Source organism: Brassica napus, chromosome C4 (assembly GCF_020379485.1).
Source record: "Brassica napus cultivar Da-Ae chromosome C4, Da-Ae, whole genome shotgun sequence".
In the NCBI taxonomy this organism is placed as follows: domain Eukaryota; kingdom Viridiplantae; phylum Streptophyta; class Magnoliopsida; order Brassicales; family Brassicaceae; genus Brassica; species Brassica napus.
In genome coordinates, this window is record NC_063447.1 from 1,290,639 (window position 1) to 1,434,817 (window position 144,179).

The 144,179-nt window shown below is 32.7% G+C and overlaps 15 protein-coding genes and 2 pseudogenes across 18 annotated transcripts; 13 read left to right on the forward strand and 4 right to left on the reverse strand.

The window, feature by feature from the left end:
- The first annotated feature begins 23,243 nt into the window (after positions 1-23,243).
- Positions 23,244-33,456, forward strand: LOC106414364. Its single transcript, XM_048754391.1, has 16 exons — positions 23,244-23,740; positions 24,143-26,728; positions 26,895-27,345; positions 27,659-27,887; positions 28,066-28,230; positions 28,330-28,602; positions 28,687-28,932; positions 29,139-29,489; positions 29,610-30,965; positions 31,051-31,107; positions 31,418-31,828; positions 31,948-32,171; positions 32,292-32,425; positions 32,514-32,735; positions 32,812-32,990; positions 33,142-33,456. The coding sequence occupies exons 1-16, from the start codon at positions 23,359-23,361 to the stop codon at positions 33,232-33,234; spliced, it is 7,359 nt and encodes a 2,452-aa protein (XP_048610348.1). The 5' UTR covers positions 23,244-23,358; the 3' UTR covers positions 33,235-33,456.
- A 1,337-nt stretch (positions 33,457-34,793) lies between these two features.
- Positions 34,794-36,863, forward strand: LOC106414366. 4 transcript variants are annotated; one of them, XM_013855036.3, is made up of 3 exons: positions 34,852-35,045; positions 35,212-35,274; positions 35,414-36,863. In XM_013855036.3, exon 3 carries the CDS (start codon positions 35,427-35,429, stop codon positions 36,597-36,599), a length of 1,173 nt encoding a protein of 390 aa, XP_013710490.2. In that variant the 5' UTR covers positions 34,852-35,045; positions 35,212-35,274; positions 35,414-35,426; the 3' UTR covers positions 36,600-36,863. The 4 variants fall into 4 exon arrangements, with proteins under 4 accessions (XP_013710487.2, XP_013710488.2, XP_013710490.2 ...); XM_013855035.3 differs by having other exon boundaries at positions 34,878-35,132; XM_013855033.3 differs by lacking the exon at positions 35,212-35,274 and having other exon boundaries at positions 34,794-35,045.
- A 358-nt stretch (positions 36,864-37,221) lies between these two features.
- On the forward strand, positions 37,222-38,471 carry LOC106414370. The gene is made up of 3 exons (XM_013855041.3): positions 37,222-37,453; positions 37,725-37,807; positions 38,210-38,471. The coding sequence occupies exons 1-3, from the start codon at positions 37,375-37,377 to the stop codon at positions 38,243-38,245; spliced, it is 198 nt and encodes a 65-aa protein (XP_013710495.1). The 5' UTR covers positions 37,222-37,374; the 3' UTR covers positions 38,246-38,471.
- Positions 38,472-38,478: 7 nt separating this feature from the next.
- LOC106414369 lies at positions 38,479-39,388 on the reverse strand. The gene is made up of 2 exons (XM_013855039.3): positions 38,808-39,388; positions 38,479-38,724 (listed from the first exon to the last, which is right to left on the reverse strand). Exons 1-2 carry the CDS (start codon positions 39,243-39,245, stop codon positions 38,653-38,655), a joined length of 510 nt encoding a protein of 169 aa, XP_013710493.2. The 5' UTR covers positions 39,246-39,388; the 3' UTR covers positions 38,479-38,652.
- Positions 39,389-40,601: 1,213 nt separating this feature from the next.
- On the reverse strand, positions 40,602-43,955 carry LOC106414365 (auxin response factor 11). Its single transcript, XM_013855032.3, has 12 exons — positions 43,668-43,955; positions 43,426-43,581; positions 43,194-43,346; positions 42,783-42,867; positions 42,622-42,712; positions 42,379-42,546; positions 42,200-42,313; positions 41,937-42,009; positions 41,702-41,852; positions 41,319-41,635; positions 41,051-41,238; positions 40,602-40,963 (listed from the first exon to the last, which is right to left on the reverse strand). The coding sequence occupies exons 1-12, from the start codon at positions 43,788-43,790 to the stop codon at positions 40,828-40,830; spliced, it is 1,755 nt and encodes a 584-aa protein (XP_013710486.2). The 5' UTR covers positions 43,791-43,955; the 3' UTR covers positions 40,602-40,827.
- Positions 43,956-49,082: 5,127 nt separating this feature from the next.
- LOC106413982 (putative cyclin-A3-1) lies at positions 49,083-50,454 on the forward strand. The gene is made up of 5 exons (XM_013854701.3): positions 49,083-49,233; positions 49,324-49,556; positions 49,683-49,817; positions 49,994-50,088; positions 50,172-50,454. The coding sequence occupies exons 1-5, from the start codon at positions 49,183-49,185 to the stop codon at positions 50,207-50,209; spliced, it is 552 nt and encodes a 183-aa protein (XP_013710155.2). The 5' UTR covers positions 49,083-49,182; the 3' UTR covers positions 50,210-50,454.
- Positions 50,455-51,961: 1,507 nt separating this feature from the next.
- LOC106415379 (exportin-2) lies at positions 51,962-55,537 on the reverse strand. Its single transcript, XM_013856065.3, has 2 exons — positions 52,340-55,537; positions 51,962-52,234 (listed from the first exon to the last, which is right to left on the reverse strand). The coding sequence occupies exon 1, from the start codon at positions 55,255-55,257 to the stop codon at positions 52,342-52,344; it is 2,916 nt and encodes a 971-aa protein (XP_013711519.2). The 5' UTR covers positions 55,258-55,537; the 3' UTR covers positions 51,962-52,234; positions 52,340-52,341.
- Positions 55,538-60,222: 4,685 nt separating this feature from the next.
- LOC125585401 (transcription factor ABA-INDUCIBLE bHLH-TYPE-like) lies at positions 60,223-62,056 on the forward strand. Its single transcript, XM_048754395.1, has one exon. It carries the CDS (start codon positions 60,333-60,335, stop codon positions 61,845-61,847), a length of 1,515 nt encoding a protein of 504 aa, XP_048610352.1. The 5' UTR covers positions 60,223-60,332; the 3' UTR covers positions 61,848-62,056.
- Positions 61,692-63,236, forward strand: LOC106415722 (succinate dehydrogenase subunit 4, mitochondrial). Its single transcript, XM_022702146.2, has 2 exons — positions 61,692-61,829; positions 62,612-63,236. Exon 2 carries the CDS (start codon positions 62,644-62,646, stop codon positions 63,055-63,057), a length of 414 nt encoding a protein of 137 aa, XP_022557867.2. The 5' UTR covers positions 61,692-61,829; positions 62,612-62,643; the 3' UTR covers positions 63,058-63,236.
- A 210-nt stretch (positions 63,237-63,446) lies between these two features.
- On the forward strand, positions 63,447-66,193 carry LOC106411893 (putative RING-H2 finger protein ATL21B). Its single transcript, XM_013852748.3, has 2 exons — positions 63,447-64,671; positions 65,317-66,193. The coding sequence occupies exons 1-2, from the start codon at positions 64,014-64,016 to the stop codon at positions 65,739-65,741; spliced, it is 1,083 nt and encodes a 360-aa protein (XP_013708202.1). The 5' UTR covers positions 63,447-64,013; the 3' UTR covers positions 65,742-66,193.
- A 29-nt stretch (positions 66,194-66,222) lies between these two features.
- Positions 66,223-67,142, reverse strand: LOC106450505. The gene has a single exon (XM_013892177.3). The coding sequence runs from the start codon at positions 66,983-66,985 to the stop codon at positions 66,596-66,598; it is 390 nt and encodes a 129-aa protein (XP_013747631.1). The 5' UTR covers positions 66,986-67,142; the 3' UTR covers positions 66,223-66,595.
- Positions 67,143-67,445: 303 nt separating this feature from the next.
- Positions 67,446-70,405, forward strand: LOC106414686 (putative galacturonosyltransferase 2). Its single transcript, XM_013855295.3, has 8 exons — positions 67,446-67,743; positions 67,844-67,872; positions 67,957-68,016; positions 68,093-68,215; positions 68,302-68,394; positions 68,468-68,796; positions 69,065-70,010; positions 70,089-70,405. Exons 1-8 carry the CDS (start codon positions 67,599-67,601, stop codon positions 70,362-70,364), a joined length of 2,001 nt encoding a protein of 666 aa, XP_013710749.3. The 5' UTR covers positions 67,446-67,598; the 3' UTR covers positions 70,365-70,405.
- A 2,943-nt stretch (positions 70,406-73,348) lies between these two features.
- Positions 73,349-74,546, forward strand: LOC106412504 (mitochondrial inner membrane protein OXA1-like). The gene is made up of 2 exons (XM_022700719.2): positions 73,349-73,493; positions 74,012-74,546. Exon 2 carries the CDS (start codon positions 74,015-74,017, stop codon positions 74,513-74,515), a length of 501 nt encoding a protein of 166 aa, XP_022556440.2. The 5' UTR covers positions 73,349-73,493; positions 74,012-74,014; the 3' UTR covers positions 74,516-74,546.
- Positions 74,547-79,675: 5,129 nt separating this feature from the next.
- LOC111205569 lies at positions 79,676-80,969 on the forward strand. The gene is made up of 4 exons (XM_048754396.1): positions 79,676-80,116; positions 80,193-80,297; positions 80,386-80,440; positions 80,531-80,969. The coding sequence occupies exons 1-4, from the start codon at positions 80,003-80,005 to the stop codon at positions 80,674-80,676; spliced, it is 420 nt and encodes a 139-aa protein (XP_048610353.1). The 5' UTR covers positions 79,676-80,002; the 3' UTR covers positions 80,677-80,969.
- A 242-nt stretch (positions 80,970-81,211) lies between these two features.
- Positions 81,212-83,271, forward strand: LOC111205141. The gene has a single exon (XM_022700567.2). It carries the CDS (start codon positions 82,720-82,722, stop codon positions 83,212-83,214), a length of 495 nt encoding a protein of 164 aa, XP_022556288.1. The 5' UTR covers positions 81,212-82,719; the 3' UTR covers positions 83,215-83,271.
- A 27,553-nt stretch (positions 83,272-110,824) lies between these two features.
- Positions 110,825-114,629, forward strand: LOC125585403 (annotated as a pseudogene).
- Positions 114,630-128,998: 14,369 nt separating this feature from the next.
- On the forward strand, positions 128,999-132,469 carry LOC125585280 (annotated as a pseudogene).
- The last annotated feature ends 11,710 nt before the right edge of the window (positions 132,470-144,179 follow it).

Sequence of the window (144,179 nt, forward strand, 5' to 3'; positions counted from 1 at the left end):
CTATAAATGTTCTATATACTGAATTTTATGATCTTTAGCGTTGTTTTAAAATTTCTAAACACATTCTCCATTTCTATTAATGCATATTAAACTCTCTTTCATGATACGTGGGTATCGTTTTAATTTTTGTCAATTAATTTACTAAGACTTCGGTGGATTTAACCACTATAAAATCGCTATTTTTAGGAAAACGGAGACAACAAAAGTTCCAAACCTCTTTTACCATCACCATATGTTAGTGAATGATGCAACTATGCATTCAAACAGTATTTTCATATTTTTGAATTTTTCTCAAAATCTATGTATTAACCCTTACGAAAATATTGAATTTTTCAGTAAATTCTATATATACTGAAGCCTATGATCTTTAGAGTTGTTTTAAAATTTTAAACACATTCTACATTTGTATTAGTGTATATTAAACTCTCTTTCATGGTACATGGACATAGTTTTAATTTTATGTCAATTAATTTAGTAAAACTTCATAATACTCCCTAAATTGGGGGATTTAACCACTATAAAATCACTATTTTCTAGAGAAACGGAGACAAAAAAGGTTCCAAACCTCTTTGACCTTCATCATATGTTAGTGGAGGATGCAACTATGCATAAAAACAGTATTTTCATATTTTTGATTTTTTTCTCAAAATCTATGTGTTAACCCCTACGAAAATATTGAGTTTTTCGGTAAACGCTCTACTGAAGCCTATAATATTTAGTGTTGTTTTAAAATTTACAAACACATTCTAAATTTGTATTAATGTATATTAAACTCTTTCTCATGGTACATGGGCATCATTTTAATTTTCAATTAGTTTAGTAAAACTTCATAATACCCCTAAATTGGTGGATTTAACCACTATAAAATCGTTATTTCTAGATAAAAAAAGTTCCAAACCTCTTTGACCTTCATCATATGTTAGTGGAGGATGCAACTATGTATTGAAACAGTATTTTCATATTTTTAATTTTTCTCGAAATCCTTGTACCCCACGAAAATATTGAATTTTTCGGTAAATGCTTTATATACTGAAGTTCCAAACCTCTTTGACCTTCATCATATGTTAGTGGACGATGCAACTATGCATTGAAACATTATTTTCATTTTTTTAAAATTTTCTCAAAATCTATGTGTTTACGAAAATATTGAATTTTCGGTAAATGCTCTATATACTGAAGCCTATGATCTTTAGTGTTGTTTTAAAATTTCTAAACACATTCTACATTTGTATTAATATATATTAAACTCTTTTCATGGTACGTGGTCATCGTTTTAATTTTTTGTCAATTAATTTAGTAAAACTTCATAATACTCCCTAAATTGGTGGACTAACACAATAAAATCGCTATTTTCTAGAGAAACGGAGACAAAAAATTCCAAACCTCTTTGACCTTCATCATATGTTAGTGAAGGATGCAACTATGTATTAAAACAGAATTTTGAATTTTTCTCAAAATCTATGTGTAAACCGCTACAAAAATATTGAGTTTTCTATAAATGTTCTATATACTGAATTTTATGATCTTTAGCGTTGTTTTAAAATTCTAAACACATTCTCCATTTCTATTAATGCATATTAAACTCTCTTTCATGATACGTGGGTATCGTTTTAATTTTTGTCAATTAATTTACTAAGACTTCGGTGGATTTAACCACTATAAAATCGCTATTTTTTAGGAAAACGGAGACAACAAAAGTTCCAAACCTCTTTTACCATCACCATATGTTAGTGAATGATGCAACTATGCATTCAAACAGTATTTTCATATTTTTGAATTTTTCTCAAAATCTATGTATTAACCCTTACGAAAATATTGAATTTTCAGTAAATTCTATATATACTGAAGCCTATGATCTTTAGAGTGTTTTAAAATTTTTAAACACATTCTACATTTTTATTAGTGTATATTAAACTCTCTTTCATGGTACATGGACATAGTTTTAATTTTATGTCAATTAATTTAGTAAAACTTCATAATACTCCCTAAATTGGGGGATTTAACCACTATAAAATCACTATTTTCTAGAGAAACGGAGACAAAAAGGTTCCAAACCTCTTTGACCTTCATCATATGTTAGTGGAGGATGCAACTATGCATTAAAACAGTATTTTCATATTTTTGATTTTTTTCTCAAAATCTATGTGTTAACCCCTACGAAAATATTGAGTTTTTCGGTAAACGCTCTACTGAAGCCTATAATATTTAGTGTTGTTTTAAAATTTACAAACACATTCTAAATTTGTATTAATGTATATTAAACTCTTTCTCATGGTACATGGGCATCATTTTAATTTTCAATTAGTTTAGTAAAACTTCATAATACCCCTAAATTGGTGGATTTAACCACTATAAAATCGTTATTTTCTAGATAAAAAAGTTCCAAACCTCTTTGACCTTCATCATATGTTAGTGGAGGATGCAACTATGTATTGAAACAGTATTTTCATTTTTTTAATTTTTCTCGAAATCCTTGTGTACCCCACGAAAATATTGAATTTTTCGGTAAATGCTTTATATACTGAAGTTCCAAACTCTTTGACCTTCATCATATGTTAGTGGACGATGCAACTATGCATTGAAACATTATTTTCATTTTTTTAAAATTTTTTCAAAATCTATGTGTTTACGAAAATATTGAATTTTCGGTAAATGCTCTATATACTGAAGCCTATGATCTTTAGTGTTGTTTTAAAATTTCTAAACACATTCTACATTTGTATTAATATATATTAAACTCTTTTTCATGGTACGTGGTCATCGTTTTAATTTTTTGTCAATTAATTTAGTAAAACTTCATAATACTCCCTAAATTGGTGGACTAACACATATAAAATCGCTAATTTTCTAGAGAAACGGAGACAAAAAAATTTCCAAACCTCTTTGACCTTCATCATATGTTAGTGAAGGATGCAACTATGTTTAAAACAGAATTTTGAATTTTTCTCAAAATCTATGTGTAAACCGCTACAAAAATATTGAGTTTTTCTATAAATGTTCTATATACTGAATTTTATGATCTTTAGCGTTGTTTTAAAATTTCTAAACACATTCTCCATTTCTATTAATGCATATTAAACTCTCTTTCATGATACGTGGGTATCGTTTTAATTTTTGTCAATTAATTTACTAAGACTTCGGTGGATTTAACCACTATAAAATCGCTATTTTTTAGGAAAACGGAGACAACAAAAGTTCCAAACCTCTTTTACCATCACCATATGTTAGTGAATGATGCAACTATGCATTCAAACAGTATTTTCATATTTTTGAATTTTTCTCAAAATCTATGTATTAACCCTTACGAAAATATTGAATTTTTCAGTAAATTCTATATATACTGAAGCCTATGATCTTTAGAGTTGTTTTAAAATTTTTAAACACATTCTACATTTGTATTAGTGTATATTAAACTCTCTTTCATGGTACATGGACATAGTTTTAATTTTATGTCAATTAATTTAGTAAAACTTCATAATACTCCCTAAATTGGGGGATTTAACCACTATAAAATCACTATTTTCTAGAGAAACGGAGACAAAAAAGGTTCCAAACCTCTTTGACCTTCATCATATGTTAGTGGAGGATGCAACTATGCATTAAAACAGTATTTTCATATTTTTGATTTTTTTCTCAAAATCTATGTGTTAACCCCTACGAAAATATTGAGTTTTTCGGTAAACGCTCTACTGAAGCCTATAATATTTAGTGTTGTTTTAAAATTTACAAACACATTCTAAATTTGTATTAATGTATATTAAACTCTTTCTCATGGTACATGGGCATCATTTTAATTTTCAATTAGTTTAGTAAAACTTCATAATACCCCTAAATTGGTGGATTTAACCACTATAAAATCGTTATTTTCTAGATAAAAAAAGTTCCAAACCTCTTTGACCTTCATCATATGTTAGTGGAGGATGCAACTATGTATTGAAACAGTATTTTCATATTTTTTAATTTTTCTCGAAATCCTTGTGTACCCCACGAAAATATTGAATTTTTCGGTAAATGCTTTATATACTGAAGTTCCAAACCTCTTTGACCTTCATCATATGTTAGTGGACGATGCAACTATGCATTGAAACATTATTTTCATTTTTTAAAATTTTCTCAAAATCTATGTGTTTACGAAAATATTGAATTTTCGGTAAATGCTCTATATACTGAAGCCTATGATCTTTAGTGTTGTTTTAAAATTTCTAAACACATTCTACATTTGTATTAATATATATTAAACTCTTTTTCATGGTACGTGGTCATCGTTTTAATTTTTTGTCAATTAATTTAGTAAAACTTCATAATACTCCCTAAATTGGTGGACTAACACATATAAAATCGCTATTTTCTAGAGAAACGGAGACAAAAAAATTTCCAAACCTCTTTGACCTTCATCATATGTTAGTGAAGGATGCATCTATGTGTAAACCGCTACAAAAATATTGAGTTTTTCTATAAATGTTCTATATACTGAATTTTATGATCTTTAGCGTTGTTTTAAAATTTCTAAACACATTCTCCATTTCTATTAATGCATATTAAACTCTCTTTCATGATACGTGGGTATCGTTTTAATTTTTGTCAATTAATTTACTAAGACTTCGGTGGATTTAACCACTATAAAATCGCTATTTTTTAGGAAAACGGAGACAACAAAAGTTCCAAACCTCTTTTACCATCACCATATGTTAGTGAATGATGCAACTATGCATTCAAACAGTATTTTCATATTTTTGAATTTTTCTCAAAATCTATGTATTAACCCTTACGAAAATATTGAATTTTTCAGTAAATTCTATATATACTGAAGCCTATGATCTTTAGAGTTGTTTTAAAATTTTTAAACACATTCTACATTTGTATTAGTGTATATTAAACTCTCTTTCATGGTACATGGACATAGTTTTAATTTTATGTCAATTAATTTAGTAAAACTTCATAATACTCCCTAAATTGGGGGATTTAACCACTATAAAATCACTATTTTCTAGAGAAACGGAGACAAAAAAGGTTCCAAACCTCTTTGACCTTCATCATATGTTAGTGGAGGATGCAACTATGCATTAAAACAGTATTTTCATATTTTGATTTTTTTCTCAAAATCTATGTGTTAACCCCTACGAAAATATTGAGTTTTTCGGTAAACGCTCTACTGAAGCCTATAATATTTAGTGTTGTTTTAAAATTTACAAACACATTCTAAATTTGTATTAATGTATATTAAACTCTTTCTCATGGTACATGGGCATCATTTTAATTTTCAATTAGTTTAGTAAAACTTCATAATACCCCTAAATTGGTGGATTTAACCACTATAAAATCGTTATTTTCTAGATAAAAAAGTTCCAAACCTCTTTGACCTTCATCATATGTTAGTGGAGGATGCAACTATGTATTGAAACAGTATTTTCATATTTTTTAATTTTTCTCGAAATCCTTGTGTACCCCACGAAAATATTGAATTTTTCGGTAAATGCTTTATATACTGAAGTTCCAAACCTCTTTGACCTTCATCATATGTTAGTGGACGATGCAACTATGCATTGAAACATTATTTTCATTTTTTAAAATTTTCTCAAAATCTATGTGTTTACGAAAATATTGAATTTTCGGTAAATGCTCTATATACTGAAGCCTATGATCTTTAGTGTTGTTTTAAAATTTCTAAACACATTCTACATTTGTATTAATATATATTAAACTCTTTTTCATGGTACGTGGTCATCGTTTTAATTTTTTGTCAATTAATTTAGTAAAACTTCATAATACTCCCTAAATTGGTGGACTAACACATATAAAATCGCTATTTTCTAGAGAAACGGAGACAAAAAAATTTCCAAACCTCTTTGACCTTCATCATATGTTAGTGAAGGATGCAACTATGTATTAAAACAGAATTTTGAATTTTTCTCAAAATCTATGTGTAAACCGCTACAAAAATATTGAGTTTTTCTATAAATGTTCTATATACTGAATTTTATGATCTTTAGCGTTGTTTTAAAATTTCTAAACACATTCTCCATTTCTATTAATGCATATTAAACTCTCTTTCATGATACGTGGGTATCGTTTTAATTTTTGTCAATTAATTTACTAAGACTTCGGTGGATTTAACCACTATAAAATCGCTATTTTTTAGGAAAACGGAGACAACAAAAGTTCCAAACCTCTTTTACCATCACCATATGTTAGTGAATGATGCAACTATGCATTCAAACAGTATTTTCATATTTTTGAATTTTTCTCAAAATCTATGTATTAACCCTTACGAAAATATTGAATTTTTCAGTAAATTCTATATATACTGAAGCCTATGATCTTTAGAGTTGTTTTAAAATTTTTAAACACATTCTACATTTGTATTAGTGTATATTAAACTCTCTTTCATGGTACATGGACATAGTTTTAATTTTATGTCAATTAATTTAGTAAAACTTCATAATACTCCCTAAATTGGGGGATTTAACCACTATAAAATCACTATTTTCTAGAGAAACGGAGACAAAAAAGGTTCCAAACCTCTTTGACCTTCATCATATGTTAGTGGAGGATGCAACTATGCATTAAAACAGTATTTTCATATTTTTGATTTTTTTCTCAAAATCTATGTGTTAACCCCTACGAAAATATTGAGTTTTTCGGTAAACGCTCTACTGAAGCCTATAATATTTAGTGTTGTTTTAAAATTTACAAACACATTCTAAATTTGTATTAATGTATATTAAACTCTTTCTCATGGTACATGGGCATCATTTTAATTTTCAATTAGTTTAGTAAAACTTCATAATACCCCTAAATTGGTGGATTTAACCACTATAAAATCGTTATTTTCTAGATAAAAAAGTTCCAAACCTCTTTGACCTTCATCATATGTTAGTGGAGGATGCAACTATGTATTGAAACAGTATTTTCATATTTTTTAATTTTTCTCGAAATCCTTGTGTACCCCACGAAAATATTGAATTTTTCGGTAAATGCTTTATATACTGAAGTTCCAAACCTCTTTGACCTTCATCATATGTTAGTGGACGATGCAACTATGCATTGAAACATTATTTTCATTTTTTAAAATTTTCTCAAAATCTATGTGTTTACGAAAATATTGAATTTTCGGTAAATGCTCTATATACTGAAGCCTATGATCTTTAGTGTTGTTTTAAAATTTCTAAACACATTCTACATTTGTATTAATATATATTAAACTCTTTTTCATGGTACGTGGTCATCGTTTTAATTTTTTGTCAATTAATTTAGTAAAACTTCATAATACTCCCTAAATTGGTGGACTAACACATATAAAATCGCTATTTTCTAGAGAAACGGAGACAAAAAAATTTCCAAACCTCTTTGACCTTCATCATATGTTAGTGAAGGATGCAACTATGTATTAAAACAGAATTTTGAATTTTTCTCAAAATCTATGTGTAAACCGCTACAAAATATTGAGTTTTTCTATAAATGTTCTATATACTGAATTTTATGATCTTTAGCGTTGTTTTAAAATTTCTAAACACATTCTCCATTTCTATTAATGCATATTAAACTCTCTTTCATGATACGTGGGTATCGTTTTAATTTTTGTCAATTAATTTACTAAGACTTCGGTGGATTTAACCACTATAAAATCGCTATTTTTTAGGAAAACGGAGACAACAAAAGTTCCAAACCTCTTTTACCATCACCATATGTTAGTGAATGATGCAACTATGCATTCAAACAGTATTTTCATATTTTTGAATTTTTCTCAAAATCTATGTATTAACCCTTACGAAAATATTGAATTTTTCAGTAAATTCTATATATACTGAAGCCTATGATCTTTAGAGTTGTTTTAAAATTTTTAAACACATTCTACATTTTATTAGTGTATATTAAACTCTCTTTCATGGTACATGGACATAGTTTTAATTTTATGTCAATTAATTTAGTAAAACTTCATAATACTCCCTAAATTGGGGGATTTAACCACTATAAAATCACTATTTTCTAGAGAAACGGAGACAAAAAAGGTTCCAAACCTCTTTGACCTTCATCATATGTTAGTGGAGGATGCAACTATGCATTAAAACAGTATTTTCATATTTTTGATTTTTTCTCAAAATCTATGTGTTAACCCCTACGAAAATATTGAGTTTTTCGGTAAACGCTCTACTGAAGCCTATAATATTTAGTGTTGTTTTAAAATTTACAAACACATTCTAAATTTGTATTAATGTATATTAAACTCTTTCTCATGGTACATGGGCATCATTTTAATTTTCAATTAGTTTAGTAAAACTTCATAATACCCCTAAATTGGTGGATTTAACCACTATAAAATCGTTATTTTCTAGATAAAAAAAGTTCCAAACCTCTTTGACCTTCATCATATGTTAGTGGAGGATGCAACTATGTATTGAAACAGTATTTTCATATTTTTTAATTTTTCTCGAAATCCTTGTGTACCCACGAAAATATTGAATTTTTCGGTAAATGCTTTATATACTGAAGTTCCAAACCTCTTTGACCTTCATCATATGTTAGTGGACGATGCAACTATGCATTGAAACATTATTTTCATTTTTTTAAAATTTTCTCAAAATCTATGTGTTTACGAAAATATTGAATTTTCGGTAAATGCTCTATATACTGAAGCCTATGATCTTTAGTGTTGTTTTAAAATTTCTAAACACATTCTACATTTGTATTAATATATATTAAACTCTTTTTCATGGTACGTGGTCATCGTTTTAATTTTTTGTCAATTAATTTAGTAAAACTTCATAATACTCCCTAAATTGGTGGACTAACACATATAAAATCGCTATTTTCTAGAGAAACGGAGACAAAAAAATTTCCAAACCTCTTTGACCTTCATCATATGTTAGTGAAGGATGCAACTATGTATTAAAACAGAATTTTGAATTTTTCTCAAAATCTATGTGTAAACCGCTACAAAAATATTGAGTTTTTCTATAAATGTTCTATATACTGAATTTTATGATCTTTAGCGTTGTTTTAAAATTTCTAAACACATTCTCCATTTCTATTAATGCATATTAAACTCTCTTTCATGATACGTGGGTATCGTTTTAATTTTTGTCAATTAATTTACTAAGACTTCGGTGGATTTAACCACTATAAAATCGCTATTTTTTAGGAAAACGGAGACAACAAAAGTTCCAAACCTCTTTTACCATCACCATATGTTAGTGAATGATGCAACTATGCATTCAAACAGTATTTTCATATTTTTGAATTTTTCTCAAAATCTATGTATTAACCCTTACGAAAATATTGAATTTTTCAGTAAATTCTATATATACTGAAGCCTATGATCTTTAGAGTTGTTTTAAAATTTTTAAACACATTCTACATTTGTATTAGTGTATATTAAACTCTCTTTCATGGTACATGGACATAGTTTTAATTTTATGTCAATTAATTTAGTAAAACTTCATAATACTCCCTAAATTGGGGGATTTAACCACTATAAAATCACTATTTTCTAGAGAAACGGAGACAAAAAAGGTTCCAAACCTCTTTGACCTTCATCATATGTTAGTGGAGGATGCAACTATGCATTAAAACAGTATTTTCATATTTTTGATTTTTTTCTCAAAATCTATGTGTTAACCCCTACGAAAATATTGAGTTTTTCGGTAAACGCTCTACTGAAGCCTATAATATTTAGTGTTGTTTTAAAATTTACAAACACATTCTAAATTTGTATTAATGTATATTAAACTCTTTCTCATGGTACATGGGCATCATTTTAATTTTCAATTAGTTTAGTAAAACTTCATAATACCCCTAAATTGGTGGATTTAACCACTATAAAATCGTTATTTTCTAGATAAAAAAAGTTCCAAACCTCTTTGACCTTCATCATATGTTAGTGGAGGATGCAACTATGTATTGAAACAGTATTTTCATATTTTTTAATTTTTCTCGAAATCCTTGTGTACCCCACGAAAATATTGAATTTTTCGGTAAATGCTTTATATACTGAAGTTCCAAACCTCTTTGACCTTCATCATATGTTAGTGGACGATGCAACTATGCATTGAAACATTATTTTCATTTTTTTAAAATTTTCTCAAAATCTATGTGTTTACGAAAATATTGAATTTTCGGTAAATGCTCTATATACTGAAGCCTATGATCTTTAGTGTTGTTTTAAAATTTCTAAACACATTCTACATTTGTATTAATATATATTAAACTCTTTTTCATGGTACGTGGTCATCGTTTTAATTTTTTGTCAATTAATTTAGTAAAACTTCATAATACTCCCTAAATTGGTGGACTAACACATATAAAATCGCTATTTTCTAGAGAAACGGAGACAAAAAAATTTCCAAACCTCTTTGACCTTCATCATATGTTAGTGAAGGATGCAACTATGTATTAAAACAGAATTTTGAATTTTTCTCAAAATCTATGTGTAAACCGCTACAAAAATATTGAGTTTTTCTATAAATGTTCTATATACTGAATTTTATGATCTTTAGCGTTGTTTTAAAATTTCTAAACACATTCTCCATTTCTATTAATGCATATTAAACTCTCTTTCATGATACGTGGGTATCGTTTTAATTTTTGTCAATTAATTTACTAAGACTTCGGTGGATTTAACCACTATAAAATCGCTATTTTTTAGGAAAACGGAGACAACAAAAGTTCCAAACCTCTTTTACCATCACCATATGTTAGTGAATGATGCAACTATGCATTCAAACAGTATTTTCATATTTTTGAATTTTTCTCAAAATCTATGTATTAACCCTTACGAAAATATTGAATTTTTCAGTAAATTCTATATATACTGAAGCCTATGATCTTTAGAGTTGTTTTAAAATTTTTAAACACATTCTACATTTGTATTAGTGTATATTAAACTCTCTTTCATGGTACATGGACATAGTTTTAATTTTATGTCAATTAATTTAGTAAAACTTCATAATACTCCCTAAATTGGGGGATTTAACCACTATAAAATCACTATTTTCTAGAGAAACGGAGACAAAAAAGGTTCCAAACCTCTTTGACCTTCATCATATGTTAGTGGAGGATGCAACTATGCATTAAAACAGTATTTTCATATTTTTGATTTTTTTCTCAAAATCTATGTGTTAACCCCTACGAAAATATTGAGTTTTTCGGTAAACGCTCTACTGAAGCCTATAATATTTAGTGTTGTTTTAAAATTTACAAACACATTCTAAATTTGTATTAATGTATATTAAACTCTTTCTCATGGTACATGGGCATCATTTTAATTTTCAATTAGTTTAGTAAAACTTCATAATACCCCTAAATTGGTGGATTTAACCACTATAAAATCGTTATTTTCTAGATAAAAAAAGTTCCAAACCTCTTTGACCTTCATCATATGTTAGTGGAGGATGCAACTATGTATTGAAACAGTATTTTCATATTTTTTAATTTTTCTCGAAATCCTTGTGTACCCCACGAAAATATTGAATTTTTCGGTAAATGCTTTATATACTGAAGTTCCAAACCTCTTTGACCTTCATCATATGTTAGTGGACGATGCAACTATGCATTGAAACATTATTTTCATTTTTTTAAAATTTTCTCAAAATCTATGTGTTTACGAAAATATTGAATTTTCGGTAAATGCTCTATATACTGAAGCCTATGATCTTTAGTGTTGTTTTAAAATTTCTAAACACATTCTACATTTGTATTAATATATATTAAACTCTTTTTCATGGTACGTGGTCATCGTTTTAATTTTTTGTCAATTAATTTAGTAAAACTTCATAATACTCCCTAAATTGGTGGACTAACACATATAAAATCGCTATTTTCTAGAGAAACGGAGACAAAAAAATTTCCAAACCTCTTTGACCTTCATCATATGTTAGTGAAGGATGCAACTATGTATTAAAACAGAATTTTGAATTTTTCTCAAAATCTATGTGTAAACCGCTACAAAAATATTGAGTTTTTCTATAAATGTTCTATATACTGAATTTTATGATCTTTAGCGTTGTTTTAAAATTTCTAAACACATTCTCCATTTCTATTAATGCATATTAAACTCTCTTTCATGATACGTGGGTATCGTTTTAATTTTTGTCAATTAATTTACTAAGACTTCGGTGGATTTAACCACTATAAAATCGCTATTTTTTAGGAAAACGGAGACAACAAAAGTTCCAAACCTCTTTTACCATCACCATATGTTAGTGAATGATGCAACTATGCATTCAAACAGTATTTTCATATTTTTGAATTTTTCTCAAAATCTATGTATTAACCCTTACGAAAATATTGAATTTTTCAGTAAATTCTATATATACTGAAGCCTATGATCTTTAGAGTTGTTTTAAAATTTTTAAACACATTCTACATTTTTATTAGTGTATATTAAACTCTCTTTCATGGTACATGGACATAGTTTTAATTTTATGTCAATTAATTTAGTAAAACTTCATAATACTCCCTAAATTGGGGGATTTAACCACTATAAAATCACTATTTTCTAGAGAAACGGAGACAAAAAAGGTTCCAAACCTCTTTGACCTTCATCATATGTTAGTGGAGGATGCAACTATGCATTAAAACAGTATTTTCATATTTTTGATTTTTTTCTCAAAATCTATGTGTTAACCCCTACGAAAATATTGAGTTTTTCGGTAAACGCTCTACTGAAGCCTATAATATTTAGTGTTGTTTTAAAATTTACAAACACATTCTAAATTTGTATTAATGTATATTAAACTCTTTCTCATGGTACATGGGCATCATTTTAATTTTCAATTAGTTTAGTAAAACTTCATAATACCCCTAAATTGGTGGATTTAACCACTATAAAATCGTTATTTTCTAGATAAAAAAAGTTCCAAACCTCTTTGACCTTCATCATATGTTAGTGGAGGATGCAACTATGTATTGAAACAGTATTTTCATATTTTTTAATTTTTCTCGAAATCCTTGTGTACCCCACGAAAATATTGAATTTTCGGTAAATGCTTTATATACTGAAGTTCCAAACCTCTTTGACCTTCATCATATGTTAGTGGACGATGCAACTATGCATTGAAACATTATTTTCATTTTTTTAAAATTTTCTCAAAATCTATGTGTTTACGAAAATATTGAATTTTCGGTAAATGCTCTATATACTGAAGCCTATGATCTTTAGTGTTGTTTTAAAATTTCTAAACACATTCTACATTTGTATTAATATATATTAAACTCTTTTTCATGGTACGTGGTCATCGTTTTAATTTTTTGTCAATTAATTTAGTAAAACTTCATAATACTCCCTAAATTGGTGGACTAACACATATAAAATCGCTATTTTCTAGAGAAACGGAGACAAAAAAATTTCCAAACCTCTTTGACCTTCATCATATGTTAGTGAAAGATGCAACTATGCATTAAAACAGAATTTTGAATTTTTGAATTTTTCTCAAAATCTATGTGTAAACCGCTACAAAAATATTGAGTTTTTCTATAAATGTTCTATATACTGAATTTTATGATCTTTAGCGTTGTTTTAAAATTTCTAAACACATTCTCCATTTCTATTAATGCATATTAAACTCTCTTTCATGATACGTGGGTATCGTTTTAATTTTTGTCAATTAATTTACTAAGACTTCGGTGGATTTAACCACTATAAAATCGCTATTTTTTAGGGAAACGGAGACAACAAAAGTTCCAAACCTCTTTTACCTTCACCATATGTTAGTGAAGGATGCAACTATGCATTCAAACAGTATTTTTATATTTTTGAATTTTTCTCAAAATCTATGTATTAACCCTTACGAAAATATTGAATTTTTCAGTAAATTCTATATATACTGAAGCCTATGATCTTTAGAGTTGTTTTAAAAATTTTAAACACATTCTACATTTGTATTAGTGTATATTAAACTCTCTTTCATGGTACATGGGCATAGTTTTAATTTTATGCCAATTAATTTAGTAAAACTTCATAATACCCCCTAAATCGGTGGATTTAACCACTATAAAATCGCTATTCTCTAGAAAAACGGAGATAACAAAGGTTCAAAACCTCTTTGATATTCATCATATGTTAGTTAATGATGCAACTATGCATTAAAAGAGTATTTTTTTCATTTTTTTATTTAAAAAAAAAAAACTCTATGTGTAAACACATAGATATTGAGAAAAATTCAAAAATACTAAAATACTGTTTTAATGCATAGTTCCATCCTCCACTAATATATGATGAAGATACAATAGGTTTGAAACTTTTGTTGTCTCCGTTTCTCTAGAAAATAGCGATTTTATAGTGGTTAAATCCACCAATTTAGGGAGTATCATGAAGTTTTACTAAATTAATTAACAAAAAATTAAAACGATGCCCATGTACCATGAAAGAGAGTTTACAATATATTAATAGAAATGGAGAATGTGTTTAGAAATTTTAAAACAACACTAAAGATCATAGACTTCAGTATATAGAACATTTACCGAAAAACTCAATATTTTCGGTAAATGTTCTATATACAGCCTATGATCTTTATTGTTGTTTTAAAAATTATAAACACATTCTACATTTGTATTAATGTATATTAAACTCTCTTTCATGGTACATGGGCATCGTTTTCATTTTGTCAATTAATTTAGTAAAACTTCGTAGTATTTCCTAAATTGGTGGACTAACCACTATAAAATTTATATTTTCTAGAGAAACCGAGACAACAAGATTTTCAAACCTCTTTGACCTTCATCATATGATAATGAAAGATGCAACTATATATTAAAACAATATTTTCATATTTTTGAATTTTTCTCAAAATCTATGTGTTAACCCCCCTACGAAAATATTGATTTTTTTGGTAACTGCTCTACATACTGAAGCCTAAGATCTTTAGTGTTGTTTAAAAATTTCTAAACACATTATCCATTTGTATTAATATATAGTAAACTCGCTTTCATGGCACATGGACATCGTTTTAATTTTTTGTCAATTAATTTAATAACACTTCATAATACTCCATAAATTGGTGGATTTAACCACTATAAAATTGCTATTTTCTAGAAAAACGGAGACAACAAAAGTTACAAACCTATTTGACCTTCATCGTATGTTAGTGGAGGATGCAACTATGCATTAAAACAGTATTTTCATATTTTTGATTTTTTTCTCAAAATCTATGTGTTAACCCCCTACGAAAATATTGAGTTTTTCGGTAAATGTTCTATATACTGAAGCCTATGATCTTTATTGTTGTTTTAAAAATTATAAACACATTCTATATTTGTATTAATGTATATTAAACTCTCTTTCATGGGCATAGTTTTAATTTTATGTCAATTAATTTAGTAAAACTTCATAATACTCCCTAAATTGGGGGATTTAACCACTATAAAATCACTATTTTCTAGAGAAACGAAGATAATAAAAGTTCCAAACCTCTTTGACCTTCATCATATGTTAGTGGAGGATGCAACTATGCATTAAAACAGTATTTTCATATTTTTGAATTTTTCGGTAAATGCTCTACATACTGAAGCCTATGATATTTAGTGTTATTTTAAAATTTCTAAACACATTATACATTTGTATTAATGTATATTAAACTTTCCTTCATGGTACATGAATATCTTTTTAATATTTTGTCAATTAATTTAGTAAAACTTCATAGTACTCCCTAAATTGGTGGACTACCACTATAAAAAAGCTATTCTCTAGAAAAACGGAGACAACAAAGGTTCCAAACCTCTTTGACCTTCATCATATGTTAGTGAAGGATGCAAAGATGCATCAAAACAGAATTTTTATATTTTTAAATTTTTCTCAAAACCCATGTGTTAACAACCCCTACGAAAATATTGAGTTTTTCGGTAAATGTTCTATATACTGAAGCCTATGATCTTTAGTGTTGTTTTAAAATTTCTAAATACATTCTACATTTGTATTAATCTATATTAAACTCTCTTTCATGGTACATGGGCATCGTTTTAATTTTTTGTCAATTAATTTATTAAAACTTTATAATACTCTTTAAATTGGAGGACTAACCACTATAAATCGGTATTTTCTAGAGAAACGGAGACCACAAAAGTTCCAAACCTCTTTGATCTTCATCATATGTTAGTGAATGATGCAACTATGCATTAAAACATAATTTTCATATTTTTGAAATTTTCTCAAAATCTATGTGTCTCCTACGAAAATATTAAGTTTTTCGGTAAATGTTCTATATACTGAAGCCTACGATCTTTAGTGTTGTTTTATAATTTCTAAATACATTCTACATTTGTATTAATGTATATTAAGCTCTCTTTCATGGTACATGGGCATCGTTTTAATTTTTTTTCAAATAATTTAGTAAAACTTCATCATACTCCCTAAATTGGTGGATTTAACAACTATAAAATCACTATTTTCTAGAGAAACGAAGACAACAAAAGTTTCAAACCTCTTTGACCTTCATCATATGTTAGTGAAGGATGAAACTATGTATTAAAATAGTATTTTCATATTTTTGAATTTTTCTCAAAATCTACGTATTAACCCTTACGAAAATATTGAATTTTTTGGTAAATTCTATTTATACCGAAACCTATGATCTTTAGTGTTGTTTTAAAATTTCTAAACATTTTCTACATTTGAATTAATTTATATTAAACTCTCTTTCATGGTACATGGGCATCGTTTTAATTTTTTGTCAATTAATTTAGTAAAATTTCATAATACTTCTTAAATTTGTGGATTTAACCACTATAAAATTTCTATTTTCTAGAGAAACGGAGACAAAAAAAGTTCCAAACCTCTTTAACCTTCATCATATGTTAGTGAATGATGCAACTATGCATTAAAACAGCTTTTTCATATTTTTGAATTTTTCTCAAAATCTATGTGTTTAACCCTACAAAAATATAGAATTTTTCGGTAAATTCAATATATACTGAAGCCTATGATCTTTAGTGTTGTTTTAAAATTTCTAAACACATTCTACATTTGTATTAATGTATATTAAACTCTCTTTCATGGTACATGGACATCGTTTTAATTTTTTGTCAATTAATTTAGTAAAACTTCATAATACTTCTTAAATTGGTGGATTTAACCACTATAAAATCTCTGTTTTCTAGAGAAACGGAGACAATAAAAGTTTCAAACCTCTTTAAGCTTCATCATATGTTAGTGAATGATGCAACTATGCATTAAAACATCATTTTCATATTTTTGAATTTTTCTCAAAATCTATCTGTTAACCCTACAAAAATATAGAATTTTTCGGTAAAGTCAATATATACTGAAGCCTATGATCTTTAGTGTTGTTTTAAAATCTCTAAACACATTATACATTTGTATTAATGTATATTAAACTCTCTTTCATGGTACATGAACATCGTTTTAATTTTTTTGTCAATTAATTCATAAAACTTCATAATACTCCCTAAATTGGTGGATTTAACCACTATAAAGTCTCTATTTTCTAGAGAAACGGAGACAAAAAAGTTCCAAACCTCTTTAACCTTCATCATACGTTAGTGAATGATCAACTATGCATTAAAATAGCATTTTCATATTTTTGAATTTTTCTCAAAATCTATGTGTTAACCCTACAAAAATATAGAATTTTTCAGTAAATACAATATATACTGAAGCCTATGATCTTTAGTGTTGTTTTAAAATTTCTAAACACATTCTACATTTGTATTAATGTATATTAAACTCTCTTTCATGGTACATGAGTATCTTTTTAATTTTTTGTCAATTAATTTAGTAAAACTTCATAATACTCCCTAAATTGATGGATTTAACCACTATAAAATCGCTATTTTCTAGAGAAACAAAAGTTCCAAACCTATTTTACCTTCATCATATGTTAGTGGAGGATGCAACTATGCATTAAAACAATATTTTCATATTTTTGAATTTTCTCAAAATCTATGTGTTAACCCCAACAAAAATATTGAATTTTTCGGTAAATGTTCTATATACTGAAGCCTATGATCTTTATTGTTGTTTTAAAAATTATAAACATATTCTACATTTGTATTAATGTATATTAAACTCTTTTTCATGGTACATGGGCATGGTTTTTTTTTTTTAATTAATTTATTAAAATTTCATAATACTCTCCAAAATTAGTGGACTAACCACTATAAAATCACCATTCTCTAGAGAAACGGAGACAACAAAATTTACAAACCTCTTTGATCTTCATCGTATCTTAGTGGATGATGCAACTATGCATTAAAACATAAATTTCGTATTTTTGAATTTTTTTTCAAAATCTATGTGTTAACCCCTACAAAAATATTGTGTTTTTGAGTAAATACTCTATATACTGAAGCCTATGATCTTTAGGGTTTTTTTTAAATTTCTAAACACATTCTACTTTTGTATTAATTTATATTAAACTCTCTTTCAAGGTACAAGTGCTTCGTTTTAATTTTTTGTCAATTAATTTAATAAAACTTCATAATACTCTCTAAATTGGTGGATTTAACCACTATAAAATCGCTATTTTTTTAGAAACTGAGATAACAAAAGTTCCAAATCTCTTTGACATTCATCATATGTTAGTGGATGATGCAACTACGCATTAAAACAGTATTTTTTATATTTTTGATCAAAATCTATGTGTTAACCCCCCTACGAAAATATTGAATTTTTCGGTAATTTCTATATGTATTGAAGCCTATGATCTTTTGTGTTGTTTTAAAATTTCAAAACACATTCAACATTTGTATTAATATATATTAAGCTCTCTTTCATGGCACATGGGCATCGTTTTAATTTTTTATCATTATAATTTAGTAAAATTTCATAATACTCTCTAAATTAGTAGATTTAACCACTATAAAATCGTTATTTTCTAGAGAAACGGAGGCAACAAAAGTTCCAAACCTCTTTTACCTTCATCATATGTTAGTGGAAGATGAAATTATGCATTAAAACAGTATTTTCATATTTTTTTATTTTTTCTCAAAATCTATGTGTTAACACCCCTACGAAAATAATGATTTTTTCGGTAAATGTTCTATATATTGAAGTCTATTATCTTTAGTGTTGTTTTAAAATTTCTAAACACATTTTACATTTGTATTAATGTATATTAAACTCTCTTTCATGGTACATGAGTATCGTTTCAATTTTATGTCAATTAATTTAATAAAACTTCATAATACTCCCTAAATTGGTGGGTTTATCCACTATAAAATCGCTATTTTCTAGAGAAATGGAGAAAACAAAAGTTCCAAACCTCTTTTACCTTCATAATATGTTAGTGGATGATGCAACTATGCATTAAAATAGTATTTTCATATTTTTTAATTTTTCTCAAAATCTATGTGTCCCTACGAAAATATTGAATTTTTCGGTAAATGCTCTATATAATGAAGCCTATGATCTTTAGTGTTGTTTTAAAATTTCTAAATACATTCTACATTTGTATTAATGTATATTAAACTCTCTTTCATGTTAATTGGGCATCGTTTTAATTTTTTGTCAGTTAAATTAGTAAAACTTCATAATACTCCCTATATTGGTGGATTTAACCACTATAAAATCGCTATTTTATAGAGAAACAGAGATAAAAAAAGTTTCAACCCTCTTTGACATTCATCATATGTTAGTGGAGGATGCAACTATGCATTAAAACATTATTTTTATGTTTTTGAATTTTTCTCAAAATCTATGTGTTAACCTCTACGAAAATATTGAATTTTTCGGTAAATGCTCTATATACTGAAGCCATTGATCTTTAGTGTTGTTTTAAAATTTCTAAACACATTCTACATTTGTATTAATGTATATTAAACTCTCTTTCATGGTACATGGACATCGTTTTAGTTTTTTTGTCAATTAATTTAGTACAACTTCATAATACTCCCTAAATTGGTGGATTTAGCCACTATAAAATCGCTATTTTCTAGAGAAACTGAGACAAAAAAAATTCCAAACCTCTTTGATCTTCATCATATGTTAGTGGAGGATGCAACTATGCATTAAAACAGAATTTTCATATTTTTGATTTTTTTTCAAAATCTATGTGTTGTTACAACCCCTACGAAAATATTGAATTTTCGGTAAATTCTATATATACTGAAGTCTATGATCTTTAGTGTTGTTTTAAAATTTCTTAGCACATTCTATATTTGTATTAATTTATATTAAACTCTCTTTCATGGTTCATGAGAATCGTTTTAATTTTTTGTCAATTAATTTAGTAAAACTTCATAATACTCCCTAAATTGGTGGACTAACCACTATAAAATCGCTATTCTCTGGAAAAACGGATACAACAAAGGTTTCAAACCTCTTTGACCTTCGTAATATGTTAGTGAGGGATGCAACTATGCATTAAAATAGTATTTTCATATTTTTGAATTTTTCTCTAAATCTATGTGTTAACCAACCCTCTACGAAAATATTGAGTTTTCGGTAAATGTTCTTTATACTGAAGCTTATGATCTTTAGTGTTGTTTTAAAAATTATAAACACATTCTATATTAGTATTAATGTATATTAAACTCTCTTTCATGGTACATGAGCATCGTTTTAATGTTTTGTCAATTAATTTAGTAAAACTTCAAAATACTCCCTAAATTAGTGGACTCCCTAAATTAGTGGACTAACCATTATAAAATTGCTATTTTCTAGAGAAACGCAGACAACAAAATTTCCAAACCTCTTTGACCTTTATCATATGTTAGTGAATGATGCAACTATGCATTAAAACAGTCTTTTCATATTTTTGAATTTTTCTCTAAATCTATGTGTTAACCCCTACGAAAATATTGAATTTTTCGGTAAATGCTCTATATACTGAAGCCTATGATCTTTAGTGTTGTTTTAAAATTTCTAAACACATTTTATATTTGTATTAATGTATATTAAACTCTCTTTCATGGTTCATGGGCATCGTTTTAATTTTTTGTCAATTAATTTAGTACAACTTCATAATACTCTCTAAAATTGGCGGACTAACCACTATAAAATCGCTATTCTCTAGAAAAACGGAGACAACAAAGGTTTCAAACCTCTTTGACCTTCATCGTATGTTAGTGAAGGATGCAACTATGCATTAAAACAATATTTTCATTTTTTTAATTTTTCTCTAAATCTATGTGTTAACCCCTACGAAAATATTGAGTTTTCGGCCTATGATCTTTAGTGTTGTTTTAAAAATTATAAACACATTCTACATTTGTATTAATGTATATTAAACTCTCTTTCATGGTACATGGGCATCATTTTATTTTTTTGTCAATTAATTTAGTAAAACTTCATAATATTTTCTAAATTGGTGGACTAACCATTATAAAATTGACAAACCCCTAAATTGGTGGACTAACATATGATGAAACTATGTGGGGAGAGCGGGCGGGCAGGGAGAGCAGAGAGAGAGAGATCGGGGAGAGAGAGAGAGATAGGGGAGAGAGAGAGAGAGAGCTGACGGGGAGAGAGAGCGGAGAAAGAATAGAGAGGGAGAGGAGAGAGAGAGAGAGAGCTATGCGGAAAAGGAGTATGGTAGAGAGAAAAAGAGAGTTACTATGCCGTGTGCGGACAGCCGGTCCACCTAATGTTATATAATGTGAGAAACTCAGAATATTTTTGGAGAAAGTTTTGTATTATATCATTGATTATGGAAATTAAGTGTAGTTGTTAATGTGAAAATTCATCAAACATTATCCTGTCAATTTTCACTGATCATTATAGGTAGTATGTCATTATAGGTAATATGTTTGTTTTGTTTTCACATTTATCTCCACTTAATTTTCTATTTATTCTCTTTAAATTTCAATTTTTTTGGAGACAATTTTATATTGTATAGATGGTAGAGAGAGAAAAAGAGAGTTATAGTATACTTATACACTCATGATATTTACTATGCCGTGTGCGGACCCGGTCCACCTAATATTATATAATGTGAAAAACTCGGAATATTTTTAGAAAAAGTTTTGTATTATATCATTGATTATGGAAATTAAGTGTAGTTGTGTAATGTGAAAATTCATCGAACATTATCCTATCAATTTTCACTGATCATTATAGGTAATAAATATGTTTGTTTTGTTTTCACATTTATCTCCACTTAATTTTCTATTTATTCTCTTTAAATTTCAATCTTTTTTGGAGACAGTTTTGTATTGTATAGATGGTAGAGAGAGAAAAAAGAGTTATAGTATACATATACACTCATGATAGTTACTATGCCGTGTGCAGACCCGGTCCACCTAATATTATATAATGTGAAAAACTCATAGAATATTTTTGGAGAAAGTTTTGTATTGTATGATTGATTATGGAAATTAAGTGTAGTTGTATAGTGTGAAAATTCATCGAACATTATCCTGTCAATTTTCATTGATCGTTATAGGTAATATGTTTGTTTTGTTTTCACATTTATCTCCACTTAATTTTCTATTGATCGTTATTGTATATGATTGATATATAGGAAAAACCAAAAACTGAATCTGAATCTTTCTCGTATGTACCATAGTCTCCTTCTCTTTGAATGAATGACATTTAATTGCTTTAAGTTAGATGATTTTCGATAGAAAAAAGGTTAGATGATTAAGAGCATTGCCACTTTCAGTTAAAGCTTTATACATTACCATGCAGGATTCACTACCTTAGTTGTTACCATGTTCTTCTTCTTCAACCCGGTTCTACCGACCTGATGATCATCAATCTGGTGTAAGCTTGTAATGATCTCGTTTGAGTTACTGTATGAGTATACACACGAGTTTTATGATTAGGTGAGGTGCATGATTTAGCATGATTAGAGAGTATATTAGTAGGGTCGTATTGGGTTTATGGACATTACTCAGTGATGTTGTTTGGGGTGTTTGATTACTTTAGAGTGTGTTAAAAAAAGGAAAGATCGTCTCCTGGTCGGTGTTTTGGATGGACTTAACTTCTTTATTGGTATGAGTCATCATCAAATGTACGTGCACGCCTTAACTTGTCAAAAGAAACTCATCTTACTTGTAAAATCGAATTTTTTGGGATTCCTATTTTTCCGATTGAAAGACATGATGATTGCTTTAAATTCTGACATATATTTGCTGAGTTTAACATATTCTGCCGATGCCATCCGCTCGTTCGTGTTGTAATTTTACCAAGCAAAACGTGATAACATACATTTTTTTTTGTAGTATAATCAAGATTCATATACCAGTCTATCTTGACAATACGCATGTGTTTAAAAAAAAAAGGGTATTACGTACACTTAAAAAACCATTAATAAGCAGGCCCAAATGGAGTTAAAATACAGCACCATCGTAACCTTCTGGCTATGGAAGAGGGTTTAATGTTCCCGGTTAGTGATAATCACGTCTAACTCAAACGGAAAACACATTTTCGTCACAGAGTTGTTTGTTTTCCGTTAAACGGCGTGAAAGATGCCGGAGACGAGTCAGGACCCGATCTCACTCACAGATCCGATCGATCAGTTACCTCTCCGGCTACTACGATCGGAGATCGTCCCGCCGGCTCCGTCTCGATCCAACTCTTCAATCGACTGGCTCCCCGACTTCGCCGGCTACTCATGGCTCGCTTACGGAGCTTCCTCTCTCCTCGTCGTCTCCCACCTCCCTTCCCCTCTCCGCGGCGAAGACTCCGCGAACGGACCGCTTTTCCGTCAGATTCTCGAGGTTTCCGGCGACGTTTCGTCTCCCGTTACCGCCGTTTCGTGGTCTCCTGTAACGCCGTCTGTAGGCGAGCTCGCGGTTGGGTCTGGGAGCTATGTTTGCCTCTTCGCGCGTGATCTTAGCGATCTGAACGGTAAGCCTCGATTTGAAGAAGCCTTCGTAGATTCTTTGAGCTTTAGTGGTTAAATCGTTCGTAGAGCTATTGAACATTTCAAGTGTGTGGTTGAATAGTCAGTGATGGATGTTGAACTGTGATGCCGTTGGACTACTAGAGAATGGTTATAGTATAGAACTGATACTATTTATCAAAGGAAATGATTAGAATGTGAGGTAAGTGGTTAAACCGTAGCCTATTTTCGTAGAGCTATTGAACATTTCAAGTGTGTAGTTAAATAGTCAGTGCAGGATGTTGAACTCTGATGCCGTTTTATATAACTGATACTATTTGATCAAAAGAAATGATTAGAATGTGTGTCTTCTTGCTCCCAATTTAGTTTGGATATTTTAAATTTGTATGTCTTTTATTCATATTCAGGTTCTTTTTGTTGGAGTCAGAGTGATGTATTACTGCAAGAAACAAAAGTTGAAGCGATTGAGTGGACAGGATCCGGGGACGGGATAATAGTTGGTGGAACTGATATTGTTTTGTGGAAGAGAAGGAACCAATCCTGGGAAATAGCTTGGAAGTTCCCAGGGGATTACCTTCAAGATCTGGTTTCCTCCACCTGGTCATTCGAGGGTCCTTTTGCCTCGGCAGCTTCTTGGAGCAAGTTTCCATCGGAGTGTGATGAGGCAGGTAAAGGTGTCTTGGCCTTTTACGCTGACGGGGAGATATATCGTAAAGTTGAATTGCCTCATCCTCAGAGGATATCCATGATTCAGTGGAGACCGGTGGCTGCAGAGCAGTCTGTAGAACGCGCGGGGAAATCAGTGAGGAATGTTCTGATGACGTGTTGTTTGGATGGGGCTGTAAGGTTATGGTGTGAGGTAGATGGTGGAAAGACTAAAAAGGGAATGAAAGATGTGCATGGGCATAAAAAGTCGTTTTGCGTGGCAGCTGTGGTAGAGATAAATCAGGTCTTGGATGGTTGTTTGGGAAGAGATTTATTTGTTTATTGGGGAACTCGCTCAGGGGGTATATTGAAAACCATCGAAGGTACTAATCAGTTGTTTTCCACTGAGAAGTATGATCATGAGAATGTTGGCAACTGTGAGTGGTTGGTAGGGCAAGGCCCTGGGAAGTCTGCTTCTTTGTGGGCTGTCCATTGTCTTGATGACATCTCTCCTATGAGGTTTCCGAGGATTACATTGTGGGCGAGACAAGAAACAAATGAAACTGGTCTGGAACCACTCTCTATAACTGATGCTACAGGTTTTTCTGATCGATTACCCCTTAAGAAAGTTTCTGTATTGAGAAACAACCTTTATGGCACGCTAGATATCTGCTCTTCCATTTATTTATCTTCGCGCAATACGATATATTGGTCTTCCTTGCACACGGTAAAATCACATGCCTCAGAAGATTCACCTCCAGAGAAATCCAGTGTATTGCAGTGCATCACGGAAAAAGTATTAGATCTTGATGGTCATGGTGGGAAAATTCTTCAGGTTGCCTTTACTCCTATCATAAGCGAGGCGGGATACACTGCGTCTCTGGATTATAATGGTTTGATAATAATCTGGTCCTCTTGTGATTATTTGAACCGTGCTATTGACCATCCTATATCAGTTTCTTCCTGGAAACATTGTGGACGGCTTCAAAATCAAGAGTTAAGATTGAAGTACACGAGTATATGCTGGGCACCTTCATCATTGAATGGTGAGAGCTTTCTACTTGCGGGACATGTACAAGGCATTGATTGCTATAGTGTGAGGAAAGGCGGGAGCGGTTATGGTGGTTTTCTTACCCATTACATAAGTACCATACCATTTGCAGTTAGCCAGCCTTTGGAGAATGGTCCGTCCAGCATATTTGCAAGACCCCTGTTAGATTCTTGTAGGAAGACATTCAAAAGTAACAGATTTTTGCTTCTAAGTGTATGGATGAAAGATAAACGGTTTGATGCGCTGTCATGGAGAGTAACCCTGCATCATTTTGATGCAGCAGGAAGCACCTGCGACTGTCATTTTCATGAATTTGATAGCATGGAATCGGGCAAGTGGTTGTTCGAAGATACTTTTGCTGGTAAGAAAAATTGCATTGCTGTGAGATCATGCTCTTCAGAATTACCTGAATCTCATCGTTATGATGAAGTAACTAGTTTTGCTGTGGTCAATCCGAGCGGCAGGGCCCTAGAGAAGGACATGAACATTGAAAGTCAAGCTTATACTATGGCAACTGGTCATGCTAATGGCTCTTTAAAACTGTGGAGAAGTAGTCTTCAGGAAAGTTCAACACCTTCCATTATGTGGGAGCTTGTTGGCATGCTTACCATTGGCAAAAGTCCTGTCAGTGCTATATCTCTAACTGAGTCGGGACACAAGATCGCAGCCCTCTGTACAGAGAATCATTCAAAAGCTGTTCGAACAATTAGCGTATGGGAGATTGTACACCTTCTCGATTCAGGGGTTCTCATACTAGAGGATAAGTTACATGTTGATGCAGAGGTTGTTGCTGTAAGATGGTCAACTGTGGGAAATGATCAGCTAATTCTTGGAGTTTGCACACAGAATGAGATGCGGGTATATGGTATTGCTCGGCAACCCTGCAGAAGTACCAGTTTCGCTGTCTCTGATTATTCTTCAGAGGCACAAATTTGGCAATGCTTCGCTGTTACTCGTACATTTTCTGCTATTCATGATTTATGGTGGGGATCCAAAGCCATGACTGCACTGGCTCATAATGATTATGTTAGCCTACATGGTCAATGGCTGGCCGTTACTGACAAGAAGCAAAAGACTGATAACAATCCAGAAATTTTTGCAGCCAATCTTCCGAAACTAGTGAATACTACAGAAGGCAGAGACTCTGAATTGTTATCTAATAGTATGCCTTTAACTGCGACCGCATATGATTCAGATACTCTTAAGGACACGACAAGCATGTTGCATATTGTGGAAAAGTTAGGAGGCGCCTTGCCACTCTATCATCCTCATGCCCTCCTTGTAGCTATACGTTCAGGTGATATGCTGCAAGTGTTTTTTTCCATACTTCAGTCAGTTCTGAAACTAAGCTGTTTAGCTTTTATTTAGCTTTCCCTTCTTATCTTTCCTTCGTGCAGGAGCATTACATGTGTCATGCGGTTAATTTCACCTAAGCTAAAGATTGTTACCTCTAATGTGTTCAGGCAACTGGAAACGAGCAAGCGCAGCATTAAGGCATCTTGCTGAGAATATTACTTCAGGTGATACCTCCGTGAAGGATCACGGTGTAAAGTCAGATCTTTGTCAGGATATCCTTTTGTCAAAATATTATGAAGGGTCCGTCTCCAATGGCCCAAATCTTAAGGATTTCCATTGGGGTGGGACATCTGGTTCAATGCTACAGAATTCTCAGTTTCAGGCAGGGTTGCAGTCAAATTTCAGTATGGATTCTTATAGTCCCAATGGTAGTCAAAGTTCTCCTGCAACAGACTTGGAATTTACTGGCTTCTGCGAGCAGCTGGAGAAGTTATCAGATGAAGGAAATATTTCCAGGACAGAAAAGATACAATACTTTGCAATTGTTGATCTTCTTCGTGAAATTGGTAATCCACATTCGACTTCTGTCTATGCAAGTCTTGATGAAGCTGGGAGAAGGTACGCTAATTCTGTAATTTTCTGAATTCTAGTTGACTACGGACCACTTAAGTAACATGGGGTTGCGAAAGAAATATGTTCCATCATGTATGTTAGTTAACATCACATTTATGTAACTCGCACCGCCAGATTTATACCTTATTCAGAAAAAAAAACTCTAGCTGGTTTGTGGGCCTTATAAGTTACATCAGTTGCCACAAATTGATCAGATGTTCTTTTAATACTGGGGGCAGTTTTTTTTTTGCTTTGCTTCATTAATAACACTTTATGCTGATTTGTATTCATGGATTTTTGTGTTCTGTCTGCTGTGTAGATTTTGGATCACACTTAGGTTTATGCAGCTGTACTTAGCTCGAAGTTCTGGCAAACCAGCATCTGTAGAAGAGTTGGATATTGACTCTAGTATGATAGGATGGGCTTTTCACTCAGAGTCTCAAGAAAATCTGTCTGGTTCTCTTTTACCCATTGAATCATCATGGCAACAAATGCGATCACTGGGTTTTGGATTTTGGTGTTCAGATGTAGCACAGTTGCGCCCACGAGTAAGTTTTAAAATTCGATGCTTGGGTCCAAACTAGCTATGCAAGAACCCATGTATCAAAACTCCTATTTATGCTTGCTTTCTTTCTTTAATAATTTATTTTTTTACCAACAAAGAGAGACTTAGGGTAAAAGAAATAGATGTGCATCTCTTATTTTGATGCTATTTCTTTTCTGTAGATGGAGAAGCTGGCCCGACAGCAATACCTGAAGAACAAGAAACCTAAAGATTGTGCGCTTCTCTATATAGCTTTAAATAGAATTCAAGTTTTGGCTGGTCTTTTTAAAATAAGCAAGGATGAGAAAGATAAACCCTTGGTGGGTTTTCTTTCACGCAATTTTCAGGTATTTGCTGCAAGCCATATTCTTTTTTCTGAACGACTTCTGGCATCTAATATATCACATCAAGTGACATATCTCCTAATTTGATGCATCGTTTTACAGGAAGAGAAAAATAAGGCAGCAGCCTTGAAAAATGCGTATGTGCTAATGGGTAAACACCAACTGGAGCTGGCTATAGGTTTCTTTCTCCTTGGAGGTGAAGCTTCATCAGCGATAAATGTCTGTGTGAAAAATCTTCAAGATGAGCAGCTTGCGCTCGTAATTTGCCGGCTTGTTGATGGGCAGGGTGGGGCACTGGAAAGTAATCTTATAAATAAATACATACTCCCATCTGCTGTTCGGAGAGGAGACTTTTGGCTGGCAAGCATACTTAAGGTAATTATAATTGTTTGCAAATATTGTTATCTTGTGAATTCACCTTTCAAATTATGACTATGAAGCTGTCCCTGTTTTATACAGTGGGAATTAGGAGAGTATCATCAGTCAATTCTTGCTATGGCTGGAAGTCTAGAGAAGCCTGCTAATGGGAGCTCTACTGTTACTTCAAATCACATCTCTTTTGTGGATCCTAGTATTGGATTATACTGTCTCATGTTGACTACAAAAAATAGTCTGAAGAATGCAGTAGGGGAAAGAAATGCTTCAAACCTTAGTAGATGGGCAACCTTGATGACTGCTACCGCCTTCAGCAGATGTGGGCTTCCGGTAAGTTGCAACAGAAACTAGAATTTGCTTGCTTACAAATGACAAAGGACTTGGGTATTTCTTCCAAAATTTGCATTTTTCTACCAAAATACCAAACGAACAAATCGTGATTAGGCTCTATTTCATCTTCTTTTATAGTTTCTGAGATTGTGTTTGGTCGTCCGTCCTGTCAAATCTAATTGTGTCTTCTTTTTGAGAGTTGCTAGCTCGAGGCGTTAGAATGTCTTTCAGCATCTGCCAGCGGTCATGGTGGTACGCATCAGGCTAGCGGTCAAATTAATGGACATTTGGGTACTCCACGTGGTCTTCTTGAGCTTTCTGATTCTAATTCGTCTAATTGGGTATCAAGCGGTGTTTCATCTACTGTGGACACTCGTTTTAAACTGAGTCTAGCCGCACATTCCCTCTCAAAGCTATTAAGGGAAGCAACTGCACTATTAAGGAATTCTGAAATTGTTTTGTGTGAGAAACTCTCTGGATTTCAACATAATCTACAAACATCTTTGGAGCTATTTTACCAGAGGTTTTTTTTATCTTCATCTTTCCTACGTAATACGGTACGCAGTTTCCACTAATAATACTTGCACATCATATTCCTTTTCTCACTTAATCTAATTTGACAACTCATGTATTTTTGACTGCCATGCGTAATCTGCTACTTTGTTTTCTATCGGCAGATGATTATGTCAGCATACAACAGTGGGTTACTACTATCCATGGGATACAATGTATTTCAGGAAAATAGTTCCTCAGGACGCTCACTAGATAAGTCCCAGACAAATGAAGATCTCCTCCAATATTCAGCTTTGTGTAACTTGATTCTAAAAGCGACCGAAGAGAACTCGTTTATATTGTCACGTATCATTGCTGCATGCAGTGTCACTTGCTTTCACTCAGTGCCATGCTTAGAGGAAAACAAGGTGTCATCTGGACCTGAGCCAAAGTTGTCTAATGCTTTACGATTTTACTTTCAGGGCATTCTGCAATCCTTCTCTAGTTTTGAAACCACTATAAGGCTGTGCTTGAACTCCTCTTTGGAAGACCTGAAAACAAGACTCGCCGTTGTTCTTGATTTAGTCGAATATTGCTCAAGACTCGCAATGGCTTGGATCCTGGGGGATGTAGATTGTCTCTTTCGAATGGTGCAGCCTTTGACGATATCATATTTTCATGGACATATGCCTCACGAGGTCGACCTGGAAAGCCTGAAGAGAGTGTACCACCAAGAAGTTTCTGTTAGTGTTCCAGATGCGTCAGATGCAGGACTTAATTCTATTGTTGAGAACAACGAAGTTGGATACCCAGTGAACTCAATTCCAGAAGATGAAAGGCGTCTTGTAACACAAGCATGTTTCTGGAGGCATGTTTCAGACTTTGTGAAACATAAGATGGTATCGACTTCGATTGATCTAGATGATGGTATCTCGAATAGTGAATCCTCAGAGAAATTTGATGCTCAGACATCGTTCGATTCTAGTGGTGACATTGTATGTATAACTGAGAAGATCATGTCCGTTCTGGGAAAAACACTGGTTAGCACCATAGCTCAACTGTCTTCCTACCATGTAAAACAACTTGTATTGTCCTTGAAACAGAAATTAGAGAAGAGAATTCAGGTTCCTACCTTGTTATGGTTGCACGGATGTCGGGAATCTCAGGCAAATTTTATTAATCGAGCTATCCCAGATTCAAGTACAGAGAATGAAGACAACAGCGACCTTGCAGTTTCTGTGAGGTTTTGGAAGCTTTGCGTTGATCCTCATTTAGTACTCGAAGCTTTCTTGCTAGAAAATTTTGACATATCTGAATGGTCAAAACTTAAACCATTGGAAGATTGGAGCAATATGTACAGAGAAGTAAAGGGGAAGAATGAGCTCAATGCGCCATGCAATCAAGATGGTCTGAGTAGTAATGAAGTGGCTTCACTTGCAAACCACGCTTCTAATTCTTCGCAGAAAGCTGCAACTGCCAGTGAAAATTCTGCTTTCCAGGACCCCAAAGAAATCCATAAGAGGACCGGGGAGCTTATACAGGTAATTGTTATTCTTACATAAACGAACTTGTTACTGATTAACATTTGTTATCTTGTGTGATCGAGTATTCTTATCTTTCTAACAGGCCATTTGTATCAATGCCATCAACCATCGGCAAGCTGCACTGGCTAGCAACCGCAAGGTCAGTTATTGTTGCAGTCTGACTTAGCACTTGTTCTGTCTTTACTTTCTTGTGAATTTTGTAAGTTGTGGTAACTTTCTATAGACTATGCGTAAAAACATTAGCCATGCATAAATTGAGTCTAAATCCTGGAAAACCTCTAATCATCTTTATCCTGCATGTGTATGTCGAGATAAAGGTTTCTGATGATATTGCATGTTGCCGTAGCAACACCGAGTTTATGTTTGTTGTTGCAGTGTTTTTTTACGGGTTGCATAAATATGGCATCAGACACAAACACATCCCTAACTGTGGATTCTGTTACATGCAGGGTATAATTTTCTTTAACCAAGAAGATGGTGGTCCCTGCTATGATCAGTCAAACTATATTTGGTCAGATGCTGATTGGCCACGTAATGGTTGGGCTAACTCGGAGTCAACTCCTGTTCCAACATGTGTCTCACTCGGTGTTGGTCTTGGGGACAAAAAAGGAGCACACCTTGGGTTAGGTGGGGCTACTGTTGGTGACTTTTCACTTTCCAAGCCGGGGAAATCTCACAGGGTTCCGGCTTACACTGGGTTAGGAGTCTCTGGTCTAGGTTGGCAAACTCAAGAAGATTTTGAGCAGTTTATTGATCCTCCCCCAACAGTTGAAACTGTTATTGCAAGCGCATTCTCTAGTCACCCAACAATGCCTCTCTTCTTGGTTGGCTCAAGCAACACTCACATTTACTTGTGGGAGGTATGAACCCAAACATTTGCTTCATATGTTTAATTTCGTTTTTTAATCAGATCTACTGAATGTTAACGATGATAAAATGGATCTTGTGGATCTTATAATGCAAACATTAAATCTTGCAGTTTGGAAAAGACAGAGCTACTGCAACTTACGGTGTCCTGCCTGCTGCAAATGTTCCTCCTCCATATGCTTTGGCGTCAATATCAGCAGTGCAGTTCGGTCCATGCGGACACAGATTTGCTAGCGCTGCACTGGATGGGACGGTATGCACTTGGCAATCAGAAGTTGGTGGAAGAAGCAATGTCTATCCTGTTGAGTCATCTATTTGCTTCAATGGCTTTGCATCGTACGTTTCATGATCCTTGAGTCTTGAACTTCTCGTTCCCTAGTATGTCAATAACACTCCGAATTGGAGTTATTGCAATCAATCATGAAAGTCACCATTTTTCTATTGTTATGGTTGCAGAGATGTAAAATATATTAGTTCGAGTGGATCTATAGTTGCAGCTTCAGGATATAGCTCAAGTGGTGCCAACGTAGTTGTATGGGATACTCTAGCTCCCCCTTCAACATCCCAGGCGTCTATCAGTTGTCATGAAGGTCTCTTCCATTTGAAAACTGCAGACTAATCACCACTACTATCTTTTTCACATAGCGCTAACTCTTATTAACTTTTACTTTCTCGAAGGTGGTGCACGCTCAATCTCGGTGTTTGATAATGACATTGGTAGTGGCTCGATATCTCCAATGATTGTAACTGGTGGCAAAAACGGAGATGTTGGATTGCACGATTTCCGGTATATCGCAACGGGTAAGATGAAGAAGCAGAGGAACGCTGACGGAAGATCTTCGACTGATGGAGATCAGAACAAGAATGGGATGCTTTGGTATATACCAAAGGCTCACTTAGGTGAAAAAAATCTATACCCTTCCTTTTCTATTTCTCAGAAATTCGACTGACATTGATTGATACATGCAAAATCCAGGGAGTGTGACCAAGATATCGATGATACCACGGACAAGTCTGTTCTTGACAGGAAGCAAAGACGGAGATGTGAAACTTTGGGATGCAAAAGCAGCAAAGTTGATTCATCACTGGCCTAAACTACACGAGAGACACACTTTTCTTCAACCAAACTCTAGAGGCTACGGTGGTATCATCCGAGTAAGTAAAACTGAAACCTTTTGGTTTGGCTTTTCGTTTATTGCTTATCAAATAAGATTGTTCAGAGCAGTTCTTGTAGTCCCTATTGAATTCAATATTTGTATCACATGGTTCAAGTTTGAGTTTCTTGTGTTAAAAAAATGTGGTGCAGGCTGGGGTGACAGACATACAAGTTTGTCCGAATGGATTCATCAGTTGTGGTGGTGATGGCACTGTGAAGTTCGTCAGCCTCAGAGATTCCTAACTACTACTGCCGAGAAAACGAGCTTAGCCTTGAATGTTTCTATTGAATACGTGATTTCTTCTCAAAAGGTATATTTCAGATTCGTTAATTTGTTTTTGGTAATGTATTATTTTTCCCATCTATGGTATATTTTGTGTGTTCGCATACACGCACATATAAGAATATTACGAAGAATTGCCAAGAAATGTTGAATTGACCTTAATCCAGATTTTTAAATTTTTATTTGACTTGACTTCAAAATCCATATCATCATCATCTATTTATCTTTGACCTGGTTTGCATTGACTTGGTTGCATCGGATTTTTGACCGGATTAATCGGACTGGTTCCAATCAGATTGGAGATTTTAAAGTTGAATAAAAGATTTAGGCTGTCAATTTTTAGGATCCGTTTAACTGTTATTTTACAGCTGAGTATTCTTTTCTTTTTTTTTTTTTTGTGTGGTTAATATTGCAAAGTGTACAATTCGAGTTTGAAGCTTTGTTTTTGTTCAGCAAGCATATAAAAATCCAGGTTCAACCAATAATACTTTTTGATTGATGTTGAGTGCGGATTCAGTATTGTAGAGATGTATTTTTAAAAACATTTTGATACAGTATAATAAAACCAAATAAGCCTGAATAAAAATATTTATCAGCTCATATTTTGTAAATAACTAAATAAGTACTTGGCCAACAGAGTTTAATAAGATTATGAAACCCCTGGCGGTCATTGTATTACGTAGTGGATTATGTTATCTTGTGGTTATATATTAAGCAGATGAAATGATTTGAATCATCAATGTTTGATTATATTAGCACGTATTATTTCATAATGATGTTAAGATAACACAAGGGTCCATTTCATTAAATAAATATTCAAAAGAAGTTGGTTGTATTTCTTATATGGTGCTAATTATGACCGAATATATTAATGCTGACATTAAGCATCTTATTAGAAAAATCTTATTTGTTTAACTTCTATTGGATCACATAATAAATTAAAAAATGTATAGTGTAACTATCAAATGGAGCATACTGGACATAGACAATTAACTATAATGACTTGAAGGAACTTTGCTTCACCTAACGTTCTATTTACTAGAACGACGCCCACAATATTTACATTCTGTGTACCTAATTTTCAAATCCATTGTAAACCAAATTATCATGTTAAACGAAATCAATGCTTTAGACAGGTTTTACTAAAAGTAAAAAGTTATTCAATGCTTTAGAAAATGTTAGATGTTTTATAATTAATGTTTTGGGATACACTTAGCGTCATGTTAGAAAAAAATACGTTAATTTATACCGCGCTAGGTGTTAAATTCATTCGAGATAGTTTAACTCATCTACAAGTTATTTTGTTTTTTTACTATTATTAATCAGGACACAATTATCCAGAGTTCCCTCCAAATGATAATGTAGGATAAAAGGTCTTATCCGTAAAAAAAAAGAAGATTTATTAGAGAAAACGAAGCCCCACTCTATCTTCCTGTATTACGACACGTGTAATAAATATCTAATCGAACGGCTCTCGTGTAAAATCTATGGGGCAAAATCCGTGGTTCCGACACAGAAACATAACTATGGGTTCTTACTAAAAACGTAACGGTGTCGTTTTAGTGGAAGTTTGCGTGCTGAATAACCCAGGAAGAAAACGATAACTGCAAGAGATTCAAAAGCTTAATCAGAAGCAAACAAAAAAATATCTGACAATTCTATCTTCTTCTTCGTTTTTTTTTTCTTTGTTTCCTCTCTTTCACGAGAGTGACTTCTCAGTTTCGATTGATTCTTTTCCTTTTCCGCTCCCGATTGCTTACTCTTTCCTCTGGTTAGTTTTTTTAAATATGCAAATTATTATTGTTTCTCTGAGATATTTATCAGTTTCTAGGTGATGATTATGATGCCGACAATATAGGTAATGATCGGGTTTTGATGTTTTGTTAGAATCCGCCGCTAATTTCGTGTCTTAAGTTTAATAATTAAGTTTGCTTCAGACAAAATTAGGAACTCAATCTTCAGTTTCCGTTAAAGCAAAACATCAGATTCTCTGTTATTGGGTGATGAGATCTGTCTTTATTTGTCCATTTTCAGACAAAAAAGATTCCAACTTTTTTTTAAAAAAAAGATTCATTTTCTTCTATAAGTGGAATCAAGATATGATCTTTCAATTGATTGGTTCTGCTTTTGTATCTTCAGAGAGTATGGTGAAATGATGGCAGCAGGAGAAGCAAGAGCTGTGTGGCAAAGAACAGTTAACCGTTACTTTGTCCAAGAAGACGCTAAAAGAGCTCCCAAGTTAACAACCTCTTGCCAATCTTCTTCATCAACTGTTTCATCTAAACAGGTTGAAGATTCTGGATCTTCTCGTCCCGTTGTTGATCCACACAACCAATCATCATCTTGTGCAGGTTTCATGCCTCGTCATCCAAACCCGAACTTCCCTCATCTGTTACCACACAACACCAGTTTGTGGGGACATCCTCATCACATTCAGCAAGACCACAAGGAACAAGTGAACACTCCATCGGAAGCTGAGGTTGATATCTCTGAGAAGAAACCTGAATTGGGAGCCAAGTCTTTTAAGTCTGAAAGCTTTCAAGAGTTTATAGAGTTGATGGAGACAAGGGAAAGTTATGTTTCTTTTGGGAAAGATGAATCCTCCTCTGAGAACAAGTTAACGAACGAGCTACCTTTCGATCCGAGCTCTCCCTGGAATCCTCTCTCTAGCGAGAAAGCTGCACCTTGGTGGAGAACTACAGACAAAGATGAACTAGCTTCCTTGGTTGCACAAAGGTCTCTAGACTTTGTCGAGAACTGCGACCTCCCAACACCGCAGAAGATGAACCGCTCTTACTACGGTAGTCCACGTTCTTTCGACTCTGATGCATTCCGGGACCACTCTATCCCCAACCAAACCACCCACGCGCCAAGGAGAGGAAACAGCTTCAAGAACAGAACAGAGGAGGCTTCCTCCGAGTCTGACTTAAGCAAATCAAAGCTGCTAGAAGCGCTGAGACGCTCTCAGACGCGAGCTAGGGAAGCTGAAAACATGGCTAAAGAAGCGTGTGCAGAGAGAGAGCATTTGGTGAAGCTCTTGTTGAAGCAAGCCTCAGAGCTTTTCGGGTATAAGCAGCTGCTGCAACTGCTTCAGCTTGAATCTTTGTACCACCAAATCAAGAGCAAGAAGATTGAGGACAGCAAGGAGCCGCCACCTGTTTCCATCCCTTGGAGCAATACCAAAGGGAGAAAAGCGGGGAGAAAGAGAAGAAGCAAAAGGAGTAAACCGAATGGGTTTGTTGGTTTAGCGTTGGGGATGAGTCTTGTTGGTGCTGGTTTGCTTCTGGGGTGGACTGTTGGATGGATGCAGATGCTTTCTTTCTAATCCAAAGAGAAGAGAAGAAAAAGAAAGTTTCCACTCTTTTTCTTAGTGAGCAGCCTTGATAATGAGTATGTAAACTGTTGTAAGAATTTTGTTAATATTGTGTTTCTAGTTTGATCTTAAATGGAAATGATCTTTCATGTAAGTGTCTCTGCATATTTATGTTGTTAGCTATGTATCTTTTCTTTCATGTACACAAAAATAGTTTCATGTATCTTTCTTCATGTCGTTTGCTTATGTTTTGTGAATCTATTGAAATTTGAAAGACTTTTTTTGTAGGTAGTTTACACAAATGTAAAAATGTTTGTGTGAATATACATAAATTTTCTTCAAATTTTCGTTTCAATATATAATGATGTTTTAAGTGATTTTTGTTGATGTTTCAGGGGATTTTTGTTGTTTTACAAGATAAATGTTTTCACATATCAAAAAAAAAAGTTATCATTTAATTAAATTATTAAGAGCACTTAGAGTTAGAATAAAACAATAGCTAGCTGGACTATATAAATCACTATTTACCTGGAAGGTTACATTAGTGGAAAGTTTTTTAACTGGGTTAAAAAAAAAGGAAAGGTAGAGATGTTTCACTGCCACTACTACGTGGCAAAAGTCATAATTGCGAACACTCGAGCCCGATGACCCGGCCCGAATTGAGAGGATCCTTTAAATGGATAGTCCGGAATCAAATGAGACTATACTATCACCCGAATCGAAGAAGAATCATAGACACAATCGACGACGACGAGACTGAGAGATCAGATAGTACGTGCGAGAAAAGATGCCGGTGATGGAGAAACTCAGGATGTTCGTCGCGCAGGAGCCTGTCGTCGCCGCCTCCTGCTTAATCGGCGGCGTTGGTAAATGCAACCCTAATCCAATCTCTCTATTCGATTCGTTGCTCCCCAGATCTAAGAATCGTGGGATTGTCTGGCTTCGCGTTGAATCGAATTGTCCAATAACGTGTTCAATTTTGGTCTGAGGATATAGAAAATGCATGCCTCTGAGGGATCTGAGATTTAAAGTTTGGGTCTTTACATGTGTTGGATGATGCGGGCTTCTTCCTTTTTGTATTAGTTTGTAGAAAGACCATGTCTTTGTTTGATTACTGAGTGTGAATGCTTCTTGTAGGACTCTTCTTGCCCGCTGTGGTGAGGCCTATTCTAGACTCGCTCGAGGCGTCTAAGCAAGTTAAAGCGCCTCCTCTTACCGATGTAAGTATTTAGAACACATTCACCTATGTGCCAAGTCTGTGTTATATGGTTTATATTATTTTGATGATCCGGAATCTGATGATTTCACCATTGCATAGCTGAGAATGTTTGGATGATTGCGAGTTTTGTATTCTTGTTGTTGTGCGTTGTAATATAACATCATCTCAATGTTTTGCTTCTCTTCACTTTGCTGTGTATTGTTTGCACTCTCTTATTAGTTCATGTATGTGTCTCTGTTACATTCTATGCTTTTCGTCATGTCATGATCACGTTTTGTTGATTTCACAAACAAGGATAGAGACTTTTTAGTTAACACCTTGTTTAATAACTCTGTACTTGAAATATGCATAGGCAAACACAATGCTTTAAGTGTTTACTCAGATCCAGTTTTGCTTTTTGCAGGTTATTGCTGGAGTTACAGGGAAGAAACAGACCTAATCCAAGCAATGATTTCATCTGTTTTCTTACATTCAGATCATCATTATTCCTTTTTGTCTTTAACTCTTTCTATTTGCAAATGAAATAAGCCAAGACTCCATGTTTTTTTTTTTTGTTCTGGAACTTTATATAAAGGCATGTGTATTTGTACACTGTTTTCATCTTTTTATCAGATGTATTCGTTTCCTAATGACAAATTGAAAAGCTTGAAACTTTTTGTTTGCCATGGCTCATGATTCTTAAATTTATATATATATATATATATAGTATACATTTATACATACACACACCACAAAGATATTAGTTTTACAATATGATGAAATTGCTAGTCTTACATTCACTCTTAGCTCTTCTGATCCTCAATAGGTAGATAAGTGCTCGTCTTGTAATGCGTTTGAAAATATTGCTCAAAGACTTTCTCTTCTCAGCTTCTTGTTCTTCCATGGCATTGCTTGCTTCAATCCCTTACATAAACCTCCCTGCAATTACCCAACCAGACCCTACAAGTAAGAGACATGACTTTTGGGAAGACAAAGTCACAAAGAAAGAACTGTTACTTTACCCAAAAGTGAGATCCTTTTAGAGAGCCACCACCACCATGGAAACTCCCTGAGCTGTTAAACTTCATGATTTTCATGTTGTTGTTATTATTGATCTCACCTGCTCTCTCCTTCTCCGACGGAAAGACATAACTACCCCTGACGACAACGTCCCCTCTCCCTTTCTTCCTAATGAACCCAAAGAGCCCATGCTTCCTCTCAGGCAATGGCAATTCACCCGGAAGGAGCAAGCGTGGAGGCAGATCAAGACATTTTGGGTAAGGAAGAGGAAGAAGAGGGTTCTTGGGCTTGCCTGGTTGCTCTTCCCAGCAAAAAGGAACAGAAGCTAGAGTGTGAATAGGAGAAGCAAACACACTTGGAGTTGGAGGTGACGAAGTGTACAGCAATGATCTTGACTTTGCAGCCAACACAAGAGCCAGCTTGTCCTTCTCTTCTCTCATTCTTTTTGTTTACTCTGTTTCTTTCTTGCTTCCTTCGTCTTCAGCTTAAGGTCTTGGTCTCTTTTAGTTTTAGGTAGTGGAGAGTGAAGATATAGTAAGATAAATGCAATAAATGTGTCTCAAAATCATTTCTGATTATTAACTGATCGGACGGTGGAATTTTTGACTATTGACTTAAATAGACAACCATTCATAAAAGTCTATACTCTCTTGTAAATGGAAACACGTCACCAATATTTATTATTCGCTTTTTTACTATTTTAAAAATATATAATGTTATGTTGCATCTGTCTGCATCACTAAATAGTATGCTTTGAAAAAATATACATAAAATTAAAATGAATAGTAATAATAACTATAACCCAATTGATAAAATTTGCGCATGGGACTGATGTTCCAGCCATTTTTTTTTTTTTTGAATTATACAGAGCTATCCTAGCTATCTTTTTGCCGTCTTGACCAATATATTTTCGTTTAATCAACGATGATGTGTGATTAACATTTAATCATCTCCTGTTCATGCAACTTATCACATAGTGCTTGTGATACTGTATTAAAGAATTTTTTTGAGTTTGAAACTAATTGTATACAAATAATATAGTGAATGAGTTATGACTATGGAGCTGACGTCAAAATTATCTGCCGACAAATGACTTTATTGTGAATCTGTGATTAACGATGAAAAGATAGCCGGAGCTGGACCCAAATGTTGTTTCATGCATCAGTGAACGTTCCCACCGACAGCAAGCTTATTATGATCTCTCTCAAGCTTAGTGTGCTTTTGCCAAGTCTAAAGACCAGAACGATGATTAACTTTTATAACAAAATCACTAAAGTACGACGAATGTGGTCTTAGGTGACGGTTTTATAATATTAAAGTCGATAATATAATGAAAAACAAATAAAAAGAGAGGTGGGTCTTTTGTTACACGGAACACAAGATTAAGGGAGCAGGTTATTTACATTTGTCTTCTTAAATACAATTATTATTATTTAATGAAAAATGATTTATCATACCAAAATTTATCAAATTTGCATGTTTTTGGAATGACCACGTTTTTATAAATAGGCTAGCTAGTCAAACTGAGTAGAACAGTGTTATGGGCTCCTTATATAGGCCTACATTACTACCATGATAATCATTTTAATTAGGCCTAAGAACGATCATAACATCCACAAATAAGAACTAGAAGGGTTTAAAAGACAAGAGAAACTGGTTGATAAAAAAAAAAGACAAGACAAACTATAAAACATAGCAAGCAAATACTAATCATACAATCCAACATGAATAGAACAATTAAATACGGATTAAACAACATTTTAAATACAAAATATCATCTTTTTATGAGATTCAGATCAATTTCAAAGCATTTTATTTTTTCTTGAAAAGAGAAAATATGATGTTAAATAACACATCATATTTTATTCTTCTAACACATCATTAGTCATTACAAGTTTACGACAAATGTATTATAGTCTTTTATGTTAAATATAACAAACCACCTAATGGCTTCAACTTATAAAACAAACCACCTAACTTTGCGACTCAATGAGACAATCCAACCCAAGAGCTTCGTGGTAATTAAAGTTTAACTGTCCTCTGGTCCGGTTCAAGCTGTACCATCGTACATTCATCATCCAACAATGACTTCGAGCTCATTTTCTTGACCTCATCACTCGAATATATGAACAACTTCTTCGCCATCTTACAGAACTCACTGCACATTCAAGAGTGTATGTTACAAAAAGAACAATCATAGAAACTAGAGGCCTAGGAGAATGAGAGAGACAAGAGAGCTACGTACTCCCATGGATCGTCTCCAACAAGCATCATATCACCTTCATCATCAGTAAACACAATAGCCCATCTGTCTTTAGACCTAAGCTCTCCTTGAATCTCAAACATTTTCTCTAACTCACTGATTAGTTCATCGTATGATCTCAACAACGTTAAATCAACCGCACGTCCCACCGCTGTTCCTTGCATTTGCACCTTTTCAAAGAACAAACATACTCAAACGTTTGTCTCTTTCTTGATTACCAAGTAAAGAGTTAACGGTTTAAGTTATTTACCTTGGTTCGGCTTCTTGTTGATGATGTTTGCTGCTTCTGATCCTTCGATGAGTTAGGATCTTGACATTTGGTAGAACCAGTGTTATTTGAATCAACGCTTATTAGTTGCTGCTTGTCAGGAGGGTTTGGAGCTGAAGCAGGCTTGCTCTTGAGATCGAATCCGAATAACCTACAGCAACTTGTGGCTGGAGCCTCGGTTTTGTTCGAGTTTCTTTCACTTGATGGATCTTGAAACAACAGTTTGAGTGATGGACTTGGCTCGTGGCTCTTAGGGAACCTGCTCAAGAAGTTAGAAGCCACAGGACTCCCAGTGATTTCTGCAATGCAGGAGACGAAAGTTTAACCTAAGATCTGGTCAAGATTCATAAACCGAGACGTAATACCTGAAACTGATGAATCAATGGGTCTTGACCGCTTGGACTTTGAGTGTGGTTGAGTAGGTGATGTAGTTAGCGTGGACGGCAAGAAAGGCTCAATCTCCCACGGTGAGACCTTGTTTGGTCTCTGAACTGTAGATGGCTCGTCCCATTGGATCTAAAGGTAAACAAGAAAAATATTAAAACTCTCAAGAATCATTAATATATGTTATCTCTAGAGAATGAATCATATGCACTGAACCTGCAAGGACCTCCACTTTGAAGATGGCCATTGTGGAGATAGATCTCCAGTCCCAACAATAGTACCCGTAAATCTGAAGAAGAAACTCAGCAAAACGTTTAAATAACAACAACAATCAAGACAAGCAGAGCCGATCCTGAGATTTCGGGGGATATAGACAATTTAGTAAAAGTTATAGGCCAATGGTTCACTAGTCTATGCTCAGGACCGACCCTGAAGACAAGACTAAGAAACAAAAAAAAAAGAGGGAATGAGAAAGTTACATTCTCTCAGAAGACTCTTCTCCTTCAAACCTCATCCTAAACCTCATACCAATACCAAATCCTTTCTTCATTGCAGCCATGTACTTGTTCACACTTATTATGAACTGACTTATCCTGAACATATCAAAGCTTTATTACCATCCCTTTACTAGCTGGAATCCAAAGCTTGAAACATTTACCTCGGCTTGTACAAGACAACAAACATAGTTGTTGTGTTAAAAGCATGAGAAGCTGTAGCAAGAACTCCCAAATGCATACTCTGACTCGAGATAACCGATGCAGGCATTGTGCTTTGTTGCTTAGCTAAACGTCTCACTCCAACTCGTAGATCACCAGTTTGATGACCCCTTGAAACAAGATAATAATATATAAAGATTTACTATGAAGCTCACAAAGTATTACTCTGAGGTTTTTAAAACTACCTTAAGAACACAAATGCATCTCCAGCTACAAGTCTTTTAGAAGTTACAAATGTACTCCAACCAGTTGTAAGTAAATGTCTCCTCGGTTGTCCTATGTAATGACAAACACATTAGACTCGTTAAGCTAAAGAAACTCTGAGAGAAAGAGAGAGTTTGATTACCTCTGAATATATGCTTAAACCTCCACTCATATCCGTGGAGATCTCTAGCTACCAGTTCTTGAGTTGGTGTAGCTTGTGTCATATCCTAAGAAAATCAAAAGATTTAAGCAAAAGAGAAGCCAAGAGTCTAGAGACGGAGATCATGGCCGGTCCTGAGTAATAAAATTTTAGAAAAATTTACATATGTAAGTTCTCAAATTTTTATATTAAAAAATTTTAAAAAATTATATAAGGTAGTACAAAATTAAAATGTGACTTCTAAAATTTTAGAAAAATTTACATATGTAAGTTCTCAAATTTTTATATTAAAAAATTATATAAACTTCTCAATTTATATAGAATTTTTTTTTACGAAATTGTCTATAGCACCTAAAATCTCAGGACCCGAGATGAAGGATAAAAAGCATTTACAAGTGAAGGAAGACACTCAGTGGCGTGTTTACGAAGAACAGAGAAGCCACCATGAGTACTTGTATCAGAAGCTGTTAGAATCTTAACAAAGGAGTCAACAGTTTGTTTGGCAGGTTCAGTTACAGGTGGATCAAGGCTTGTGGGTTCACTTTGCTGCAAAAAAAAAAAAACAAATTTGAAATCAAGATTGTGTGTGTTTGATTAATCTCACACATTAGTGAAAGAAACTTACATCTTCCTCAGGTTGTAATGTGATCTGAGCGTAAACCTCATCTGTTTCATGTTCAGCTTTTAACATGACATTAAGAACTCGACACAGTATCTTTGGAGGAAGATTAAAAACTGGTATGTCTTTATCAACGACTCTTTGATTAGTCGAAGCTACCAACTGCAAAACAAGAAGTCTTGAGATTGTGAGATTGGAGAAATAAGAGAAAGAAGGAAGAGACTTTGGAGTTTGAGCATAAGCTTTACTTGTTCCATGTGACCTTGAGGGAAGTAGAAAACTCTTTCATCATAACGAGGAACTTCCACAAGTGGCCCTGCACAAGCTTTCCATAGCTCCATGTACAGCTGATCATCTACAACACTCTCCATCGAAGGAAGTAAATAAAACCAAAAACTAAATTAAAACACACTCTCTAAGCAACTAACTCATCAGAGAAACACACAAGAAGAAGAAGACAAGAGTCATCAAAGAAGGGTAAGAAGAAAGTAAAAAGAAAATAAAAACTCTATTTTCTTTAACGAGACACGACGGTTATTATTATGTCTGTATTCATTACAGAACATTATAAATTCATTACAGGAACACTGTTGGTGTTTGGTTATTTAGAAAACATTTAATTAAGTTAAATTTTTCTTTTCCGGGTTTTCCTCTTTGGCTTTTCAGTTTCAGTTACGAAACGGCTCCTTCTGCCTTCCAAACTACATGTCGTTTTTTATATTCCGTCGCAAACGTCCTGCTGTTTTGCCTTTGTTGGAAGAAACGTATGATCAATTATTATTAACTTTTTTTTTCTTTTTCATTTGATCATACGTTTTTGTTGTGTGATCAATTATTGTTGTATATGATCTCAATAACAATAATTGATCACACAACAAAAACGTATGATCAATTATTGTTAAGAGCGAGTCTGGAACGTTTGATTAAAGACCAAGGTTCTTGTCCAAGTTGTAGGTTAGTAGTAATAAATAAATGTAGTAGTTTAGATCTAGTTATCTCCTCTCTTTACTACTCACTCAATACTCAATACTACTAGCAGCTTCTTGAGTTACCACCATAATAATAAGGCGCGTGAAGCCAAAGGCTGGTTTTTAATGTATGATCCCGTTACGGCTCCCGTTAAGATATGACGGAGACGTTACTTTCTCATAGCTTGTGTCTGGGACGTGGCAGGCAAACGTGTTGGCTCGTGAACGTAGCGGCAGAGAGATTTTGCCATTCCATGAACGTTATGGTCAAAGGGCAGGCGTTGGTAAGCGTGCTCAGTTTTTTTTTGTATTTATTTTCACGTGTTATTTGATCAGTTTCTGGTCAAAGTTCTCAATGAATTTCTATCACTCGCTCTTTTTTTTTTTTGTTTCTTCGTGCTTTCACGCTGCAACGAGCCAAAACTGATAATGATTTTTAGTATGAGTTCTTGTTTTGCGTAGATTAACGAAAATGCCTGTTTAGTTCGATTACAAAAGACATCTCTGTTCTATGATACTAACACCAAATAGAATAGTAAATACAATCGATTCTGAAAAGATAACTCGAGGTCGCTCACGTAGACACTATTTTCTTCTTCAAATTATTCTTATCTGCATGGAACATTATGCATTACGTATCACATCGATTCCAATGATAACGTTTAATATTACGAAATAAAGATAAGTGTTTCGAGGGGATGTAAATATTTTTTATATATTCGGTTTCAATTATTGTATAGACTATTTCTTTTTCTTTCTTCTAAGAACTAATTTGACAAAAAAATGGTATTCGCTGTTATGTTTGTTTGTTTTTACAATATATTTCCTTCAAAATCATAAGAGAGTACTTCATTTCATCTAAAGTGTTATTGTAAACTTTAAAATATGTTTCATTATAAATGTCGTTTTATATTTTAATGCATATGTTTTATATAGTTTTTCCATTGTTTCCTATTTTAACTTATTAATTAATAAATTCAAATAAAACAATTTGTTAATTGAGGGTATAATAAAAAAAAAATTAATATATATGTGAAAAACCTTAAGCGATGAGATGAAACGGAGGGTAATTGTTGATGACATAGAAAATTTAACGGATTTTCTCAACAAATTTCTTCAGGAATAGCTTAAACATATTTTGACAGGATGATTCATTGTTAATGACATAGTTGCACCAAGTCAAGTGCGGTTATGGCGGTTTTCTATGTACACTTTACAAGCCTAGCAACTACTACGTCAACCATATATATGTCTATCGGTATATATAAGATATTCGATGTTAGTACTGATTTTAACAAATATACATATATTAGTGTTGCATTATTATCCCGATAAGTATTTACTCAAGTTGTAAATACTTCAACGAACGCAGAAAGCTACTTTTTTACGGATAATAAATAATACCGAAATCCCCTATATATTATTTGAGAAGCATTACAACTTCTTTTTATAGCCACATGTCATCGATAAAATGATTCTTAGAATCATTAGAAAAATATGTTGGTCCATCTAATTATATAATAAGCTTTTTATTAAACTAACAATAAATTCATCATTAATGTGTTTTATTATTTCTTTAAATATAATTTACGGAATTGCCTAATGTGGCTAAAGTAGATATGACAATTAATGATTTTGAATAATAAAGATTTGATAAAAAATAGTGTATCTTCTATCATATTTGTTTAATTTTAAACTATTAAATAAATTAAACAACCACAATAACCATATAGTAAAAATTTAGATTTTTATGTATATGTTATATTTTGAATTTTTACAAACGGCTATAAATTACTAAAACTGTTATATATATAAATTATTTTATGTATTAAATATTTTTACATATTATGAAATAATAAATATATATTAAATAATTAAAAGTCAGTAACTATTAAATATATAACTAAATTGGTGCGAACATATAAATTAATTTTATTAGCCCAAAAAATATTTAAAAATATTTAATACATAAAATAATTTAATACATAAAATAATTTAACCTAGTATAAAGAGAAAACGAACAATAAAAGTTGAGGACCGTTTGCCTTAAATTGTTGGTTAGGAATATGATTATTCAAAGTGGTTGGCAACGCACGGATGGGAATATTATGATTATAATATATGTTTTCTATATATAATTGCTTACTTGGTGGTGCAATGGGAATAATTTCACAATATTTAACTATTATTTGTGTTATGATATTATTTTTAATAGTCTGTTTAATTTGTTGAGAATTATAGTTAATCATTCGTTTAGTCATAATCGCCACATCAATAACTAAGAATAACGAATATTCGGGTTGTAGATATGTATATCTCAAGTGTCAACTAATAGATCGTCATCGAGTTGTTTTTTTTTAATAAAGCGAAGTTATGGGGAAATGACGTCATGACCTCATTTTGTAATTGAATTTCCATGAATGAAAATGAATTTATACGATAACTAAACAGAAATTAATTGGCTTTTTAGTATTTGTTGTTTAAAATAAATATAACAAACAGTAAAAGAGAAGAGAATCAAGTGTGGTTGGCTTAGGGTAACAACACATCAAGAAAAGGAGATTTGATTCCAACGCCGTATCTATTATAGTATCTTGAATACTGTTGCACAAATTAACCTAATCATCTTTTTGCTTAAGAATACCGACTTTGATATATTTTTATAAGTTCTTAAAAGGTTAATTGGACATTACATGTTCTGGTCTTGAATATCTTTCACTATTCGACTCATATTTGAATAAACTTTACATAAGATGTCTACCACGCATTCTTTTACACATATATTGTGCATGACATATATATACGTTGTATACTGTAAACATATACTAGTATTTCAGATCAGAGTAAGCACATAACTATATTTATTAGCTAATTGACTTTATTTCAATCATTTAGTATGCGAGAAATGACCCTTCCCTTCACTAAAAGTGTAAGGTCATAACTCGTAAGGAATCTCCAAAACACTAAAGCTCATGGACCTCGCTAATAAAGGTATCAAAAACAAGATTAAAATTCGGTTTAATTATAATATGGTTATCTTTGTTACCATCTGTACAACGGATCTGATCCAATTATTCGGCTATAAGTTAGAGATTAGATTCGTGTAATTGTAAAATATGCAACTTGTGAATTTACAAATCAGACGAATGCGCTTGGATTCAAGCTTTCTTGCTATGGTTTCAGTTTTCACAACTATTCATAATAAAATCAAATAAAGATGCATATCTCTACAAGGTCGATATATTAGTGCCTCGTCGATCTTTTCATAAAAACATTTTCAGATCATTTTTATTGGCATTATGATCAAAATATTATTTCTTTCATCAATATATATGTAGTAGAGTATAAACATATTGTAATGATCAAGTATATTAGTGCATGTGTGTGGACCGATAAAACTTAGGATATCTTATGGAATCTTTCTATAGTTTAGTCAAATAATTAAATTAGAAACACTTACCTCCAACCCCCCCATGCCGCATATATTACCAAGTTTTTTTTGAACTTTTAGTATTACCAAGTTTTTTCTTGTTTCAATATCGTTATTAATTAATCGAGATGAATATCTAAATAACACATATAATGTGGTAGTGATATATATTTCGTTATAAGAAATCGTATGTTAATATATAAGTGAATGAAAATAAAGGATTGTGTTAGATGTTTTCTTTTTTGAGAAAGGGTGATTGTGTTAGATGTTAATCAGTGTTACAATCACAGGCACACATATATATAGATAATGACATATTGTCAAACAGAAATCTCACATGGAGAGCACTACATCTATTGGCATGTTCCGACCAGCTTGTTAAATTTCCTGATACATAAATATATAATGAAAATAATAGAGATTTTTATTTAAAAGAATAATTTGTACGAGGAGACATATGCACATTTCAAAAGATCGCTCTTTAGCTCTTCTTCTTATAATGTTCCTTGTCGAGTGATGTAATGCAATTTATTTTGAATGCACGCACATGTTCTGAAACCTCAACCCAAAGTGTGATCTCACACACATGCGGCAAATATGGTTTTCATTTTTTGTTTAGTTTCATACAAATGCAATGAATCATGTATGATATTGATTCACTTATTGAACACATATTAGGGATTGCATTATATTTTCCATATAGGGAAATTAACATTAAACACACAATATATGCAAACAAATATAGAAGTTGTAAAACAAAAAAAAAACATTTTCCCGTCTTAAATTTCCAGAGTTTTTTATAAAAATATGTTTTGATATTTCATTTGTGAGGATTTTCCCTCAACATATCTTCTTCCGGCGACTCCATGATTACACACTTTAATAAAATCGAATATCTGCAGCGGATGTGTACACAGGTTTACCTTTGTTACATAAGTGAAGGGATTCCAAAGTATACTTGTTTGTGTTTATTATTACATTTATTCTAATAAAGGCACCTCTCACATGTGTCAAAAAGGATTGGTCACATCTTCTTAGAAAAGTTAGGGGGAAAACATTTAATATCGGTCAACGAAGTTAGAGGTGCACACAAAAAAATTCAAAGAAGTAAGCTCTTCGTTTGTAATTAGAGCATGTTTATTGCCGAATCTTAACTAGGTTTTTTAGACTAATTACAATTTAAAAAAAAACACAAAAGGCGTCTTTTAATTAAGAGAGCCAAGAGACGGTTCTTACGGTGCACGTGTCACAGCAAGAAGAAGAAGAGAGTCGTCCTCGGTGAGCTTCCCAACTTGTGCAAGAATAAATCAAAATGTCCCAAAGGAATCAAAGTCCGACATCGACACTAGATCTGACGATCCCCAGATGTGTGCTCCCTATGTCACCGGAATCTTCGTCTATCTCCGTCAATTAGAGGTTGGCTTCCTCAATTCACAATCTCGATTTCGAAATTCGATCTGGGTCTTATGTAAAATAATTGATTTTGGTTTGAAAATTTTGAATCAGGTGAAGGAAAAGTCAAGGCCTTTGATTGATTGTATAGACAAGGTGCAAAAAGATGTAACGCCTGATATGAGAGAAGTTTTGGTTGATTGGTTAGTTGAAGTTACTGAAGAGTACAAACTTCTCTCCGACACTCTTTACCTAGATGTCTCCTACATCGACAGATTCTTGTCTCTTCAGACTGTTAATAGGCAAAAGCTTCAGCTTTTGGGAGTTTCTTCTATGCTTATTGCTTCGTAAGCAACATCTTTTTAAGTTGTGATGGTTGTTGTAACATGTTCCATGTTCTATCTTTGATCCTAATCCATTGGTTTGGAGCCTGTCACAGTGGAAATTGTTGAGAAATATAATCTTTCTTTCAGAAATGAATGCACTTTCTTTGGATCCTGGTGCTCTGTGTTCTATGCTGGTGGTGGAGATTGCAAAGTTTCTATCGGTGCCTTCAATTCCTCAAGTGACTATGCGACACAAACTCTTGGTTCAGTATCAGACCCAAGGTACTTCTTGTTCTTTGTATTAGATACTATCTTCTTCTTCTCTTTTGTTAGCATCTTGTATAACTTAATATTCAAACTTGAACATAATGCTTTGTTATTGACTCAAATCATATTTGTTTGAACACAACAAATATGTTAGATATCCGTCCTCTTATACTCTTATATGGTTTCTTTAGGTACTTAAAACTGGGGAAGGAAGAACCAAGGTTAGAGACTAAATGGTTTAACGAGAACAGCTATTCCAAAATGCCAATGCTTCAGTTACATAAAGGTAATGTCGGAACCTTTCAATGTTGAGGTTTTTGTTGATTTTGGTCTTGAAAGGTTCTCTCTTTTGGATCTTGATGTTGTCAGAGATAGTAGATTTCTGTGAGTTTTTGTTACCAACTTGAGGGGAGAAAGCACAGCGTGATAATAGTTAACAAGAATGAGGAACTTTGATGTAAGAATGAGTCTTATCCACGCTTCCTAAGTAGTATTGTCTGTATATTCCAGACACTGTTGTTTTGATATGTTGAAGTTAGTTGCCTGTAAACTTTTTTTTTAAGAACTTTTAACTTAAGAAACTACCATTGGAAGATGAAAACTGTGTATTTTAACATAAACTCTTAACTTAATTTTAATACTAAAAATTTGACTAAGAACCCAGTTAAGGGTTATTGCAATAAACATGCTCTTAGGAAATCTGGTATTTTTATACTGTAACGTCTCTTAATAATCAATAAATTTGTATACCAAAAAAATCAAGAGAAACATTACATACTTTAACATTCATAAGAAATGTTACCATTTATAAAAAAAAAAAAAATTTATTCTTTCTCATTTGATCGTAGAAAAAATATAACAAATTTGTTCTTCATTAAATTTTGATAAAAAATAATCATTTTTTCATAGTTCCAACAATTTCTATCTTTCTTTTTCTATATGTTCCTATTGCTGCTATGATAGTTATTAGTTAGACTCTTGGTACACATTTTGGACAATAAGATGGACAATATCCGTTTCAAAACGATAAATCACTGAACTATATTATATCCTTAACTAACTTGGAGTACATATGAAAACCTACGGTTTATCACCGGAAATAAAAGTTCAAAAGGAAAGTAAAACAACAGACAATATTAGCTAGTTCTCTAGCTAATTATTGAACACAACGTGTGAGTGGATTCATTGGATCTTACTTTAGCCAATCATCCACACAAAGCCACATATAAATTAAAAAAAAATTGAAAAAGAAGTCTAAAGAAGGAATTTATTATTATTATTTTTTTGAGCAGCAGAAGGAATTTATTATTAAGTACTGTGTAATTGCGTATTAACAATGAGTGGTCCATATTGTAATTTTTCTTACATTATCGAAAAGTATGTCATTTCCTAGTATTATAAAAGGAAGATGAAAATAACAAAACGAGGGGACCAGATGATAAATCACATGATCATATCATCTGAGACCATCTCCGTTCTCACTGCCAGGATGGGTCTCACTCTAAAACATAAATAAATAATATAAATGCTTGCCGGAAATAATAATAAAATAAATGTCAATGATTGATATCGCCGACGGTGTTAACAGGGGGAACTATACATCCAGCCTATATTTTATGGATATCACAAATTAAAGTATAAAACGATAAAGTTTTTGGAAATAAAAATGGAGATATTTTCAAGACTTTTGTCCACATCAAATGATTTTATACAATAATGTTTGCAAACTAAGTAAACTAAGATTAATAATAATAATATTATTAGTTTCTATATACCAAAAATTGCATTCATGTGTTGTCAATTGAGATTATCGTTAAATAAAATTAGACATAGTCTAGTGGTCATAGGTGCATATGATTAGCACCAACACTGACCTAACAGCCTCTTGTTCCCCCATTTTCTCTCCTTTTCCTAATTTTATACAGTATACCCCACTAATCATCTTGAAAAAGCATACTTATTCTGCTATGCGCAAACTAAACAAAAATTATTTTCTTCTACATAATGAATATCCTCAATTAAATTACGGGCCATCCATCACCCAGTCGAACCTGTCAGGCTCTTATAACAAGCCCATTTGATAAGCCCACAAATAAACTATTCTTCCATATTGCAGAAACATGATTTTAGATGTAAAATTTTAAGATGGGACAACGACATCGACAGAACAGAATGCACATAAACACATATAGTAACATCACCATTCAATAGATAAACAACAACACCCCCCCATGAAAATTGCCAAAACCAAACAAAGAAACTCATGTTTTGTATGATAATGCTCTTGTCCCTTTGTCCAAATGATATGAAACTCCCGATTTAAGGCCCAAAAAGAAAACAATGATAATGCTTATACCGCCACTTTTCTTCGAAGACGCAAATGCAATGTTGCTGTGTGTTTTCCTCCTCCTTTCTCCTCACACTCATCTCTCCTGTTACAGTCACACCAACATCAAGATTTAATCCTAAATCAATAGCCAAGAAGACAGTAGTTACACAGACTTGAAAACAATCTCAAAGTACAACAGACCACTTACTTTCAAACGATTATGGAGTTGTAAGCGCTGCAGAGCTGAAGCAAAGCTGCCTGGTTAGCTTTTTCGAGATTCTCACCAATTATCTGCGGGTATCTACCAGGAGAAGCAGCAGAAAGCCTGGCCAAAGAAGCAACCACGAACTGCTTCGGATCTCTAATGTCTGGAAGAGGATCCGCTTCTCTTCTCCCAGCATTGTGAAGACTCACAAAGGCAGCTGTGTATCCAACATTCTCCAAGACGTCTGGCATTTCAGGTTCTTCAACGGCTCTTTCCTGCTCAGGCCTTGAAACAAGCGTCACTATGCTGTCCAGCATAGCTCCCCAGATCTTAGAAGCTGCTGGATGAAGAAGGTCTGGAGTCTCACATATGAGTCTCGTTGCGGCAACTGCAGTTAGCTTTACCTCGACACTTCCCATGATCAGCTTAACGTTTGGAATCCAGAATTGCTGCACGATGGTGGTGAAAATGTTGGGCTGAACAGTATTCATAGTGTCGACTAGATGAGCATGTCCGTGCTTCACCAAGAAGAGGGACATGAATACCACTAGCGATTTCTGGAACTTAATAGTCTTCTTGTTCTGAAGACGTGTGAACAGAGCACTCCATACGCCCGTCATGTACGGAGCAATGGCACCGTAGTCGAGATACTCGATCACAGTATTGAGCACATAAAATCCTTGCTCATCCGTGCTAGGAGCTGCAACCAGTTTCTCAAATATTCCCAGCACTTGACTCAACCGATTCTCTTGAGTGACCTCATGAGGTGCTTTCTGCAGGAAAGCCTGGAGCAAACGCACTAGAGCTGGAACATTGCCGCTTCTCTTCCAAGACTCAGGCGACAGGAGCAGCAAGAAGATCTGCATGTAGTTCGGGGAGAGAGGCGGTCTGTTCAGCTCAACAAGCTGAGCTAGCAGCTGAAACGCGTAAGGCAAGAACTCTGCTATGTCATTGACCAAAATCATCTGCAGGCTTGGGAAGAGACTCGTTTCAAATGCAGATATAAGAGAGATATCACGTTCACATGCCCTACGAACAAGTACAGCCACAGACTCAAAGATGTAGTGATTAAACGTAGGATTCTTCGGGTTTTTGCAAACTTCACTAAGAACAGAGGTCAAGCCACCGATGCAAGGTCCAGCAACCTCACCACTGATTTCAGCAACACCGAGGACCCGCATTATACACTTCATAATATATTGATTCTCCTCAGATTCAGGAAACTTCAGTGCATCAAACAGATTCGTCATCAACTGCAGCAAAAACGGGCTTATATCACCAGCGACATACCTGCTCCTTCCACCTTCCTCCTTTACTAGCAAGAGCTTCTCTATGCAGCTAGCAGCATATGAGTGCACCACGTTCGACTCTGCTTTAAGGAACCGGACCAGCTCCGGGAACAACTGCATTGCAAAGGGCTTTGGTAGATGACTGCGAAACATCGTTAAGAACTTCAAAGACCCTGCCTTCAGCATTGGAAAGCTGTTGACGTCGTGGCTTTGCAACTCGGGGAGAATAATGCTTGCAAAGAAGCTTTGAACATCAATAAGATCTGTGGATACAGACGTACCCCCTGCCTTCTTCGTAGCCAGCGAGACGACCAAGTAAATTGCACAGTCCTTGTCTTTCCATTGCACAGCCGGATTAGATGAAAAGGAGCTCAAAAGCTTCTGTATCTCATGAGAAACCACTTCTGTCACCTGTCCTTTGTAGTTTGTGGCAAGTCCTTTAAGCAACTCACACGCGATCCTCCTCCTAGTGTCCACATCGCTTCCCTCCATGTCCCTCCGGATAAACTCAATATAGTTCATCTCAAAAAGCTCTTCATCTTCATCCCTCAAAGAAACATTAGGAATCACAATGCTCTGGCAGATTTCCTTAATCACATTCTCGCCAGCAAACAACGCATGGTGCGCACTCGTGCTCACAGTGGTCAAAAACTTGATTGCAGTAGTAGCTAGCTGATCCCTACTAGGAGACTTCGACACATCCCTGAGTAACGTCCACACGGCTGATGCAAAACCCTCCAAAAACTTTTGGAACTCCTCTTCGTACTTCTCCATGTACAAGTTAATGTTCTCACAAACAGCTGCACGAAGATCATCCACAAGCGTCAAACCATCTTCTGTGCTCTCCAAGGCGGGATAGTTCGAGGACAAACACTTCTTAAACACTCCCATCCACTTCTCCATATTATCCTCGAAGAACTCAGGCAAGTCCTGGAAGTTCAACGAGAAAAATATCCTGCAGCAAAGCTTCTGAGACTCAAATAAAGGCTTAAGGTTCGCAGCCGATCCACCAGAGCTCACAGCGGAATCAATCAACGAATCCGTTTTAACGAATATCTCTTGCAACGGAGGAGCGAAAATCTCAAGGCAATACTTAATATCAAGAAACAGCTCATCGGTTCTATACTGATGCCTAAAGTTCTTGAAAATCGAATTCGCAGTCCCGAGAATACCGTTAACGGCCGCGTAATCCCCGGCGAGAGCAGCCTTCTGGAGGCTGGAGACGAGCTCGGGGAGCAACGCAGGCCAGTTTCTCGGGAAATCGTGCTTACCGATGACGGCTAGGGCTTCGCTGAGCTGGCTCTGGATTCTCGGGGAAGAGGAGAGCATGAGGGAGACGATCAGCGTCTTGATCTGCTCCTTCTCCGAAGGTGTGATCGGAGAGACGCCGGAGTCGGCGGAAGGGAGCCACCGCGAGCGGAGATGGTTCTTGAAGTTGACGGCGGCGGCGTGGCGAGTCTGCTCCTCGACGGAAGGCTCCGCGATGAGACGGAGCACGACTAAGCCGTAGTTTGGCAGATCGGCGGCTTCGGAGAGAAATCTCTCGGCGGCGCGGCGAGGCTCGGGGATCGGGGAGAGCGTGTGGAGGAAGCACTGCGAGAGGTTCTGGAGAGTCTCCGGATTCCACTCCATTGTTCGATCGAATTCGATAAAGAGACGGCGAAGAGAGAGTAGCTAGGGTTTCTGATTTCAGAGGGAAACAGAATGATTTTTATTTTTAAAGAGATGACATGAAGGTGGAGAAAAGGTTCGATGAGCTCGTCGGGTTATCGGGCTTGGTTGTACCCGAGAGACAGATACGACTGGGCCTTTGTTCAATTTTTAAGCCCATGACCTAAATGGGCCTAACTTGGATTCACGAGCATTAACTATGGTTTCTGAGCAAGAATCTCTGTCGGTGAGACTTTCTCGTTTCCCGAGTATTGACTTTTCTTTAATTGAATAAATCAGCAACTAGAAAAACGTGTTGTATAGCGTATTACGTGACGTATGTGAAAATTTGTGCATGGAAACTAACTGATTAATGTAAATAAGATAATAAAGGGACGTATACTTCGTCGAACATGGCGTAAAGCCGTCAACGTCCGAGCCGCTGGTCCAAAACATAACACGTTCTTTGGTCTTCTATATTTAAAGTAGTATTGCTAAACAAAAAGAGAGTTTCTTGGTCAAATAAATAATACTAATCCTAGTATTTTACCAATAAAATAAGGGTAATTTTATCAAATAGCTATCAAAAAACTTTTTTTTTATTTTGAAAATTTAATATTTATTTTTATTTAAAAAAATTGAAACCATATCTTCAAAATCATATCCTTTAACTCTAAACCCTAAGTTTAGTTTATTTAATCATATGATATAAATGTAATTTTATTTTTTAATAAAAAAAATTGGTCTTTTTTTTCATTAGAAAATATTTATGCGACAAAAACTTAAAAAGTGATATGTTAGAGAATTTTCCGTAAAATAAATAATACTTCTAGTAATTAACTTTGATGGCGTTTTTGTTTGTTTGTTTGTGCTGCTTGATTCCAGTGGTTTTAGTGGTGTTTGAATTGAATCCAAAAGGTAATAAATAACAAACTCCACACGAGCACGAATAGAATTTTGTAGCAGAATAATTAACAAAAGAGAAGATAGTATAGTAATGATAAGAAGAAGCATGGCATCTGATGCTCAGTTTGGTTTCTCATACTTTTTTTAGTTAACTACAGTACTTAAGCTTGCATTTCTTACACGTGGGACGTGCTATATCACGAATGATGCACACTAAAGTGACACGTGACGCATGATGTATTTGTCGTAATTTGAAAATAAAGTTAAAATGTCGATTTCATGGCTCCACCATTGAATCATGAAAAACGCGTGATGGATAGAAAAAAATGGAGTTGCGTAAGCCAATTGATTCTTTTTTATTGATTAGTAGTAGTACCTTTGCTCCAATCGCCTATCGAACTTTTATCCGTAACTTCTTCCTAACTCTCTTTTAAAATTTTCTTAAACGCTTATCATTTTTATCTACCATATCCATACATAACAGTTTAAAAGATTGTTTTGTTGAAAACAAAAAAAGAATGTGAGACATCAGAAGTAATTGTCTGTAATAAAGACCACCGTAGTCACGAGTGTCTCCACATAACCCCACATTTCTCCTCTTCGTTCTCTACCATACGTTAGCAGGCTCTATCCTCTTACTGCTTATCCATCATGCTTACTTTGTTTTATTCCATCGAAAATAAAACCTTATCATCTATACTGAGTTCACATTTGTTTTGGTAACTAGTTTTAATGTGACAATCCGTCCCGCTCACTTGGAATCCAGCTCACGTTTCTACAGGGCACCGACTCCAACTCTTCCACTATGAGTCATCTCTGCCTCCATAATTAAGTTGTTAGTGCGCTTGGTGTTACTCGAACCCAAGGCCTCACTCTATAACAACACTCCCACACGACGAGTTGTCACCAATTAACATGCGGATCAATTGGTGACAACTCGTCATGTAGGAATGTTGTTAAAGAGTGAGGTCTTGGGTTCGAGTAACACCAAACGCACCACCAACCTAATTATGGGGTTAAAGATGACTCATAATGAAGGGCTTGGGGTCGGTGCCCTGCAGGGTTTTGAGCCGGGTTCCGAGTGAGCGGGACGGATTGTCAGAAACTGTCGACTTTTTATGTGACAACCCGTCCCACTGACTGGGACTCCAGGCTCACATTTCTGGAGGACACCGACCCTAACTCCTCCATTATGAGTTTTTTCTGACTCCATAATTATGTTGTTGGTGCGTTTGGCATTATTCAAACCTAAAACTTCACCCTTTACCAATACTCCCACATGACGAGTTGTTATAAGTAAGTGGGACGGGTTGTCACACTTAAGAAGCAAGAACATGTTATCAGGCCAAAAATATTCTCTTAGACATGTAGAAAATAGGATTAGACGAATCTACGTATGCACGTATTTAGGGTAATACTCGATTAAATATGAGGGTTTTTTTTTTTGCTCTATCAAAAGATAAAAGAATTTAAAGATGGTGCGACTTCCACATTACTCAAAGAGCACCAACCATGGCGTTATCATAATAAATTAATAACCTACAAAAAGGGTCAACTTTAACATGTCACAATACATCATGTACATTTTTTTTTGTCACTAACATCATGTACATATTTATATTTTAGCTTTCTGTATTATGTAATTCGATCGCTGAAAGCATTTTACAAAGACACGATATAAAAAATATATAGCTTTTTAATTGTTATCATTTTCTTACTGCAACCTTAGTGATTCTACTAACGAAACAAATACAAAGACAGAATAGTCGATTTATAAGAAAATGATACGATGAAAACCAATAAGTATCATCATATGTTTTTATACTGTTATTTTTGTATAAAACAAAATGGTGTTGCATGTATTTTATACTATTATATTTTATACTACTATATTTCCTACCATTGGTTTTTACTCTTTTCAATAATTCTATCATATATATAATAAAGAAAAATTATCTTAAATAATCATTTTTAGTTTATTTTCACAAAAATAGATTTTCAAAAAGGAAAATAACCAAAAATTTTTTATTAAAGGGTAAATATGTATTTATACCCTTAGGTTAACTAATCTAATATTTAGGATTTAGATTTAAGAGATTGAGTTTTGAAGATGAGTTCAAATTTTTAAAAATTAAAAATAAAATTAAAATTTTCAAAATAAAAAAAAAAAATTTGGTCATTTTATTCTTTGAGATTTATTTTTGTGACAAACACTTAAAAAATAGCTATTTGAGAGAATTTAATCCATAAACCCAAAAATTATCATTTTATGTCACTAATCGAATCCATCAAGTAATCTTGCCCAATCATATATGATTAAATTTTCAGAATTACTATCATGAACGATATATTGTATCATGGATTTTCTAGCTAGTCTTGACAAGACTCCCGTGTAACTAAATTTATTGAAGACTAGCTAGAAACTCCGTGTAGACTAATAATAATGGTCTAGCAAAAGATCATGACCACTTTGTATATGATATAAAGATGTTAAATTCATCCCGGGTGAGTATTCCTTCCCTACATTGCACGGAAGCTTCATCGGACGTCCGCTTCCCGCTTCCCGCTTCGGACGTCCGCTTCCCGCTTCGGAACCTTGTGGAAGCTTACGGAATCTCGCTTCCAAAACGCTTCCAAAATATTCTTTTTAAAAACACGTTGGAAGCTTATGATTTTGTTTTGGAATCACGCTTCCGTTCTTTAAAAAAAAAATACAAGGTTGAATATCAATAAAAATATAATCATAGTTATTAATTTCTGTAAAATCAAAATTTTAATAGTAATGAATAGAGAAGATATAAATATATAAATATTAAAATTAATACTATAAATTATCTTTATGTATTGAAGTTTTTATTAAACATATATCATATATTCAAATATATTGTGTCAATTATTTATGAAGCATTAACAATAATTAATATAATAATTTCTTTTAAACTTAATTTATGTCTATTTTCACAGTTTTAATATGAAATCATTACAAAATTATTGCAAATGAATAAATAATTTATTTAAATTTATAACATATAATTTTTAGTCCTATTTTTTTAAAAAAAAATCTTATATACACATATGGATATACGCTTCCAATACGTACCCGCTTCCTAATTTTTCAAAAAATCTCGCTTCTGCGCTTCTATACGCTTCTGCTTCCGCGTACCCGTTTCCGTTTCCATGTAACATAGTTCCTTCCACACGGGAATAAAGTTGATGTATAAAAATATTGCAACATTTTAACGATTTTAGTAAATGCTACTACCATAAATATGTTTTTGGTTATAATTCGATATAAACTCAAGCAATTACTACTTTAAATCCATGTTACAGATAATCATGTGATATGTTACATATATTTAAAATGATTTGAATCTAAGGGGAGCAAAGCGATAAGAAAACTACAACAACATGCGGATAAGAAAAAGTTAGGTTAAAGTCATCACATGTGGTCTCACGGAGCGAGACTCCTTTTGTTGAACGTTACAGTTAGGCATGAGATTCACGCAAATCTTATGCGACAAATAATTTCTCTTCAAATTTTCTAAAATTAAAAGGAAAACGTAATTTCATTACATCGTGTATTAAATTAAAGGACTATTAATGAGAATAATAATAACAGATAGTCCAATTAAATGGACCCACGTTAATAACGATGTCTGAAATAAATAACCACCCCACCAGATAATTCAAACGATATTTTTTCTTTTCGTTTTTTATGCATGTGATTGCTTTTTATTGGTTGAGACAAAATAATATAAACAATTATATTCAGTACTATTTGGTACATAAATCTATTTAAAAATCTTTCGACCATGTGATGATGATCTATACTTTTTTTTATTTTCCTAATTATTATTATTATTTTATTTTTTTGGATGTGATCTATACAAATATTTGAATCTCACGTAGGTACATATACACGTGTTTAAATTCACACATTAATCAGGTTTCTAGTTCTAAACATTAGGAAACTCAACCATGGTTAACCTCATAACCCAACTCTAAAACGTTGCATAAGTAAACCACGGTTGGTTTTTTTAAAAAGAGTCTTCTTCTTCGTACAAAACTTACCCAAGTCCCCTCTCTCTCTTTCTTCTTCTCCAAACTCTTGTTTTCATATACCGTTTGGTTCTGCTGAAGTTTTGTTTAAGATGAATACGAGTGATGTAGTAGGATGGGAAGATGAAGATACTAGATCCATGGCCAGCGCCGTGTTAGGAAACTCAGCTTCCGATTTTCTTACAGCGAACTCAAACTCAAATCAGAATCTGTTTCTCGTCATGGGAACCGACGATGGTCTCAACGAGAAGCTCTCTCGCCTCGTGGATTCTCCAAACCCCGAGAGTTTCAGCTGGAACTACGCCGTGTTCTGGCAGCAGACCGTGTCTAGATCCGGACAGCAAGTCCTCGCTTGGGGAGACGGGTGTTGCCGCGAGCCCAAGGAAGAGGAATCTATGGCTTATAACTTAGAGGAAGAGATGAGGTGGCAGTACATGAGGAAGAGAGTGCTTCAGAAGCTACACAGGATGTTCGGTGGATCCGATGAAGACGACTACGCTTTGAACTTAGAGAACGTTACGGCTACTGAGATGTTCTTCTTGGCTTCGATGTATTTCTTTTTTAACCACGGAGAAGGTGGTCCGGGGAGGTGCTTTGCTTCGGGGAGACACGTGTGGTTGTCGGATGCGGTTGGCTCTGATTATTGTTTTAGGTCTTTTATGGTTAAATCAGCTGGGATAAGGACTGTTGTTATGGTTCCTACTGATGCTGGTGTTCTTGAGCTTGGTTCTGTTTGGTCTTTGCCTGAGAATGTAGAGTTGGTTAGGTCTGTTCAAGGTTTGTTCGCCAGGAGAGTTAAGCCACCAAACATGAGCGGAGGAAAGATTCACAAGCTTTTCGGACAAGAACTGAATAGCTCACATCACAACAATAACGGCTCAACAATTGGTTACACATCTCAAGAAATAGATGTGAAAGTGCAAGAGAATGTGAATGTGGTTGTTGTAGACGATAAGAATCACAAGGTGATGAAGACTTCTTGTAATGAGAAAAGACCAGCGAGTTTATTACCAGAAGGAGTGTCTGTTGTGGAGGAGAAGAGACCGAGGAAGCGAGGGAGGAAGCCTGCTAACGGGAGAGAGGAGGCGTTGAACCATGTGGAAGCTGAGAGGCAGAGACGGGAGAAGCTTAACCAGAGATTCTACGCGTTGCGAGCTGTAGTTCCAAACATATCTAAAATGGACAAAGCTTCTTTACTTGGAGACGCGATCTCTTACATCAAAGAGCTTCAAGAGAGAGTAAAGATCATTGAAGCTGAAGCAGTAACCGAGTCAAAGACAATGGCCACTAAGGGAGAAGAGAGTCAAGAAGTTGTTGACGTTCAAGCTGGGGAAGAAGAGGTTGTTGTGAGAGTGGTCTCACCGTTGGAGTCACATCCAGCTTCGAGAATCATACAAGCAATGAGAAACTCAGAGGTTGTTAGTGTTATGGAGTCTAAGCTTTCATTAGCTGAAGAGACACTGTTTCACACTTTTGTAGTAAAGAATAATAACGGATCGGATCCATTGACGAAAGAGAAGGTTATAGCAGCGGCTTACCCGCAAACCGGCTTGACGCAGCAGCTATTACTACCATCTTCTAGTTCACAGGTATCTGGTGATATCTAGCTTTCAAGCTTCTTATCTTGTTCAGTATAGGAAGACTTGAGGTTCAACTAGAAATAGATATATCCTTTTTTCTTTCTTAGAGTGAAAGTAATCCAGTTTTCGTATAGTATTTGCTAACATTATCATGAATAAGTTGAATTCATTAACTGGTATATTTGTATTTTGGGAATATTTTTCATACTTAAGATAATCAAAAGATATTTTTGACTTTTTTCCTTCTTTGAATTATATATGAGGAAGTAATATGTGTAATGTTTCTGTCTATCTAATGGCATATATGTTTATCCAAATATCTCATTTATGTTATCCATTATATGTTCATATCCAAGTTCTTTGCCAATTAGTTAACGTAAGAGATATTACTATCTTTTGATAAGTTAATAAGTTAACATTAATATTATTTTTAAAATACTATATATTAATTAGACCCGAAGAATCGGAAATTCAGTTTCGGTTACAAACGCGATTTGAACAAAAAAAAATCCCTCTCTCACTAACAATTTCTTTGCCAATTTCACAATACCTCTCTGGCTCTCTCACTCACTATGTAAATGTGTGTGAATTAGTTTAGATTGCAGATATCATAGTAAACCTGACTTGTGCAAATGACTATGTTGCTTCATAGTATATTATATAGTTCAGACATGATTAATCAGATGTTATATAATTATTATCTCACTCATTAATTAATAAACCAATCCTATGAAATTAGACCTATATATGCTTCATCTTTCTCAGTCACTTGCTCTTTTTTCTCCGATCAGATCCAAAAATCAAATCCGCTTCCGACGCCGCGATGTCTCTCCGTCGTTCTCTCCTCGGCCTCCACCGTCAAACCCACAACCTCTCTCTCTCAAAGTCTTCACCTTTCTCGATTACCAACATCTCCTCCCCTTCCGTCGCCGTGATCGGAAGAGAAATCTCCTCGATCCCATTTTCACTGACACAGAGACTCAAACCGGACTGTAGTAATCTCGTCGGCGATCGTTCTCTCGGGCAATCTCAGCTGGCTCGTCTCCCGTCTTCTCGAGGCTACAGCAACGCGTCTCTCGTACGGAAGATCCCTGTTCTGTTCCACATCAACGCGGGGATGGAGGAGGTTTTGGCGGATTACGTTCACCAAGAGCTGACCAGGAATCTCATGGTGATCTCTCTGGGGTTGTTCCAGATCATCGTTATCAAAGACGTCGTCGTTTTTCTTTTCTTCTGAGCAAAAGGAATCATCTTTTGGGGTGATAACAGTGAGCTAAAAGTCATTCCTTTTTTATCTTTCTTCTTGTATGAATAAGAACATTGATGAAATTGTCATCTTAATCTTTCTAAGCTTCTTTGTCTGGTCTATTTGATTTAGTTTATGTTGGAATAAAAGAGAAGTTTTCCCAGGCTCTATTCTAGGTCTTGGCGTTCGGTTTTCGGTTGGGTTCTTTCGGTTTTCGGTTTTTCGTTAATCTATGAAATTCGGTTCGGATCCGGTTCGGTTCTTTTTGGTTTCGGTTCGGCTCAGATATCAATTATAAGAACCGACTAATATCCTATAAATTTGTGGTTTCAATTCAGTTATGGTTCGGTTCCGATTTTTTCGGTTAATTTTGGATGATCCGGGGTAAAAACAATTTATTGGGAATTTTTTGGATATAAATAGGGTAATTTGGATAAATTTTAATATTTTGGATAAAAACTATTCGAGTAATTCGGTTCTTTAGGATAATTTGGATAATTTAAAATATTCTAGATAAAAAAAATATTCGAGTATTTCGATTTTTTTTTGATAGTTCGGTATATAAGTAGTGAGTTTTGAATATTTAGTATTTTTAATACTAAATATAATTAATATTTTTAGGTATATAAATTTTATTTCGGATATTCGGGTATCCATTCGGTTCCGGTTCGATTTCGGTTTTTCGGTTATAGAAATATAGGAACCGTTCGGTTATCTTTCAACTTTGGTTCGGTTTCGGATTCGGTTTTCGGTTTTGTTTTTATGGCCATGCCTACTCTATTCTCTGTAATTAGCACATCTCTTTTGCATTTGTTTTGTTAAATAGATTTCTCTGACTATTGATATATTCTTCAAAGAAAAACAGAGACTTTGCTAAGCGTAACTACGTATGAATTGATACAATTGTCTATTAGAATGGCTAAATCCGTTAGTAGCCAAACAACATTATGACATTCTCAAAGCAACTGCTCACTTTATTTTTCCTCCTCTTCTTCCTCTTACCTCTCCGTCACGCCTCAAAACCTAAAAAATGTCCTCCTTCCCGCTGGGGATGGCTTAGTTGCGGGCCGCCCTCGGAAGTACCCATTCGTTTTCCTTTCTGTGACCACAAGGGATTCAATCTCCGTAGCAACAATCTCAATAAAACAGTCCTACACCTTCCCATGTCCGGAGCCTTTCTTGTCGAGAGCATCGACTACCTAAACCAACGTATATCTATCAGCGACCCTGACAACTGTTTGGCTAAGCGGCTTTTGACATTCAACCTTTCAGGATCTCCCTTCTCTTCTCCTTTCTATACCGAACACACGTTCTTTACCTGTCCTGGTGACGTCGTCTTACCCTCCTCGTATCGGTCCATCCCTTGCCTAAGCAATTCTACTTCCTCTTTCTACGCCACAACTAGTTATGAGCAGGCAAGCAGCTCTGCGTTTCGTTCTTGCCAGATTGTGAAGAGATTAGATGTTCCGGCTAGTTACATCAACAGCGAAAGCCTCTTGCTGGAGTGGCACTCGCCCAATTGCACGAGCTATGAGATGGATTACTTGAGATGTGGATTCAAGAACAAGGCCTCCCTCGAAGTCAAATGCTTCGGTAATGAACCTGGTATGGATTCGGTAATTTTCTTATGTTATTCTCTGTTCCTGATGATCCAAGTAAACCCCATTGGTCGTATGTATGAAGAATTGGTGAAAGCTTCAAACCCACGCAATCTTTATGAAAATAATATAAAATCATAGTAGGAATTAAATTTGACAACCAGGTTTTGACTTTAATATTTTGGTGTTTTATAGAAAATATCAAATCCAACTAATAGTCTAAAGAAAGACTGAAGACACTAACTGCAGAAGGATTCTCAAATTCTAAATTTTTTTTAATAACATTTCTCTATTTCTTTACATCCTATAAATAGAAAATCTGGCATCCAATGTATTCAACCTTAATAAACTTAGTGATTAATACCCTGCCAGTGTGCATTAGTGGGACTGGCAAATGTTTGTAATTTCTATTCAAAATTTTATATTAAAATAAAAAGAACCGTATAATTTGATTTTTTTTATAGAAAAAAAATCAGAGGGATGTTATTTAGAAGTTTTAAAAAAAACCCATATTCAATTCAGTTTAAATTCAATTACTGTACTTTTATGCTAAGAACCTAAATAAATACAAAGTGATAAAATCGAAATATGAATTAATTCGGTGTTCCTTTAACGGTCTAGACTCTAAAGTGTTATCTTCACACAGTTGCAGCTTCTAAAAGAAACAGAGGAAAAGAATCAATAATAGTATGCGTGTCCATATTCGGAGGAGTCATCTTATTCTTTCTCTGTTTAACATGTATCGCTTGCCTCGTAGACAAGTGTAGCAATGTCGAGGGTTCCGATTCCCCGAGACAAGAGATTGTGGAATCAAGAGAGATGATCGGAAGGGCCACGAATAGGGGCCTTGACCAGTGTACAATAGAAACATACAAGAAAATGGAGTTGGGAGAAAGTATAAAGCTTCCGGGGACAAATGGAACTGCGTGTCTTATTTGTTTATCAGAGTATGCGAGCAAAGAAACCGTACGGTTCATACCAGAATGTGACCACTGCTTCCACGTGGAATGTATTGATGTGTGGCTCAAGATTCATGGTTCATGCCCTATTTGTCGGGACTCGCGCGCATTAAGATAGAAGCATGGGTTGATTGGCGACTAGTGTTTGGTTCATTCAGGCTTTAGTTGCTGGATTCTATTTTAACGTTACAATGAATGCTACGGGTTAATTTGTGTGTATACATGTGCGAGTGTTTACTATATAAATTGATGGTCTATGCTTTCTGCATAATTAGCCTACTCTTCCATACCTATATCTATTAGGATTATTTCTTTTGAAGCCTCATTCTTTCTTTAATCTGATGTTAACTATCAGGAAACACTAAAGCTTATTGTTTTTCTTCAATTGTCGAATTCATGTTCATTCCACCACACCTTGTAAAAAGTCTCTTAACATCAAACGCTGGATCTAAAAGGATTGGTCAAAAAGAGAAGGGCCTGGACTATTGTTCTTTTTGACATTATGATCTTTGTTTCCACATATTTTTGGATCCACTCTGTTACAAGCCAAAACACATGTGAACACTTTCAAATCCACTGTGTCAACACATGGTGTGCCCTTACGTTAAAAATTTATACGTTTGATTTCCTTTTCATACATTGCTTAAGAGATCCACACTACGCCATTAACAATAACATTTGACTCCCCAAATACATGGCACCCTTTAGAAACCACAGATATTCGAAATCCCCTGTTGTCTAATGACAATGACTCCACAAATTGAACAAAAAAAAGTTACACAAATTAATGATGATATTTAACTCCAATATCGCAAAAATAAATAAACATACTCCACAAATCTCTTCAAAGTTTTGATTTTGTTTTTTTTGGAACAAGCAAAAAATTAGAAAACATAATTATGACGAGACTTGAATTAAACCTGGGAGATTAGCAGTTAACAACAAACAACCTTAAACGTGGAAAATGATCTATCAATCATCACCTTCGTCGATCGTCCACCCCAGCTGACGAGGTCTCCTCTGATCCACCACCGCAGCCGTCTCCGCCGGCAAATCGGCCAGCGTCGCGAGAGAAGAAGACGAAGAAAGCGACTGTAGATTCGATGAAGACGACGAAGAAGCCGCCGGGAAGTTCATAGCCATGATGTTTCCCTCGCTCCACGACTTCCGGATCGGGAACGAGATGCTCTCCGAGCTCCCGTGGCGTCGGCACGGCTTCCGCCGCTGGTTTTGACTCTTCTTGGCGCCGTCGTGAAGCGCGCAGTCGCAGTTTTTGTGGTAGGGACGCCGCTCGATAGCGGAGTCGAGGCCGGAGATGCAGCCTTCGAAGATGCAGCGGAATATTCCGTCGGCGGCGGACATCGTTTGGTCTTCGAGATCCGGCGGAGATAAACGAAGAAAGGATCTGAGTCTTTCGCGGAACTCAGATTTAATTTAACTTATATAAATAAAGACAGGTTTGTTTGTTTGTTTGTGTGTAATAAGTTAGTTATCACGTGTACGTGTTTATTAAATGGGCCCAATAAAAGCAGCGCTAACAACGTGTCTGGGCATTATATAAATATCGCGTCTTTATTGGGCCCATCTCAACCTACGCGTGATTCATTTACTTTTACTTAATTAATTTAATAGACGGCGCAAGGGTTGCCAGCCTGGCATAGATTAAACGATGTCGTTTCTAGCCAATCGATTGAAAACGACGCTGTTAAGGTGTTGGGCTGAAACGACGACGTTTAATTAACAAGAATCGGGGCTCATATGTAAATAAAGAAAACAGTAAGGCTCAACCGCCAAAGAAATAATCTGATAAATCAAAACGATGACGTTTCAGCTCCCCGCGCATATAAATAACCGATTTTGAAATAGCTCGTTGAGAGAACAAAGAGAAAGCTTCTTGGAGAGAGAGATAAAGAACGATTCAGTTTGTTGATCGATCGTCTCTAAGAATCATCGTTCAGGGTTTGAAGGTTTAGGGATGGCGAGGAGAGTCGAGGGAAGGAACAGGTTCAGAGACTTCTTTCTATGTTCGCTCCCAGTTGCATTCATCATGGCGTTTGTCTACGTTCTCGTTTCCTCTTCCATCTTCGGCTTCTACGCTCCTCACATCCAATCACCCTTTGGTTCGTTCTCTCTTGATCGTTTCTTGTATATTTCTTTATATTATCTGACGTTAATGGCACGAGTGTTTGCTTTCCTCATATACTTTATTAAACGTTTCAGATAATAAAGAGAGTAACTTCATCGACAAGGTACAGTTATATCATCACATTTGTACTTAATTGGTTATGAAAGATTTGGAATGAGATCATCATGTGTTGGATGCTTGGTTTCAGGATCTTGGCTGGAGAGAAAAGGCGGCTCTTGAATCGTTTCCCTCTCTTTTCTCAAAAGAGGCAAGTGTCTCTTTGTCTTTTGTAAGTCCGTTTTTTTGTGTTGCTAAAAGATACTTAATACAAGTGTATGACACAGATGCTTGATGCTCTCAATGGTACTGCTACAACATCCGATTCGAATCCTTTGAGCATAGATGCAATCAGGAAGAAAGATCCTTCTTTGTCATGGAGAGTAGAGGACGAAGTTGAGAGTTCTGAGGTGGATATATATGAACGTATATCATAACTTTTCTATGTTTTTAACCAGTACGAAGTTACTGACGATGCTTGTGGTATCTTCACCAGGATCAAATGGATAATAACTTCGGTCACGGGACCTGGACAAGAGAAGGAGGAGGCCAAGTGTTGAACGATACACCAGAGAAGTTGTATCAAAGGGTAACTTTCTTTTTACACCCTTCAAGCTTGCGTGACACGGTTGCTTTAATCTGATCCCTTGTGTTGTTGGAAGAGGATGAGACAGGAGAGAAGAGAGAAACGTGCAAGAGATCTAATGAACAAAGATAATCTCCAAGCCCTTGAGAAGGCAGCCATCCAACGTTCCAAGTCCATCGACTCCGTAGCACCAGGAAACTACAGCATCTGGAGAAACGAGTATCACAAGAGCAAGAGCTTTGAAGATCTGTTGCATCTCATGCAAGACCAAATCATCATGGTGCGAGTTTACAGTAGCCTTGCTAAAATGACCAACAACCTCGCCTTGCACAAAGAGCTAGAAGCAAAGCTAGCATTGATGGAGGAAGAACAAGAAGAATCAACTAATATTGATCAACAACAAAGGTAATATAATGTCAAACTCTTATTGCTTTAGAAAATTCACTAAAAATTATCCGTATATAGATAATTATAAGTGTTAAACACATATGATGTTAGATAACTCCTAATCATCATGGACTTTTCTGTTTCTTTCCTATTCCATAACTAGGTAGGAAAGTGATAACTTGCTACTCAAGTTACTTCAAGTTTAATCCAGTATTGACTCATGAGAGCTATAATACTAATACTGTGTTCTTAAGATAGTAATCTTTTTTTTTGTTTATTGCATCAGAGTTCTTGATACAATCAGAGACATGGGACAGCTGTTATCTAGAGCAAAGGAGAAGCTATATGATTGCAACTTGGTGACAAACAAGCTGAGAGCAATGCTACAAACAGCTGAAGAAGAACTCGTCTCCACACAAACTCATACTACTTTCTTGAACCAGCTAGCTTCCAAATCAATCCCACACGCTATCCACTGCCTCACCATGACCTTGAACCTAGAGTACTCTCTCCTCCCTGCACCAATGAGACACTTCCCAAGAATGGAGAACTTGGAGAATCCAGATCTCTATCACTACGCTCTCTTCTCTGATAATGTTTTGGCTGCATCGGTTGTTGTCAACTCCACAGTCACCAACGCAGACGATCCTTCCCTCCACGTGTTCCACATCGTGACTGATAAACTCAACTTCGGAGCCATGAGCATGTGGTTCCTCCTAAACCCTCCTAAAGAAGCAACGGTCCAAGTCCAACGGTTCGAAGATTTCTCTTGGCTCAACTCGTCTTACTCACCAGTACTTAAACAGCTCGAGTCAGAGGCCATGAAGGAGTTTTACTTCAAGACGGAGAGGTCAGAGTCTGCTGAGTCAGGAGCCGAGAGTCTCAAGTACCGTTACCCTAAGTACCTCTCCATGCTAAACCACTTGAGGTTCTACATCCCCAAGATCTTCCCTAAGCTGGAGAAAGTACTCTTTCTTGACGACGACGTGGTTGTTCAGAAGGATCTAACTCCCCTTTGGTCGGTTGATCTCAAAGGGAAAGTCAACGGGGCGGTGGAGACGTGCGGCGCAAGTTTCCATCGCTTGAAGAGTTACTTAAACTTCAGTGATCGCCACGTGTCGGAGAGGTTTGATCCGGAGTATTGCGGGTGGGCTTATGGGATGAACGTGTTTGATCTTGGGGAGTGGAGGAAGCATAACATCACAGAAACTTACCACTTTTGGCAGAACCTGGTTAGTTCTTTCTTCTTATCATTCATCTCCAAGTGTATATGTATATTAAGTTTAAAATGTTATGTTTGGTTTTTGTAGAATGAGAACAGGACGCTGTGGAAGCTTGGGACGTTGCCGCCGGGGCTGATGACGTTTTATAATCTGACGGTACCGCTTCAGAAGAAATGGCACTTGCTTGGATTGGGGTATAACAGAGAGATCGATGTGAAGAAGATTGAGAGGTCAGCGGTTATACATTTTAATGGACACTCGAAGCCGTGGACGGAGCTGGGGATAAGCAAGTATCAGGCGTATTGGACGAAGTACGCTAGTTTGGAGCATCCTTACATCTCTAGCTGCAGGCTGTTGGAGTGATGAAGAAGAGGAGAGGATCTCGTTAGGTGTACGTAAATAAAGAAGATGATCTCTGAGAGTATAAAAAATGTATATAGGATGAATACTTCAGAGAGATCCATACTTCATCATCAAGATTATAGTTCACGGAGTGATATATGAAAGGAGAAGGCATTTGTATTCGTGGCCTTGAACAGTGACAAATTTACAAAGGGTCACATGCACACACAAATAACAAGAAAAGGAGCAGGGAAAAACTTGTACCTTAGCGTGATAACTGTTATAAAGGAGTATATTGACGTGTTGAAGAAGGACGACAAGAAGTGAATTTTATTTTGCTCTCACACAGCCTCTCTGCCTTAATCTTCAAAATAAAAGCTACTTGAATACTATGTATTCATGTACAACTTGTTCTCATATTCTGAACCTATATCTTAGTGCTGATTTGACTTCAACATAAAAGAAAAAGAATCGGTCACTTCTTCTTTCGGTCCTTGAGTTGTCTCTCTAGAGTTCTGATTCTCTGATTCAGAACTGAACTCCGTGAGATTGTTCTATCTGGAACACTAGAAGATGACTCTGAGGAGTACATACGAGGTTCTTCATGACCAACACTTTGGTCTTTTGACTGCGGAAAGGAAAATGGCATAGGCGAAGGTGGTGATGGCTGCCCTGTAGAGGAAGAGATGACTAACATCAAGGAGATTCAAGAGCTTACTCACATCAGGACGTCTTATTGCTGCAATATATTTATTTACACAAGTCACATCAAAACTCTTTATCTCACTTTTCAAGACTATGAAAAGAGATAGAGTGTTTATACGCAAGACTTGTGTTCAATAAATTAGGTCTGAAGATAACGACTACTAGCATGTATACAAAGCTTGTTAAAAGTAAAAAAACTTTACGAATCATTGCATCAGAACTTGGTGAAGCCGATTGAGTTTCATCAAGCAAGTCATAAACACGACGATCCTGCTTTTGGAAAAAAAAAAATACTTGTCACTTAACAAGAACAAGATCAAAAACCAATTTTAATCTCATTACAAAGGAATCCAAATTCATGCTTTAGTTTCTACATGTAAGCAAGCGTTAACACTTCCATTTTAGAGTTCTCGCAGCATTTATTTTCTCGAGAAACAACAACATAAGAAAATGAAAACTCTTACAAAATCTGAGAGACACAACACACAGAGGTTTTTGAAATCACCACACTTGAGCTGACAGTAGGAGCTATCCAAAACGCAGCGTTTCAGCGATAAGCAACATAGGCTTGAGACTTATTATCCGAGATCCGGATTCGATCCGAGATCCGCTCCGGATCCGCTCCGAAAATAGGATATCCGGGGTGCCCGGATCCGAATCCGGATAGTAAAATCTTGGATCCGTGCAAACCGAATCCGGATCCGGATATCTTAATTTTTAGGTCCGGATATCCGGATCCGGATCCGTATTTTTAAAATACATTAAATTTTTAAATTTTATTAATATTTATATTTGATATTAATATTTATACATGAATTAATCTTATAATATTATATTTTAGTTTTTACAATATTATACATATATAAATATATTTATAAATATTTAATTTATGTATTATATTAAAAAAATTAGTATTTTTTGTTAAAAAAATTATTTTTAATTATTTTGACGGATCCGGATCCGGATCCGGATATCCGCGGATAATAGAATATCGAGACGGATATCCGAAACCCGGATATCCAGAAACCACGAATCCGGATATTAAATCCACGGATCCGACGGATGCGGATCCGGATCCGGATACCCTAAATTTCCCGGATATCCGGATCCGTCCCAGGGCTAAAGCAACAGAGCTTCGATTATAGTGGGCCTTCAAAACCTAGTAAAGTATTGGGCTTTAAAGACCCAAGTTAGGGTCATGCATAAAAAATAGTGTAACTACTTTACAAACACGGCGGGAAAGCAGAGTTTTCGTAAGTGTTACAAACTTGTTGAAAGATCATTTCATTTGCGTGCTTGTCCTTCTAGTTAGTTGAAAAAAATCTTACTTTTCTCCTTTGTCTCGTAGGCGTGTTACTTTTTTACTTTTGCTTAGTAGCTGAGGGACATTTTGCTTTTGCTGTTCCAAGAATCACCACCGCGCCGCCGCCGGCCGTTCCAAATATTGCTCTGTTCTGTCTAGCATTTGCTCAAAAGAAATGGCTTCTGCTGCACTTCGTAGCTTCTCAAGGAGAAGAAATATTTGTCACAGCCCAACCCCAGCAAATTTTAAAACCTTAAACGTAAAGCCCACGTTTTAAGCCAAAACCCTAAAAAAGGTATTTTAGTAATTTTGAATGATCTGAACCCTAAACTCTTATACATATATATTGAGGGCAGAGGGAAAGACAATTTTTACGGCGAAGCTCTGCCAAAATAACCGACAACGCAGCATGCAGTTACTCTGAGATATCAGTGCCAAGTTGGGATTCTGGAGAGACGTTTGCGACCAGATACGAAAGTGTTAGGCAAAGAACTAAAGTTGGATTAATAGATCTCGTTGCAAGGAAGACACAACAACTTTCGAATCTCAATTATGAGGTAAATATCAGTTAGTTACTCAATCTACAAGTTGGGAAAAAACCATTACGTTTCTGAAATCGGTTCAGATCTGGTTTTTCTGTTTCACAGAGCCATATTGGAAAGATATTTCTGGTTGATACAAAAGGAGTTAGGTGACTTTCGTGATATTTTTAAAAAGCTGACGTTACCAGATTTCTATATCCACTAAGAACGCTTCATTAAGAGGTAAACTATGGAAGTTATTCGATCTTCAATTTGGAGAAAAATCACTGTTTTCTGAATCCAGAAATTCCAAGTCCGAAACCTGTTTTTCCAATTTCACATAGGGGTTTTGTGAGAAGGTTTCCCGGTGAACCAGAGAGAGTTAGAACATGAGTAAGGTGTCTCTGAAAAGATCTAGCTGCAAGGAATCTATATCTGTTGACGTTATCTTGTTTAGAGGTAAGAAAAAATACTTATTTTCGTTTCTTCCTGGACAAGAATCATCTTGTTCTGTCAAAACCAGAAACCTTAATTCGCTTCGAACGCAAATGCAGTTTCAGATCACTAGAACAGAGTGTCAACCCGCTAGTTTCAGAACCCACTTTCAACCTTAAAGCAAAGGTGAGGGTGCGATCTGTGGACTTTTATTATTATTAGTCAAGTTGTATTCTTAAATGCTAGGTCTAGGAATTTGGTATGTTTGATTGTTTGATGATTATTTGTGATGATAATGTTGATGACGATCTGTTAGTTGATAAATGTTAAAGTGATAAGTGATGAAGTTGTTAAGTAAATATTAAATGTGTAAAGTCGGACTGAGGACGAAGACATGGCGATCTCGTCAAAGCCCGTAAACCGGCTGACGAGCCCTAGGTGGCGTACGACCTTTCGAGGTGACGGCCAGCCTAAGTTGTCATGTTATTATTAATATTGGAAATGGTTATGAGATTAATGAATGTGTATTGAAATAAATGATGTGTTATGTTTGTTAATTGCTTAATATGTTGGGTGATGAATGTTCTAGGATTAGTATTTTCGCATGCAAGTTGGTTAATAATGTTAGGAGTCATGTGGGCAGAAATGACTATCCTCACTGAATGACTGTGTGTTATTCACCATTTTCCCTCTTTCTTTTTCAGTGTATGCAGGTGTTTCTTGTTGTTAAAGTTATGTCACAAGAATATGATTTGGGGGACGGGCATTACAAAAGAAACCTTTCTCCAAAATGGTTCTGCAAGACCTCCTCCTCAACCCCCCCTCTTGTTCTTCATGATCATGTCAAAGATTATAATACTAAGTCCACTTTCTCGGATTCAAGTCTTCTTGCTCGTAGTTTTCACAGGCAAGTGTTTATTGAAGACAGAAAGAAAATGTCTTTTGCTCAACCATTAGGTGCTTCTTCTGGAGTTTTGCTATGTAGACACATCTCCTCTTCTTCTGGAAAACCAGAAGAATCGAGCATAAAGATTGATGCTCTAGGAGATGTTGTCCCTGATGGATCTGTGGAAGCTGTGCAAGCAATGGTCAATAATCTAATTGGTTGGAGTCTAGAAATGAAATACTTATATCCCCCTGTGTACTGCGTGCAGTGTGTGATTATGGCAATCCATGACTTTACCGGCTTCAACTGGTATCTAGTTTGATTATTATATTTTGGTTGGTCTCTTTATGTTTTTGATGATTTTGTTACAGTGGTTTGGTTTGGTCACTACTCTTTGTATGTATATAGGTCGACGTCTGTTGTTCTTACGGCTTTACTGGCGAGTGGACTCATGTGGCCAGTCAAAATGCGGATTCAGAGACAAGTTTGGGAGTTAAAAGTTAGTTTCTGTAAACTCAGAGAGAATGTGTTATGGAAGCTGTGTATTGTATTCACATACGTCAAGTACTTATACATCTTTACGGTATCTTCTTGAGAAGATTTGGCCACATCTACAACTACCAAAGACTTATCTATAATACATTGTCCTTATCTCAACAAACTCAATCTCTATTGATATGACAGAACCAATACGGTCCGACCAACCCAAACTACTCTTAACACTCCCCCTCAAGTTGGCGCGTGTAAGTTTCGAACGCCCAACTTGTTTAGTAGATAGTGAAACGATGAGCTCCCCAAAGCCTTTGTCATTATATCGGCCAGTTGCTCTGTGGTCCGTACATGACGAAACGTGATCAGCCGGTCCTGAACTGCATCACGCACACTGTGGCAATCTGACTCGATGTGTTTCGTCCTTTCGTGAAACACAGGGTTCGTAGCTATGTAAATGGCCGATTTACTATCGCAGAACATCTGCATAGGGTCACTGTGTTTCACTCCAAAGTCTCCAAGTAAACGCTTCAACCATTTCAGCTCTCGTAGTGTCGCCGCCATCGCCCTATACTCTGCTTCCGCGGAAGAATGAGACACGGTGTCCTGCTTCTTGGTCTTCCAGGAAATGGGTGAGTCTCCCAACAGCACCACAAACGCAGACAGCGATCTTCTCGACAATGGACATGAAGCCCAATCCGAATCGCAGAAGGCTCTTATACGGAGATCACTGACGGCTTTTAACATAATCCCTTGTCCTGGACACCCCTTCAGGTACTTGAGTACACGCACCACCGCATCCCAATGAGCCTCCCTTGGCTTATGCATTACTTGTGACAAGATATGAATCGTATAGCTCAGCTCTGGTCTTGTAATCGCAAGATACACCAGCCGACCAACAACTCGTCTAAACCTCACTGGATCTCGGTAGAATGGCCCCTTGTCCGCCAACAGTTTGTGATTCTGCTCCATAGGCGTCGCTACTGGCTTACAACCCAACAAACCCGCTTCTGCCACTATGTCCAGAGCATACTTCCTCTGCGAAAGAAACATTCCCATCGGTCCTCTTGCTATCTCGATACCAAGAAAATACTTTGCTTTGCCCAAATCCTTCATCTTGAACCACCCGTTCAAGTAAGCTTTGAATCTTGTCATCATGTTCAAGTCATCACCAGCGATTATCAGATCATCTACGTAGATGAGAACGCGCAGACTTCGGCTATCTTTGATGTACGTGAACAGGGAGTAATCAGAGTATGATTGTTTGAACCCGAACTTCTTAAGCGCAGTTGTAAGTTTAGCGAACCAACAGCGCGGAGCCTGCTTCAAGCCATACAAAGATTTTCTCAGCTTACACACTTTCGTAGGACTGTCGCCATAGAAGCCTGGGGGCATCTTCATATACACTTCTTCCTCCAAGTCTCCATGTAGGAAGGCGTTGTGCACGTCCATCTGATGCACTTCCCAGTTTTTCGCAACTGCTACTTCCAACAACGTGCGAACAGTCGTCATCTTCGCCACAGGCGCAAACGTTTCCCCATAATCTCGGCCTTCCACTTGCCTGTTACCGCACACAACGAGTCGCGCTTTGGGTCTCTCCACTGTCCCGTCCGCGTTGTACTTATACTTGTAAACCCACTGGCATATCAGTGCTTTCTTTCCTTTAGGCAACTCTGTAACATCCCAAGTTCTCTGTTCCTCCAAGGCAACTACCTCCGTCGACATAGCTCCGTTCCATACAGGATCGAGCATTGCTTCTCTCCAGTTTCGCGGCTCCACCCCTGCGGTAATCGCTGCGAGAAAAGCTTGGTGTCTCTCTGAGAACACCGCATCAGTGATATAAGCTGTAATGGGATATGAGGAAGCGGAAGCGGTTTTACCTGGACTCATTTCTGAGTGCCGAGACGGAGCGAGAAGAACTGGGGGTGTGTTATGTTTATCAGGACTACATTGCGAGTTGTATGTTACGTAATCGCGAAGCTTGACTGAAGGCACTGGAACACGATGACCTCTGCCAAGGTTCTGTTCTGTTTCTGCCACTGCAGGTTGCTCTGTTTCTGTAACCAGAACCTCTGAAGTAGGCTCTGTTTCCGGTGCTTCGAGATCTGTCACTGGGCCAGCAGACTCCACCGTCTCTGTTACAGCTTCTGTATCTTCCTGCGTCTTTTCCTCCGTCGTTTCTGGGTTACTCCCCCTGGACTCAGGAACTGGCTGGATAGGATCGTGAACCTCAACGATCTTATGCAGAGATGAGAGCCCCGCAGGAGAACTGGTTTGATCATCGCGAAATGGGAACGACGTCTCAGTGAACTCCACGTCTCGGGACACAAAGAATTCTTCATTCTCCAGATCATACAACCTCCATCCTTTCTTGCCGAATGGATATCCGACGAAAATACATTTTCTGCTCCTTGCTTTGAACTTGTCTTTGTCGCGAGATGATTTGTGTGCGTAACACAGACATCCGAACGTTTTGATTCTGTCGTATGATGGAGACTTTCCATACAGACACTCGTACGGAGATTTCCCATGCAAGAGGCTGGAGGGAGTTTGATTGATGAGATGTGCTGCGGTTAGCACACTCTCGCCCCAGAACTTTATAGGGAGATTCGCCTGAAACATGATTGATCTTGATACGTTGAGGATATGCCGGTGCTTCCTTTCCACTCTACCATTTTGTTGTGGAGTTGCTACGCATGAAGTGTGATGTACAATGCCGCTCTCTGCGAAGTACTTTGACAGACACAAAAACTCTGTCCCATTGTCACTGCGGACTGTTTGAACTTGACGTCCGAACTGTCGCTGGGCAAAGGAACAAAAGTTGGGTAACACCGTTTTCACCTCGGATTTCTCTAACAATAGATGTATCCAGACAGCTCGTGAGCAATCATCGACGATCGTTAGAAAGTAGATAGCCCCGCATGATGCTGGTTCTCTGTACGGTCCCCATAAGTCAACATGTATTAATTCAAAAGGAACTGAAGCTTTGTTATAACTTTCTGAAAAAACACAACGAGTTTGCTTTGATTTAAAACAAATATCACATCCTCCAAACTTGTCGGAGTGATTCGAAACACCAGAAACAAAAGGTAAATGACTCAAAACACCAAAAGACGGATGCCCCAGCCTGCGATGCCACAAAGCCTTGTCCTCTGCTCCCTTAACTCTGAGACCTCGCCTGACTGTAACATCCCGATAAACATACACACCGCCCCGTTCTTCACCTGCTCCAATCAGGGTCCTCGTAAAACGGTCCTGCAAAACACACAGTGTATCAGAAAACATAGCAAGACAACCTGTCTGTTTCAGCAACTTCGCCACAGACAGTAATGTGCAGTTCAGGTCAGGGACTAATAAGACATGAGGCAGTGTTATCTTCTCTGAAAGTCGTAGTACACCACTTCGTGTGGCTTGCACTTGACTTCCATCAGCGAACCGCACTGGGCATCCCACCACAGCATGCATGTCACTGAGTAGTCTTGCATCACCAGTCATGTGGTGTGATGCTCCAGTGTCCAGTATAACCTCTCCGGTTTGTTTCTTACCGTTGAGCTTCTCTGGAATCGGAGTTGGCTTTTGTTGTTCTAGTAGCGCCGTGAGTGATGCCCACTGTTCTGCTGTCAAAGCTGGAACGTTTGTCCCTCCTGAGACTTGTGCCTGCATCGCGTTTGATTGCGCTTGACCACGTCCACGACCTCTGCTTCCTCCTCTTCCACGTCCAGTCCGATCTCCTCCTTGGTTCCTTTCTGTCCACCAGTCAGGAAAGCCAATGATTTGCCAACATTCTTTCTTTTCGTGTCCTGTTCTTCCACAATGAGAACAGATCACTCCTCCACGACTTCTTGTAACGACAGCTGCTGGCCCGGTATCTCCATGGGTCACCTCTGATCTGGTCAAGAAGCCAACAGCGTCCTGTTTGGTCTCCACACGGGACGTCAGAAGCCTTCGTTCTTCTCGTACAACTCTCTGGTAGACCGAGTTTAGGTCTGGTAATGGGTCCATCCCAATGATATTGGTGCAGACGTTACCGAACCTCGCATCATCGAGTCCCATGAGAAACATATGGACTTTCTCCTCTTCATAGTCCTTGTTAATCTTCTCAGACGCTCCACAGGTACAAGTCGGAAGGGGCTTATAGCTCAACAGCTCCTCCCATTTTGATGAAAGCCGGCCAAAGTAATCCAAGACAGTCAACCCGTCTTGTTTGCAAGCCGCCAACTCTGCTTTAAGCTGATGAACACGCACAGCGTTTCCAATCGAGAACCTTCTCTTCAGGTCGCTCCACATCTTGAACGCATCCGGTGTGAACGTCACAGTCGAACGCACAGTGGCTGAGATTGAGGTTCTTATCCACCCCACAATCATGGAGTTAACCGTCTTCCACAACTCGGCCTCTGCTGGTTTCTCATTCTCATCAGGCATCAACAAGGTGCCATTAATGAAACCTATCTTGCGCTTCGCACGAAGCGCGTTCTCCAACTCCGATGCCCACTCGGCATAGTTTTCTCCAGTCAACGTAACCGGAGTGATTGACGCTCCCGGATTGTCGGAGTGCGACAGAAAGTAAGGTGATCCCATACTGATTTCGTTGTTGCTGCTACCTGCAGTCGTGATCTCTCCCTTCGTCATCCCTCACAGTCTCTCTTTTACAATTTTATTTGATCTTTCACACAAGCTCTGATACCATGTAAACTCAGAGAGAATGTGTTATGGAAGCTGTGTATTGTATTCACATACGTCAAGTACTTATACATCTTTACGGTATCTTCTTGAGAAGATTTGGCCACATCTACAACTACCAAAGACTTATCTATAATACATTGTCCTTATCTCAACAAACTCAATCTCTATTGATATGACAGAACCAATACGGTCCGACCAACCCAAACTACTCTTAACAGTTTCTTTTTCTTTTCTTGTTTGCTTACTCGACTTTGCTTTTGAAACCTTTACACAATTCTTTTGTAAATTAGATTTTGCGTATGAGCATTCAAAACGTGAGGAGAGTGATGCAGACATGTGATCCAAAAGATCTGGCTGAAAACAAAAAATTGGAAGCAGAGCTGACAGTAAAGTGAGTTTCCTTACACTATGTCTTATGTCCCAAACAATGAAACAATGAATGTCTATCTTTGACTTTCAATTATGTACATCAGATTTGAAAAATGTGGCTTGTCTTATATGCCACTATGCTTTCTTGATCTATTAATCCCCATGGCCTGTATCCAAGCGGTAAAAAAACGAAAGTGAATTTTTTTTTTGTATATGTTCTCACTCTTGTCTACTAACTCAGTACTTATTTTTAAAACAGATTAATATCATGTGTGTATTAGATAAAGTGTTTGAAAACGGTGGAATATGGGTTGGTGATCTTTCGACTCAAGACAACATGTTACCTCTACTGACAGCCTTAACTTTCTGGTTCACATCCAAGGTCTCTGAGAGGTTTAATGTGAAAATCAGACCATATGATTTCACAAACTAACTTTGACATGTCCGTTTTTCGATAGGTCCTCACCACAAGCCTGACAAAGATTTTATCCAGAATCAAGGAACTCCCTTTGTATTGCATTTTCTTTCTTGTGTTCCAAGCTGCATTTAAATTATATTTCCCGGTAAATAATGCTATGCTCTCAGAGCTTTGATCTTTACCATTTTCTTGAATCATGGCGCGTCTCAGTTTAATGTTCTTTTTTTGTGCAGGCAGTGTACTTTTACTTGATCACATATAAGCTATCTCCATACACATTACACCTGAGTAAGTCCCTCTTTTCTTCTCTTTCTCAGACTGTTTTTCTTGATCAATCTAAAACACTAAACTCTTTTTTTTTTCTTTTTATTCAAATAGTGTGTAGATCCAAACAAATAGCAAAGTTGAGCAAGACACTCGGGGTGCCATATGTTCCAGTAACGGCCTCTGATCAGGAAAAGATCATGGCGAGCGTGATAACTGTTATGAAGGAGTTTATTGATGTGAGGAAAGACAAGAAATGAATCTTATTTTGCTCGCCCACACGGCCTCTCTGCCGTTTTAGTCTTCAAATAAAAGCTACTTGAATACTCTTGTATTCATGTACAACTTATGGCACCTGTTTTTAGTTTATGAACTTATCTCTTTGTGAAGACTATAACTTTAAAACATCAATCTATCTAGTTTTCCATACATGGTTCTTGTCTATGCCAACACTCTTGCTTTTCAATATTTGTTTACTAAAAAGATGGAGCACTAAAAGCTAGAAAAAATACATCCGTTTTATTATAATATATGATGTTTTTACAATGTTTTTTGTTATTTAATAATAGGTGATGTTTTGACATTTCAATGTCAATTTTTACTTTATTAAAAATTGTTTAACCAATTAAATTATACATCTTTATTTATAATTGTTTGCATTTTTTTAATCTATATTTCTTAAAGTGCTTTAAGGAAAAAAAAATGAATTCTCTTAGTGCTTGTGCTTTCTTAGAAAACATAATGTATAACGAAAGAGAGTTAGTATCGTTAACTAGGGCTGAGCATTATATCCGCTAAATTCAATTCGATTTGTTATTCGTTTCGATTCGATTCGAAAATTTCGGATATCCATAAACCTTCGAAACAAAACAAATACTAAAAATCAATATCCATTAATATCGAAGCAAATCACAAATATTAAAATTTTGGGAAGCTGATATCCGATCCGATCCGACAATATATAAATACATGTATATTTTGATTATATTTAAAGTTTTAAATGTATAAAATTATATAATTATTATTCTAACATATGATTGACATATTCTATTCACACTATTACTTATATAAGAGTATTACGTAAAAGGAAGAGAAATTTTTTATAACAGTTATAACCATTTTCTTAAGTTTTTTTGTTATTATAATTGTTACCTAAGTTTAAAAATTTACAAAATATGTAGACTCACAACTTCTTTTAATTTTTATCTTATATATCATGCAAAAACATATTTTACAAAACAAATTTGTTTCAAATTTTTAAGATTATTTGTATTAATCAAAGCAGATAAGATATCCATAAGTATCCGTAAATATCTGCAAATATCTATTTATTTTCCGGATATCCGTTTTCCGAATATCCGTGTTTATCCGAATATCCTTATTTTTCCGAAGCAAAGCAAATCTAAAAATTAGATATCTGTAACATACGAAACAAATCATAAATACTTTCAAAAACTCGGATATCTGATCCCGTGCCCATGCCTATTGTTAACAAATTAAGTGGACCGCGTGCAAATGGTTACACAATTATTTGAAATCACTGTGGATGCATGCAGTACTTGGCTCCAAGACCAACATTATTTCAAAGATCAGAGAGAGAATTCGCCTTTCTCTCTACCTGACCGGAGCTATTCAAAACGCACCGTATCAGCTATAAGCATACAAGCTTCGTTTAGTGGGCTCTAAAAGCAGCATTAACCCTGTTTCTTAAGTTGGTTCTTGAGAGGTGGGTTCCACAGTTTTAATAAAAATCGTCTCTTAATGCTTTTCTGTAAGGGGCGCTTCTAACTCGGTTTTAGCACTGTTTGCGGGCCCCACTGACACGTGACGGCCCGCAATTGGTTAATTTTTTTTTTTTATGAAAAAAAATTAAAAAAAAAAATTTTCACCTAAAAACCCGTGTAAGAGGCTCTAACTAAATTGCTCATGCATAATAAAAAAAAGGTCATAACTACCTAAAAACGGCAACTACTTTACAAACTTGGCGGAAAGCAGAGTTCGTAGAGTTACAAGTTTGTGAAACATCATTTCATTTGCGTGTTTGCCCTTTCTAGTTAGTTGAAAAATATCTGGTAAAGCTCATTACTTTAACCAAAGGAAAGCTATAATGATGTGTCTCTTTGTCTCGTTTTTGAGGAAACTAAGGGTTTTAATATTAAGATCCTTACCTTAATCAATATACATCTCTCTCTCTCTTTCTGTCCTGTCTAGATCTTGCGTAGATGAGAAAATTTTTGCTTCTACTGTTCGTGTAAAAATCACCATCCCAAGTTTTTGCTTTTTGACTTCTTTTAGCTCTAGAAATGGCTTCTGCTCTTCGAATCTTCTCAAGGAGAAAGATTTCACCAAAATGGTTCTGCAAGACCTCCTCCACAAGCCCTCTTGTTCTTCATCATGTCAAAGATTATACTGGACCATGCTTAACAGATTCAAGCCTTCTTCTTGCTCGTAGTTTTCACAGGCAAGTGTTCTTTGAAGATGGAAAGAAAATGTCTTTTGGTCAACCATTAGGTGCTTCTTCTGGAGTGTTTCTATGTAGACACATCTCCTCTTCTTCTTCTTCTTGCAAACCAGAAGAATGGAGCATAAAGATTGATGCCTTCGGAGATATTGTTGAGGGACTTGTCCCTGAGAAATCTGTGGAAGCAATGTCCACTACTATAGATGGATGTAGTAGTGCTGCAGCAGTTGAAAACTTTTCTTCCCCTGTGAACTGCGTGCATTATGTGATTAATGGAATCCATGACCTTACTGGCTCCAACTTTAAAATTTATAAACACATTCTATATTTGTACTGATTTATATTAAACTCTCTTTCATGGTACATGGACATCGTTTTAATTTTTTGTCAATTAATTTAGTAAAACTTCATAATACTCCCTAAATTGGTGAACTCCACTATAAAATCGCTATTATCTAAAAAAACAGAGACAACAAAAGTTCCAAACATCTTTGACTTTCATCTATGTTAGTGAAGGATGCAAATATGCATTAAAACAGAATTTTCATACTTTTGATTTTTTCTCAAAATCTACGTATTAACCCCTAGGAAAATATTTAATTTTTCGGTAAATGCTCTAGATACTGAAGCCTATGATCTTTATTGTTGTTTTAAAATTTCTAAACACATTTTACATTTGTATTAATGTATATTAAACTCACTTTCATGGTACATGGACATCGTTTTCATTTTCGGTCAATTAATTTAGTAAAACTTCATAATACTCCCTAAATTGAGGACTAACACTTATAAAATCGCTATTCTCTAGACAACCAAAGTTCCAAACCTCTTTGGCCTTCATCATATGTTAGCGAATGGTGCAACTATGCATTAAAACAATATTTTCATATTTTTGAATTTTGCTCAAAATCTATGTGTTAACCCCTACAAAATATTGATTTTTTTGGTAAATGCTCTATATACTGAAGCCTATGATCTTTAGTGTTTTTTTTTTTTAAATTTCTAAACACATTCTACTTTTGTATTAATGTATATTAAACTCTCTTTCATGGTACATAGACATCGTTTTAATTTTTTGCCAATTAATTTAGTAAAACTTCATAATACTCCCTAAATTGGTGGAATAACCACTATAAAATTGTTATTTTCTAGAGAAACGGAGACAAAAAAAGTTCTAAACCTCTTTGACCTTAATCATATGTTAGTGAAGAATGAAACTATGCCTTAAAACAGTATTTTCATATTTTTGAATTTTTCTCAAAATCTATGTGTTCCCTACGAAAATATATAATTTTTCGGTAAATGCTCTATATACTGAAGCCTATGATCTTTAGTATTGTTTTAAAATTTCTAAATGCATTTTAAATTTGAATTAATGTATATTAAACTCTCTTTCATGGTACATAGGCATCGTTTTAATTTTTTGTTAATTAATTCAGTAAAACTTCATAATACTTCCTAAATTGGTGGACAAACCACTATAAAATCTCTATTTTCTTGAGAAACGGAGACAACAAAAGTTCCAAACCTCTTTGACCTTCATCATATGTTAGTGAAGGATGCAACTATGCATTAAAACAGTATTTTCATATTTTTGATTTTTTTTCAAAATCTATGTGTTAACCCCTACGAATATATAGATTTTTTTCGGTAAATGCTCTATATACTGAAGCCTATGATCTTTTGTGTTGTTTTAAAATTTCTAAACACATTCTACATTTGTATTAATGTATATTAAATTCACTTTTATGGTACAAGAGCAATGTTTTAATTCTTTGTCCATTAATTTAGTAAAACTTCATAATACTCCCTAAATTGGTGGATTAACCACTATAAAATCGATATTTTCTAAGGAAACGGAGATAACAAAAGTTCCAAACCTCTTTGATCTTCATCATATGTTAGCGAAGGATGCAACTATGCATTAAAACAGTATTTTCATATTTTTGAATTTTTTTCAAAATCTATGTGTTAACCCCTACGAATATATTGAAATTTTCAATAAATGCTCTATACACTGAAGCCTATGATCTTTAGTGTTGTTTTAAAACTTCTAAACACATTCTACATTTGTATTAATGTATATTAAACTCACTTTTATGGTATATGGACATCGTTTTAATTTTCTGTCAATTAATTTAGTAAAACTTCATAATACTCCCTAAATTGGTGGAATAACCACTATAAAATTGTTATTTTCTAGAGAAACGGAGACAACAAAAGTTCTAAACCTCTTTGACCTTAATCATATGTTAGTGAAGAATGAAACTATGCATTAAAACAGTATTTTCATATTTTTGAATTTTTCTCAAAATCTATGTGTTCCCTACGAAAATATAGAATTTTTCGGTAAATGTTCTATATACTGAAGCCTATGATCTTTAGTATTGTTTTAAAATTTCAAAACGCATTTTAAATTTGTATTAATGTATATTAAACTCTCTTTCATGGTACATAGGCATCGTTTTAATTTTTTGTCAATTAATTTAGTAAAACTTCATAATACATCCTAAATTGGTGGACAAACCACTATAAAATATCTATTTTCTTGAGAAACGGAGACAACAAAAGTTCCAAACCTCTTTGACCTTCATCATATGTTAGTGAAGGATGCAACTATGCATTAAAACAGTATTTTCATATTTTTGTTTTTTTTTTCAAAATCTATGTGTTAACCCCTACGAATATATTGAATTTTCAGTATATGCTCTATATCCTGAAGCCTATGATCTTTTGTGTTGTTTTAAAATTTCTAAACACATTATACATTTGTATTAATGTATATTAAACTACTTTTATGGTACATGAGCAACGTTTTAATTCTTTGTCATATAATTTAGTAAAACTTCATAATACTCCCTAAATTGGTGGACTAACACTTACAAAATCGCTATTCTCTAGAGAAACGGAGACAAAAAAAGTTCCAAACCTCTTTGATCTTCATCATATGTTAGCGAAGGATGCAACTATGCATTAAAACAGTATTTTCATATTTTTGAATTTTTTTCAAAATCTATGTGTTAACCCCTACGAATATATTGAAATTTTCAATTAATGCTCTATACACTGAAGCCTATGATCTTTAGTGTTGTTTTAAAATTTCTAAACATATTCTACATTTGTATTAATGTATATTAAACTCACTTTTATGGTACATGGACATCGTTTTAATTTTCTGTCAATTAATTTAGTAAAAGTTCATAATACTCCCTGAATTGGTGGACTAACACTTATAAAATTGCTATTCTCTAAAGAAACGGAAACAACAAAAGTTTCATACCTCTTTGCCTTCATCATATGTTTGCGAAGGATCCAACTATGCATTAAAACAATTTTTTCATATTTTTGAATTTTTCTCAAAATCTATGTGTTAACCCATACGAAAATATTGAATTTTCGGTAAATGCTCTATATTCTGAAGCCTATGATCTTTAGTGTTGTTTTAAAATTTCTAAATACATTATACATTTGTATTAATGTATATTAAACTCTCTTTCATGGTACATGGGCATCGTTTCAATTTTTTGTCAATTAATTTTGTAAAACTTCATAATACTCCCTAAATTGGTGGACACCACTATAAAATCGATATTTTTTAGGGAAACGGAGACAACAAAAGTTCCAAACCTTTTTGACCTTCATCATATATTAGTGAAAGATGCAACTATGCATTAAAACAGTATTTTCATATTTTTGAAAATTTCTCAAAATCTATGTGTTAACAACCCCTATGAAAATATTTAATTTTTCGGTAAATACTCTATATACTGAGGCTTATGATCTTTAGTGTTTTTTTTTAATTTCTAAACACATTCTACATTTGTATTAATGTATATTAAACTCCCTTTCATGGTACATGTGCATCGTTTTAATTCTTTGTCAATTAATTTAGTAAAACTTCATAATACTCCCTAAATTGGTGGATTAACCAACTATAAAATCGTTATTTTATAGAGAAACGGAGATAACAAAAGTTTCAAACCTCTTTGACCTTCATCATATGTTAGTGAATGGTGCAACTATGCATTAAAACAATATTATCATATTTCTGAAATTTTCTCAAGATCTATGTTTTATAATCCCTACGAAAATATTGAATTTTTCGATAAATGTTCTATATAGTGAAGCCTATGATTTTTAGTGTTGTTTAAAATTTCTAAACACATTCTACATTTGTATTAATGTATATTAAACTCTCTTTCATGGTATATGGACATCGTTTTATTTTTTTGTCAATTAATTTAGTAAAACTTCATAATACTCCCTAAATTGTTGGACAAACAACTATAAAATCGCTATTTTCTAGAGAAACGGAGACAACAAAATTTTCAAACCTCTTTGACGTTCATCATATGTTAGTGAAGGATGCAACTATGAATTAAAACAGTATTTTCATATTTTTGAATTTTTCTCAAAATCTGCGTGTTAACCTCTACGAAAATATTGATTTTTTTTGTTCAATGCTCTATATACTGAAGCCTATTATCTTTTGTGTTGTTTTAAAATTTATAAACACATTCTACAATTGTACTAATTTATATTAAACTCTCTTTCATGGTACATGGGCATCGTTTTAATTTTTTGTCAATTAATTTAGTAAAACTTCATAATACTCCTTAAATTGGTGGACTCCACTATAAAATCGCTATTATCTAAAAAAACAGAGACAACAAAGGTTCCAAATCTCTTTGAATTTCATCTATGTTAGTGAAGGATGCAAATATGCATTAAAATAGAATTTTCATACTTTTGAATTTTTCTCAAAATCTACGTATTAACTAACTCCGACGAAAATATTTAATTTTTCGGTAAATGCTCTAGATACTGAAGCCTATGATCTTTATTGTTGTTTTAAAATTTCTAAACACATTTTAAATTTGTATTAATGTATATTAAACTCACTTTCATGGCACATGGACATCGTTTTAATTTTCGGTCAATTAATTTAGTAAAACTTCATAATACTCTCTAAATTGAGGACTAACACTTATAAAATCGCTATTCTCTAGACAACCAAAGTTCCAAACCTTTTTGGCCTTCATCATATGTTAGCGAATGATGCAACTATGCATTAAAACAGTATTTTCATATTTTTGAATTTTGCTCAAAATCTATGTGTTAACCCCTACAAAATATTGATTTTTTTGGTAAATGCTCTATATACTGAAGCCTATGATCTTTAGTGTTTTTTTTTTTAAATTTCTAAACACATTCTACTTTTGTATTAATGTATATTAAACTCTCTTTCATGGTACATAGACATCGTTTTAATTTTTTGCCAATTAATTTAGTAAAACTTCATAATACTCCCTAAATTGGTGGAATAACCACTATAAAATTGTTATTTTCTAGAGAAACGGAGACAAAAAAAGTTCTAAACCTCTTTGACCTTAATCATATGTTAGTGAAGAATGAAACTATGCCTTAAAACAGTATTTTCATATTTTTGAATTTTTCTCAAAATCTATGTGTTCCCTACGAAAATATATAATTTTTCGGTAAATGCTCTATATACTGAAGCCTATGATCTTTAGTATTGTTTTAAAATTTCTAAATGCATTTTAAATTTGAATTAATGTATATTAAACTCTCTTTCATGGTACATAGGCATCGTTTTAATTTTTTGTTAATTAATTCAGTAAAACTTCATAATACTTCCTAAATTGGTGGACAAACCACTATAAAATCTCTATTTTCTTGAGAAACGGAGACAACAAAAGTTCCAAACCTCTTTGACCTTCATCATATGTTAGTGAAGGATGCAACTATGCATTAAAACAGTATTTTCATATTTTTGATTTTTTTTCAAAATCTATGTGTTAACCCCTACGAATATATAGATTTTTTTCGGTAAATGCTCTATATACTGAAGCCTATGATCTTTTGTGTTGTTTTAAAATTTCTAAACACATTCTACATTTGTATTAATGTATATTAAATTCACTTTTATGGTACAAGAGCAATGTTTTAATTCTTTGTCCATTAATTTAGTAAAACTTCATAATACTCCCTAAATTGGTGGATTAACCACTATAAAATCGATATTTTCTAAGGAAACGGAGATAACAAAAGTTCCAAACCTCTTTGATCTTCATCATATGTTAGCGAAGGATGCAACTATGCATTAAAACAGTATTTTCATATTTTTGAATTTTTTTCAAAATCTATGTGTTAACCCCTACGAATATATTGAAATTTTCAATAAATGCTCTATACACTGAAGCCTATGATCTTTAGTGTTGTTTTAAAACTTCTAAACACATTCTACATTTGTATTAATGTATATTAAACTCACTTTTATGGTATATGGACATCGTTTTAATTTTCTGTCAATTAATTTAGTAAAACTTCATAATACTCCCTAAATTGGTGGAATAACCACTATAAAATTGTTATTTTCTAGAGAAACGGAGACAACAAAAGTTCTAAACCTCTTTGACCTTAATCATATGTTAGTGAAGAATGAAACTATGCATTAAAACAGTATTTTCATATTTTTGAATTTTTCTCAAAATCTATGTGTTCCCTACGAAAATATAGAATTTTTCGGTAAATGTTCTATATACTGAAGCCTATGATCTTTAGTATTGTTTTAAAATTTCAAAACGCATTTTAAATTTGTATTAATGTATATTAAACTCTCTTTCATGGTACATAGGCATCGTTTTAATTTTTTGTCAATTAATTTAGTAAAACTTCATAATACATCCTAAATTGGTGGACAAACCACTATAAAATATCTATTTTCTTGAGAAACGGAGACAACAAAAGTTCCAAACCTCTTTGACCTTCATCATATGTTAGTGAAGGATGCAACTATGCATTAAAACAGTATTTTCATATTTTTGTTTTTTTTTCAAAATCTATGTGTTAACCCCTACGAATATATTGAATTTTCAGTATATGCTCTATATCCTGAAGCCTATGATCTTTTGTGTTGTTTTAAAATTTCTAAACACATTATACATTTGTATTAATGTATATTAAACTACTTTTATGGTACATGAGCAACGTTTTAATTCTTTGTCATATAATTTAGTAAAACTTCATAATACTCCCTAAATTGGTGGACTAACACTTACAAAATCGCTATTCTCTAGAGAAACGGAGACAAAAAAAGTTCCAAACCTCTTTGATCTTCATCATATGTTAGCGAAGGATGCAACTATGCATTAAAACAGTATTTTCATATTTTTGAATTTTTTTCAAAATCTATGTGTTAACCCCTACGAATATATTGAAATTTTCAATTAATGCTCTATACACTGAAGCCTATGATCTTTAGTGTTGTTTTAAAATTTCTAAACATATTCTACATTTGTATTAATGTATATTAAACTCACTTTTATGGTACATGGACATCGTTTTAATTTTCTGTCAATTAATTTAGTAAAAGTTCATAATACTCCCTGAATTGGTGGACTAACACTTATAAAATTGCTATTCTCTAAAGAAACGGAAACAACAAAAGTTTCATACCTCTTTGCCTTCATCATATGTTTGCGAAGGATCCAACTATGCATTAAAACAATTTTTTCATATTTTTGAATTTTTCTCAAAATCTATGTGTTAACCCATACGAAAATATTGAATTTTCGGTAAATGCTCTATATTCTGAAGCCTATGATCTTTAGTGTTGTTTTAAAATTTCTAAATACATTATACATTTGTATTAATGTATATTAAACTCTCTTTCATGGTACATGGGCATCGTTTCAATTTTTTGTCAATTAATTTTGTAAAACTTCATAATACTCCCTAAATTGGTGGACACCACTATAAAATCGATATTTTTTAGGGAAACGGAGACAACAAAAGTTCCAAACCTTTTTGACCTTCATCATATATTAGTGAAAGATGCAACTATGCATTAAAACAGTATTTTCATATTTTTGAAAATTTCTCAAAATCTATGTGTTAACAACCCCTATGAAAATATTTAATTTTTCGGTAAATACTCTATATACTGAGGCTTATGATCTTTAGTGTTTTTTTTTAATTTCTAAACACATTCTACATTTGTATTAATGTATATTAAACTCCCTTTCATGGTACATGTGCATCGTTTTAATTCTTTGTCAATTAATTTAGTAAAACTTCATAATACTCCCTAAATTGGTGGATTAACCAACTATAAAATCGTTATTTTATAGAGAAACGGAGATAACAAAAGTTTCAAACCTCTTTGACCTTCATCATATGTTAGTGAATGGTGCAACTATGCATTAAAACAATATTATCATATTTCTGAAATTTTCTCAAGATCTATGTTTTATAATCCCTACGAAAATATTGAATTTTTCGATAAATGTTCTATATAGTGAAGCCTATGATTTTTAGTGTTGTTTAAAATTTCTAAACACATTCTACATTTGTATTAATGTATATTAAACTCTCTTTCATGGTATATGGACATCGTTTTATTTTTTTGTCAATTAATTTAGTAAAACTTCATAATACTCCCTAAATTGTTGGACAAACAACTATAAAATCGCTATTTTCTAGAGAAACGGAGACAACAAAATTTTCAAACCTCTTTGACGTTCATCATATGTTAGTGAAGGATGCAACTATGAATTAAAACAGTATTTTCATATTTTTGAATTTTTCTCAAAATCTGCGTGTTAACCTCTACGAAAATATTGATTTTTTTTGTTAAATGCTCTATATACTGAAGCCTATTATCTTTTGTGTTGTTTTAAAATTTATAAACACATTCTACAATTGTACTAATTTATATTAAACTCTCTTTCATGGTACATGGGCATCGTTTTAATTTTTTGTCAATTAATTTAGTAAAACTTCATAATACTCCTTAAATTGGTGGACTCCACTATAAAATCGCTATTATCTAAAAAAACAGAGACAACAAAGGTTCCAAATCTCTTTGAATTTCATCTATGTTAGTGAAGGATGCAAATATGCATTAAAATAGAATTTTCATACTTTTGAATTTTTCTCAAAATCTACGTATTAACCCCTAGGAAAATATTTAATTTTTCGGTAAATGCTCTAGATACTGAAGCCTATGATCTTTATTGTTGTTTTAAAATTTCTAAACACATTTTACATTTGTATTAATGTATATTAAACTCACTTTCATGGTACATGGACATCGTTTTCATTTTCGGTCAATTAATTTAGTAAAACTTCATAATACTCCCTAAATTGAGGACTAACACTTATAAAATCGCTATTCTCTAGACAACCAAAGTTCCAAACCTCTTTGGCCTTCATCATATGTTAGCGAATGGTGCAACTATGCATTAAAACAATATTTTCATATTTTTGAATTTTGCTCAAAATCTATGTGTTAACCCCTACAAAATATTGATTTTTTTGGTAAATGCTCTATATACTGAAGCCTATGATCTTTAGTGTTTTTTTTTTTAAATTTCTAAACACATTCTACTTTTGTATTAATGTATATTAAACTCTCTTTCATGGTACATAGACATCGTTTTAATTTTTTGCCAATTAATTTAGTAAAACTTCATAATACTCCCTAAATTGGTGGAATAACCACTATAAAATTGTTATTTTCTAGAGAAACGGAGACAAAAAAAGTTCTAAACCTCTTTGACCTTAATCATATGTTAGTGAAGAATGAAACTATGCCTTAAAACAGTATTTTCATATTTTTGAATTTTTCTCAAAATCTATGTGTTCCCTACGAAAATATATAATTTTTCGGTAAATGCTCTATATACTGAAGCCTATGATCTTTAGTATTGTTTTAAAATTTCTAAATGCATTTTAAATTTGAATTAATGTATATTAAACTCTCTTTCATGGTACATAGGCATCGTTTTAATTTTTTGTTAATTAATTCAGTAAAACTTCATAATACTTCCTAAATTGGTGGACAAACCACTATAAAATCTCTATTTTCTTGAGAAACGGAGACAACAAAAGTTCCAAACCTCTTTGACCTTCATCATATGTTAGTGAAGGATGCAACTATGCATTAAAACAGTATTTTCATATTTTTGATTTTTTTTCAAAATCTATGTGTTAACCCCTACGAATATATAGATTTTTTTCGGTAAATGCTCTATATACTGAAGCCTATGATCTTTTGTGTTGTTTTAAAATTTCTAAACACATTCTACATTTGTATTAATGTATATTAAATTCACTTTTATGGTACAAGAGCAATGTTTTAATTCTTTGTCCATTAATTTAGTAAAACTTCATAATACTCCCTAAATTGGTGGATTAACCACTATAAAATCGATATTTTCTAAGGAAACGGAGATAACAAAAGTTCCAAACCTCTTTGATCTTCATCATATGTTAGCGAAGGATGCAACTATGCATTAAAACAGTATTTTCATATTTTTGAATTTTTTTCAAAATCTATGTGTTAACCCCTACGAATATATTGAAATTTTCAATAAATGCTCTATACACTGAAGCCTATGATCTTTAGTGTTGTTTTAAAACTTCTAAACACATTCTACATTTGTATTAATGTATATTAAACTCACTTTTATGGTATATGGACATCGTTTTAATTTTCTGTCAATTAATTTAGTAAAACTTCATAATACTCCCTAAATTGGTGGAATAACCACTATAAAATTGTTATTTTCTAGAGAAACGGAGACAACAAAAGTTCTAAACCTCTTTGACCTTAATCATATGTTAGTGAAGAATGAAACTATGCATTAAAACAGTATTTTCATATTTTTGAATTTTTCTCAAAATCTATGTGTTCCCTACGAAAATATAGAATTTTTCGGTAAATGTTCTATATACTGAAGCCTATGATCTTTAGTATTGTTTTAAAATTTCAAAACGCATTTTAAATTTGTATTAATGTATATTAAACTCTCTTTCATGGTACATAGGCATCGTTTTAATTTTTTGTCAATTAATTTAGTAAAACTTCATAATACATCCTAAATTGGTGGACAAACCACTATAAAATATCTATTTTCTTGAGAAACGGAGACAACAAAAGTTCCAAACCTCTTTGACCTTCATCATATGTTAGTGAAGGATGCAACTATGCATTAAAACAGTATTTTCATATTTTTGTTTTTTTTTCAAAATCTATGTGTTAACCCCTACGAATATATTGAATTTTCAGTATATGCTCTATATCCTGAAGCCTATGATCTTTTGTGTTGTTTTAAAATTTCTAAACACATTATACATTTGTATTAATGTATATTAAACTACTTTTATGGTACATGAGCAACGTTTTAATTCTTTGTCATATAATTTAGTAAAACTTCATAATACTCCCTAAATTGGTGGACTAACACTTACAAAATCGCTATTCTCTAGAGAAACGGAGACAAAAAAAGTTCCAAACCTCTTTGATCTTCATCATATGTTAGCGAAGGATGCAACTATGCATTAAAACAGTATTTTCATATTTTTGAATTTTTTTCAAAATCTATGTGTTAACCCCTACGAATATATTGAAATTTTCAATTAATGCTCTATACACTGAAGCCTATGATCTTTAGTGTTGTTTTAAAATTTCTAAACATATTCTACATTTGTATTAATGTATATTAAACTCACTTTTATGGTACATGGACATCGTTTTAATTTTCTGTCAATTAATTTAGTAAAAGTTCATAATACTCCCTAAATTGGTGGACTAACACTATAAAATTGCTATTCTCTAAAGAAACGGAAACAACAAAAGTTTCATACCTCTTTGCCTTCATCATATGTTTGCGAAGGATCCAACTATGCATTAAAACAATTTTTTCATATTTTTGAATTTTTCTCAAAATCTATGTGTTAACCCATACGAAAATATTGAATTTTCGGTAAATGCTCTATATTCTGAAGCCTATGATCTTTAGTGTTGTTTTAAAATTTCTAAATACATTATACATTTGTATTAATGTATATTAAACTCTCTTTCATGGTACATGGGCATCGTTTCAATTTTTTGTCAATTAATTTTGTAAAACTTCATAATACTCCCTAAATTGGTGGACACCACTATAAAATCGATATTTTTTAGGGAAACGGAGACAACAAAAGTTCCAAACCTTTTTGACCTTCATCATATATTAGTGAAAGATGCAACTATGCATTAAAACAGTATTTTCATATTTTTGAAAATTTCTCAAAATCTATGTGTTAACAACCCCTATGAAAATATTTAATTTTTCGGTAAATACTCTATATACTGAGGCTTATGATCTTTAGTGTTTTTTTTTTAATTTCTAAACACATTCTACATTTGTATTAATGTATATTAAACTCCCTTTCATGGTACATGTGCATCGTTTTAATTCTTTGTCAATTAATTTAGTAAAACTTCATAATACTCCCTAAATTGGTGGATTAACCAACTATAAAATCGTTATTTTATAGAGAAACGGAGATAACAAAAGTTTCAAACCTCTTTGACCTTCATCATATGTTAGTGAATGGTGCAACTATGCATTAAAACAATATTATCATATTTCTGAAATTTTCTCAAGATCTATGTTTTATAATCCCTACGAAATATTGAATTTTTCGATAAATGTTCTATATAGTGAAGCCTATGATTTTTAGTGTTGTTTAAAATTTCTAAACACATTCTACATTTGTATTAATGTATATTAAACTCTCTTTCATGGTATATGGACATCGTTTTATTTTTTTGTCAATTAATTTAGTAAAACTTCATAATACTCCCTAAATTGTTGGACAAACAACTATAAAATCGCTATTTTCTAGAGAAACGGAGACAACAAAATTTTCAAACCTCTTTGACGTTCATCATATGTTAGTGAAGGATGCAACTATGAATTAAAACAGTATTTTCATATTTTTGAATTTTTCTCAAAATCTGCGTGTTAACCTCTACGAAAATATTGATTTTTTTTGTTAAATGCTCTATATACTGAAGCCTATTATCTTTTGTGTTGTTTTAAAATTTATAAACACATTCTACAATTGTACTAATTTATATTAAACTCTCTTTCATGGTACATGGGCATCGTTTTAATTTTTTGTCAATTAATTTAGTAAAACTTCATAATACTCCTTAAATTGGTGGACTCCACTATAAAATCGCTATTATCTAAAAAAACAGAGACAACAAAGGTTCCAAATCTCTTTGAATTTCATCTATGTTAGTGAAGGATGCAAATATGCATTAAAATAGAATTTTCATACTTTTGAATTTTTCTCAAAATCTACGTATTAACTAACTCCGACGAAAATATTTAATTTTTCGGTAAATGCTCTAGATACTGAAGCCTATGATCTTTATTGTTGTTTTAAAATTTCTAAACACATTTTAAATTTGTATTAATGTATATTAAACTCACTTTCATGGCACATGGACATCGTTTTAATTTTCGGTCAATTAATTTAGTAAAACTTCATAATACTCTCTAAATTGAGGACTAACACTTATAAAATCGCTATTCTCTAGACAACCAAAGTTCCAAACCTTTTGGCCTTCATCATATGTTAGCGAATGATGCAACTATGCATTAAAACAGTATTTTCATATTTTTGAATTTTGCTCAAAATCTATGTGTTAACCCCTACAAAATATTGATTTTTTTGGTAAATGCTCTATATACTGAAGCCTATGATCTTTAGTGTTTTTTTTTTTAAATTTCTAAACACATTCTACTTTTGTATTAATGTATATTAAACTCTCTTTCATGGTACATAGACATCGTTTTAATTTTTTGCCAATTAATTTAGTAAAACTTCATAATACTCCCTAAATTGGTGGAATAACCACTATAAAATTGTTATTTTCTAGAGAAACGGAGACAACAAAAGTTCTAAACCTCTTTGACCTTAATCATATGTTAGTGAAGAATGAAACTATGCCTTAAAACAGTATTTTCATATTTTTGAATTTTTCTCAAAATCTATGTGTTCCCTACGAAAATATATAATTTTTCGGTAAATGCTCTATATACTGAAGCCTATGATCTTTAGTATTGTTTTAAAATTTCTAAATGCATTTTAAATTTGAATTAATGTATATTAAACTCTCTTTCATGGTACATAGGCATCGTTTTAATTTTTTGTTAATTAATTCAGTAAAACTTCATAATACTTCCTAAATTGGTGGACAAACCACTATAAAATCTCTATTTTCTTGAGAAACGGAGACAACAAAAGTTCCAAACCTCTTTGACCTTCATCATATGTTAGTGAAGGATGCAACTATGCATTAAAACAGTATTTTCATATTTTTGATTTTTTTTCAAAATCTATGTGTTAACCCCTACGAATATATAGATTTTTTTCGGTAAATGCTCTATATACTGAAGCCTATGATCTTTTGTGTTGTTTTAAAATTTCTAAACACATTCTACATTTGTATTAATGTATATTAAATTCACTTTTATGGTACAAGAGCAATGTTTTAATTCTTTGTCCATTAATTTAGTAAAACTTCATAATACTCCCTAAATTGGTGGATTAACCACTATAAAATCGATATTTTCTAAGGAAACGGAGATAACAAAAGTTCCAAACCTCTTTGATCTTCATCATATGTTAGCGAAGGATGCAACTATGCATTAAAACAGTATTTTCATATTTTTGAATTTTTTCAAAATCTATGTGTTAACCCCTACGAATATATTGAAATTTTCAATAAATGCTCTATACACTGAAGCCTATGATCTTTAGTGTTGTTTTAAAACTTCTAAACACATTCTACATTTGTATTAATGTATATTAAACTCACTTTTATGGTATATGGACATCGTTTTAATTTTCTGTCAATTAATTTAGTAAAACTTCATAATACTCCCTAAATTGGTGGAATAACCACTATAAAATTGTTATTTTCTAGAGAAACGGAGACAACAAAAGTTCTAAACCTCTTTGACCTTAATCATATGTTAGTGAAGAATGAAACTATGCATTAAAACAGTATTTTCATATTTTTGAATTTTTCTCAAAATCTATGTGTTCCCTACGAAAATATAGAATTTTTCGGTAAATGTTCTATATACTGAAGCCTATGATCTTTAGTATTGTTTTAAAATTTCAAAACGCATTTTAAATTTGTATTAATGTATATTAAACTCTCTTTCATGGTACATAGGCATCGTTTTAATTTTTTGTCAATTAATTTAGTAAAACTTCATAATACATCCTAAATTGGTGGACAAACCACTATAAAATATCTATTTTCTTGAGAAACGGAGACAACAAAAGTTCCAAACCTCTTTGACCTTCATCATATGTTAGTGAAGGATGCAACTATGCATTAAAACAGTATTTTCATATTTTTGTTTTTTTTTTCAAAATCTATGTGTTAACCCCTACGAATATATTGAATTTTCAGTATATGCTCTATATCCTGAAGCCTATGATCTTTTGTGTTGTTTTAAAATTTCTAAACACATTATACATTTGTATTAATGTATATTAAACTACTTTTATGGTACATGAGCAACGTTTTAATTCTTTGTCATATAATTTAGTAAAACTTCATAATACTCCCTAAATTGGTGGACTAACACTTACAAAATCGCTATTCTCTAGAGAAACGGAGACAAAAAAAGTTCCAAACCTCTTTGATCTTCATCATATGTTAGCGAAGGATGCAACTATGCATTAAAACAGTATTTTCATATTTTTGAATTTTTTTCAAAATCTATGTGTTAACCCCTACGAATATATTGAAATTTTCAATTAATGCTCTATACACTGAAGCCTATGATCTTTAGTGTTGTTTTAAAATTTCTAAACATATTCTACATTTGTATTAATGTATATTAAACTCACTTTTATGGTACATGGACATCGTTTTAATTTTCTGTCAATTAATTTAGTAAAAGTTCATAATACTCCCTGAATTGGTGGACTAACACTTATAAAATTGCTATTCTCTAAAGAAACGGAAACAACAAAAGTTTCATACCTCTTTGCCTTCATCATATGTTTGCGAAGGATCCAACTATGCATTAAAACAATTTTTTCATATTTTGAATTTTTCTCAAAATCTATGTGTTAACCCATACGAAAATATTGAATTTTCGGTAAATGCTCTATATTCTGAAGCCTATGATCTTTAGTGTTGTTTTAAAATTTCTAAATACATTATACATTTGTATTAATGTATATTAAACTCTCTTTCATGGTACATGGGCATCGTTTCAATTTTTGTCAATTAATTTTGTAAAACTTCATAATACTCCCTAAATTGGTGGACACCACTATAAAATCGATATTTTTAGGGAAACGGAGACAACAAAAGTTCCAAACCTTTTTGACCTTCATCATATATTAGTGAAAGATGCAACTATGCATTAAAACAGTATTTTCATATTTTTGAAAATTTCTCAAAATCTATGTGTTAACAACCCCTATGAAAATATTTAATTTTTCGGTAAATACTCTATATACTGAGGCTTATGATCTTTAGTGTTTTTTTTTAATTTCTAAACACATTCTACATTTGTATTAATGTATATTAAACTCCCTTTCATGGTACATGTGCATCGTTTTAATTCTTTGTCAATTAATTTAGTAAAACTTCATAATACTCCCTAAATTGGTGGATTAACCAACTATAAAATCGTTATTTTATAGAGAAACGGAGATAACAAAAGTTTCAAACCTCTTTGACCTTCATCATATGTTAGTGAATGGTGCAACTATGCATTAAAACAATATTATCATATTTCTGAAATTTCTCAAGATCTATGTTTTATAATCCCTACGAAAATATTGAATTTTTCGATAAATGTTCTATATAGTGAAGCCTATGATTTTTAGTGTTGTTTAAAATTTCTAAACACATTCTACATTTGTATTAATGTATATTAAACTCTCTTTCATGGTATATGGACATCGTTTTATTTTTTTGTCAATTAATTTAGTAAAACTTCATAATACTCCCTAAATTGTTGGACAAACAACTATAAAATCGCTATTTTCTAGAGAAACGGAGACAACAAAATTTTCAAACCTCTTTGACGTTCATCATATGTTAGTGAAGGATGCAACTATGAATTAAAACAGTATTTTCATATTTTTGAATTTTTCTCAAAATCTGCGTGTTAACCTCTACGAAAATATTGATTTTTTTTGTTAAATGCTCTATATACTGAAGCCTATTATCTTTTGTGTTGTTTTAAAATTTATAAACACATTCTACAATTGTACTAATTTATATTAAACTCTCTTTCATGGTACATGGGCATCGTTTTAATTTTTTGTCAATTAATTTAGTAAAACTTCATAATACTCCTTAAATTGGTGGACTCCACTATAAAATCGCTATTATCTAAAAAAACAGAGACAACAAAGGTTCCAAATCTCTTTGAATTTCATCTATGTTAGTGAAGGATGCAAATATGCATTAAAATAGAATTTTCATACTTTTGAATTTTTCTCAAAATCTACGTATTAACTAACTCCGACGAAAATATTTAATTTTTCGGTAAATGCTCTAGATACTGAAGCCTATGATCTTTATTGTTGTTTTAAAATTTCTAAACACATTTTAAATTTGTATTAATGTATATTAAACTCACTTTCATGGCACATGGACATCGTTTTAATTTTCGGTCAATTAATTTAGTAAAACTTCATAATACTCTCTAAATTGAGGACTAACACTTATAAAATCGCTATTCTCTAGACAACCAAAGTTCCAAACCTTTTTGGCCTTCATCATATGTTAGCGAATTATGCAACTATGCATTAAAACAGTATTTTCATATTTTTGAATTTTGCTCAAAATCTATGTGTTAACCCCTACAAAATATTGATTTTTTTGGTAAATGCTCTATATACTGAAGCCTATGATCTTTAGTGTTTTTTTTTTAAATTTCTAAACACATTCTACTTTTGTATTAATGTATATTAAACTCTCTTTCATGGTACATAGACATCGTTTTAATTTTTTGCCAATTAATTTAGTAAAACTTCATAATACTCCCTAAATTGGTGGAATAACCACTATAAAATTGTTATTTTCTAGAGAAACGGAGACAACAAAAGTTCTAAACCTCTTTGACCTTAATCATATGTTAGTGAAGAATGAAACTATGCCTTAAAACAGTATTTCATATTTTTGAATTTTTCTCAAAATCTATGTGTTCCCTACGAAAATATATAATTTTTCGGTAAATGCTCTATATACTGAAGCCTATGATCTTTAGTATTGTTTTAAAATTTCTAAATGCATTTTAAATTTGAATTAATGTATATTAAACTCTCTTTCATGGTACATAGGCATCGTTTTAATTTTTTGTTAATTAATTCAGTAAAACTTCATAATACTTCCTAAATTGGTGGACAAACCACTATAAAATCTCTATTTTCTTGAGAAACGGAGACAACAAAAGTTCCAAACCTCTTTGACCTTCATCATATGTTAGTGAAGGATGCAACTATGCATTAAAACAGTATTTTCATATTTTTGATTTTTTTTCAAAATCTATGTGTTAACCCCTACGAATATATAGATTTTTTTCGGTAAATGCTCTATATACTGAAGCCTATGATCTTTTGTGTTGTTTTAAAATTTCTAAACACATTCTACATTTGTATTAATGTATATTAAATTCACTTTTATGGTACAAGAGCAATGTTTTAATTCTTTGTCCATTAATTTAGTAAAACTTCATAATACTCCCTAAATTGGTGGATTAACCACTATAAAATCGATATTTTCTAAGGAAACGGAGATAACAAAAGTTCCAAACCTCTTTGATCTTCATCATATGTTAGCGAAGGATGCAACTATGCATTAAAACAGTATTTTCATATTTTTGAATTTTTTTCAAAATCTATGTGTTAACCCCTACGAATATATTGAAATTTTCAATAAATGCTCTATACACTGAAGCCTATGATCTTTAGTGTTGTTTTAAAATTTCTAAACACATTCTACATTTGTATTAATGTATATTAAACTCACTTTTATGGTATATGGACATCGTTTTAATTTTCTGTCAATTAATTTAGTAAAAGTTCATAATACTCCCTAAATTGGTGGAATAACCACTATAAAATTGTTATTTTCTAGAGAAACGGAGACAACAAAAGTTCTAAACCTCTTTGACCTTAATCATATGTTAGTGAAGAATGAAACTATGCATTAAAACAGTATTTTCATATTTTTGAATTTTTCTCAAAATCTATGTGTTCCCTACGAAAATATAGAATTTTTCGGTAAATGTTCTATATACTGAAGCCTATGTTCTTTAGTATTGTTTTAAAATTTCAAAACGCATTTTAAATTTGTATTAATGTATATTAAACTCTCTTTCATGGTACATTGGCATCGTTTTAATTTTTTGTCAATTAATTTAGTAAAACTTCATAATACATCCTAAATTGGTGGACAAACCACTATAAAATATCTATTTTCTTGAGAAACGGAGACAACAAAAGTTCCAAGCCTCTTTGACCTTCATCATATGTTAGTGAAGGATGCAACTATGCATTAAAACAGTATTTTCATATTTTTGATTTTTTTTTCAAAATCTATGTGTTAACCCCTACGAATATATTGAATTTTCAGTATATGCTCTATATCCTGAAGCCTATGATCTTTTGTGTTGTTTTAAAATTTCTAAACACATTATACATTTGTATTAATGTATATAAACTACTTTTATGGTACATGAGCAACGTTTTAATTCTTTGTCATATAATTTAGTAAAACTTCATAATACTCCCTAAATTGGTGGACTAACACTTACAAAATCGCTATTCTCTAGAGAAACGGAGACAAAAAAAGTTCCAAACCTCTTTGATCTTCATCATATGTTAGCGAAGGATGCAACTATGCATTAAAACAGTATTTTCATATTTTTGAATTTTTTTCAAAATCTATGTGTTAACCCCTACGAATATATTGAAATTTTCAATTAATGCTCTATACACTGAAGCCTATGATCTTTAGTGTTGTTTTAAAATTTCTAAACATATTCTACATTTGTATTAATGTATATTAAACTCACTTTTATGGTACATGGACATCGTTTTAATTTTCTGTCAATTAATTTAGTAAAAGTTCATAATACTCCCTGAATTGGTGGACTAACACTTATAAAATTGCTATTCTCTAAGAAACGGAAACAACAAAAGTTTCATACCTCTTTGTCTTCATCATATGTTTGCGAAGGATCCAACTATGCATTAAAACAATTTTTTCATATTTTTGAATTTTTCTCAAAATCTATGTGTTAACCCATACGAAAATATTGAATTTTCGGTAAATGCTCTATATTCTGAAGCCTATGATCTTTAGTGTTGTTTTAAAATTTCTAAATACATTATACATTTGTATTAATGTATATTAAACTCTCTTTCATGGTACATGGGCATCGTTTCAATTTTTTGTCAATTAATTTTGTAAAACTTCATAATACTACTCCCTAAATTGGTGGACACCACTATAAAATCGATATTTTTTAGGGAAACGGAGATAACAAAAGTTCCAAACCTTTTTGACCTTCATCATATATTAGTGAAAGATGCAACTATGCATTAAAACAGTATTTTCATATTTTTGAAAATTTCTCAAAATCTATGTGTTAACAACCCCTATGAAAATATTTATTTTTCGGTAAATACTCTATATACTGAGGCTTATGATCTTTAGTGTTTTTTTTTTAATTTCTAAACACATTCTACATTTGTATTAATGTATATTAAACTCCCTTTCATGGTACATGTGCATCGTTTTAATTCTTTGTCAATTAATTTAGTAAAACTTCATAATACTCCCTAAATTGGTGGATTAACCAACTATAAAATCGTTTTTTTATAGAGAAACGGAGATAACAAAAGTTTCAAACCTCTTTGACCTTCATCATATGTTAGTGAATGGTGCAACTATGCATTAAAACAATATTATCATATTTCTGAAATTTTCTCAAGATCTATGTTTTATAATCCCTACGAAAATATTGAATTTTTCGATAAATGTTCTATATAGTGAAGCCTATGATTTTTAGTGTTGTTTAAAATTTCTAAACACATTCTACATTTGTATTAATATATTAAACTCTCTTCATGGTATATGGACATCGTTTTATTTTTTTGTCAATTAATTTAGTAAAACTTCATAATACTCCCTAAATTGTTGGACAAACAACTATAAAATCGCTATTTTCTAGAGAACGGAGACAAAAAAAGTTTCAAACCTCTTTGACCTTCATCATATGTTAGTGAAGGATGCAACTATGAATTAAAACAATATTTTCATATTTTTGAATTTTTCTCAAAATCTACGTGTTAACCTTCTACGAAAATATTGAATTTTTTTGGTAAATGCTCTATATACTGAAGCCTATTATCTTTTGTGTTGTTTTAAAATTTATAAACACATTCTACATTTGTACTAATTTATATTAAACTCTCTTTCATGGTACATGGGCATCGTTTTAATTTTTTGTCAATTAATTTAGTAAAACTTCATAATACTCCCTAAATTGGTGGACTCCACTATAAATTCGCTATTATCTAAAAAACAGAGACAACAAAAGTTCCAAACTTCTTTGACTTTCATCTATGTTAGTGAAGGATGCAAATATGCATTAAAACAGAATTTTCATACTTTTGAATTTTTCTCAAAATCTACGTATTAACCCCTCGGAAAATATTTAATTTTTCGGTAGCCTATGATCTTTAGTGTTGTTTTAAAATTTCTAAACACATTTTACATTTGTATTAATGTATATTTAAAACAACACTAAAGATCATAGACTTCAGTATATATAGTATTTACCGAAAACTTCAATATTTTCGTAGGGACACATAGATTTTGAAAAAAATTTAAAATATGAAAATTTTGTTTTAATGCATAGTGGCATCCTTCACTAACATATTATGAAGGTCAAAGAGGTTTGGAACTTTTGTTGTCTCCGTTTAATACACATTAATAAACATGTATAATGTGTTTAGAAAATTTAAAACAACACTAAAGATCATAGACTTAAGTATATAGAGTATTTACCGAGAAATTCAATATTTTCGTAGGGGTTGTTAACTCATAGATTTTGAGAAAAATTAAAAAAATATTAAAATTTTGTTTTAACACACAATTGCATCCTTCACTAACATATGATGAAGGTCAAAGAGGTTTGGAACTTTTTTTGTCTCCGTTTTTCTAGAAAATAGTGATTTTATAGTGATTAATCCACCAATTTAGGGAGTATTACGAAACTTTCCTAAATTAATTGACAAAAAAAATAAAACTATTCTCATGCATCATGAAAGAGAGTTTAATATACATTAATACAAATGTAGAATGTGTTTAAAAAATTTAAAACAACACTAAAGATCATAGACTTCAGTATATAGAGTATTTACCGAAAACTTCAATATTTTCGTAGGGGGTTGGTTAACACATAGATTTTGAAAATAATTCAAAAATATGAAAATTCTTTTTTAATGCATAGTTGCATCCTTCACTAACATATGATGAAGGGCAAAGAGGTTTGGAACTTTTGTTGTCTCCGTTTCTCTAGAAAATAGCGATTTTATAGTGGTTAATCCACCAATTTATGGAGTATTATGAAGTTTTACAAAATTAATGGACAAAAAATTCAAACGATACCTGTGTATCATGAAAGTGAGTTTAATATACATTAATACTAATGTAAAATGTGCTTAGAGAATTTGAAACAACACTAAAGATCATAGGCTTCAGTATATAAAGTATTTACCAAAAAATTCAATATTTTCAAAGGGGGTTAGGTTAACATATAGATTTTGAAAAAAATTCAAAAAAATGAAAATTCCGTTTTAATGCATAGTTGCATCCTTCATTAACATATTATGAAGGTCAACGAGGTTTGGAACTTTTGTTGTCTCCGTTTTTCTAAAGAATAGCGATTTTATAATGGTTAGTTCACCAATTTAGGGAATATTATAAAGTTTACAGAATTAATTGAAACAAAAATTAAAGCGATACCAATGTATCATGAAAGAGAGTTTAATACACATTAATACAAATGTATAATGTGTTTAGAAAATTTAAAACAACACTAAAGATCATAGACTTAAGTATATAGAGTACTTACCGAAAAATTCAATATTTTCGTAGGGGGTTAACTCATAGATTTTGAGAAAAATTAAAAAATATTAAAAGTTTGTTTTAACACACAGTTGCATCCTTCATTAACATATGATGAAGGTCAAAGAGGTTTGGAACTATTGTTGTCTATTTTTTCTAGAAAATAGTGATTTTATAGTGATTAATCCACCAATTTATGGAGTATTACGAAACTTTACAAAATTAATTGACAAAAAAATAAAACGATGCTCATGCATCATGAAAGAGAGTTTAATATACATTAATACCAATGTAGAATGTGTTTAGAAAATTTAAAAGACCACTCAAGATCATAGACTTCAGTATATAGAGTATTTACCGAAAACTTCAATATTTTCGTAGTGGTTAACACATAGATTTTGAAAAAATTAAAAAATATGAAAATTCTGTTTTAATGTATAGTTGCATCCTTCACTAACATATGATGAAGGGCAAAGAGGTTTGGAACTTTTGTTGTCTCCGTTTCTCTAGAAAATAGCGATTTTATAGTGGTTAATCCACCAATTTAGGGAGTATTATGAAGTTTTACAAAATTAATGGACAAAAAATTCAAACGATACCTGTGTATCATGAAAGTGAGTTTAATATACATTAATACTAATGTAAAATGTGCTTAGAGAATTTGAAACAACACTAAAGATCATAGGCTTCAGTATATAAAGTATTTACCAAAACATTCAATATTTTCAAAGGGGGTTAGGTTAACACATAGATTGTGAAAAAAATTCAAAAAAATGAAAATTCCGTTTTAATGCATAGTTGCATCCTTCATTAACATATTATGAAGGTCAACGAGGTTTGGAACTTTTGTTGTCTCCGTTTTTCTAAAGAATAGCGATTTTATAATGGTTAGTTCACCAATTTAGGGAATATTATAAAGTTTACAGAATTAATTGAAACAAAAATTAAAGCGATACCAATGTATCATGAAAGAGAGTTTAATACACATTAATACAAATGTATAATGTGTTTAGAAAATTTAAAACAACACTAAAGATCATAGACTTAAGTATATAGAGTACTTACCGAAAAATTCAATATTTTCGTAGGGGGTTAACTCATAGATTTTGAGAAAAATTAAAAAAATATTAAAAGTTTGTTTTAACACACAGTTGCATCCTTCATTAACATATGATGAAGGTCAAAGAGGTTTGGAACTATTGTTGTCTCTTTTTTCTAGAAAATAGTGATTTTATAGTGATTAATCCACCAATTTATGGAGTATTACGAAACTTTACAAAATTAATTGACAAAAAAAATAAAACGATGCTCATGCATCATGAAAGAGAGTTTAATATACATTAATACAAATGTAGAATGTGTTTAGAAAATTTAAAAGACCATTCAAGATCATAGACTTCAGTATATAGAGTATTTACCGAAAACTTCAATATTTTCGTAGTGGTTAACACATAGATTTTGAAAAAATTAAAAAATATGAAAATTCTGTTTTAATGCATAGTTGCATCCTTCACTAACATATTACGATGGTCAAAGAGTTTTGGAACTTTTGTTGTCTCCGTTTTTCTAGAGAATAGCGATTTTATAGTGGTTAGTTCACCAATTTAGGGAATATTATAAAGTTTACAAATTAATTGACAAAAAATTAAAACGATACCAATGTATTATGAAAGAGAGTTTAATACACATTAATACAAATGTAGAATGTGATTAGAAAATTTAAAACAACACTAAAGATCATAGACTTAAGTATATAGAGTATTACAGAAAAATTCAATATTTTCATAGGGGTTAACTCATAGATTTTGAGAAAAATTAAAAAATATTTAAATTTTGTTTTAACACACAGTTGCATCCTTCACTAACATATGATGAAGGTCAAAGGGGTTTGGAACCTTTTGTTGTCTCCGTTTTCAAGAAAATAGCGATTTTACAGTGGTTAGTTCACCTATTTAGGGAGTATTATGAAGTTTTACAAAATTAATTGACAAAAAATTAAAACGATACCCATGTATCATGAAAAAGAGTTTAATATACATTAATACAAATGTAGAATGTGTTTAGAAAATTTAAAACAACACTAAAGATCATAGACTTCAGTATATAGAGTATTTACCGAAAAATTCAATATTTTTGTAAGGATTAACACATAGATTTTGAAAAAAATTAAAAAATATGAAAATTTTGTTTTAATGCATAGTTGCATACTTCAATAACATATTATGAAGGTCAAAGAGGTTTGCAACTTTTGTTGTCTCCGTTTCTCTAGAAAATAGCGATTTTATAGTGGTTAATCCACCAATTTAGGGAGTATTATGAAGTTTTACAAAATTAATTGACAAAAAAATCAAACGATGCTCATGTATTATGAAAGAGAGTTTAATATACATTAATAAAAATGTAGAATGTGTTTATAAAATTTAAAACAACATTAAAGATCATAGACTTAGTATATAGAGTATTTACCGAAAAATTCAATATTTTTGTAGGGGTGTTAACACATAGATTTTGAAAAAAATTCAAAAATATAAAAATTTTGTTTTAATGCATAGTTGCATCCTTCACTAACATATTATGAAGGTCAAAGAGGTTTGGAACTTTTGTTGTCTCCGTTTCTCTAGAAAATAGCGATTTTATAGTGGTTAATCCACCAATTTAGGGAGTATTATGAAGTTTTACAAAATTAATGTATAAAAAATTCAAACGATACCCGTGTATCATGAAAGTGAGTTTAATATACATTAATACTAATGTAAAATATGCTTAGCGAATTTGAAACAACACTAAAGATCATAGGCTTCAGTATATAATGTATTTACCGAAAAATTCAATATTTTCAAAGGGGGTTAACACATAGATTTTGAAAAAAATTAAAAAAAATGAAAATTCTGCTTTAATGCATAGTTGCATCCTTCATTAACATATTATGAAGGTCAAAGAGGTTTGGAACTTTTTTTGTCTCCGTTTTTCTAGAGAATAGCGATTTTATAGTGGTTAGTTCACCAATTTAGGGAATATTATAAAGTTTACAGAATTAATTGAAAAAAAATTAAAACGATACCAATGTATCATGAAAGAGAGTTTAATACACATTAATACAAATGTAGAATGTGTTTAGAAAATTTAAAACAACACTAAAGATCATAGACTTTAGTATATAGAGTATTTACCGAAAAATTTAATATTTTCGTAGGAACACATAGATTTTGAAAAAATTTCAAAAATATGAAAAATACTGTTTTAAGGCATAGTTGCATCTTTCACTAACATATGATGAAGGTCAAATAGGTTTAAAACCTTTGTTGTCTCCGTTTTTCTAGAGATTAACGATTTTATAGTGATTAGTTCACTAATTTAGGGAGTATTATGAAGTTTTACTAAATTAATTGACAAAAAATTAAAACAATACTCATGTATCATGAAAGAGAGTTTAATATACATTAATACAAATGTAGAATGTGTTTAGAAAATTTAAAACAACACTAAAGATCATAGACTTCAGTATATAGAGTATTTACCGAAAAATTCAATATTTTCGTAGGGGTTAACACATAGATTTTGAAAAAATTTAAAAAATATGAAAATTTTGTTTTAATGCATAGTTGCATACTTCACTAACATATTATGAAGGTCAAAGAGGTTTGGAACTTTTGTTGTCTCCGTTTCTCTAGAAAATAGCGATTTTATAGTGGTTAATCCACCAATTTAGGGAGTATTATGAAGTTTTACAAAATTAATTGACAAAAAATTCAAACGATGCTCATGTATCATGAAAGAGAGTTTGGGAAAATTGCCAAATATGACTCACAACTTGATTTCAAACACAAAAGTTAACCCAAATTGAATCAAATGCAAAAGTAACCTAAAAGGCTATTGAAATTACAACCAACCCCTTGTGAACAAACAAAAAAACCGAAATTTTTTTTACGTTTCTAACCCCCGTAAGTCGTCTGGACTAGTTTTACTTATAAATAATTTAAAATTTTTGTAAAAAATATTTTGATATGTGAAAAATTGAAATCATGTAATTAACATATGTTTTACGAGATATAAATTAAGATATAACAAAAGTTAATTGTTTTCAACATAGATGAGTGAAAGTAGTGAGTCATGATATTCTTTGGTTTAGGTTTTGCCAACATATGTTGTAGTATTGTATGTGTTCTTAGGGTTAGATTTTGGAATGCATAAATGTTTTTTTTGAAAACTTTAAAATTTACCTAAGTGTTTTTATTTCTGTGTATAGTAAACACTATTTAAGTATAACTACAGGTTTATAACGTGGTTAGTTAGTTAATTTAGTCAATTTAGTTTAGGGGTTAAATTTAGGGTCTGGGACGACTTACTAGTAAGTCGTCTGATGTACAGTATTCAACAGACGACTGATGTACAGTATTCAACAGACGACTTACTAGTAAGTCGTCCAAACCGGACCAAACCTTTAATTTTACAATGTACTTTTAAACCTAACCGGATTATTTACCGGCCATATATAAGGTGTTTTTTTTTTCACTGTTTATCGAAAATAAGAAAACCCTAAAGCCGTTTCTCTCAAAGGCGATTTCCGTCGATTCTCTCTAATCCATCGTTCTCATCGTTCTCATCGTTCTCACCGCCGGTTATCTCTCCGCCGTTATCACCGTCGTTCTCACCACCGTTCTCACAGCCGCTTCCTCTATTTAAGATCCGAGAGGAAACTCTAGCGCGCATTCTCTCAGAGGCGTCTCGTTGAACTCCGCCGCCGGTAAGTTATATCTCTTACTGTCGAGTGATTGATTGAGGAAAAGGTGAACATAAAACTGGAAGTCTTGGAAGACTTATAATTAAGTCGTCTGCTGGAAGACTTTCCAGACGACTTAATTATAAGTCTTTCAGCTGGAAAACTTGCCAGACGACTTAATTATAAGTCTTTGATTGTTTGAGATGGTTGTCTTTGATTGTTTTACAGGCAAAAAAAATGGAGATGCCAGAACTCCCCCGTAGGATATATACATTAGGGGAAGAGCCCCCCGCAGTGCATAGCATTTCGTATCATACTTGTTGGACATTGCATGCTGCTTTAAAGAAAGCTCTTCATGATGACGAATATGAAGAGCTGAAGGAGTCGAAGTTGGGAGTTTTCATCAAGTTCCAAGAGCTGGGATTTGATTGGGCTTCAAGGCTGGTTCACTACATGCTCGGTTTCCAGCTGGACATAAAGAAGAAGTATGAGCTGTGGAGTCTCGTTGGTCCAGAACCTGTGAGGTTTTCACTGTTAGAGTTTGAAAACCTCACTGGTCTAAACTGCGAGTACATCGAGGACCTTGAGAGACCTCACTCTGCTGTTACAAAGGAGTTGACTTCTTTTTGGGAGATGTTGGGAGTTCATGTCGAAGCTGGGCCATCTACTCAGGAGATAATAGCAGCACTTGAGAGATGCGAAGGGTGGTCTCGGGATGATCGCAAGCGGCTCGCGTACCTTGCCATCTTCACTGGATACATTGAAGGGAGAAAGTATTCAACCCCTACACGGGTTAGTCTGGCAAGGCTAGTGATGGAGCTAGAACGGTTTGAGAATTATCCATGGGGGAGAGTCGCGTTTAAGGTGCTGATGGACTCTGTGAAGGGCAGAGATATTTCGGGTTGTTACACTATTAATGGGTTTGCGCAAGCTCTCCAGGTCTGGGTGTACACAGCTCTTCCGGAATTGGGTGCTACTTTTGGTAATCCTCTCCCAAACAATCCGTCTCCACCGATACTGGCTTACAAGGGTCGCAAAGGACGCAGACAGTTTAAAGAGGCTATCCTCAGTCAGGTATTTACTTCAATCTGGACGACTTCGCAGAAAACTTATAATTAAGTCGTCTGATAAGTCTTCCAATTAGACGACTTAGTAGAAGACTTATAATTAAGTCGTCTGGAAAGTCTTCCAGCTGGATGACTTAGTAGAAGCCTTATAATTAAGTCGTCTGGGAAGACTATCCAGACTACTTAATTATAAGTCTTCTACTAAGTCATCCAGCTGGAAGACTTTACAGACGACTTAATTATAAGTCGTCTACTAAGTCGTCCAGCTGGAAGACTTTCCAGACGACTTAATTATAAGTCGTCTGTGAAGTCTTTTTTTTCTATCTTTCTTAATCCGTCAAATATCTAAGTTCATATCTTCTATTTACTGCAGACTAGGGTGATCAACTTTGTTGAAAAGGACATTGCTGAAATGTTTCCAAAATGGGAGTTTGATGTTGAGGACACGCTCGCGGAGAACATAATTAAACTCATGTTTGTGAAGAAACCGTGGAAGTGGACCATGGATTGCTGGGAAGTCACCGGTACTTGGGTCAATACAAAGCCGGCGGTTGTGAGTCCAGCGAAGAAAAAGGTAGTGAAGGAAGACAGTCCAAGACCTCGGAAGAAAGCTCGTAAAGAGGCACCTGCTGAAGCTAGTGAAGAGGCAGCTGCAGAGGCTAGTGAAGAGGCAGCTGCAGAGGCTAGTGAAGAGATGACTACGACTGTTGGTGGGTTGACCAAAGAGGATATTAAAACCATGTTCAAAGACATAGCTGATGCCATGAGGGAAGGGTTTGGGACGTGCCTTAAGGAGATCAAGTATCTGTCGAAAGGGTGGAAGCTGTGGAGAAGAAGGTTGGTATCACCACAAAACGGAAAGGGACATCATCTCAAAACACTACCTCTCCACCTAAACCGACGCTCGAACCCGGGGTTAGTAACGAATCCTCTCACAACAAGAGATTGACTAGACAAAGTCTTAAGAATAAGAATTGAAAAGTTGCATTTGCTTTGTTTCTTGTATGTCAGAACATGTGTGCTTTGTTTATAGTGTATGGATTTTATATATGTATTTTGTTTCATGTTTGAAGACACTCATTGGTTATTATTGTTTGAAATGGATCTTTGGTTATTATTGTATAAACCCATCTTGTATATTGCAGAGTGAAAGTGTCAATGGGACGAACGCGGGAAGGAAGAGCTTGGCGGAGGATAAAGGTCCAGATGTGCCCGCAGATGTGCCCGCAGCTGTGCCCGCAGATGCTAGTTCCTCGGAAGATAAAGCTCCAGAACCGAGCCTTGTTCTATTGGACAAAAATCAATCCACTGTTTCAGATTTACAGAAGGAGGATGCTAGATATCTAGAAAAGAGGGATGCTGCTTTGGCACTTTGCCGTGCAAAGAGTGATCGAACAAGGAAACTTGCTGCCTCACAGAAATCTCCTTATACGGCAAACAGAACGGCCAGAGTGATCATTTCAAACAGAAAGCTTTATCCAGGCTATAATCCTTTTGCATCAATTGACAAGACGAAGTTAAGGGAGCTCGCTGATTGGTTGAAATCTTGTCCGTAAGTGTTTGCTTTTCCCATAATAGCTTGCTTTTCACATAATAGCTTGCTTTTCCCATAAAACCTGATTGCTTTTCAACATTTTGTGTTTGAAGTCATTATAGAACAGCTCTCGATAAAAAACCACGTAAAAGTAGAACTTGGTGGTATCAAATCCTCCGAACCTCCCTAGAGTGGCTGGAGGACTGTGTAAGTCTTCTGCTATGACGTAGACGACTTACTTGTAAGTCATCTGGTAAGTCTTCTACGTAGACGACTTATCAAACGACTTAATTCGTCTACAACTTACTTGTAAGTCGTCTGGTAAGTCTTCTACGTAGACGACTTATCAGACGACTTAATTCGTCTACGACTTACTTGTAAGTCGTCTGGTAAGTCTTCTACGTAGACGACTTACCAGACGACTTACAAGTAAGTCATCTGATATCTTCTAACTTGTACTCTATTTTATATGCAGCATATTGATGCTTGGATTAATGTGTTGAGGAAGAGGTACGACGCTAACCCACAACATTTCAGGAGCGAGAGAATTTGCTTCCTTGATCATCTCTTTGCTCAGCAATGGATATTCAACTTCAAGGATTTTAAGGATTCGAAGCCCGATCACAACGGTTTAGGAAGAAGACTCCCTGGTGGGGCGTGGAATTATTAGACAGGCACTATACCCACATTTTGCCAATCGAACAAGGTTTGGGGGACGGATATTGATGATATCTATGCGCCAGTAAACTTCGCCGACAGTCATTGGATTGCTATGTGGATATCGATCCCTAAGAGGCACATAGTCGTCTTTGACAACATTTGTTCCAGTATCTCCCCAGAAGAACTCGATGTGGTAATGGAGCCTTTTCTCTACATGGTCCCTTATCTGCTTGTTGAGTGCGCTTCCTCAGACGAACAACGTGCCCAATACAGCCTGGAGCCATTCACATATGAGAGACCGACCAATATACCTCCGGCCAAATCTGGTGATTGTGGCGTGTACACTCTAAAGTACATTGAATGTCATACTCTTGGGATAGAGTTTAGTAAAAAAGACTTTGCTAAGCCCAACGGGAAGAGTATGAGGGATAAGATGGCGGTGGATATATTTCAAGAGCTTCCTAACGTGCATGAGTTCGAAAACAAGGACATGGATGACATCCTGGGTACGTATGACGTGTGATAAACATGCCACTTTAGATTATTTTGTATGATATATTAGGCTGATGTGTGTATTTGAACTTGATCCCTATTTTGTATTTGAACTTGATCCCTATAACTATATTCTGCGCAGAAGACTTACAGTTAAGTCGTCTGGAATGTTGGACGACTTAACTATAAGTAGTCTGGAAAGTCTTCTGAGCAGTGACCTTTTGTAACTATATTTCAGATAATATAAAGGGCAAGACCATCTCAAATTTGTTTGGTAGTGCAATTTGACAAAGAAGTTGATACAGATAAGTTCATAACACAAATTTTTAGTACATAGACTGAACACTGGACGACAAATTTTCGAACTTGTCTATCACTTGTAACATGAATAGGAGGGGTGTCTGGAGCCTGCATCATTTCTGCTGGTAATGAGTAGGTTATCTCCACAGATTCTGCGCTCATGTCCAGGTTATAATCTTCTTGAGCCATTGCAAGAACTTCAGCATGTGTCGAACCTTCCCCCAAAAAAATGATTCTCGCTCCTTTGACATTATCAACCACAAAATCCCAACGGCAATCATTCAACAACCATTCTTCATACACTGCATGTAACTGACGCATCATCTACAAAAATTCAAAATAAAACACATTAGTAAACATAGAGAAAATGAAAGTTTACTAAACATTGACGCAGACGACATACCAGTAAGTCGTCTGGAAGACTTACCAATAAGTCGTCCAAACAAGTCATTTTTGCAATTGAATTTTAAATAGGACGACTTACAAGTAAGTCGTCCAGCTTTGTTTGTTAAAAAAAAATCTAGACGACTTACTGGTAAGTCGTCTAGGATAAATGGGTTAGTTTTGCATTTGACCGAATTGTATCAGATATTTGACTTTTCCTGGACGACTTACCAGTAAGTCGTCTCAGGGAAAACAAAAATTTCAATATTTTATTAAGGGGTTAGTTAACACATAGATTTTGAAAAAAATTAAAAAATATGAAAATTTTGTTTTAATGCATAGTTGCATCCTTCACTAACATATTATGAAGGTCAAAGAGGTTTGGAAATTCTGTTGTCTCCGTTTCTCTTGAAAATAGCGATTTTATAGTGGTTAATCCACCAATTTAGGGAGTATTATGAAGTTTTACAAAATTAATGGACAAAAAATTCAAACGATACCCATGTATCATTAAAGTGAGTTTAATATACATTAATACTAATGTCAAATGTGCTTAGAGAATTTAAAACAACACTAAAGATCATAGGCTTCAGTATATAAAGTATTTACCGAAAAATTCAATATTTTCAAAGGGGTTAACACATTGATTTTGAAAAAAATTCAAAAAAATGAAAATTCTGTTTTAATGCATAGTTGCATCCTTCACTAACATATTACGAAGGTCAAAGATGTTTGGAAATTTTGTTGTCTCCGTTTTTCTAGAGAATAGCGATTTTATAGTGGTTAGTTCACCAATTTAGGGAATATTATAAAGTTTACAGAATTAATCGACAAAAAATTAAAACGATACCAATGTATTATGAAAGAGAGTTTAATACACATTAATACAAATGTAGAATGTGTTTAGAAAATTTAAAACAACACTAAAGATCATAGACTTAAGTATATAGAGTATTACAGAAAAATTCAATATTTTCATAGGGGAACTCATAGATTTTGAGAAAAATTAAAAAATATTTAAATTTTGTTTTAGCACACAGTTGCATCCTTCACTAACATATGATGAAGGTCAAAGAGGTTTGGAACCTTTTGTTGTCTCCGTTTTTCAAGAGAATAGCGATTTTACAGTGGTTAGTTCACCTATTTAGGGAGTATTATGAAGTTTTAAAAAATTAATAGACAAAAAATTAAAACGATACTCATGTATCATGAAAGAGAGTTTAATATACATTAATACAAATGTAGAATGTGTTTAGAAAATTTAAAACAACACTAAAGATCATAGACTTCAGTATATAGAGTATTTACCGAAAAAATCAATATTTTCGTAGGGACACATAGATTTTGGAAAAATTTCAAAAATATGAAAATACTATTTTAATGCATAGTTGCATCATTCACTAACATATGATGAAGGTCAAAGAGGTTTGAAACCCTTGGTGTGTCGGTTTTTCTAGAGATTAACGATTTTATAGTAGTTAGTTCATTAATTTAGGGAGTATTATGAAGTTTTACTAAATTAATTGACAAAAAATTAAAACGATGCTCATGTATCATGAAAGAGAGTTTAATATACATTAATACAAATGTAGAATGTGTTTAGAAAGTTTAAAACAACACTAAAGATCATAGACTTCAGTAAATAGAGTAATTACCGAAAAATTCAATATTTTCGTAGGGATTAACTCATAGATTTTGAAAAAAATTAAAAAATATGAAAATTTTGTTTTAATGCATAGTTGCATACTTCAATAACATATTATGAAGGTCAAAGAGGTTTGGAACTTTTGTTGTCTCCGTTTCTCTAGAAAATAGCGATTTTATAGTGGTTAATCCACCAATTTAGGGAGTATTATGAAGTTTTACAAAATTAATGGACAAAAAATTCAAACGATACCCATGTATCATTAAAGTGAGTTTAATATACATTAATACTAATGTAAAATGTGCTTAGAGAATTAAAAAAAAAACACAAAAGATCATAGGCTTCAGTATATAAAGTATTTACCGAAAAATTCAATATTTTCAAAGGGGTTAACACATAGATTTTGAAAAAAATTCTAAAAAATGAAAATTCTGTTTTAATGCATAGTTGCATCCTTCACTACCATATTATGAAGGTCAAATATGTTTGGAACTTTTGTTGTCTCCGTTTTTCTAGAGAATAGCGATTTTATAGTGGTTAGTTCACCAATTTAGGGAATATTATAAAGTTTACAGAATTAATTGACAAAAAATTAAAATGATACCAATGTATTATGAAAGAGAGTTTAATACACATTAATACAAATGTAGAATGTGTTTAGAAAATTTAAAACAACACTAAAGATCATAGACTTAAGTATATAGAGTATTACAGAAAAATTCAATATTTTCATAGGGGTTAACTCATAGATTTTGAGAAAAATTAAAAAATATTTAAATTTTGTTTTAACACACAGTTGCATCCTTCACTAACATATGATGAAGGTCAAAGAGGTTTGGAACCTTTTGTTGTCTCCGTTTTTCAAGAGAATAGCGATATTAAAGTGGTTAGTTCACCTATTTTGGGAGTATTATGAAGTTTTACAAAATTAATTGACAAAAAATTAAAACAATACCCATGTATCATGAAAGAGAGTTTAATATACATTAATACAAACAGAGAATGGGTTTAGAAAATTTAAAACAACACTAAAGATCATAGACTTCAGTATATAGAGTATTTACCGAAAAAATCAATATTTTCGTAGGGACACATATATTTTGGAAAAAATTCAAAAATATGAAAATACTGTTTTAATGCATAGTTGCATCTTTCACTAACATATGATCAAGGTCAAAGAGGTTTGAAACCCTTGTTGTTTCCGTTTTTCTAGAGATTAACGATTTTATAGTGGTTAGTTCACTAATTTAGGGAGTATTATGAAGTTTTACTAAATTAATTGAAATAAAATTAAAACGATGCTCATGCATCATGAAAGAGAGTTTAATATACATTAATACAAATGTAGAATGTGTTTAGAAAATTTAAAACAACACTAAAGATCATAGACTTCAGTATATAGAGTATTTACCGAAAAATTCAATATTTTCGTAGGGATTAACACATAGATTTTGAAAAAAATTAAAAATATGAAAATTTTGTTTTAATGCATAGTTGCATACTTCAATAACATATTATGAAGGTCAAAGAGGTTTGGAACTTTTGTTGTCTCCGTTTTTCTAGAAAATAGCGATTTTATAGTGGTTAATCCACCAATTTAGGGAGTATTATGAAGTTTTACAAAATTAATGGACAAAAAATTCAAACGATACCCATGTATTATTAAAGTGAGTTTAATATACATTAATACTAATGTAAAATGTGCTTAAAGAATTTAAAACAACACTAAAGATCATAGGCTTCAGTATATAAAGTATTTACCGAAAAATTCAATATTTTCAAAATGTTAACACATAGATTTTGAAAAAAATTCAAAAAAATGAAAATTCTGTTTTAATGCATAGTTTCATCCTTCACTAACATATTATGAAGATCAAAGAGGTTTGGAACTTTTGTTGTCTCCGTTTTTCTAGAGAATAGCGATTTTATAGTGATTAGTTCACCAATTTAGGGAATATTATAAAGTTTACAGAATTAATTGACAAAAAATTAAAACGATACCAATGTATTATGAAAGAGAGTTTTATACACATTAATACAAATGTAGAATGTGTTTAGAAAATTTAAAACAACACTAAAGATCATAGACTTAAGTATATAGAGTATTACAGAAAAAATTAATATTTTCATAGGGAACTCAGATTTTGAGAAAAATTAAAAAATATTTAAATTTTGTTTTAACACACAGTTTCATCCTTCACTAACATATGATGAAGGTCAAAGAGGTTTAGAACCTTTTGTTGTCTCCGTTTTTCAAGAGAATAGCGATTTTACAGTGGTTAGTTCACCTATTTAGGGAGTATTATGAAGTTTTACAAAATTAATTGACAAAAAATTAAAACGATACCCATGTATCATGAAAGAGAGTTTAATATACATTAATACAAATGTAGAATGTGTTTAGAAAATTTAAACCAACACTAAAGATCATAGACTTCAGTATATAGAGTATTTACCGAAAAAATCAATATTTTCGTAGGGACACATAGATTTTGAAAAAAATAAAAAATATGAAAATTTTGTTTTAATGCATAGTTGCATCTTTCACTAACATATGATGAAGGTCAAAGAGGTTTGAAACCCTTGTTGTCTCCGTTTTTCAAGAGATTAACGATTTTATAGTGGTTAGTTCACTAATTTAGGGAGTATTATGAAGTTTTACTAAATTAATTCACAAAAAATTAAAACGATGCTCATGCATCATGAAAGAGAGTTTAATATACATTAATACAAATGTAGAATGTGTTTAGAAAATTTAAAACAGCATTAAAGTTCATAGACTTCAGTATATAGAGTATTTACCTAAAAAATTAATATTTTCGTAGGGGTGTTAACACATAGATTTTGTAAAAATTTCAAAAATATGAAAATACTGTTTTAAGCCATAGTTACATCCTTCACTAACATATGATGAAGGTCAAAGAGGTTTGGAGCTTTTGTTGTCTCCGTTTCTCTAGAAAATAGCGATTTTATAGTGGTTAATCCACCAATTTAGGGAGTATTATGAAGTTTTACAAAATTAATGGACAAAAAATTCAAACGATACCCATGTATCATTAAAGTGAGTTTAATATACATTAATAATAATGTAAAATGTGCTTATAGAATTTAAAACAACACTAAAGATCATAGGCTTCAGTATATAAGGTAATTACCGAAAAATTCAATATTTTCAAAGGGGTTACACATAGATTTTGAAAAAAAATTCCAAAAAATGAAAATTCTGTTTTAATGCATAGTTGCATCCTTCACTAACATATTATGAAGGTCAAAGAGGTTTGGAACTTTTGTTATCTCCGTTTTTCTAGAGAATAGCGATTTTATAGTGGTTAGTTCACCAATTTAGGGAATATTATAAAGTTTACAGAATTAATTGACAAAAAATTAAAACAATACCAATGTATTATGAAAGAGAGTTTAATACACATTAATACAAATGTAGAATGTGTTTAGAAAATTTAAAACAACACTAAAGATCATAGACTTAAGTATATAGAGTATTTACGAAAAATTCAATATTTTCATAGGGGTTAACTCAAAGATTTTGAGAAATTAAAAAATATTAAAACTTTGTTTTAACACATAGTTGCATCCTTCACTAACATATGATGAAGGTCAAAGAGGTTTGGAACCTTTTGTTGTCTCCGTTTTTCAAGAGAATAGCGATTTTACAATGGTTAGTTCACCTATTTAGGGAGTATTATGAAGTTTTAAAAAATTAATTGACAAAAAATTAAAACGATACTCATGTATCATGAAAATGAGTTTAATATACATTAATACAAATGTAGAATGTGTTTAGAAAATTTAAAACAACACTAAAGATCATAGACTTCAGTATATAGAGTATTTACCGAAAAAATCAATATTTTCATAGGGACACATAGATTTTGGAAAAATTTCAAAAATATGAAAATACTGTTTTAATGCATAGTTGCATCGTTCACTAACATATGATGAAGGTCAAAGAGGTTTGAAACCCTTTTTGTCTCTGTTTTTCTAGAGATTAACGATTTTATAGTGGTTAGTTCACTAATTTAGGGAGTATTATGAAGTTTTACTAAATTAATTGACAAAAAATTAAAACGATGCTCATGCATCATAAAGAGAGTTTAAATATACACTAATACAAATATAGAATGTGTTTAGAAAATTTAAAACAACACTAAAGATCATAGACTTCAGTATATAGAGTATTTACCGAAAAATTCAATATTTTCGTAGGGGTTAACACATAGATTTTGAAAAAAATTAAAAAATATGAAAATTTTGTTTTAATACATAGTTGCATACTTCACTAACATATTATGAAGTTCAAAGAGGTTTGGGACTTTTGTTGTCTCCGTTTCTCTAGGAAATAGCGATTTTATAGTGGTTAATCCACCAATTTAGGGAGTATTATGAAGTTTTACAAAATTAATTGACAAAAAAATCAAACGATGCTCATGTATTATGAAAGAGAGTTTAATATACATTAATACAAATGTAGAATGTGTTTATAAAATTTAAAACAACATTAAAGTTCATAGACTTCAGTATATAGAGTATTTACCTAAAAATTTAATATTTTCGTAGGGGTGTTAACACATAGATTTTGTAAAAATTTCAAAAATATGAAAATACTGTTTTAAGCCATAGTTACATCCTTCACTAACATATGATGAAGGTCAAAGAGGTTTGGAACTTTTGTTGTCTCCGTTTTTCAAGAGAATAGAGATTTTATAGTGGTTAGTTCACCTATTTAGGGAATATTATGAAGTTTTACAAAATTAATTGACAAAAAATTAAAACGATGCTCATGCATCATGAAAGTGAGTTTAATATACACTAATACAAATATAGAATGTGTTTAGAAAATTTAAAACAACACTAAAGATCATAGACTTCAGTATATAGAGTATTTACCGAAAAATTCAATATTTTCGTAGGGGTTAACACATAGATTTTGAAAAAAATTAAAAAATATGAAAATTTTGTTTTAATGCATAGTTGCATCCTTCACTAACATATTATGAAGGTCAAAGAGGTTTGGAACTTTTTTTGTCTCCGCTTCTCTAGAAAATAGCGATTTTATAGTGGTTAATCCACCAATTTAGGGAGTATTATGAAGTTTTACAAAATTAATGGACAAAAAATTCAAACGATACCCATGTATCATGAAAGTGAGTTTAATATACATTAATACTAATGTAAAATGTGCTTAGAGAATTTAAAACAACACTAAAGATCATAGGCTTCAGTATATAAAGTATTTACCGAAAAATTCAATATTTTCAAAGGGGGTTAACACATAGATTTTGAAAAAAATTCAAAAAAATGAAAATTCGGTTTTAATGCATAGTTGCATCCATCACTAACATATTATGAAGGTCAAAGAGGTTTGGAACTTTTGTTGTCTCCGTTTTTCTAGAGAATAGCGATTTTATAGTGGTTAGTTCACCAATTTAGGAAATATTATAAAGTTTCCAGAATTAATTGACAAAAAATTATAACGATACCAATGTTTCATGAAAGAGAGTTTAATACATATTAATACAAATGTAGAATGTGTTTAGAAAATTTAAAACAACACTAAAGATCATAGACTTCAGTATATAGAGTATTTACCGAAAAATTCAATATTTTCGTAAGGGTTAACACATAGATTTTGAAAAAAATTAAATAATATGAAAATTTTGTTTTAATGCATAGTTGCATCCTTCACTAACATATTATGAAGGTCAAAGAGGTTTGGAACTTTTGTTGTCTCCGTTTCTCTAGAAAATAGCGATTTTATAGTGGTTAATCCACCAATTTAGGGAGTATTATGAAGTTTTACAAAATTAATGGACAAAAAATTCAAACGATACCCATGTATCATGAAAGTGAGTTTAATATACATTAATACTAATGTAAAATGTGCTTAGAGAATTTAAAACAACACTAAAGATCATAGGCTTCAGTATATAAAGTATTTACCGAAAAATTCAATATTTTCAAAGGGGGTTAACACATAGATTTTGAAAAAAATTCAAAAAAATGAAAATTCTGTTTTAATGCATAGTTGCATCCATCACTAACATATTATGAAGGTCAAAGAGGTTTGGAACTTTTGTTGTCTCCGTTTTTCTAGAGAATAGCGATTTTATAGTGGTTAGTTCACCAATTTAGGGAATATTATAAAGTTTACAGAATTAATTGACAAAAAATTATAACGATACCAATGTTTCATGACAGAGAGTTTAATACATATTAATACAAAAGTAGAATGTGTTTAGAAAATTTAAAACAACACTAAAGATCATAGACTTAAGTATATAGAGTATTTACCGAAAATTTAATATTTTCGTAGGGGTTAACTCATAGATTTTGAGAAAAATTAAAAAAATATTAAAATTTTGTTTTAACACACAGTTGGATCCTTCACTAATATATGATGAAGGTCAAAGAGGTTTGTAACTTTTGTTGTCTCTGTTTTTCTAGAAAATAGTGATTTTATAGTGATTAATCCATCAATTTAGGGAGTATTACGAAACTTTACTAAATTAATTAAACAAAAAAAATAAAACGATGCTCATGCATCATGAAAGAGAGTTTAATACATATTAATACAAATGTAGAATGTGTTTAGAAAATTTAAAACAACACTAAAGATCATAGACTTAAGTATATAGAGTATTTACCGAAAATTTAATATTTTCGTAGGGGTTAACTCATAGATTTTGAGAAAAATTAAAAAAATATTAAAATTTTGTTTTAACACACAGTTGCATCGTTCACTAATATATGATGAAGGTCAAAGAGGTTTGTAACTTTTGTTGTCTCTGTTTTTCTAGAAAATAGTGATTTTATAGTGATTAATCCATCAATTTAGGGAGTATTACGAAACTTTACTAAATTAATTAAACAAAAAAAATAAAACGATTCTCATGCATCATGAAAGAGAGTTTAATATACATTAATACAAATGTAGAATGTGTTTAGAAAATTTAAAACAACACTAAAGATCATAGACTTCAGTATATAGAGTATTTACCGAAAACTTCAATATTTTCGTTGGGGTTAACACGTAGATTTTGAAAAAAATACAAAAAATATGAAAACTCTGTTTTAATGCATAGTTGCATCCTTCACTAACATATGATGAAGGGTAAAGAGGTTTGGAACTTTTGTTGTCTCCGTTTCTCTAGAAAATAGCGATTTTATAGTGGTTAATCCACCAATTTAGGGAATATTATGAAGTTTTACAAAATTAATTGACAAAAAAATTCAAAAGATGCCAATGTATCATGAAAGAGAGTTTAATACACATTAATACAAATGTAGAATGTGTTTAGAAAATTTAAAACAACACTAAGGATCATAGACTTCAGTATATAGAGTATTTACCGAAAAATTCAATATTTTCGTAGGGACACATAGATTTTGGAAAAATTTCAAAAATATGAAAATACTGTTTTAATGCATAGTTGCATCTTTCACTAACATATGATGAAGGTCAAAGAGGTTTGAAACCCTTGTTGTCTCCGTTTTTCTAGAGATTAACGAATTTATAGTGGTTAGTTCACTAATTTAGGGAGTATTATGAAGTTTTACTAAATTAATTGACTAAAAATTAAAACGATGCTCATGCATCATGAAAGAGAGTTTAAATATACACTAATACAAATATAGAATGTGTTTAGAAAATTTAAAACAACACTAAAGATCATAGACTTCAGTATATAGAGTATTTACCGAAAAATTCAATATTTTCGTAGGGGGTTAACACATAGATTTTGAAAAAAATTAAAAAATATGAAAATTTTGTTTTAATGCATAGTTGCATACTTCACTAACATATTATGAAGGTCAAAGAGGTTTGGGACTTTTGTTGTCTCCGTTTCTCTAGGAAATAGCGATTTTATAGTGGTTAATCCACCAATTTAGGGAGTATTATGCAGTTTTACAAAATTAATTGACAAAAAAATCAAACGATGCTCATGTATTATTAAAGAGAGTTTAATATACATTAATACAAATGTAGAATGTGTTTATAAAATTTAAAACAACATTAAAGTTCATAGACTTCAGTATATAGAGTATTTACCTAAAAATTTAATATTTTCGTAGGGGTGTTAACACATAGATTTTGTAAAAATTTCAAAAATATGAAAATACTGTTTTAAGCCACAGTTGCATCATTCACTAACATATGATGAAGGTCAAAGAGGTTTGGAACTATTGTTGTCTCCGTTTTTCACGAGAATAGTGATTTTATAGTGATTAATCCACCAATTTATGGAGTATTACGAAACTTTACTAAATTAATTGACAAAAAAATAAAACGATGCTCATGCATCATGAAAGAGAGTTTAATATACATTAATACAAATGTAGAATGTGTTTAGAAAATTTAAAAGACCACTCAAGATCATAGACTTCAGTATATAGAGTATTTACCGAAAACTTCAATATTTTCGTAGTGGTTAACACATAGATTTTGAAAAAATTAAAAAAATATGAAAATTCTGTTTTAATGCATAGTTGCATCCTTCACTAACATATTACGATGGTCAAAGAGTTTTGGAACTTTTGTTGTCTCCGTTTTTCTAGAGAATAGCGATTTTATAGTGGTTAGTTCACCAATTTAGGGAATATTATAAAGTTTACAAATTAATTGACAAAAAATTAAAACGATACCAATGTATTATGAAAGAGAGTTTAATACACATTAATACAAATGTAGAATGTGTTTAGAAAATTTAAAACAACACTAAAGATCATAGACTTAAGTATATAGAGTATTACAGAAAAATTCAATATTTTCATAGGGGACTCATAGATTTTGAGAAAAATTAAAAAATATTTAAATTTTGTTTTAACACACAGTTGCATCCTTCACTAACATATGATGAAGGTCAAAGGGGTTTGGAACCTTTTGTTGTCTCCGTTTTCAAGAAAATAGCGATTTTACAGTGGTTAGTTCACCTATTTAGGGAGTATTGTGAAGTTTTACAAAATTAATTGACAAAAAATTAAAACGATACCCATGTATCATGAAAGAGAGTTTAATATACATTAATACAAATGTAGAATGTGTTTAGAAAATTTAAAACAACACTAAAGATCATAGACTTCAGTATATAGAGTATTTACCGAAAAAATCAATATTTTCGTAGGGACACATAGATTTTGGAAAAATTTCAAAAAAATGAAAATACTGTTTTAATGCATAGTTGCATCTTTCACTAATATATGATGAAGGTCGAAGAGGTTTGAAACCCTTGTTGTCTCCGTTTTTCTAGAGATTAACGATTTTATAGTGGTTAGTTCACTAATTTAGGGAGTATTATGAAGTTTTACTAAATTAATTGACAAAAAATTAAAATGATGCTCATGCATCATGAAAAAGAGTTTAATATACATTAATACAAATGTAGAATGTGTTTAGAAAATTTAAAACAACACTAAAGATCATAGACTTCAGTATATAGAGTATTTACCGAAAAATTCAATATTTTCGTAAGGATTAACACATAGATTTTGAAAAAAATTAAAAAATATGAAAATTTTGTTTTAATGCCTAGTTGCATACTTCAATAACATATTATGAAGGTCAAAGAGGTTTGCAACTTTTGTTGTCTCCGTTTCTCTAGAAAATAGCGATTTTATAGTGGTTAATCCACCAATTTAGGGAGTATTATGAAGTTTTACAAAATTAATTGACAAAAAAATCAAACGATGCTCATGTATTATGAAAGAGAGTTTAATATACATTAATAAAAATTTAGAATGTGTTTATAAAATTTAAAACAACATTAAAGATCATAGACTTAGTATATAGAGTATTTACCGAAAAATTCAATATTTTCGTAGGGGTGTTAACACATAGATTTTGAAAAAAATTCAAAAATATGAAAATTTTGTTTTAATGCATAGTTGCATCCTTCACTAACATATTATGAAGGTCAAAGAGGTTTGGAACTTTTGTTGTCTCCGTTTCTCTAGAAAATAGCGATTTTATAGTGGTTAATCCACCAATTTAGGGAGTATTATGAAGTTTTACAAAATTAATGTACAAAAAATTCAAACGATACCCGTGTATCATGAAAGTGAGTTTAATATACATTAATACTAATGTAAAATATGCTTAGCGAATTTGAAACAACACTAAAGATCATAGGCTTCAGTATATAATGTATTTACCGAAAAATTCAATATTTTCAAAGGGGGTTAACACATAGATTTTGAAAAAAATTCAAAAAGATGAAAATTCTGCTTTAATGCATAGTTGCATCCTTCATTAACATATTATGAAGGTCAAAGAGGTTTGGAACTTTTTTGTCTCCGTTTTTCTAGAGAATAGCGATTTTATAGTGGTTAGTTCACCAATTTAGGGAATATTATAAAGTTTACAGAATTAATTGAAAAAAAATTAAAACGATACCAATGTATCATGAAAGAGAGTTTAATACACATTAATACAAATGTAGAATGTGTTTAGAAAATTTAAAACAACACTAAAGATCATAGACTTTAGTATATAGAGTATTTACCGAAAAATTTAATATTTTCGTAGGAACACATAGATTTTGAAAAAATTTCAAAAATATGAAAAATACTGTTTTAAGGCATAGTTGCATCTTTCACTAACATATGATGAAGGTCAAATAGGTTTAAAACCTTTGTTGTCTCCGTTTTTCTAGAGATTAACGATTTTATAGTGGTTAGTTCACTAATTTAGGGAGTATTATGAAGTTTTACTATATTAATTGACAAAAAATTAAAACGATACTCATGTATCATGAAAGAGAGTTTAATATACATTAATACAAATGTAGAATGTGTTTAGAAAATTTAAAACAACACTAAAGATCATAGACTTCAGTATATAGAGTATTTACCGAAAAATTCAATATTTTCGTAGGGGGTTAACACATAGATTTTGAAAAAATTTAAAAAATATGAAAATTTTGTTTTAATGCATAGTTGCATACTTCACTAACATATTATGAAGGTCAAAGAGGTTTGGAACTTTTGTTGTCTCCGTTTCTCTAGAAAATAGCGATTTTATAGTGGTTAATCCACCAATTTAGGGAGTATTATGAAGTTTTACAAAATTAATTGACAAAAAATTCAAACGATGCTCATGTATCATGAAAGAGAGTTTGGGAAAATTGCCAAATATGACTCACAACTTGATTTCAAACACAAAAGTTAACCCAAATTTGAATCAAATGCAAAAGTAACCTAAAAGGCTATTGAAATTACAACCAACCCCTTGTGAACAAACAAAAAAACCGAATTTTTTTTTACGTTTCTAACCCCCGTAAGTCGTCTGGACTAGTTTTACTTATAAATAATTTAAAATTTTTGTAAAAAATATTTTGATATGTGAAAAATTGAAATCATGTAATTAACATATGTTTTACGAGATATAAATTAAGATATAACAAAAGTTAATTGTTTTCAACATAGATGAGTGAAAGTAGTGAGTCATGATATTCTTTGGTTTAGGTTTTGCCAACATATGTTGTAGTATTGTATGTGTTCTTAGGGTTAGATTTTGGAATGCATAAATGTTTTTTTGAAAACTTTAAAATTTACCTAAGTGTTTTTATTTCTGTGTATAGTAAACACTATTTAAGTATAACTACAGGTTTATAACGTGGTTAGTTAGTTAATTTAGTCAATTTAGTTTAGGGGTTAAATTTAGGGTCTGGGACGACTTACTAGTAAGTCGTCTGATGTACAGTATTCAACAGACGACTGATGTACAGTATTCAACAGATGACTTACTAGTAAGTCGTCCAAACCGGACCAAACCTTTAATTTTACAATGTACTTTTAAACCTAACCGGATTATTTACCGGCTATATATAAGGTGTTTTTTTTTCACTGTTTATCGAAAATAAGAAAACCCTAAAGCCGTTTCTCTCAAAGGCGATTTCGAAGGCGATTTCCGTCGATTCTCTCTAATCCATCGTTCTCATCGTTCTCATCGTTCTCACCGCCGGTTATCTCTCCGCCGTTATAACCGTCGTTCTCACCACCGTTCTCACAGCCGCTTCCTCTATTTAAGATCCGAGAGGAAACTCTAGCGCGCATTCTCTCAGAGGCGTCTCGTTGAACTCCGCCGCCGGTAAGTTATATCTCTTACTGTCGAGTGATTGATTGAGGAAAAGGTGAACATAAAACTGGAAGTCTTGGAAGACTTATAATTAAGTCGTCTGGAAAGTCTTCCAGCTGGAAGACTTTCCAGACGACTTAATTATAAGTCTTTCAGCTGGAAAACTTGCCAGACGACTTAATTATAAGTCTTTGATTGTTTGAGATGGTTGTCTTTGATTGTTTTGCAGGCAAAAAAAATGGAGATGCCAGAACTCCCCCGTAGGATATATACATTAGGGGAAGAGCCCCCCGCAGTGCATAGCATTTCGTATCATACTTGTTGGACGTTGCATGCTGCTTTAAAGAAAGCTCTTCATGATGACGAATATGAAGAGCTGAAGGAGTCGAAGTTGGGAGTTTTCATCAAGTTCCAAGAGCTGGGATTTGATTGGGCTTCAAGGCTGGTTCACTACATGCTCGGTTTCCAGCTGGACATAAAGAAGAAGTATGAGCTGTGGAGTCTCGTTGGTCCAGAACCTGTGAGGTTTTCACTGTTAGAGTTTGAAAACCTCACTGGTCTAAACTGCGAGTACATCGAGGACCTTGAGAGACCTCACTCTGCTGTTACAAAGGAGTTGACTTCTTTTTGGGAGATGTTGGGAGTTCATGTCGAAGCTGGGCCATCTACTCAGGAGATAATAGCAGCACTTGAGAGATGCGAAGGGTGGTCTCGGGATGATCGCAAGCGGCTCGCGTACCTTGCCATCTTCACTGGATACATTGAAGGGAGAAAGTATTCAACCCCTACACGGGTTAGTCTGGCAAGGCTAGTGATGGAGCTAGAACGGTTTGAGAATTATCCATGGGGGAGAGTCGCGTTTAAGGTGCTGATGGACTCTGTGAAGGGCAGAGATATTTCGGGTTGTTACACTATTAATGGGTTTGCGCAAGCTCTCCAGGTCTGGGTGTACACAGCTCTTCCGGAATTGGGTGCTACTTTTGGTAATCCTCTCCCAAACAATCCGTCTCCACCGATACTGGCTTACAAGGGTCGCAAAGGACGCAGACAGTTTAAAGAGGCTATCCTCAGTCAGGTATTTACTTCAATCTGGACGACTTCGCAGAAAACTTATAATTAAGTCGTCTGATAAGTCTTCCAATTAGACGACTTAGTAGAAGACTTATAATTAAGTCGTCTGGAAAGTCTTCCAGCTGGATGACTTAGTAGAAGCCTTATAATTAAGTCGTCTGGGAAGACTATCCAGACTACTTAATTATAAGTCTTCTACTAAGTCATCCAGCTGGAAGACTTTACAGACGACTTAATTATAAGTCGTCTACTAAGTCGTCCAGCTGGAAGACTTTCCAGACGACTTAATTATAAGTCGTCTGTGAAGTCTTTTCTTTCCATCTTTCTTAATCCGTCAAATATCTAAGTTCATATCTTCTATTTACTGCAGACTAGGGTGATCAACTTTGTTGAAAAGGACACTGCTGAAATGTTTCCAAAATGGGAGTTTGATGTTGAGGACACGCTCGCGGAGAACATAATTAAACTCATGTTTGTGAAGAAACCGTGGAAGTGGACCATGGATTGCTGGGAAGTCACCGGTACTTGGGTCAATACAAAGCCGGCGGTTGTGAGTCCAGCGAAGAAAAAGGTAGTGAAGGAAGACAGTCCAAGACCTCGGAAGAAAGCTCGTAAAGAGGCACCTGCTGAAGCTAGTGAAGAGGCAGCTGCAGAGGCTAGTGAAGAGATGACTACGACTGTTGGTGGGTTGACCAAAGAGGATATTAAAACCATGTTCAAGGACATAGCTGATGCCATGAGGGAAGGGTTTGGGACGTGCCTTAAGGAGATCAAGTATCTGTCGAAAAGGGTGGAAGCTGTGGAGAAGAAGGTTGGTATCACCACAAAACGGAAAGGGACATCATCTCAAAACACTACCTCTCCACCTAAACCGACGCTCGAACCCGGGGTTAGTAACGAATCCTCTCACAACAAGAGATTGACTAGACAAAGTCTTAAGAATAAGAATTAAAAAGTTGCATTTGCTTTGTTTCTTGTATGTCAGAACATGTGTGCTTTGTTTATAGTGTATGGATTTTATATATGTATTTTGTTTCATGTTTGAAGACACTCATTGGTTATTATTGTTTGAAATGGATCTTTGGTTATTATTGTATAAACCCATCTTGTATATTGCAGAGTGAAAGTGTCAATGGGACGAACGCGGGAAGGAAGAGCTTGGCGGAGGATAAAGGTCCAGATGTGCCCGCAGATGTGCCCGCAGCAGTGCCCGCAGATGCTAGTTCCTCGGAAGATAAAGCTCCAGAACCGAGCCTTGTTCTATTGGACAAAAATCAATCCACTGTTTCAGATTTACAGAAGGAGGATGCTAGATATCTAGAAAAGAGGGATGCTGCTTTGGCACTTTGCCGTGCAAAGAGTGATCGAACAAGGAAACTTGCTGCCTCACAGAAATCTCCTTATACGGCAAACAGAACGGCCAGAGTGATCATTTCAAACAAAAAGCTTTATCCAGGCTATAATCCTTTTGCACCAATTGACAAGACGAAGTTAAGGGAGCTCGCTGATTGGTTGAAATCTTGTCCGTAAGTGTTTGCTTTTCCCATAATAGCTTGCTTTCCACATAATAGCTTGCTTTTCCCATAAAACCTGATTGCTTTTCAACATTTTGTGTTTGCAGTCATTATAGAACAGCTCTCGATAAAAAACCACGTAAAAGTAGAACTTGGTGGTATCAAATCCTCCGAACCTCCCTAGAGTGGCTGGAGGACTGTGTAAGTCTTCTGCTATGACGTAGACGACTTACTTGTAAGTCATCTGGTAAGTCTTCTACGTAGACGACTTATCAAACGACTTAATTCGTCTACGACTTACTTGTAAGTCGTCTGGTAAGTCTTCTACGTAGACGACTTATCAGACGACTTAATTCGTCTACGACTTACTTGTAAGTCGTCTGATATCTTCTGACTTGTACTCTATTTTATATGCAGCATATTGATGCTTGGATTAATGTGTTGAGGAAGAGGTACGACGCTAACCCACAACATTTCAGGAGCGAGAGAATTTGCTTCCTTGATCATCTCTTTGCTCAGCAATGGATATTCAACTTCAAGGATTTTAAGGATTCGAAGCCCGATCACAACGGTTTAGGAAGAAGACTCCCTGGTGGGGCGTGGAATTATTATGCAGGCACTATACCCACATTTTGCCAATCGAACAAGGTTTGGGGGACGGATATTGATGATATCTATGCGCCAGTAAACTTCGCCGACAGTCATTGGATTGCTATGTGGATATCGATCCCTAAGAGGCACATAGTCGTCTTTGATAGCATTTGTTCCAGTATCTCCCAGAAGAACTCGATGTGGTAATGGAGCCTTTTCTCTACATGGTCCCTTATCTGCTTGTTGAGTGCGCTTCCTCAGACGAACAACGTGCCCAATACAGCCTGGAGCCATTCACATATGAGAGACCGACCAATATACCTCCGGCCAAAGCTGGTGATTGTGGCGTGTACACTCTAAAGTACATTGAATGTCATACTCTTGGGATAGAGTTTAGTAAAAAAGACTTTGCTAAGCCCAACGGGAAGAGTATGAGGGATAAGATGGCGGTGGATATATTTCAAGAGCTTCCTAACGTGCATGAGTTCGAAAACAAGGACATGGATGACATCATGGGTACGTATGACGTGTGATAAACATGCCACTTTAGATTATTTTGTATGATATATTAGGCTGATGTGTGTATTTGAACTTGATCCCTATTTTGTATTTGAACTTGATCCCTATAACTATATTCTGCGCAGAAGACTTACAGTTAAGTCGTCTGGAATGTTGGACGACTTAACTATAAGTAGTCTGGAAAGTCTTCTGAGCAGTGACCTTTTGTAACTATATTTCAGATAATATAAAGGGCAAGACCATCTCAAATTTGTTTGGTAGTGCAATTTGACAAAGAAGTTGATACAGATAAGTTCATAACACAAATTTTTAGTACATAGACTGAACACTGGACGACAAATTTTCGAACTTGTCTATCACTTGTAACATGAATAGGAGGGGTGTCTGGAGCCTGCATCATTTCTGCTGGTAATGAGTAGGTTATCTCCACAGATTCTGCGCTCATGTCCAGGTTATAATCTTCTTGAGCCATTGCAAGAAGTTCAGCATGTGTCGAACCTTCCCCCAAAAAAATGATTCTCGCTCCTTTGACATTATCAACCACAAAATCCCAACGGCAATCATTCAACAATCATTCTTCATACACTGCATGTAACTGACGCATCATCAACAAAAATTCAAAATAAAACACATTAGTAAACATAGAGAAAATGAAAGTTTACTAAACATTGACGCAGACGACATACCAGTAAGTCGTCTGGAAGACTTACCAATAAGTCGTCCAAACAAGTCATTTTTGCAATTGAATTTTAAATAGGACGACTTACAAGTAAGTCGTCCAGCTTTGTTTGTTAAAAAAAAAAAATCTAGACGACTTACTGGTAAGTCGTCTAGGATAAATGGGTTAGTTTTGCATTTGACCGAATTGTATCAGATATTTGACTTTTCCTGGACGACTTACCAGTAAGTCGTCTCAGGGAAAACAAAAATTTCAATATTTTATTAAAGGGTTAGTTAACACATAGATTTTGAAAAAAATTAAAAAATATGAAAATTTTGTTTTAATGCATAGTTGCATCCTTCACTAACATATTATGAAGGTCAAAGAGGTTTGGAAATTCTGTTGTCTCCGTTTCTCTTGAAAATAGCGATTTTATAGTGGTTAATCCACCAATTTAGGGAGTATTATGAAGTTTTACAAAATTAATGGACAAAAAATTCAAACGATACCCATGTATCATTAAAGTGAGTTTAATATACATTAATACTAATGTAAAATGTGCTTAGAGAATTTAAAACAACACTAAAGATCATAGGCTTCAGTATATAAAGTATTTACCGAAAAATTCAATATTTTCAAAGGGGTTAACACATAGATTTTGAAAAAAATTCAAAAAAATGAAAATTCTGTTTTAATGCATAGTTGCATCCATCACTAACATATTATGAAGGTCAAAGAGGTTTGGAACTTTTGTTGTCTCCGTTTTTCTAGAGAATAGCGATTTTATAGTGGTTAGTTCACCAATTTAGGGAATATTATAAAGTTTACAGAATTAATTGACAAAAAATTATAACGATACCAATGTTTCATGAAAGAGAGTTTAATACATATTAATACAAAAGTAGAATGTGTTTAGAAAATTTAAAACAACACTAAAGATCATAGACTTAAGTATATAGAGTATTTACCGAAAATTTAATATTTTCGTAGGGGTTAACTCATAGATTTTGAGAAAAATTAAAAAAATATTAAAATTTTGTTTTACCACACAGTTGGATCCTTCACTAATATATGATGAAGGTCAAAGAGGTTTGTAACTTTTGTTGTCTCTGTTTTTCTAGAAAATAGTGATTTTATAGTGATTAATCCATCAATTTAGGGAGTATTACGAAACTTTACTAAATTAATTAAACAAAAAAATAAAACGATGCTCATGCATCATGAAAGAGAGTTTAATACATATTAATACAAATGTAGAATGTGTTTAGAAAATTTAAAACAACACTAAAGATCATAGACTTAAGTATATAGAGTATTTACCGAAAATTTAATATTTTCGTAGGGGTTAACTCATAGATTTTGAGAAAAATTAAAAAAATATTAAAATTTTGTTTTAACACACAGTTGCATCCTTCACTAATATATGATGAAGGTCAAAGAGGTTTGTAACTTTTGTTGTCTCTGTTTTTCTAGAAAATAGTGATTTTATAGTGATTAATCCATCAATTTAGGGAGTATTACGAAACTTTACTAAATTAATTAAACAAAAAAAATAAAACGATGCTCATGCATCATGAAAGAGAGTTTAATATACATTAATACAAATGTAGAATGTGTTTAGAAAATTTAAAACAACACTAAAGATCATAGACTTCAGTATATAGAGTATTTACCGAAAACTTCAATATTTTCGTTGGGGTTGACACGTAGATTTTGAAAAAAATACAAAAAATATGTAAATTCTGTTTTAATGCATAGTTGCATCCTTCACTAACATATGATGAAGGGTAAAGAGGTTTGGAACTTTTGTTGTCTCTGTTTCTCTAGAAAATAGCGATTTTATAGTGGTTAATCCACCAATTTAGGGAATATTATGAAGTTTTACAAAATTAATTGACAAAAAAATTCAAAAGATGCCAATGTATCATGAAAGAGAGTTTAATACACATTAATACAAATGTAGAATGTGTTTAGAAAATTTAAAACAACACTAAAGATCATAGACTTCAGTATATAGAGTATTTACCGAAAAATTCAATATTTTCGTAGGGACACATAGATTTTGGAAAAATTTCAAAAATATGAAAATACTGTTTTAATGCATAGTTGCATCTTTCACTAAGATATGATGAAGGTCAAAGAGGTTTGAAACCCTTGTTGTCTCCGTTTTTCTAGAGATTAACGAATTTATAGTGGTTAGTTCACTAATTTAGGGAGTATTATTAAAGAGAGTTTAATATACATTAATACAAATGTAGAATGTGTTTATAAAATTTAAAACAACATTAAAGTTCATAGACTTCAGTATATAGAGTATTTACCTAAAAATTTAATATTTTCGTAGGGGTGTTAACACATAGATTTTGTAAAAATTTCAAAAATATGAAAATACTGTTTTAAGCCATAGTTACATCCTTCACTAACATATGATGAAGGTCAAAGAGGTTTGGAACTTTTGTTGTCTCCGTTTTTCAAGAGAATAGAGATTTTATAGTGGTTAGTTCACCTATTTAGGGAATATTATGAAGTTTTACAAAATTAATTGACAAAAATTAAAACGATGCTCATGCATCATGAAAGAGAGTTTAATATACACTAATACAAATATAGAATGTGTTTAGAAAATTTAAAACAACACTAAAGATCATAGACTTCAGTATATAGAGTATTTACCGAAAAATTCAATATTTTCGTAGGGTTAACACATAGATTTTGAAAAAAATTAAAAAATATGAAAATTTTGTTTTAATGCATAGTTGCATCCTTCACTAACATATTATGAAGGTCAAAGAGGTTTGGAACTTTTGTTGTCTCCGTTTCTCTAGAAAATAGCGATTTTATAGTGGTTAATCCACCAATTTATGGAGTATTATGAAGTTTTACAAAATTAATGGACAAAAAATTCAAACGATACCCATGTATCATGAAAGTGAGTTTAATATACATTAATACTAATGTAAAATGTGCTTAGAGAATTTAAAACAACACTAAAGATCATAGGCTTCAGTATATAAAGTATTTACCGAAACATTCAATATTTTCAAAGGGGTTAACACATAGATTTTGAAAAAAATTCAAAAAAATGAAAATTCTGTTTTAATGCATAGTTGCATCCATCACTAACATATTATGAAGTTAAAAGAGGTTTGGAACTTTTGTTGTCTCCGGTTTTCTAGAGAATAGCGATTTTATATTGGTTAGTTCACCAATTTAGGGAATATTTTAAAGTTTACAGAATTAATTGACAAAAAATTATAACGATACCAATGTTTCATGAAAGAGAGTTTAATACATATTAATACAAATTTAGAATGTGTTTAGAAAATTTAAAACAACACTAAAGATCATAGACTTAAGTATATAGAGTATTTACCGAAAATTTAATATTTTCGTAGGGGGTTAACTCATAGATTTTGAGAAAAATTAAAAAAATATTAAAATTTTGTTTTAACACACAGTTGCATCCTTCACTAACATATGATGAAGGTCAAAGAGGTTTGTAATTTTTGTTGTCTCTGTTTTTCTAGAAAATAGTGATTTTATAGTGATTAATCCATCAATTTAGGGAGTATTACGAAACTTTACTAAATTAATTAAACAAAAAAAATAATCATGAAAGAGAGTTTAATACATATTTATACAAATGTAGAATGTGTTTAGAAAATTTAAAACAACACTAAAGATCATAGACTTAAGTATATAGAGTATTAACCGAAAATTTAATATTTTCGTAGGGATTAACTCATAGATTTTGAGAAAAATTAAAAAAATATTAAAATTTTGTTTTAACACAGAGTTACATCCTTCACTAATATATGATGAAGGTCAAAGAGGTTTGTAACTTTTGTTGTCTCTGTTTTTCTAGAAAATAGTGATTTTATAGTGATTAATCCATCAATTTAGGGAGTATTACGAAACTTTACTAAATTAATTAAACAAAAAAAATAAAACGATGCTCATGCATCATGAAAGTGAGTTTAATATACATTAATACAAATGTAGAATGTGTTTAGAAAATTTAAAACAACACTAAAGATCATAGACTTCAGTATATAGAGTATTTACCGAAAATTTCAATATTTTCGTTGGGGTTAACACGTAGATTTTGAAAAAAATACAAAAGTATGAAAATTCTGTTTTAATGCATAGTTGCATCATTCACTAACATATGATGAAGGGTAAAGAGGTTTGGAACTTTTGTTGTCTCCGTTTCTCTAGAAAATAGCGATTTTATAGTGGTTAATCCACCAATTTAGGGAATATTATGAAGTTTTACAAAATTAATTGACAAAAAAATTCAAAAGATGCCAATGTATCATGAAAGAGAGTTTAATACACATTAATACAAATGTAGAATGTGTTTAGAAAATTTAAAACAACACTAAAGATCATAGACTTCAGTATATAGAGTATTTACCGAAAAATTCAATATTTTCGTAGGGACACATAGATTTTGGAAAAATTTCAAAAATATGAAAATACTGTTTTAATGCATAGTTGCATCTTTCACTAAGATATGATGAAGGTCAAAGAGGTTTGAAACCCTTGTTGTCTCCGTTTTTCTAGAGATTAACGAATTTATAGTGGTTAGTTCACTAATTTAGGGAGTATTATGAAGTTTTACTAAATTAATTGACAAAAAATTAAAACGATGCTCATGCATCATGAAAGAGTGTTTAATATACATTAATACAAATGTAGAATGTGTTTATAGAATTTAAAACAACACTTAAGATCATAGACTTCAGTATATAGAGTATTTACCGAAAAATTCAATATTTTCGTAGGGGACACATAGATTTTGAAAAAAATTTAAAAAATATGAAAATTTTGTTTTAATGCATAGTTGCATACTTCACTAACATATTATGAAGGTCAAAGAGGTTTGGAACTTTTGTTGTCTCCGTTTCTCTAGAAAATAGCAATTTTATAGTGGTTAATCCACCAATTTAGTGAGTATTATGAAGTTTTACAAAATTAATTGACAAAAAATTCAAACGATGCTCATGTATCATGAAAGAGAGTTTAATATACATTAATACAAATGTATAATGTGTTTAGAAAATTTAAAACAACACTAAAGATCATAGACTTCAATATATAGAGTATTTACCGAAAAATTCAATATTTTCGTACGGGTGTTAACACATAGATTTTGAAATTTTTTCAAAAATATGAAAATACTGTTTTAATGCATAGTTGCATCCTTCACTAACATATGATGAAGGTCAAAGAGGTTTGAAACTTTTGTTGTCTCCGTTTTTCAAGAGAATAGCGATTTTATAGTGGTTAGTTCACCTATTTAGGGAATATTATGAAGTTTTACAAAATTAATTGACAAAAAATTAAAACAATACTCATGCATCATGAAAGAGAGTTTAATATACACTAATACAAATATAGAATGTGTTTAGAAAATTTAAAACAACACTAAAGATCATAGACTTCAATATATAGAGTATTTACCGAAAATTCAATATTTTCGTAGGGGTTAACACATAGATTTTGAAAAAAATTAAAAAATATGAAAATTTTGTTTTAATGAATAGTTGCATCCTTCATTAACATATTATGAAGGTCAAAGAGGTTTGGTAATTTTGTTGTCTCCGTTTCTCTAGAAAATAGCGATTTTATAGTGGTTAATCCACCAATTTAGGGAGTATTATGAAGTTTTACAAAATTAATGGACAAAAAATTCAAACGATACCCATGTATCATGAAAGTGAGTTTAATATACATTAATACTAATGTAAAATGTGCTTAGAGAATTTAAAACAACACTAAAGATCATAGGCTTCAGTATATAAAGTATTTACCGAAAAATTCAATATTTTCAAAGGGGTTTAGGTTAACACATAGATTTTGAAAAAAATTCAAAAATATGAAAATACTGTTTTAATGCATAGTTGCATCCTTCACTAACATATTATGAAGGTCAAAGAGGTTTGGAACTTTTGTTGTCTCCGTTTTTCTAGAGAATAGCGATTTTATAGTGGTTAGTTCACCAATTTAGGGAATATTATAAAGTTTACAGAATTAATTGACAAAAAATTAAAACGATACCAATGTATTATGAAAGAGAGTTTAATACACATTAATACAAATGTTGAATGTGTTTAGAAAATTTAAAACAACATTAAAGATCATAGACTTAAGTATATAGAGTATTTACGAAAAATTCAATATTTTCATAGGGGTTAACTCAAAGATTTTGAGAAAAATTAAAAAATATTAAAATTTTGTTTTAACACACAGTTGCATCCTTCACTAACATATGATGAAGGTCAAAGAGGTTTGGAACCTTTTGTTGTCTCCGTTTTTCAAGAGAATAGCGATTTTACAGTGGTTAGTTCACCTATTTAGGGAGTATTATGAAGTTTTAACAAATTAATTGACAAAAAATTAAAACGATACTCATGTATCATGAAAGAGAGTTTAATATACATTAATACAAATGTAGAATGTGTTTAGAAAATTTAAAACAACACTAAAGATCATAGACTTCAGTATATAGAGTATTTACCAAAAAAAATCAATATTTTCGTAGGGACACATAGATTTTGGAAAAATTTCAATAATATGAAAATACTGTTTTAATGCATAGTTGCATCATTCACTAACATATGATGAAGGTCAAAGAGGTTTGAAACTTTTGTTGTCTCCGTTTTTCTAGAGAATAGCGATTTTATAGTGGTTAGTTCACCAATTTAGGGAGTATTATGAAGTTTTACTAAATTAATTGACAAAAAATTAAAACGATGCTCATGTATCATGAAAGAGAGTTTAATATACATTAATACAAATATAGAATGTGTTTAGAAAATTTAAAACAACACTAAAGATCATAGACTTCAGTATATAGAGTATTTACCGAAAAATTCAATATTTTCGTAGGGGTTGTTAACTCATAGATTTTGAAAAAATTAAAAAATATGAAAATTTTGTTTTAATGCATAGTTGCATCCTTCACTAACATATTATGAAGGTCAAAGAGGTTTGGAACTTTTGTTGTCTCCGTTTCTCTAGGAAATAGCGATTTTATAGTGGTTAATCCACCAATTTAGGGAGTATTATGAAGTTTACAAAATTAATTGACAAAAAAATTAAACGATGCTCATGTATCATGAAAGAGAGTTTAATATACATTAATACAAATGTAGAATGTGTTTAGAAAATTTAAAACAACACTAAAGATCATAGACTTCAGTATATAGAGTATTTACCGAAAAATTTAATATTTTCGTAGGGGGTTAACACATAGATTTTGAAAAAATTTCAAAAATATGAAAATACTGTTTTAAGCCATAGTTGCATCCTTCACTAACATATGATGAAGGTCAAAGAGGTTTGGAACTTTTGTTGTCTCCGTTTTTCTAGAGAATAGAGATTTTATAGTGGTTAGTTCACCAATTTAGGGAATATTATGAAGTTTACAAAATTAATTGACAAAAAATTAAAACGATGCTCATGCATCATGAAAGAGAGTTTAATATACACTAATACAAATATAGAATGTGTTTAGAAAATTTAAAACAACACTAAAGATCATAGACTTCAGTATATAGAGTATTTACCGAAAAATTCAATATTTTCGTAGGGGTTAACACATAGATTTTGAAAAAAATTAAAAAATATGAAAATTTTGTTTTAATGCATAGTTGCATCCTTCACTAACATATTATGAAGGTCAAAGAGGTTTGGAACTTTTGTTGTCTCCGTTTCTCTAGAAAATAGCGATTTTATAGTGGTTAATCCACCAATTTATGGAGTATTATGAAGTTTTACAAAATTAATGGACAAAAAATTCAAACGATACCCATGTATCATGAAAGTGAGTTTAATATACATTAATACTAATGTAAAATGTGCTTAGAGAATTTAAAACTACACTAAAGATCATAGGCTTCAGTATATAAGGTATTTACCGAAAAATTCAATATTTTCAAAGGGGTTGTTAACACATAGATTTTGAAAAAAATTCAAAAAAATGAAAATTATGTTTTATGCATAGTTGCATCCATCACTAACATATTATAAAGGTCAAAGAGGTTTGGAACTTTTGTTGTCTCCGTTTGTCTAGAGAATAACGATTTTATAGTGGTTAGTTCACCAATTTAGGGAATATTATAAAGTTTACAGAATTAATTGACAAAAAATTATAACGATACCAATGTTTCATGAAAGAGAGTTTAATACATATTAATACAAATGTAGAATGTGTTTAGAAAATTTAAAACAACAATAAATATCATAGACTTAAGTATATAGAGTATTTACCGAAAATTTAATATTTTCGTAGGGTACTCATAGATTTTGAGAAAAATTAAAAAAATATTAAAATTTTGTTTTAACACACAGTTGCATCCTTCACTAACATATGATGAAGGTCAAAGAGGTTTGTAACTTTTGTTGTCTCTGTTTTTCTAGAAAATAGTGATTTTATAGTGATTAATCCATCAATTTAGGGAGTATTACGAAACTTTACTAAATTAATTAAACAAAAAAAATAAAACGATGCTCATGCATCATGAAAGAGAGTTTAATATACATTAATACAAATATAGAATGTGTTTAGTAAATTTAAAACAACACTAAAGATCATAGACTTCAGTATATAGAGTATTTACCGAAAACTTCAATATTTTCGTTGGGGTTAACACGTAGATTTTGAAAAAAATTCAAAAATATGAAAATTCTGTTTTAATGCATAGTTGCATCCTTCACTAACATATGATGAAGGGTAAAGAGGTTTGGAACTTTTGTTGTCTCCGTTTCTCTTGAAAATAGCGATTTTATAGTGGTTAATCCACCAATTTAGGGAATATTATGATGTTTTACAAAATTAATTGACAAAGAAATTCAAAAGATGCCAATGTATCATGAAAGAGAGTTTAATACACATTAATACAAATGTAGAATGTGTTTAGAAAATTTAAAACAACACTAAAGACCATAGACTTCAGTATATAGAGTATTTACCGAAAAATTCAATATTTTCGTAGGGACACATAGATTTTGGAAAAAATTTCAAAAATATGAAAATACTGTTTTAATGCATAGTTGCATCTTCACTAACATATGATGAAGGTCAAAGAGGTTTGAAACTTTTGTTGTCTCCGTTTTTCTAGAGAATAGCGAATTTATAGTGGTTAGTTCACCAATTTAGGGAGTATTATGAAGTTTTACTAAATTAATTGACAAAAAATTAAAACGATGCTCATGCATCATGAAAGAGAGTTTAATATACATTAATACAAATGTAGAATGTGTTTAGAAAATTTAAAACAACACTAAAGATCATAGACTTCAGTATATTGAGTATTTACCGAAAAATTCAATATTTTCGTAGGGGACACATAGATTTTGAAAAAAATTAAAAAATACGAAAATTTTGTTTTAATGCATAGTTGCATACTTCACTAACATATTATGAAGGTCAAAGAGGTTTGGAACTTTTGTTGTCTCCGTTTCTCTAGAAAATAGCAATTTTATAGTGGTTAATCCACCAATTTAGTGAGTATTATGAAGTTTTATAAAATTAATTGACAAAAAATTCAAACGATGCTCATGTATCATGAAAGAGAGTTTAATATACATTAATACAAATGTATAATGTGTTTAGAAAATTTAAAACAACACTAAAGATCATAGACTTCAGTATATAGAGTATTTACCGAAAAAATCAATATTTTCGTAGGGGTTAACACATAGATTTTGAAAAAAATTCAAAAATATGAAAATACTGTTTTAATGCATAGTTGCATCCTTCACTAACATATGATGAAGGTCAAAGAGGTTTGGAACTTTTGTTGTCTCCGTTTTTCTAGAAATAGCGATTTTATAGTGGTTAGTTCACCAATTTAGGGAGTATTATGAAGTTTTACAAATTAATTGACAAAAAAATAAAACGATACTCATGCATCATGAAAGAGAGTTTAATATACATTAATACAAATGTAGAATGTGTTTAGAAAATTTAAAACAACACTAAAGATCATAGACTTCGATATATAGAGTATTTAACGAAAAATTCAATATTTTCGTAGGGGTTAACACATAGATTTTGAAAAAAATTACAAAAATATGAAAATTTTGTTTTAATGCATAGTTGCATCCTTCATTAACATATTATGAAGGTCAAAGAGGTTTGGTAATTTTTTTGTCTCCGTTTCTCTAGAAAATAGCGATTTTATAGTGGTTAATCCACCAATTTAGGGAGTATTATGAAGTTTTACAAATTAATGGACAAAAAATTCAAACGATACCCATGTATCATGAAAGTGAGTTTAATATACATTAATACTAATGTAAAATGTGCTTAGAGAAATTTAAAACAACACTAAAGATCATAGGCTTCAGTATATAAAGTATTTACCGAAAAATTCAATATTTTCGTAGGGGTTAACACATAGATTTTGAAAAAAAATTCAAAAAAATGAAAATTCTGTTTTAATGCATAGTTGCATCCTTCACTAACATATTATGAAGGTCAAAGAGGTGTGGAACTTTTGTTGTCTCCGTTTTTCTAGAGAATAGCGATTTTATAGTGGTTAGTTCACCAATTTAGGGAATATTATAAAGTTTACAGAATTAATTGACAAAAAAATTAAAACGATACCAATGTATTATGAAAGAGAGTTTAATACACATTAATACAAATGTAGAATGTGTTTAGAAAATTTAAAACAACACTAAAGATCATAGACTTAAGTATATAGAGTATTTACGAAAAATTCAATATTTTCGTAGGGGTTAACTCATAGATTTTGAGAAAAATTAAAAAATATTAAAATTTGTTTTAACACACAGTTGCATCCTTCACTAACATATGATGAAGGTCAAAGAGGTTTGGAACTTTTGTTGTCTCCGTTTTTCTAGAGAATAGCGATTTTATAGTGGTTAGTTCACCAATTTAGGGAGTATTATGAAGTTTTACTAAATTAATTGACAAAAAATTAAAAGGATACTCATGTATCATGAAAGAGAGTTTAATATACATTAATACAAATGTAGAATGTGTTTAGAAAATTTAAAACAACACTAAAGATCATAGACTTCAGTAT

Bases quoted from the DNA above. Each gene is read 5' to 3' on its own strand.
- LOC106414370 (XM_013855041.3), top strand. From the start codon at position 37,375: ATGCCGGTGATGGAGAAACTCAGGATGTTCGTCGCGCAGGAGCCTGTC. The intron at 37,454-37,724 runs GTAAATGCAACC...TGCTTCTTGTAG, and splicing joins CTGCTTAATCGGCGGCGTTG to GACTCTTCTTGCCCGCTGTG. The intron at 37,808-38,209 runs GTAAGTATTTAG...TGCTTTTTGCAG, and splicing joins AAGCGCCTCCTCTTACCGAT to GTTATTGCTGGAGTTACAGG.
- LOC111205141 (XM_022700567.2), top strand. From the start codon at position 82,720: ATGGCTTCTGCTCTTCGAATCTTCTCAAGGAGAAAGATTTCACCAAAA.
- LOC125585401 (XM_048754395.1), top strand. From the start codon at position 60,333: ATGAATACGAGTGATGTAGTAGGATGGGAAGATGAAGATACTAGATCC.
- LOC106411893 (XM_013852748.3), top strand. From the start codon at position 64,014: ATGACATTCTCAAAGCAACTGCTCACTTTATTTTTCCTCCTCTTCTTC. The intron at 64,672-65,316 runs GTATGGATTCGG...ACACAGTTGCAG, and splicing joins ATGCTTCGGTAATGAACCTG to CTTCTAAAAGAAACAGAGGA.
- LOC106413982 (XM_013854701.3), top strand. From the start codon at position 49,183: ATGTGTGCTCCCTATGTCACCGGAATCTTCGTCTATCTCCGTCAATTA. The intron at 49,234-49,323 runs GTTGGCTTCCTC...ATTTTGAATCAG, and splicing joins TCTATCTCCGTCAATTAGAG to GTGAAGGAAAAGTCAAGGCC. The intron at 50,089-50,171 runs GTAATGTCGGAA...TGATGTTGTCAG, and splicing joins AATGCTTCAGTTACATAAAG to AGATAGTAGATTTCTGTGAG.
- LOC106412504 (XM_022700719.2), top strand. From the start codon at position 74,015: ATGCAGGTGTTTCTTGTTGTTAAAGTTATGTCACAAGAATATGATTTG.
- LOC106414366 (XM_013855033.3), top strand. From the start codon at position 35,427: ATGATGGCAGCAGGAGAAGCAAGAGCTGTGTGGCAAAGAACAGTTAAC.
- LOC106414369 (XM_013855039.3), bottom strand. From the start codon at position 39,245: ATGAGAGAAGAGAAGGACAAGCTGGCTCTTGTGTTGGCTGCAAAGTCA. The intron at 38,725-38,807 runs GTAAAGTAACAG...GGGTAATTGCAG, and splicing joins TAAAAGGATCTCACTTTTGG to GGAGGTTTATGTAAGGGATT.
- LOC106414364 (XM_048754391.1), top strand. From the start codon at position 23,359: ATGCCGGAGACGAGTCAGGACCCGATCTCACTCACAGATCCGATCGAT. The intron at 27,346-27,658 runs GTACGCTAATTC...TCTGCTGTGTAG, and splicing joins CTTGATGAAGCTGGGAGAAG to ATTTTGGATCACACTTAGGT. The intron at 29,490-29,609 runs GTACGCAGTTTC...TTCTATCGGCAG, and splicing joins CATCTTTCCTACGTAATACG to ATGATTATGTCAGCATACAA.
- LOC106414686 (XM_013855295.3), top strand. From the start codon at position 67,599: ATGGCGAGGAGAGTCGAGGGAAGGAACAGGTTCAGAGACTTCTTTCTA. The intron at 68,017-68,092 runs GCAAGTGTCTCT...TGTATGACACAG, and splicing joins CCTCTCTTTTCTCAAAAGAG to ATGCTTGATGCTCTCAATGG. The intron at 68,797-69,064 runs GTAATATAATGT...TTATTGCATCAG, and splicing joins AATATTGATCAACAACAAAG to AGTTCTTGATACAATCAGAG.
- LOC106415722 (XM_022702146.2), top strand. From the start codon at position 62,644: ATGTCTCTCCGTCGTTCTCTCCTCGGCCTCCACCGTCAAACCCACAAC.
- LOC111205569 (XM_048754396.1), top strand. From the start codon at position 80,003: ATGTGTGTATTAGATAAAGTGTTTGAAAACGGTGGAATATGGGTTGGT. The intron at 80,298-80,385 runs GTAAATAATGCT...TTTTTTGTGCAG, and splicing joins CATTTAAATTATATTTCCCG to GCAGTGTACTTTTACTTGAT. The intron at 80,441-80,530 runs GTAAGTCCCTCT...TTATTCAAATAG, and splicing joins TCCATACACATTACACCTGA to TGTGTAGATCCAAACAAATA.
- LOC106415379 (XM_013856065.3), bottom strand. From the start codon at position 55,257: ATGGAGTGGAATCCGGAGACTCTCCAGAACCTCTCGCAGTGCTTCCTC.
- LOC106414365 (XM_013855032.3), bottom strand. From the start codon at position 43,790: ATGGAGAGTGTTGTAGATGATCAGCTGTACATGGAGCTATGGAAAGCT. The intron at 42,868-43,193 runs GTAAATGCTTTT...TGATTTTCTTAG, and splicing joins CTGAGTGTCTTCCTTCACTT to GATATGACACAAGCTACACC. The intron at 42,010-42,199 runs GTAACTTTCTCA...TTTCTTCTTCAG, and splicing joins GAAGAGTCTTCTGAGAGAAT to ATTTACGGGTACTATTGTTG.
- LOC106450505 (XM_013892177.3), bottom strand. From the start codon at position 66,985: ATGTCCGCCGCCGACGGAATATTCCGCTGCATCTTCGAAGGCTGCATC.